The 144,179-nt window shown below is 46.0% G+C and overlaps 1 protein-coding gene across 1 annotated transcript; it reads left to right on the top strand.

The window, feature by feature from the left end:
• Window positions 1-55,921: 55,921 nt before the first annotated feature.
• Window positions 55,922-142,877, top strand: PIWIL4 (piwi like RNA-mediated gene silencing 4). The gene is made up of 16 exons (XM_044286716.1): window positions 55,922-55,980; window positions 56,169-56,249; window positions 61,539-61,736; window positions 63,529-63,640; window positions 66,312-66,438; window positions 71,314-71,431; window positions 80,366-80,477; window positions 83,540-83,724; window positions 101,674-101,746; window positions 113,001-113,201; window positions 113,280-113,383; window positions 120,969-121,039; window positions 131,818-131,971; window positions 133,589-133,714; window positions 136,885-137,032; window positions 142,721-142,877. The coding sequence occupies exons 1-16, from the start codon at window positions 55,934-55,936 to the stop codon at window positions 142,835-142,837; spliced, it is 1,974 nt and encodes a 657-aa protein (XP_044142651.1). The 5' UTR covers window positions 55,922-55,933; the 3' UTR covers window positions 142,838-142,877.
• Window positions 142,878-144,179: the final 1,302 nt, after the last annotated feature.

Below are 144,179 nucleotides of genomic sequence, written 5' to 3'. Positions count from 1 at the left end.
AGATGCGATTTTTTTAACCCCTAACAGGTATATTAGACGCTGTTTTGATAACAGCGTCTAATATACCTGCTACCTGGTCCTCTGGTGGTCCCTTTTGTTTGGATCGACCACCAGAGGACACAGGCAGCTCAGTAAAGTAGCACCAAACACCACTACACTACACTACCCCCCCCCCCTGTCACTTATTAACCCCTTATGAACCCCTGATCACCCCATATAGACTCCCTGATCACCCCCGTCATTGATCACCCCCCTGTAAGGCTCCATTCAGACGTCCGTATGATTTTTACGGATCCACGGATACATGGATCGGATCCGCAAAACGCATACGGACGTCTGAATGGAGCCTTACAGGGGGGTGATCAATGACAGGGGGGTGATCATCCATATAGACTCCCTGATCACCCCCCTGTAAGGCTCCATTCAGACGTCCGTATGATTTTTACAGATCCACGGATACATGGATCGGATCCGCAAAACGCATACGGACGTCTGAATGGAGCCTTACAGGGGGGTGATCAATGACAGGGGGGTGATCACCCATATAGACTCCCTGATCACCCCCCTGTCATTGATCACCCCCCTGTAAGGCTCCATTCAGACGTCCGTATGATTTTTACGGATCCACGGATACATGGATCGGATCCGCAAAACGCATACGGACGTCTGAATGGAGCCTTACAGGGGGTGATCAGTGACCGGGGGGTGATCAGGGAGTCTATATGGGTGATCACCCCCCTGTCATTGATCACCCCCCTGTAAGGCTCCATTCAGACATTTTATTGGCCCAAGTTAGCGGAATTTTTTTTCTTTTTTTCTTTCTTTTTTTCTTACAAAGTCTCATATTCCACTAACTTGTGTCAAAAAATAAAATCTCACATGAACTCACCATACCCCTCACGGAATCCAAATGCGTAAATTTTTTTAGACATTTATATTCCAGACTTCTTCTCATGCTTTAGGGCCCCTAAAATGCCAGGGCAGTATAAATACCCCACATGTGACCCCCATTTCGGAAAGAAGACACCCCAAGGTATTCCGTGAGGGGCATATTGAGTTCATGGCAGTTTTTATTTTTTGTCCCAAGTTAGCGGAAAGGGAGACTTTGTGAGAAAATTCAAAAAAAAATCTATTTCCGCTAACTTGTGCCAAAAAAAAAAAAATTTCTATGAACTCGCCATGCCCCTCATTGAATACCTTGGGGTGTCTTCTTTCCAAAATGGGGTTACATGTGCGGTATTTATACTGCCCTGGCATTTTAGGGGCCCGAAAGCGTGAGAAGAAGTCTGGGATCCAAATGTCTAAAAATGCCCTCCTAAAAGGAATTTGGGCCACTTTGCGCATCTAGGCTGCAAAAAAGTGTCACACATGTGGTATCTCCGTACTCAGGAGAAGTTGGGGAATGTGTTTTGGGGTGCCATTTTACATATACCCATGCTGGGTGAGAGAAATATCTTGGTCAAATGACACCCCAAAACACATTCCCCAACTTCTCCTGAGTACAGCGATACCAGATGTGTGACACTTTTTTGCCGCCTAGGTGGGCAAAGGGGCCCACATTCCAAAGAGCACCTTTAGGATTTCACAGGTCATTTTTTACACATTTTGATTTCAAACTACTTACCACACATTAGGGCCCCTAGAATGCCAGGGCAGTATAACTACCCCACAAGTGACCCCATTTTGGAAAGAAGACACCCCAAGGTATTCCGTGAGGGGCATGGCGAGTTCCTAGAATTTTTTATTTTTTGTCACAAGTTTGTAAGAAAAAAAAAAAAGAAAAAAATCATCATTTTCCGCTAACTTGTGACAAAAAATAAAAAATTCTAGGAACTCGCCATGCCCCTCACGGAATACCTTGTGTCTTCTTTCCAAAATGAGGTCACTTGTGGGGTAGTTATACTGCCCTGGCAATTTAGGGGCCCTAATGTGTGCGAAGTAGTTTGAAATCAAAATCTGTAAAAAATGGCCGGTGAAATCCTAAAGGTGCTCTTTGGAATATGTGCCCCTTTGCCCACCTAGGCTGCAGAAAAGTGTCACACATCTGGTATCGCCGTACTCAGGAGAAGTTGGGGAATGTGTTCTGGGGTGTCATTTTACATATACCCATGCTGGGTGAGAGAAATATCTTGGTCAAATGCCAACTTTGTATAAAAAAATGGGAAAAGTTGTCTTTTGCCAAGATATTTCTCTAAAAAAAAAACTCCCTGGCTCTGAGCGCTGCGCTGTGAGTGGTCAGCGCTGCTGTCAGGGAGAAGGAGAGACACTGGCGTCTCCTACTCCTTGCTCTGAATGTTGAAAATACCGGGGGCCACAGCGGGTGAACTGAGCGGCGCCCAGGAATAATAGTAAGTGCACTTAGCTCCCTGGGCACCGCTCTATGCAGCCTGCTACTAAGTTCATATTCTTTGGACGCACGAAAGGTCCTCTTTAATTACATTAATTGCTGATGCAGTGCGCCCTCCCAAAGCCTCATTACCCCCCCCCCCCTATTATTACTGGCCACAAGTCCCCCCATTGTTATATGGTCGCCACAGCGTCCCATCCCCTCCATTGGTGGCAGTGGCAGATTACACTGCTGGGGCTCAGATCGTTACCATGGCAACCAGGACGCTACTGAATCCCTGGCTGCCATGTTCAGGTCCCTGCTGCTGTGTGCACAGAGCACAGGGAGATGTGTGAGATCCTATTCACCCTGATAGATCTCTATCAGGGTGAATAGCATAAGGGATGAAAAGATCCAGGTTCTAGTCCCTAAGGGAAGAAATGGTTATTAAATAAAAAGTTTAAAAAAAAACACAGAAATACTAAAAGTTTAAATGGCCCCCTTCCCAGTTTTACATATAAAATTTGCAAACAATAAAGAATAAACATATTACATATCGCCACGTCCCAAAAAGTGTGAGCTATTAAAATATATAAAAAATATATATTTCCGCTCGGTGAAGGCCGTAACAGAAAAAAAACAAAAAACTCTAATCCACGCAATTCGCCATTTTTAGTCACCTTGTCCCCCAGAAGTATATGTAGTGCTGGCGCACTACTGTGACCTGCGTCTCATCTTCTCAAAGTCCTTTTTTTTTTTATTATATGCATTTTAAATTTGGCGACTAAAAAATTTAATTTGGCTCCTAAATTTTTTAGTTTAAGAGCCAATGGCTCCTGGTCATATTTTTTTGTCTGGAGCACTGCACTGTGAAGCGACCCTGAAGTGGCCTCCAGAGTGAGCAGATACAGTTGACAGTAGGAAGTGCAGGGGTCTTGACAGCTGTGGTCTGCCACGTAAGCGCTCCTGGCCTAGAGAATATGTTAAGCACAATTAGGGAGGTGGAGCTGTATCTGGAGGAAATACCTGGAGAGGACGTCACTCAAAAAGGGATTAAGGGTCCATTCACACGTCCGTAATTTGGATCCGCATTCGTTCCGCAATTTGCGGACCCATTCACTTTCAATGGGGCTGGAACGTATGCGAATCCGCATTTCCGCAATCCCCATCCGTATTTTCGGGATCCGCAATTCTGTTCCTGAAAAAAATAGAACATGTCCTATTCTTGATATGAAGAAAAGGTCGGCACTCCTTATGGTATGATTATCAATATTTTATTCGCCACTCTTGGATAGAAGTGACGCGCGTTTCGGCACGTACAAGTGCCTTTCTCAAACTCATGCAAATGGCAAATGGCAATGAATATCAACACATGTTTAAATAGCCCGCCCCTCATCACATGATAGAAATCTTCAGGTCATCTGATTCAGACGTCATGTTGGCAAGGCAACCAAGGTATGTTTACTAACATCCTAGTTACAAACATAGATGCAATCCCTCTGTATCGTCAGGGATCGCTAAATCAATTACACTGTGGAAACACAGACAATATGAAGACAAAAATGATTATCTACACAAATATAAACGGGTGATTACTCACGAAATTAATCCATATATGTTCTCATAAGAAACTACTAACCGCGTACTCACGATTCAACCCTTTGGGTGTTAGCGTTTGTAGGCGGTGTATCCAATAGGCTTCACGTTTTAACAATAACTCCACCCTATTTCCTCCCCTTCGAGGGGGTAGTACCTCCTCGATAATTTGAAACCTAAGCTGGGACACATTATGTTTTTGCTGCGAAAAATGCTAAGGAATTGGCAATAATAAGTTTTCATTGCGAATAGTCGATTTGTGTTTTGCAAATCGATCTTTCATTCTCATCGTAGTCTCCCCTACATAACAGCGTCCACACGGACATTTCAATAGGTATATAATAAAGGAACTATTACACGTAAAGTGGCCCTTAACGGGAATTTGTTCCCCACTATGTGGATGTGAGATATAAGGGCCTTTTATTCTACTGGAGCAGTGAATGCAACTTAAACAAGAGAAGGTGCCCTTCCTGATAGTAGAAAATGTCATTTGCCGGGGGCCCTTTTTGGCTGTGCCTATATCTGCTCTAATGATTTTGTCCCTTAGATTACTTGCCTGCTTATAACATAGCATTGGTGGACTTTGAAATTCTGTAATCTGAGGGTAAGACCTGGTAATAATATTCCAATGCTTATTGATCACAGCCCTAACACGGTTAATCCAAGGGTGGTACTGTATAACTAGGGGGAGTTTTTTTAATGTCGTGTTCCGCTCTATTGGCAATGTTTCACATTTATTACGTTGATCTATAAGTAACCATTTGGGATAGCCCCTTTGCCTAAACTTATTGGTCATTTCTCTGAGACGAATATTTCGAGTAGAAGGGTCACTGACTATCCTATTGACCCTCTGGAATTGTGAATAAGGGATAGACCTTTTCGTTGCCGGTGGGCGATTGCTATCATAGCTAAGGAGGCTATTGCGATCTGTACTCGTAGTGTATAGATCTGTTTGGCAAACCCCATCTTGACCCTTTATGACCCAGGTATCCAGAAAAGGTATTTTAAAGAGATCTGTATGTGCTGTAAATTTTAATTCGGGCCATATATTGTTAATGAAGGTAAAAAACTCTTGAAGGGTCCCAATGTCGCACCGCCATATGCAAAACACATCGTCTATGAAACGCTTCCAAAAAATGCAATGATCTTGAAAAAGTAAATGAGGATATATAAAATCCTGTTCAAACTGAGCCATATAGCAATTTGCATACGGCGGTGCGACATTCGACCCCATCGCGGTCCCGCGGCACTGTTGGTAGTAAACATCTTGAAAAAGAAAGTAATTTTTGGTCAAAACTGTGGTCAGGAGGGCAAGAAAAAAATCTTTCTGTTGTAATGTATATTCACTACGGTCCAACATCTTCCCTACAGCGATTAGCCCTTTATCGTGGGTTATAGAGGTATATAGGCTACACACATCTAGGGTCACTAGTATATCCTCCGTGTCTATTTCAATTTTTCTAAGTTCTTCTAAAAAGTGGTGAGTATCCCTTAGATATGAAGGGGCTGTTTGTGTTAAGGGCGTAAGAATTTTTTCTAGAAAAACTAGTAGTTTCTTATGAGAACATATATGGATTAATTTCGTGAGTAATCACCCGTTTATATTTGTGTAGATAATCATTTTTGTCTTCATATTGTCTATGTGTTTCCACAGTGTAATTGATTTAGCGATCCCTGACGATACAGAGGGATTGCATCTATGTTTGTAACTCGGATGTTAGTAAACATACCTTGGTTGCCTTGCCAACATGACGTCTGAATCAGATGACCTGAAGATTTCTATTGTGTGATGAGGGGCGGGCTATTTAAACATGTGTTGATATTCATTTCATTGCCATTTGCATGAGTTTGAGAAAGGCACTTGTACGTGCCGAAACGCGCGTCACTTCTATCCAAGAGTGGCGAATAAAATATTGATAATCATACCATAAGGAGTGCCGACCTTTTCTTCATATCAAGTATCTGGGGGACACCCACGGATCGTGCACCCACAACAGCAGTGCCGCCCGACATTCATCTTTATGTCCTATTCTTGTCCACAATTGTGGTCCAGAAAAGGCATTTTCTATCATAGTGTCTGTGATGTGGGAATCGCACATTGCAGGTGTCCGTGTTTTGCGGATCCGTAATTTGCGGAAACGCAAAACACATACGGATGTGTGAATGGACCCTTAGAGGACGCGTCAAACTGAGTTAAACCCCCGCACCCGACCGGCGGAAGTATGGAAGGCAGCCTGCTGTCCTCAAAAAGGAGATAGAAAAACATTCTCTAATCAATAAGAGTGTAAGAGCAGAAGTATGATAAGTCACCAGCAATATTTATTTCTAAGTAGTGGAGTCCAGTGGAAGTGGACCCGAGATGTTACGTGGTCTCCTACAGTCCATTAGAAAGTCCCCATGGCAGGCGCTGATGGATCGAGTAGGTATTTGGAACCTGGAGAAGAGATACCCGTTATCAGGTACCAGTTGTAGGAAGCAATATCAGGTCCCAAGGCCTAGAGGAAGCCATGCAGATCAGATAAGTCTTGTAGGCCTTGTAGATGCAGGAGCGAAAGTGTGTCCTCCACCTAAAGGTGATGTTCTTCGGTTAAGAGGTAGGTGGACATAAGGCAGCCTTGCAGATGCAGTTGTTGTTGACAAGTCTTCTTTTGAGGAGAAGAGACCGACTCAGGTGCTACATCCTCAGAACACGCAGTTGGAAGATGGGCTGGCAATCTTTTAAAACAATCATGGATGTTACTCACCTCCCCAATGTGATGATACCCAGACCGCGCTGCGCTCCACCTTATGCTTGTGTACTCGACATGGCAGGAAATGGGTGGAAATGCCACTCTGCTAGTCATTGAATGATGGGAGTCATTGCCGCAGCCAGTGAGTCCACAAGCAAGAAGTGGAGAGCAGCGTGGCCCAGGCACCGTCAGACCAGGAGCGACAAGGTAATTGAGTAATATCCTTAAGGCTCCATTCACACGTCCGTGGTGTGTTGCGGACCCGCAAATTGCGGATCTGCAACACACCCGCCCGGCACTCCTGTAGAAATGCCTATTCTTGTCCACAGCTGCGGACAAGAATAGGACATGTTCTATCTTTTGCGGAGCTGCGGAACCGAAGATCGGGGCCGCGCTCCGCAAATGCGGATGCGGACTGCACACTGTGTGCTGTCCGCATCCATTCCGTCCCCATAGAGAATGAATGGGTCCGCACCCGTTCTGCAAAATTGCGGAATGGATGCGGACCCATTTGCGGACGTGTGAATGGAGCCTTATTGTTCACAGACTTTTCATGGCTCCAGAATACCCCTTTAATTTCTTATTGAGAACATCTGTCGATCTTTTCTATTACAGTGTGAAATATTTATGGAGGAAAATCTCTTTAATCTACAATTGGATTTGGTGGGAAAATTATAGAAATTTTGCTGCATGTAAAAGTCACTTACCCGGGCAAACTCCAAACACTGTTACAGAAGTTTTCTTTTTTTCTTGGCGGTGATGACAGAAGATGGAGATGATGTTTTTCTGCTCATTTAAAAGCAGTCCCTGCAGCAAAGGGGACAGCGGGGGTTGTACTGGAGCCACTGGGCGATGCAGGCCTGGTGATACATATGGCCGCAGGACAGGGATGTCACCCTCTCGCCCTTGGTATACCACTGTGATGGTAGGGTTTTTAGCCAGTTCTCCCCTGGAGAGTCTCTGGACTCTAATTGAACCCCTCTCACATTGACTCTCATTGTTTCTGGGCTATACAGTAGGTATTGATGACTTGTTCTCAGGATAGGTCTTCAATATTAGATCACTTGGGGGATCAACACCCGGCACGCCCAATGATCAGCTCTTACAGGCTGAGTATATTGAGGGAAAGCTGACGGCTCCATACGCCGTGTAGTGGCCATGCCAGGGCACTGCAGCTCAGCGTCCATTCAAGTGAACGGTAGCTGAGTTTCAGAAACGACTTGTAGTACAGATCCTTCTGTTTCCTCTCTGTACACCGTCACTATCCGGTGACACAGCAGTCCGAAAAGACTGATCAGTGGTGGTCCGATTATTGGATATTGATTTCCTATCCTGAGGATGGTTAATCAATATCTGTAGCTCAGAGAACTCCTATAACCCATGATAGGAATTGTCGACAAGAGACTACAACTGTGACTCCTTATAGTCAGAGGGTCCAGCCCCATGTCTGATTTTACACCCCGACCATTAGTCCGGGCAGAGAAAATCACACCATGCGCCACTTTGCTCATATTTTGGCTCAAGAGTTATCTGTTCAAGTGAAAGGGTTTAAGAGAAAAACGGACAACACATGGACACCACCTGTGCAAGCAGCGTTTTTGTGTGCAGCATGGGAAACTGAACATGCCAGATCTGGCATCAAAATCCATGTACCGTAAGTCAATCTGCCGGAATCTCAAAACCGGAAAGGAAAACGCAGATGTTAAAGTAGCCTTATCTGTTCAAGTGCAAATCGTCTGAAATGGAGAATACAGCGATTTTGCATCTCTGGTGCTATCGAATGTAAGGTGGCTATCCCAACATTCAATCCTTTGAACAGGCCTTGAGACATGACTTGGATAATAACTAAGCCAGCATCTCATCTGCAGACAGCTGTTTCAGGGTGATTGCCCCTCATCAGTGCAGAGTATTGGCTTAATTGGTTGAGAAGCCTAGGTCAATTTTTGGAGGGTACTATTTCTGCTTAGGGAGAGCGCCTTAATCGGCAGGAGCAGGCTCTATTCATGCTCCTCTGGAATTCTGGTAAGGTTTGCAAATGAGCTCTTAGCAAGCTCTTCCTCTGATGCTGCCAGCTATCCTATGTCATTGTTTGACCTATGCCTCTCACCCAGTTAAGCCAGTACTATCTGCTCTGCACTTACGAGGGGCAATTACCCCTAATAGCTGTCTGCAGATGAGGTGTTGGCTTAGTTATTATCCAAGTCATGTCTCAAGGCCTATTTAAATTGTTAAACATTGAATTATAGGATAACTACCTTACGTCTGGTGACATCAGAGGCAGAGCTGGTTAAGAGCTAATTTTCATACCTTTCTTCCCAGAATTCCAGAGGAGCATGTATGCCCTATAAGTCTCCTCACGCCGACTAAGGCGCTCTCCCCAAGGAGAAATAATAACCCCCAAAATATATGATATTTTATTTTATTTTTTTCATATGCATAGAGCACGATAACATATTCAAGCATTAAGGGGGTAATTTGTCATTTAAGGTTGTTTTTGTTTCGGTTTTAAGTCTGGCTTTGCTTTGTGTGCCTGCGCCAAGTGTATGAATTGGTGCACCTTAATATGTCATGTGATATGTAATATGGTTTACACCTTTAGATTTAAAAAGTACACCAGTGGGTTGTTGGACAAACACTGCACATGAATAAATGATTATTTGACTGTGTGAAATGATGATAACAGGTTCCTGTTAAAAACGTCAGAAAACACAATTTGATGACTCAGGTCTAGGGAATATATGGAGCACAGCTAAGGAGGTGGTGCTGTGTGAGAAGGGAATACCTGGAGAGGACAGCACCCAAAAAGGGATTTAGAGGAGGCCCATGCTGTATTATTACAGGGAGCAAGCCCTGCCCCCTGCTGGGGGGAAATGGAAGGCAGCCCGCTGTGATCAGAAAGATGGAGATAGAAACATTCACTCATCACTAAGAATGGACGAGCAGAAGTACGATAAGTCACCAGCAATATTTATTCATCAAGAAGTGGAGGTGGACCAGAGATGTTACGTGGTCTATTACAGTCCATTAGAAAGTCCCCATGGCAGGTGCTGATGGATCGAGCAGGAATTTGGAACTTGGAGAAGGGATACCCATTATCAAGTCTTGTAGGCCTTGTAGATGCAGTGGACGAAAGTGTGTCCTCCACCTGTAGGTGATGTTCTTCAGGTGAGAGGTAGGTGGATATGAGACAGCCTTGCAGGTCTCTCCTCTGATGCTGTCGGTGTTGATTAGTGTTTTTTTGAGGAGTAGAAGAAGAAGAGAATTGTGCAGATCAGGAGGTCCAGAGACTGACCCAGGTGCTACATCTGCAGAACACTGCACCTGCAGTGGTTTTGCCATTGCTGTTTATATGCATGAAATTGGATGGTGACCAAGATGGAGTCTTCCCATAGGTGGGAATCTAAAAAACAAATATTTATGTCAAGAAAAGGGTAAGTGAGAAAATGATGTAAATTATGCTGAATGTAAAAGTCACTTACCTGGGCAAAGGCCAAAGACTCTTACAGCAATTTTCACGCCCCCTCGGCGCCCTGTGCAGTTTTTTTCTGTCTTGGTGGTATTGAAAGAAAATGGAGATGATGTTTTTTGAGCCGCTAAAAGCAGTCCCTGCGGCACAGGGGACAGCGGTGGCTGTTTTGGAGCCACTGGTCGATGCAGGCCTGGTGGTACATGTGGCCGCAGGGCAGTGATGTCACCTGCTCACCCTGGATGAAATCAGTGAGGCAGATGACACAAGACTGTTTCTCCTCTGCTTTGATGGTCCTTGCAGGGAGGTCTCCAATTTGGTGGGCCCTGGAGCTTGGTGGAGGCTGGTGGGGCACACCCAGTGGAGCCGGTGTTGGGGGCTCTGGCGGTGGTATGGCCTGAGGTCTCATGGTGCCCATCCTCTGCAGCTGTATTAAGATGTTAAAGAGGCGTTCTGCAGGGTGTATGGGAGACCTCCTGGGTGGCTGCATCTCCCTGGTCCTGCGGCTCGGTGGTATGGGCCGAGGATGGCGGAACTCAGGGGTGGTGGGCCCAGCACTCTCCCGGCTGCTCTCCCCAGATGGTCGGGGGTCTTGGGCCGGCGCAGGTGTTATTGGAGAGTGGCTCCTCTCCCTGGCAGATGGTAATTGCCGAGGTGGAGCTCTGATCCTGGAGACATTAGGATGTTGCCTGTCTCTCCCAGATGTTCTCTGAGCTGATCTTAATCGCTCTCGAAGGATAGTCTGACCTAAAAGAGCAAAGAAATAAAGACCAATGGAAGTATTTCCAGTATATGATTGACATAGAGCAGAAGATGGGCTCTTTCTATCTATCTAGTATTTGTTCTTCTATATCTGTCTGCTGTTGTAGCCTGGACATAGTGACTTAGGTGGTCTCTTTTTGGTTCCTGTTAAAAAGGGTTGTCCATCTTTTTTTAAATGATAGTGCATTCTCAGGACAGGCCATCTATAGCTGATCGTCAGTAATTGGACACCTCTCCCGCACACTGATCAGCTGAAACCTCACTGCACGATCAGCATTGTAGAGTCCAGCACTTGTCACTGCTGCTGTCATTGAAGTCAATGAGAGCTGTGATTAGCGCTGTCCACTGTAGCTCCAGCGTTGACTTCTGGTGACAGAGCTACACAGGCTACTTTCACATCTGCGTTTTCAATTCCGCTATTGACATCCCATGATGGAATGATGAAAACGCTTCAGTTTTCTCCCCATTCATTATCAATGGGGACAAAACTGAACTGAGAGAAACGGAGTGCACCAAAATGCATTTCGTTCTGTTTGGTTGCGCTCCATTGTGGACAGAATAACGTTGCCAGCAGTGTTTTTCTGTCCGCAATGTGGTGCGGAGCAAGACGGATCTGTCCTGACACACAATGTAAGTCAATGGGGACAAATCCGTTTTCTCTGACACAATAGAAAACGGATCCGTCCCCCATTGACTTTCAATGGCTACATAAGACATAGTACAACCGGATCAGTTCATGATGGATGCAGGCGGTTGTATTATTGTAACATCTCAATGTTCACCCCCTTTAACATCTCAGTTATCACCAGATGACATAGTTGCCCCAGTTTAGACTGGTTGTCCCCACTACAGATAATGAAATCAAAGACTGCCCAATTCTTCTTCAGAGTGTCACTTACCCTCGTTCTCGGGCCGACTGAGCCAGGTGTTGTTATCGGCGTTTAGCCGTCGTAATTCCCGGGATCCCATCTCTGGTTTCCCGAGCCGGACCTGATGACAATGTCCTCAAGTGGCCCCGATATTTTTGGGCCTTGAGGGAAAAAAATCTAAGGAATAAAAAAAAATCGGAAGCAAACACTAGAAATAAATCCAGTTCTCTCTTCCGGAGCCAAAAAGCAGTTTACACCGAGATGTGAACTCAAGAATATGGCGCTGAGCCGACTGTGCAGAGGTGTCTTCTAGGTTCCTGGACATTGTGATGTCATAGAGAGGAACCTGTTGTAGATCAGTGCTCTGTGACATCACCACAGCCTGGCCGCCATGATGCTTCCTGCCAACTGCTCAGTATCTACAATGGTTGTTATCTCCTCTAAATTATTAGCCTCTTATTTTTCACTTGCCTGATATTTTAATAAACTTTTTCTACTTTTTGATCCCCTCCCGGCTTTGCCTGTAATGAAACCGCATCATGAAGTTTATGTGTGTCCAATAGTGGCGGAAAAAAGTCACAGATTGTGGTGCATGCTGTATGTACACCATAATATGTGACTTTTTAAAATCAAAACAGCACAACTGCACAATAGCCCTGCAGGAAAGGGATCTCACCGCTTTCCTAAAAATAATAATACTGCCCCTTATTGTCTATTAGATCATGTGTAGGAAGTGCAATCATTCCCATCCATGCCTCACTCATAGGTGTGGGTCCAGTTCCCAATCACAAGAACAGAGGCCCGTGATCCCCATTGAATGGAGCGGCAGACTGTCATGCATGCCGCAGTTTTTAAGACGATGGGACATCCGGAGAAGTACAAGAGCTCCACTATCTCCATAGAGCTGAATGAGAGGCAGCGCGCATGTATGACCTCTGCTACGTTCATACTGAGGAGCACAAGCCCCCCATTCTCTTGATTGATCGATTGCCTAATTTTCTCTCTGTCTGTCGATCTGCCTATAGCTATTCCTATGATGTCTGAAGTCAATTCAGTTCAAATAAGACTTATTAGCAGTACTAAACACATTAGCATTGCCAAAGGAAATGGAAAATCCCGTATTTTTTGGAGTGTGAGACACCTCAGAGTATAAGATTTATCTACGATTCAGAAGAGGAAAATGAAAAAAAAAAAAATTATAATATTGTTCATTACACCTCACATAAGACCCTCAATCCTCATCAGAACTCAGATTAGACCCTAAAAATTAGACCCCAAAGCTACTTCAGACTATCAGACCTCATATCAGACCTCCCCAAACTCCATCAGCCTCAGATCCAACACCCCTAACTTCTGTTAGCCTTAGATCAGATGCCAGTCAGCCTTAGATCAGACCCCTAACTATCATCAGCCTCTGATCAGGCCCCAATCGGACTCACATCAGACCCCCAACCTCCATAAGCCTCAAGTCAGACACCCTTCTAATTCACCCCAGCCTCTATCAAACCCTCATTTGTCTCTGATCAGACCCTTACGAGCTTTAGATCAGACCTCAGATCAGACATTCGAAAAATAAACTTACCTCGCTACCTCTGGGCTGTGCTACCACTCTACAGATCCAAGAGTCACGGATACCTGGTATTCTTCCAGCCCGCGCTGAGCTGTGTCCTGACTTCCCATAGCGTCAATTGGGAGTGCGAGCCTATGTGCAGTACGTCCAGATGCTGTCCTCTCTCAGGACGGCGAGAGAGGGTAAGCAGAGCTAGAGCAGTGCTTCCCTCACCATACGCCTCCTGCATGGTGATGACCACATCCATAATGGAATCGGTCATTAACACTGTAGTTATTTTCCTCTCACTTTTGGGGTAAAATCATGTCTTATAGTCCAAAAAATACCATAATAGGTTATTGATGGGGATAGGGATATGTCCAGGGTGGTTATAGTAGTCCATGGCATATCAGGCTCCTCTCAGTCTATGGCAGGCACTGACATATTGTGCTGCTATGACCTTTGTGTTCTACTTTTCCCCCAGTTAGTTTCTCTAACTCCTCCGTGCAGTTAAAGTCAGAGCACAGATCAGAAAGACTCCTGAAGTGAGTGTCGCTCACTGGGTATTTCGGGCAGGAAATGGGCCTCATCCTCCATGACCTCCTGGTCACACTGTCGGAACAGTCTGCTCCCCCTACACTTTTAGTTTTGTCGTTGCCGCCCAGATTCGATGAGCATGCTGTGGGCGCTCAGTATACACTGAGGATCTGTCAGTCTCTGGGGTTAGGTTTTTTAATCAGATCATTTTTATTATCAGTATTTTCAATCCAGAAAAAAAAATTGTGCAATTAGTAGGTTGTGAACCCTGGACTGTGGTCTTCTCTGGTCTGTATTTATTGCAGTGATTGTTGCACTGTACCTGACTGTTCTTCTGGGGTCTGTGTTTACTGGGCTTTGTGTCTGAACCAGGGCCACTCCTGCCATGAGGGTCTGAACTGCCTCTGAGGGGGCTGCACTTTGCAGTGGGACACAGGAGACAATGGTTCCCATCCCCACCGTTCAGCCTCATAGGACTCAGGCAACTAGGCCTAAAGCCTATGAGGCAGTAGAACAGAGCAGGAAGACGCAATGACATCACTTCGACCTCCTAAGCTGGACATCAGATGGCTCAATCACGTGGTCATGAACGCAGGATGTAGTCAGGACGAAGACTTTCTGCTTTCCTTGTTGCCAGATATAGACCTTCTTTCCAGATCTTGTATTCTGACCTCTGGTGGAGTTGAAGTTGCTGTGGAGCTGTTGGAACTGGTCGGAGTTCTCTCCTGTTTGTTGTCTCCCTTTGGGGATTGTTTAAGGTGTTTGTGTTGTTTGTCCTTTCCCTGTTGTTACCCTAGGTTTTAGTGGTTAGGACTAGTGCTCCCACTGCCCTACTCACTACCAAGGGCTTATTTCAGGGTAAGCTAGGGATGAGGCACGTGATCAGCGTACGGGTTAGCAGCCCGTCTAGGGACATCAGGGCATCCAGGTGCTAGTGCTAGGTGAGTTAGGGGTCACCATTCCTCCCTCTCCCCAGTGGAAGGGTACTCTCCTTCCCTCCCCCTCTGCGCCGCACGTCTGTTACCTGCCATATCAGACATGATAATTTTAGGCCTCAGTCAGTGGCCTGCTTCATAGACGGCAACATAGAGTGGGACACAGGTATATATTTTGTGTATTTTCTTTTTTTCTTTTATATATGTATGAAAAGTAGATTTGTAAAGATAGATATCAGCTATCCATCTATGTATGTATGTATGTATCTATTTGTCTATCTATCTATCTATCTATCTATCTATATCTCTCTGCTTTTGTGGCCTTGACATAGTAGGGGTCATGGTAACAGACTACAAGCAATCTCTGTGTAGTCAGATCCTGCAGTCATACTCCCTTCTAGCTGTCCCCTACTTTCTGGTAACATATATACAGTTCTGATCAAAAGTTTAGGACCACTTGAAAAATGGCAAAAAATCATATTTAGCATGGCTGGATCTTAACAAGGTTCCAAGTAGAGTTTCAACATGCAACAAGAAGAAATGGGAGTGAGACAAAACCTTTTTTGAGCATTTAATTTAATGAAAACAATGAATAAACTGAAACAGGCTGTTTCTCAGCTGATCAAAAGTTTAGGACCACACCTCCCAAAAAAACTAAACCTCCCCAAAACAGAAATCCAACTTCCAAACATGAACTCAGTAATGAGTAGCTTCGCCGTTATTGTTTATCACTTCCAAAATTCGTTTTGGCTTGCTTGATGCAAGCATTTCCATGAGGTGAGTGGGAACATTTACCAAGTGGTAAAGACGGCCGCACGAAGGCCATCTACTGTCTGGAACTGTTGTCCATTTTTGTAAACTTCCCTTGCCATCCATCCCCAAAGGTTTTCTATTGGATTTAGATCAGGAGAACACGCAGGATGGGCCAAAAGAGTGATGTTATTCTCCTGGAAGAAGTCCCTTGTCCTGCGGGCATTGTGTACTGTAGCGTTGTCCTGTTGAAAAACCCAGTCGTTACCACACAGACGAGGGCCCTCAGTCATGAGGAATGCTCTCTGCAACATCTGGACATAGCCAGCGGACGCTTGAAGACCCTGCACTTCCTGAAGCTCCATTGTTCCACTGAAGTAAAAAGCACCCCAGACCATTATGGCGCCCCCTCCACTGTGGCAATTAGAAAACATCTCAGGTGGGATCTGCTTGTCATGCCAGTAACGTTGGAAACCATCAGGACCATCGAGGTTAAATTTTTTCTCATTAGAGAATAAAACTTTCTTCCACATTTGAATGTCCCATGTTTGGTGCTCTCTTGCAAAGTCCAAACGAGCAGTTCTGTGGCGTTCAAGGAGACGAGGTCTTTGAAGACGTTTTTTGTTTTTGAAGCCCTTCAGTCTCAGATGCCGTCTGATGGTTATGGGGCTGCAGTCAGCACCAGTAAGGGCCTTAATGTGGGTCGAGGATCGTCCAGTGTCTTGACGGACAGCCAATTGGATCCTCCGGCTCAGTGCTTGTAACGGATCTCCTAGCACCCCGACCGGGTACCTCCGTCGATAGATGCTCCTAGTGCTTTCCGAGGACTCCAAGCACTCCACTTGACACCGTACACCCTGCAGACCCCACGAACTGCCGCAGCTTGGTTGGGGTCTCACCGTCCTCCACCCACGCTGGACCTACGACAAGGCTCCAGGCTCCAGTGGGTGAACCTCTCCTACAGCCAGAGAGCAGGAACAGCTCTTACAAGAGCTAGTAGTTATGCCAGGGGAGTATAGCAAATCGTCAGCGTATAGCAATCCCCCAGTTTTGATCAGTTATCCAAACACCAGTCTCAACATGATGAAGGATAAAACAGGAACACTTTATTGAGGGCTACCAGCCCGTATTTATGCAGGTCCCCATCTGGTGGACACGCCCCCAGGGGACCAGAATGGAGACTGCGACACACCGAACAGATACAACACATCCCCACAATGCATCATGGTTTCCTCCTCTCTGCCCCAGAGACAACCGAGGAATAATCCAATTATCTCTCAGGACAAAGGGGAGATCGCCAATACACATGTGGAGACAACAGGACAGACATCACCATTTAAACACACAATGGCACACCCCCACAGCAAACACAGACATTTAACATATTCCCAGATAGCTCAAGTCTGAGTGCATATCATTAGGCGAATGGCACTCAGACCACACGAATACAATTAAACTAGCCATCTGGGTGCCCTCACATAACAAAATACAATTCCAAAGACAGATTTAAGCTGTGCGGCCGGCCTGTCTTCTTTAAAGTTAGTATGGGCCATAATCCTGAGGCAGGAGGCTGGCAACCAGCCCCCTCCAAAACACTGTGGCGAGGTTGGTTTCGTCACACATCTCCCCCTTCCAGGGAAGACTAACCAGATACCTGACCTCACGGTCAGTACCTGAGTTAGTCTGGCAGTCCAACCACAACCCCATACTGGACCTGTTGAATTTTGGGGCCTGGCTCTGTTCTGTATGTCCCCAGCTGTTGAGTGGGCATCTGCGACTCCTTGCTGCCTTGCGGTTCTCCAGCTTGGAGCTGTAGGTACTTGGTGGGCAGAGGCCGACTGCGCTCTGCCCAGATGCCAGCTCTTCCGCGGGGGTAGCCTGTGGAAAGTCCGGCTCTGAAGAAGAGGGTAGGGGAGGGCAGAGGCCGACTGAGCTCTGCCTTGATGCCAGCTCTTCCGCTGGGAAGAAATCAGTGGGTAGCGCAGGCTCATCCCCTGCCCCCAGAACTCTGTTGGGAAGTAGCTGGGAAGGGGAGGGCTCGCTTACCTCCTCCTCCTGGTATCCCTGCGGAGATGGATGGGGATCTGGACCGACTGTCTAGCATCCCTGTAGGACTGGCACCGAGCCCGCGGTCTCATCTGCGCCCATGCAGAGGGGCTTGTGTTCCCCTTTTCCCGGTATCTCCGGCTGCTGGTGGAAGGTGAGGCCGGTTGCCTCTCCTCCCCAGGACTCTGGTTGCTGTAAGGCAGAGGGACCCCGCATCTCCTCCCCCTGGAACTCAGGTTGCCGCTGGGGAGAGAGACCGGTTGTCTCCTCTCCCTGTGATATGCACTGCCGCTGGAGATCTGGGCAGGCGGCCCAGCATCCCTGTAGGGCCAGTAGAGAGACCTCGGTCCCATCTCCACCTGCCATCTGTGGGTCCTCCCAGGACCAGTCTGTGAGGTCCCTCAACATTTGCGAGTCAGGATCACCTGCGTCCACACCTGGCAACTCCGGCTGCTGCTGAGGGTCTGGGCCAGCATCCCGGTGGAGAGCCCTCGGTCCCGTCTCCACCTGCCTGTTGTGGTTCCTCACAGGACCAGTCTATGAGGACCAGGGGCGTAGCTAGAAATGCATGGGCCCCATAGCAAAACATTTTCATGCCCCCCCCCCCAATCTCCCACCCCCACATATCTATGGGGCCTCCCACCACCCCTTCCAGAGCTCCCACCCAAACACCCATCCTAGATCTCCCACCACCGGAGCTCCGCCCCCATCCCCATTATAGTCAATGGGGATGGAGCAGCGGTCCAGCGAAATAGCGGCAGGACGGATCCGACAGGATGAACAGCCTGCCGGATCCGTCCTGCCACAAGTATAAAAGTACCCTTAGTCTGTCATATAAGGGGGGGGGAGAGAAACCCCAGAACTAGAGTGTGCCCCCCAAAGGAAGGAAGGGGCGCCCTCCTTATCACTGCTGGCATCTCTTTTTAACTTCAGATCATCAGACCCTCACTTACTAATTACAGCACACACCCCTGTAGTGTCCACCATCAGACAGGGAGTGGAGACCACTGACCAGTTGAGGAGGCAGGAGCAGACTGGAGAAGACTCAGACCGGTCACCGGTCCCACAGCGCAGGCAGGCTGAGCTGAGGCACAGGCTGGCAGCAGTAAGACTGACACTCTCAGTCAGACTCAGACAGACTCAGCTGCGGCAGGAATCTGACTGGCGCCACGGCGGGAGTTGAGACCACTCCCTCCTAGACCCAAGGACCAGGTAGAACACACCCCGTGATCCCGGCCCGACCCCCTCCACCGCAGCCTCTCTCATCTGCTGCCCGGCCCCGTCGTGCCCTCACTGCCATGCTCTCTCCTTAATCCTAATCCTCAGCCAGGCCCGAGCCGCGGACCGCCCACAGACGGGCCGGCAAGTGTACGATAAAAAAAATCAACAGGCCCGGGCAGGCCCCCAGTGGTTTAGGGCCCCATAGCCACTGCTATGGTTGCTATGGCGATCCCTACGCCACTGATGAGGACCCCTACCTCTGTAGCTGGTACTGAAGCAGGGGATACTTCAGTCGGGTCTTCCCAGCTGTAGGGTTGTAGGTCTGGGACTGCCACCCAGCTCTCTGGCAGTGTATATTGGGACCGAATTGAGCTGAAGAAGTATTGGTAGTCCTGCTCCAGCTCCCACTCCTTTGTCACTAGAGATGCCAGGTCTTGTCTCACCTCTCTCGCTGTAGCCCAATCATGCATAGCCTCTCTGTAGTCATAGATATCCCAGAACCGGGACCCTCCAGCATCTCCGAACTCCGGTTCTGCGAAGGCATCAAACAACAGGCCAGGGCCATCATAATCCTCACCCTCGGGTCTGTCGTGCTCAGCCATCCAGGGAGAGTGCCGAATCACATACCACCAGAGTGCCTGGTAGGCGTCATCTAGCCAAAGCTCCTTCCATACCAGGCTCTCCAGTTCTGTCACCCACTCATTCAGGGGCTCCTCTCCCAGAAGGGGCATTCGCAGGGCCACTTGCATCCGCAACTGCTGCTCCTCACTGGGGAGACACTCGCCCCGCCGACGCTGTACATCTTCCAGGGCCTCGTGCCAGACGCCTTTCCGGACTGCATCCCTCCAGTCCGGGTCATCATCCTCCTCGTAGTGGAACGCTGTTCGAAGACTAGCCGATTCCATCCTGCTGTAGCCAGGGGCGCTGTACGGATACTAGCGTTGCCCTCAATATACTCCACGAACGGTGTCTCCGAGCTGCTTCTCCTCACACTAGGACGCCATCCCACTGCTTGCCACCAATGTAACGGATCTCCTAGCACCCCGACCGGGTACCTCCGTCGATAGATGCTCCTAGTGCTTTCCGAGGACTCCAAGCACTCCACTTGACACCGTACGCCCTGCAGACCCCACGAACCGCCGCAGCTTGGTTGGGGTCTCACCGTCCTCCACCCACGCTGGACCTACGACAAGGCTCCAGGCTCCAGTGGGTGAACCTCTCCTACCGCCAGAGAGCAGGAACAGCTCTTACAAGAGCTAGTAGTTATGCCAGGGGAGTATAGCAAATCGTCAGCGTATAGCAATCCCCCAGTTTTGATCAGTTATCCAAACACCAGTCTCAACATGATGAAGGATAAAACAGGAACACTTTATTGAGGGCTACCAGCCCGTATTTATGCAGGTCCCCATCTGGTGGACACGCCCCCAGGGGACCAGAATGGAGACTGCGACACACCGAACAGATACAACACATCCCCACAATGCATCATGGTTTCCTCCTCTCTGCCCCAGAGACAACCGAGGAATAATCCAATTATCTCTCAGGACAAAGGGGAGATCGCCAATACACATGTGGAGACAACAGGACAGACATCACCATTTAAACACACAATGGCACACCCCCACAGCAAACACAGACATTTAACATATTCCCAGATAGCTCAAGTCTGAGTGCATATCATTAGGCGAATGGCACTCAGACCACACGAATACAATTAAACTAGCCATCTGGGTACCCTCACATAACAAAATACAATTCCAAAGACAGATTTAAGCTGTGCGGCCGGCCTGTCTTCTTTAAAGTTAGTATGGGCCATAATCCTGAGGCAGGAGGCTGGCAACCAGCCCCCTCCAAAACACAGTGGCGAGGTTGGTTTCGTCACAGTGCTGATGACATTTTTTTGGGTCTTCCACTTAACTTTTTTGTTCCATAACCCTCAGGATCATTTAAGAAATTCCAAATGACTGTCTTACTGCGTCCCTCCTCAGCAGCGATAGAGCGCTGTGAGAGACCCTGCTTATGCAGTTCAACAACCCGACCACGTTCAAAAAGGGAGAGTTTTTTTGCCTTTGCCATCACAACGTGTGACTACCTGACAGAAAAGGACAATGAATCCACATGTTTGCACAGATTTGGCCTTTTAGAGGCATGTGGTCCTAAACTTTTGATCAGCTGAAAAACAGCCTGTTTCAGTTTAATCATTATTTTCAATTAATTGAAAGCTCAAAAAATGTTTTGTCTCACTCCCATTTCTTCTTGTTGCATGTTGAAGCTCTACTTGGAACCTTGTTAAGATCCAACAATGTAAAATATTATTTTTTGCCATTTTTCAAGTGGTCTTAAACTTTTGATCAGGACTGTAGTAGTGTACAGAGTACACATTTTATCAATGGGGCCGCAGCGCAGTGAGTACGGACAGGAGCAGCAATGTGCCCCCCGGAGGTTTACTAAATCCTGGCATAGCACGCGGGTAACCCTGTAAATTTGTGCTATGCCAGGATTAGCAGAGCGGGCTTCTGCTTCTCCCCGCTCTTCTTAGCTAAGGCTACTTTCTGCACTTTTCCCCTTCCGCTATTGAGATCCGTCATAGGATCTCATTAGCGGGGGAGAACGCTTCCGTTTTGTCCCCATTCATTGTCAATGGGAACAAAACTGAACGAAACGGAACACACTAGAATGCAAGCAGTGTTTTTCTGTCTCATAATGTAAGTGAATGGGGATGGATCAGTTTTCTCGGACACGACAGAAAACGGATCTGCCCCCTGACTTTCAATGGTGTTCATGACGGATCCGTCTTGGCTATTTTAGAGATAATACAACCAGATGCATTCATATCGGAGGCAGACAGTTGTATTATAGCGAAGGAAGAGTTTTTGCTGATCCATGACTGTGTGAAAGTAGCCTAATCCTGACAGTACATGTTTACAGGGTGCCCATATGCTATGCTAGGGTTGTTGCGATACCAATTTTTTTTTTCGATTTCGATACCATAAAAAAGTACACCAGTGGGTTGTTGGACAAACACTGGACATGAATAAATTATTATTTGACCGTTTGAAATGATGATAACAGGTTCCCGTTAAAAACGTCAGAAAACACAATTTGATGACTCAGGTCTAGGGAATATATGGAGCACAACTAAGGAGGTGCTGCTGTGTGAGAAGGGAATACCTGGAGGGGACAGCACCCAAAAAGGGATTTATAGGAGGCCCATGCTGTATTATTACAGGGAGCAAGCCCTGCCCCCTGCTGAGGGAAAATGAAAGGCAGCCCACTGTGATCATAAAGATGGAGATAGAAACATTCACTCATCACTAAGAATGGACGAGCAGAAGTACGATAAGTCACCAGCATTATTTATTCATCAAGAAGTGGAGGTGGACCAGAGATGCTACGTGGTCTATTACAGTCCATTAGAAAGTCCCCATGGCAGGTGCTGATGGATCAAGCAGGAGTTTGGAACTTGGAGAAGGGATACTCTTTATCAAGTCTTGTAGGCCTTGTAGATGCAGTGGACGAAAGTGTGTCCTCCACCATTAGGTGATGTTCTTCAGGTGAGAGGTAGGTGGATATGAGACTGCCTTGCAGGTCTCTCCTCTGATGCTGTCGGTGTTGATTAGTCTTTTTTTGAGGAGTAGAAGAAGAAGAGAATTGTGCAGATCAGGAGGTCCAGAGACTGACCCAGGTGCTACATCCGCAGAACACTGCACCTGCAGTGGTTTTGTCATTGCTGTTTATGTGCATGAAATTGGATGGTGACCAAGATGGAGTCTTCCCATAGGTGGGAATCTAAAAAAACAAATATATATGTCAAGAAAAGGGTAAGTGAGAAAATGATGTAAATTTTGCTGAATGTAAAAGTCACTTACCTGGGCAAAGGCCAAAAACTCTTACAGCAATTTTCACGCCCCCTCGGCGCCCCGTGCAGTTTTCTTCTGTCTTGGTGGTATTGACAGAAGATGGAGATTATGTTTTTTGAGCCGCTAAAAGCAGTCCCTGCGGCACAGGGGACAGCGGTGGCTGTTTTGGAGCCACTGGTCGATGCAGGCCTGGTGGTAGATGTGGCCGCAGGGCAGTGATGTCACCTGCTCACCCCGGATGAAATCAGTGAGGCAGATGACGCAAGACTGTTTCTCCTCTGCATTGATGGTCCTTGCAGGGAGGTCTCCAATTTGGTGGGCCCTGGAGCTTGGTGGAGGCTGGTGGGGCACACCCAGTGGAGCCGGTGTTGGGGGCTCTGGCGGTGGTATGGCCTGAGGCCTCATGGTGCCCATCCTCTGCAGCTGTATTAAGATGTTAAAGAGACGTTCTGCAGGGTGTATGGGAGACCTCCTGAGTGGCTGCATCTCCCTGGTCCTGCGGCTCGGTGGTATGGGCAGAGGATGGCGGAACTCAGGGGTGGTGGTCTCAGCACTCTCCCGGCTGCTCTCCCCAGATGGTCGGGGGTCTTGGGCCAGCTCAGCTCTTATTGGAGAGCGGCTCCTCTCCCTGGCAGATGTTATTTGCCGAGGTGGAGCTCTGACTCCGGAGACATTAGGATGTTGCCTGTCTCTCCCAGATGTTCTCTGAGCTGATCTTAACCGTTCTCGCAGGATAGTCTGACCTAAATAAGTGAAGAAATAAAGAAGAATGGAGGTGTTTCCAGTATATGACTGACATAGAACAGAAGATGGGCTCCAGATACTGGATCTTTCTATCTATCTAGTATTTGTTCTTCTATATCTGTCTGCTGTTGTAGCCTGGACATAGAGACTTAGCTGGTCTCTTTTTGGTTCCTGTTAAAAAGGGTTGTCCATCTTTTTTTAAGTGATAGTCCATTCTCAGGACAGGCCATCTATAGCTGATCGTCAGTAATTGGACACCTCTCCCGCACACTGATCAGCTGAAACCTCACTGCACGATCAGCATTGTAGAGTCCAGCACTTGTCACTGCTGCTGTCATTGAAGTCAATGAGAGCTGTGATTAGCGCTGTCCACTGTAGCTCCAGCGTTGACTTCTGGTGACAGAGCTACACAGAAAAGCTTATCGGCAAAGATGTGGGGTGCCGGACCCCTGCCGAGCTTCCTGTGATCCTATTGTGAGGATAGACTGTCACTTAAAAAAGTCTGGACAACCCCTTTAACCAGTGTAAGGCTACTTTCACATCTGCATTTTCAATTCCGCGATTGAGATCCTATGATGGAATGATGAAAACACTTCAGTTTTCTCCCCATTCATTGTCAATGGGGACAAAACTGAACTGAGTGAAACGGAGTGCACCAAAATGCATTCCGTTCTATTTGGTTGCGCTCCATCGCGGACAGAATAACGTTGAAAGCAGTGTTTTTCTGTCCGCGATGTGGTGCGGAGCAAGACGCATCCGTCCTGACACACAATGTAAGTCAATGGGGACAAATCCGTTTTCTCTGACACAATAGAAAACGGATCCGTCCCCCATTGACTTTCAATGGCTACATAAGACATAGTACAACCGAATCCGTTCATGACGGATGCAGGCGGTTGTATTATTGTAACATCTCAATGTTCACCCCCTTTCACATCTCAGTTATCACCAGATGACATAGCTGCCCCCATGTGTCCTGTTGGAGTTTAGACTAGTTGTCCCCACTACAGATAAAGAAATTAAAGACTGCCCAACTCTTCTTCAGAGTGTCACTTACCCTCGTTCTCGGGCCGACTGAGCCAGGTGTTGTTATCGGCGTTTAGCCGTCGTAATTCCTGGGATCCCATCTCTGGTTTCCCGAGCCGGACCTGACGACAATGTCCTCAAGTGGCCCCGATATTATTGGGCTTTGAGGGAAAAAAAATCAAAGGAAAAAACAATCGGAAGCCAAAAAGCAGTATACACCGAGGTGTGAACTCAAGAAAATGGCGCTGAGCTGACTGTGCAGAGGTGTCTTCTAGGTTCCTGGACATTGTGATGTCATAGAGAGGAACCTGTTGTAGATCACTGCTCTGTGACATCACCACAGCCTGGCCGCCATGATGCTTCCTGCCAACTGCTCAGTATCTACAATGGTTGTTATCTCCTCTAGATTATTAGTCTCTTAATTTTTCACTTCCCTGATATTTTAATAAACTTTTTCTACTTTTTGACCCCCTTCCGGCTTTGTCTGTATGAAAACCGCATGATGAAGTTTATGTGTGTCCAATAGTGGCAGAAAAAGTCACAGATTGTGGCGCATGCTGTTTTTTTATTTTTTTTATTTGCTTTATTGAACACACAAAGCCAAGTATAATGACAGTCTTAGTACATAGTCTATCATCTGGTGTACATCAGTAACATCAAATAGAAGTGTACAAATGACTTGTGCATTACAATATAAATAAAAACAATAAAAACACCTGTGCTGCATCTGCATATTTGTGGCGTTTTGTCAGACAAGAGGTTCTCATTGGTTACAAATAAGACTCTTCAAACATTGTACACCCATCATGGCCAGTCTAGTTCACTATGTTCCATTACCTCCCACCCATCAAGCTTCACTGTCGTCCGGCTTGTTCTGCTCTTAAAGCCTCAGTTAGCCTATGGACTGAATAAGCAGTACTCGAAGATGCACACCATATCCCCCACACCTTTTGAAACTTTGGCATACAGCCCCTATTTTTAAAGACTATGTTCTCATATGGTATAACGGTGTTGACTAGTTGTTTCCATTGCGCTAAGGTGGGTGTTCTATCTCCCATCCACCTCATGGCAATTGCCTTCCGCGCCAGGAACAATACTTCTCTCAGAAATATCCTAACATGATGCGAATAAATAGTCTCATCCAGTATACCGAAGAGACAAATCTTCGGAAGTAACGGTACTGCACAATCTAGGAGATCTGTGAGTAGATTAATCACCTCTCCCCAGAATGTTTGTATGTAGGGGCACGCCCAGATATGATGCCAAAAATCTGCGTCCGCTGACGCACATCTGTGACACTCAGAGTGGGTAAGCCTACCCATCCTATGTAGTCTCAGCGGGGTCAAGTAGCTTTGATGTATTATGCACACTTGAATGAACTTATTGTTTATGGCAGGTGACACTAGTGTGGGGGACTCCAGAATGTCCTCCTCATCTTCATTAGTTAAGTCTGGAATCTTAGCTTTCCATTTACATAATGCTTGCATTGGGACACCTTTCAGCTTGACATCTAGGAGGTGAGTATACAATGCCGATATGAAACCACGTGGTCCTTGAGAGCGTATAACTCCAATCATTGGAAAGGTTGACAGTAGGATTGGGGTATCCCTGTAGTGGGTTTGCAGGGCGTGTCTTAATTGCAGGAATCTATAGAATGTCTGTCTAGGGAGTTCATGCCTGCGACTCATGGATTCATAATCGTTGAAAACATTGTTGCTGTATAGGTTTCCATGTTCCTTCCAGAACGCTCCTTCTTGCAGTGACAGCAGGTCAGGGAACATGGGGTTATCCCAAATCGGAATTTCCAACAGATCCGACTCCACTTTATGTAGCCTCCTACAAGCTGTCCAGACTTGAACAGCCACTCTATGGATTGGTAGCAGCTTACGTGGGAATAGTTTAGGCTGTTCTAGAACTGGCCATAGGTTGACAAGGCCTAGATAATCGGCGAGTTGCTTCTCCTGCCTATAGAGACAGCCTCCTGGTGATAACCATGATTTATTGTTCCTCAGTTGCCCAGCTAGGTAATATAAGTAAACATCAGGCAAGGACATGCCCCCCTCCTTTTTAAGACGTGATAGGTTTGTTATCGATAGCTTAGGTCTATTCACTCCCCAGATAAAGGGTGATAACAATGAGGTAAGTTTCTGAAAGAACGTTTTCGGGACTGTGTATGGTGCGTGCTGTAAAATATATAGACACTTCGGCAGGACAATCAGTTTTATCAGATTGATCCTCCCCGACACAGACTTAGGTAAACTCTGCCACACCCTGAATTTTTCTTTACAATACGTTATGAGTGGCTGGGTATTCAGTGTATGAAAGGACGTGACATCTTTTGTTATATGTATACCCAGATATTTATAACTATGCACAATAGGTAGCACTTCTGGGGTGAACGTATCCTCCAGCCGATATAGAGGACATAGGGTCGATTTGGACCAGTTTATCCTCAATCCCGAGAACCGGCTGAATAATTCAATTATGGCGATTGCTCTAGGAAGTGTGGATTCTGTTTGTGACATGAAGAGCACCATATCATCAGCATATAAACCGACCCTATCCTCCTGCTCTCCTATTTGAATTCAGTGGAAGTGGGTCCGCCCTAATTCTCATAGCCAGTGGCTCTATAGCTAAGGCGAATAGCAATGGTGATAGAGGACAGCCCTGTCTAGTCCCTCTTCCTAGGCAGAAGCTGTCCGATAGCATCCCATTCACTAATACACCCGCCCTGGGATTTTTATATAACATCTCAACCCAGTGTATAAAGTTAGGGCCAAAACCAAATTTCTTGAGAACCTGAAATAAATATGGCCATTCAACAGTCGAACGCCTTTGCTGTGTCCAAGGACGCCAGAGCCCATTTCTCCTGTTTCTGAAGACCAATCTGGGTTACCACCTGTACCCCCCTAATATTGTCAGTGGTGGACCTGCCTGGCAAAAATCCAGATTGATCCGGATGTACTAAAGCATTAGCCACTTTACCAAGACGTATGGCCAACATCTTTGCTATGATCTTATAGTCTATGTTCAATAAGGATATCGGACGATATGACCCGCACTCATCCGATTCCTTGCCTGGCTTTAAAAGTACGACTATAGTTGCATCATACATTGACGGTGGAAAGCATCCATTTTGGAACGCGTCATTGTACATACGTAGCAGAAGTGGGTTAATGTGGGCAGCATATTTAACATACACTTCTAAAGGTAGTCCATCAGGACCGGGGGCCTTACCCCTAGCTAACTGTGTAATAGATTCCTGTAGTTCCAAGGCAGTTATGGGGGCTTCTAGGCTGTCTACTGCCTCTCGCGATAAAGTAGGGAATTCCAAATCCTCAAAATAATGCATGACATCATCTATCCCATAATCCACCATGGACTCATATAGATCTCTATAATATTCCTGAAACCTACCCGCTATAGCTTCCGGGTCTGACAGCACCTGTCCATCCAATGCTTTGATGCGTAATACAGCGGGAGATGCCTGATTTTGCCTAACTATGTGAGCTAGCAGTTTACTGGACTGATTGCCCAATTCAAAGTACGTTTTTTTGACAAAAAACATTTTCCTTTGAGCTTTTTCCTTAAGCAAAGCCAGGTATTGCCTCCCCATTGCTAACCACGCCTCTTTATTTAAATCATTGGGATCGGCAATGTATGCCGCTTCCAGTATAGAACAATCTGCCGCCAGGCCTTCTTCCTGTCTAGCCGCTGACTTTTTAATGTATGATACAGTAGATCTGAGGCATCCTCTAAGATATGCTTTCATAGTTTCCCACAATAATGTGCTATTTGGCTCCTCCTCATGCCCTTCCATGAACACCTTCAATTGATCAGGAATGCGATCAGACGGTCCAAACAGGGTCAACCAAAAGGGATTAATCCGTGGTGAGCGTCTGATCACATCCCCGCCTAGCCTCATTGTTAGTTGCACTGGGGCATGGTCGGATATACCTCTCGGTCCATATTCTATATTATACGTCAGAGAGCACATAGAAGAGTTGCCTAGGGCGTAATCTATTCGCGACAACATATTATGACTAGCGGAATGGCATGAGTACAGTCTGACATCAGGATATTTAAGCCGCCACAAATCCATCCATCCCACCTCCTCCATTAATGCAGCTAGGGACGTCTTGTTATTAAGGCGGATGTCAGCAGCCTCTACCTGATGGTGTCTATCTAGGTCTCTGTCTAGAGTCATATTAAAGTCTCCCAGGCTTACTATACGGGCTGACGGATATAAGGCTGCAAAGCTCACAGCTTGCTGAACCACCTGCAAGGAAAAAGGTGGGGGGATGTATATACCAATAATAACGTACAACACACAATTAATATATGCAGCTACAAACACATATCTTCCCGTCGAATCTATCTGGCATGTTCCCATCTAAGGGATTTGTGAACCATGAGAGATACTCCTCTTGACAGACTCTTATAGCATGAGTGTTGTGCCCACTGAGTCCAGGGCTTTTGTATGCGCCTTGTATTATCTGCTGTTAAGTGGGTTTCCTGCAGGCAGAGAATATGCGGGTTGAAACTCCTGACTGCAGAAAATACCATGGTGCGTTTCCTGGCTGTGCCCAATCCTCTGACATTTCACGACATTATACGTATTTCTGACATGTTGACCTAATGTAAAGGACCTCAGTTACCTCCCGTCCCTCCCCCAACACTTCACTATGACTGATACAGCACAGAACATATAACATTAGAACCGTCAGGCTTACCCTGACATATACTACGAGTGCCTGCATGGTGTAACCTTAAACAATTCACATCACTCTTGTCACAGAAAAACAAAATACCTTGTTTGTTAGGTGGCACTTCAGGTAAACGGGCTGTGCTTATGGCATTTTACCAGCAGCACTGCGAATCTTATAGTTTATATAAAAGCAAACCGTAACTCAACCAGGGACCCAATCCCCAACTTCTAGTGAGAACCCGGTTCAGGTCATGAATATCTGGACCAGCGGGAGACTCTTTGTTTAACTAGGTATCACATGCAGCACTCAATATCACCTATATCGTGTGTGACATCATTCGTATCCTTATTACTATCTACCTACCACTTTTTATCACTCATAACTGTCTATGAACTGGCTCAGTTATTCTCACTAAAGAACTAGAGCAGACAGGTATTGAAATAACTCTGGAGCTTCTAACAGGGTGTATACTTAGTCAGTCCAGATGTTACCGCTGGTCCCAAGTACAAGTCCCCGGGTTCCCCCTTCCTTTTGCCGACAATAACATGGGACTGTTCACATCCTTATCTTGGAGCTCTTGTGTTCCTTCCCCTTCCATCCAGCCAGTTAGTGGCTTCCTCAGGGTTGTTAAAGAACCGGCTTACATCTCCGTCCACTACTCTCAGACGGGCTGGGTACACCATGGAATAGGGTAAATTCTCCTCGCGCAATCTCCTTTTCACCACGCTGAACGTTGCTCTGCGCTTCTGCAGTTCAGATGAGAAATCCGGAAAAATCATAATGGTGCTGTTCTCAAACTTCAGCTCCTGCTTGGTGCGCGCCATTTGTAGCACATGGTCTCTGTCCATAGAGTTCAGAAGCCTAGCAAGTAAGGGCCTTTGAGGGGCCCCCGGTGGAAGGGGTTTGGCTGGAACACGATGCGCTCGCTCAATAACGAATGCCGCTGAAAATGCAGCATCTGGAAAGATATCACGGAGCCAGGTAGTGACAAACTCGCACGGGTTATTGACCTCTGCTTTTTCAGGCATTCCAATTATCCGCAAGTTATTGCGCCGTGTGCGATTTTCATAATCGGCACATTTCTGCTGACAAAAATTGACTTTCTGCTCCAATTCTTGTATCTTTGTAGGAAGTGGTTGCAAGTGGTCTTCCACGTCAGAGATCCTGTTCTATGTCTCCTTAACGCGGTCCCGTATGGCCTGCATATCATAGCGGAGTAGGCCTATATCCACTTTCACCTCTTCTAGCTTACCCACCATGGACATGCGGCAGGTAGCTATTGCTTGCAGCAGCTGTTCAGTGACCTGCTTAAGGGATGGTTCGGCATCCGTGTGTTCCGCTCCTCCAAGCACAGGATCCTCCTTTGCCCCTTCTACTGATGATGATCGAGAGCCCGCGCCATCTTGGTCTTCCACGCGGGCAAACTCTCGGAGCCAGTCTGCAGCAGACTGCGCTCTGTTTCGGGACATGTTTGAGTTGCGGGTTTTTCCCGACCTTCTGCTGGTTCTGGAGGTAATGTTTGCGGCAGGTAAGTATCAGGATAAAGTAGAAGTTAGGGAATTGGGTCCGGAGCTCCTCTATATGCGTCCACTCATATCAGCTTCCGGCCACACCCCGGCGCATGCTGTATTTACACCATAATATGTGACTTTTTGTGCTTTTCGACAATTTTCCAAAGTGCTTCAAAAATGTGAGGAGCGGAGCCTCCCCCGGATTTACTGTAATTTACACCAGGAACCGTCATAAATTATAACTCATGTCTAATCCAGCTCCTGGAGGACATGGGTTTGACTTTGTGGCGCACGGAGGGTCTGAGAAGTGTCTGATTTATTATAAATCATCTTCCTCTTCATATATCTGGGCCCAGAAGATCAGGTCTGACGTAGGAATCTCCAGTCTGGATGAATCCGGGCAAAGAGTCCCTGCCGCTCAAAACTGTGCAGTGTAGGCCCTCATTGTGTCGCTGTATGGTGCTCTGTGGGGTCCATGTTACATAGAGAATACATTGGTTATATGGCGCCCAGGGGAGCGTGCCGCCATTTATTTTCAGTGGATTGAATGGGCGACCCCTTTATGCCACACACTGCAGGGCGCTGACCTAGGAAATCCATCCCTCCCCCATCTCTTAGTGCAGCTCACCAGTTCTTGGCCCCTTGCATGGATTCTTTGTGTAAACAGTTGAAAATTACAGTTAACAGCATTCAGCGCATGTGCAGACACGCAGCAGTATCCTTGTATCTGCGCATGCACTGAATACTCTTTGAGCCAGCACAGCAGAGGACGCTGCCGGGCACACGGGTAAATGACGTGACCTCCGCCATCTGCTGCTGGCGTCCACTGTTTGCACACGGAGTCCATGGACGGCAGGTTTCCAATCACCCACCTGTTTATGGCTTTGTAGAGGGGGCTTCAAAAAGTGACCGACCCCTTTAATCATCTCCATGTGGAATACAGTAGAAGACCACCACCTATGTTTTTGGGCAGCAATGATACCCATGACACAGGGGTCATCAGCCATCGGCACATTAGCTGTTGTGAAACTACAATTCCCAGCATGCCCTATTGACTTCTTTGAAATTTCTGTAAAAAGCAGAGCAAGTGTACATGCTGGGAGTTGTAGGTTCACATCAGTTGGAGTGCCGAAGGATCTGATATAATATAAAATCAAAACAGCACAACTGCACAATAGCCCTGCAGGAAAGGGATCTCACCGCTTTCCTAAAAATAATATTACTGCCCCTTATTGTCTATTAGATCATGTGTAGGAAGTGCAATCATTCCCATCCATGCCTCACTCATAGGCGTGGGTCCAGTTCCCAATCACAAGAACAGAGGCCCGTGATCCCCATTGAATGGAGCGGCAGACTGTCATGCATGCCGCAGTTTTTAAGACGATGGGACATCCGGAGAAGTACAAGAGCTCAACTATCTCCATAGGGCTGAATGAGAGGCAGAGCGCATGTATGACCTCTGCTACGTTCATACTGAGGAGCACAAGCCCCCCATTCTCTTGATTGATCGATTGCCTAATTTTCTATCTGTCTATAGCTATTCCTATGTCTGAAGTCAATTCAGTTCAAATAAGCCTTATTAGCAGTACTAAACACATATTAGGATTGCCAAAGGAAATGGAAAATCCCGTATTTTTTGGAGTGTGAGACACCCCAGAGTATAAGATTTATCTACGATTCAGAGGAGGAAAAAAAAATAATAATAATAATATTGTTCATTACACCTCACATAAGACCCTCAATCCTCATCAGACCTCAGATTAGACCCTAAAAATTAGACCCCAAAGCTGCTTCAGACTATCAGACCTCCCCCCAAACTCCATCAGCCTCAGCTCCAACACCCCTAACTTCTGTTAGCCTTAGATCAGATGCCAGTCAGCCTTAGATCAGACCCCCAACTATCATCAGCCTCTGATCAGGCCCCAATCGGACTCACATCAGACCCCCAACCTCCATAAGCCTCAAGTCAGAAACCCCATCAAATTCACCCCAGCCTCCATCAAACCCTCATTTGTCTCAGATCAGACCCCAATCATCCTCTGATCAGACCCTTACGAGCTTTAGATCAGACCTTAGATCAGACATTCGAAAAATAAACTTACCTCACTAGCTCTAGGCTGTGCTACCACTCTGCAGATCCAAGAGTCACGGCTACCTGGTCTTCATCCAGCCCGCACTGAGCTGTGTCCTGACTTCCCATAGCGTCAATTGGGAGTGCGAGCCTATGTGCAGTACGTCCAGATGCTGTCCTCTCTCAGGACGGCGAGAGAGGGTAAGCAGAGCTAGAGCAGTGCTTCCCTCACCATACGCCTCCTGCATGGTGATGACCACATCCATGATGGAATCGGTCATTAACACTGTAGTTATTTTCCTCTCACTTTTGGGTAAAATCATGTCTTATAGTCCAAAAAATACCATAATAGGTTATGGATGGGAATAGGGACACTTCCAGGGTGGTGGTATAGTAGTCCATGGCATATCAGGCTCCTCTCAGTCTATGGCAGGCACTGACATATTGTGCTGCTATGACCTTTGTGTTCTACTTTTCCCCCAGTTAGTTTCTCTAATTCCTCCGTGCAGTTAAAGTCTGAGCACAGATCAGAAAGTCTCCTGAAGTGAGTGTCGCTCACTGGGTATTTGGGGCAGGAAATGAGCCTCATCCTCCATGACCTCCTGGTCACACTGCCGACACAGTCTGCTCCCCCTACACTTTTAGTTTTGTCGTTGCCGCCCAGATTCGATGAGCAGGCTGTGGGCGCTCAGTTAGTACACACTGAGGATCTGTCAGTCTCTGGGGTTAGGTTTTTTTAATCAGATAATTTTTATTATCGGTATTTTCAATCCAGAAGAAAAATTGTACAATTAGTAGGTTGTGAACCCTGGACTGTGGTCTTCTCTGGTCTGTATTTATTGCAGTGATTGTTGCACTGTACCTGACTGTTCTTCTGGGGTCTGTGTTTACTGGGCTTTGTGTCTGAACCATGGCCACTCCTGCCATGGGGGTCTGAACTGCCTCTGAGGGGGCTGCACTTTGCAGTGGGACACGGGAGACAATGGTTCCCATCCCCACCGTTCAGCCTCATAGGACTTAGGCAACTAGGCCTAAGGCCTATGAGGCAGTAGAACAGAGCAGGAAGACGCAATGACATCACTTCGACCTTCTAAGCTGGACATCAGATGGCTCAATCACGTGGTCATGAACGCAGGATGTAGTCAGGACGCAGACTTTCTGCTTCCCGTGTTGCCAGATATAGACCTTCTTTCCAGATCTTTTATTCTGACCTCTGGTGGAGTTCCAAGTTGCTGTGGAGCTGTTGAAACTGTTCGGATCTCCAGTTCTCTCCTGTTTGTTGTCTCCCTTTGGGGATTGTTTATGGTGTTTGTGTTGTTTGTCCTTTCCCTGTTGTTACCCTAGGTGTTAGTGGTGAGGACTAGTGCTCCCACTGCCCTACTCACTACCAAGGGCTTATTTCAGGGTAAGCCAGGGATGAGGCACGTGATCGGCGTACGGGTTAGCAGCCCGTCTAGGGACATCAGGGCAGCCAGGTGCTAGTGCTAGGTGAGTTAGGGGTCACCACTCCTCCCTCTCCCTAGTGGAAGGGTACTCTGCTTCCCTCTCCTCTGCGCCGCACGTCTGTTACCTGCCATATCAGACATGATAATTTTAGGCCTCAGTCAGTGGCCTGCTTCATAGACGGCAACATAGAGTGGGACACAGGTATATATTTTTGTATATTTTTTTTTTCTTTTAAATATGTATGAAAAGTAGACTCGTAAACATAGATATCAGCTATCCATCTATGTATGTATGTATGTATCTATTTGTCTATCTTCTATCTATCTATCTATATCTCTCTGCTTTTGTGGCCTTAACATAGTAGGGGTCATGGTAACAGACTACAAGCAATCTGTGTAGTCAGATCCTGCAGTCATACTCCCTTCTAGCTGTCCCCTACTTTCTGGTAACATATATACAGTCCTGATCAAAAGTTTAAGACCAGTTGAAAAATGGCAAAAAATCATATTTAGCATGGTTGGATCTTAACAAGGTTCCAAGTAGAGCTTCAACATGCAACAAGAAGAAATGGGAGTTAGACAAAACATTTTTTGAGCATTCAATTTAATTAAAACAACGAATAAACTGAAACAGGCTGTTTTTCAGCTGATCAAAAGTTTAGGACAACACCTCCAAAAAAAAACTAAACCTCCCCAAAACAGAAATCCAACTTCCAAACATGAACTCAGTAATGAGTAGCTCCGCCGTTATTGTTTATCACTTCCAAAATTCGTTTCGGCATGCTTGATGCAAGCGTTTCCATGAGGTGAGTAGGAACATTTCTCCAAGTGGTGAAGACGGCCGCACGAAGGCCATCTACTGTCTTGAACTGTTGTCCATTTTTGTAAACTTCCCTTGCCATCTATCCCCAAAGGTTTTCAATTGGATTTAGATCAGGGAAACACGCAGGATGGGCCAAAAGAGTGATGTTATTCTCCTGGAAGAAGTCCCTTGTCCTGCGGGCATTGTGTACTGTAGCGTTGTCCTGTTGAAAAACCCAGTCGTTACCACACAGACGAGGGCCCTCAGTCATGAGGAATGCTCTCTGCAATATCTGGACATAGCCAGCAGCCGCTTGACGCCCCTGCACTTCCTGAAGCTCGATTGTTCCACTGAAGGAAAAAGCACCCCAGACCATTATGGCGCCCCCTCCACTGTGGCGCGTAGAAAACATCTCAGATGGGATCTGCTTGTCATGCCAGTAACGTTGGAAACCATCAGGACCATCAAGGTTACATTTTTTCTCATTAGAGAATAAAACTTTCTTCAACCTTTGAATGTCCCATGTTTGGTGCTGTCACGACCATGTTTATGGCCGTGACTCCTTGGGAGCCGCATACAGTTGCCCGCGGTTTGGTTTGTTGTGTCAACCGCAGCTGGGGGCACTTTGCTGTCTGCCTCAGGTGCGGTTGCCGCGGACAACAGGTATGTGTGCGGTTGCCTTGGAGTTGTGTGTGTGTGTATGTATGCACTCTGAATGTCTGGTGTGCACTCTGTTTTATGTTTGGTGCGCACTGTGACATTTTCCCTTCACTGTAGCTGCCCGTGGCAACGTTTGGTTTGATGTACATGTGGTGGCAGTGTCTCGGCCTTTTGGCCAGCTCCCAGGACACGTTTGCCACACATGTCGTGGTCAACGGTAACAGCTGCAGTGAGTATTTGTGTGCATTTCCCTTTATGTGGTCTCACTACACTTCCTGGTGTTGGAAGGGTTAATTCCCTTCTGTGTGTGTGATCACTGGGTGTGTCTGTGTGGGTGTGACTACTTGGGCCTATAAAGCCTCAGTGTTATCTCCAGTCGGAGGGGTACTTCAGCCATGACTAGCTGGAGTAGCCTCCTGTGCTATATCACCTGCCAGTGGGGGCCACCCTTGTGGTCATAAGTTTAAGTTTGTGTTTTAGAACAAGAAAAAAAAAAAAAAAAAAAACAACCGCTGACAACCGCATGCGGTTTAGGAGTCACGACCATGGCCGTGACAGGTGCTCTCTTGCAAAGTCCAAACGAACAGTTCTGTGGCGTTCAAGGAGACGAGTTCTTTTGAAGACGTTTTTTGTTTTTGAAGCCCTTCAGTCTCAGATGCCGTCTGATGGTTATGGGGCTGCAGTCAGCACCAGTAAGGGCCTTAATTTGGGTCGAGGATCGTCCAGTGTCTTGACGGAAAGCCAATTGGATCCTCCGGCTCAGTGCTGATGAATTTTTTTTGGGTCTAACACTTTACTTTTTTGTTCCATAACCCTCAGGATCATTTAAGAAATTTCAAATGACTGTCTTACTGCGTCCCTCCTCAGCAGCGATAGAGCGCTGTGAGAGACCCTGCTTATGCAGTTCAACAACCCGGCCACGTTCAAAAAGGGAGAGTTTTTTTGCCTTTGCCATCACAACGTGTGACTACCTGACAGAAAAGGACAATGAATCCACATGTTTGCACAGATTTGGCCTTTTAGAGGCATGTGGTCCTAAACTTTTGAGCAGCTGAAAAACAGCCTGTTTCGGTTTAATCATTATTTTTAATTAATTGAATGCTCAAAAAACGTTTTGTCTCACTCCCATTTCTTCTTGTTGCATGTTGAAGCTCTACTTGGAACCTTGTTAAGATCCAACAATGTAAAATATGATTTTTTGCAATTTTTCAAGTGGTCTTAAACTTTTGATCAGGACTGTAGTAGTGTACAGAGTACACATTTTATCAATGGGGCCGCAGCGCAGGGAGTACGGACAGGAGCAGCAATGTGCGCCCCGGAGGTTTACTAAATCCCGGCATAGCACGCGGGTAACCCTGTAAATTTGTGCTATGCCAAGATTAGCTGAGCGGGCTCCTGCTTCTCCCCGCTCTTCTCAGCTAAGGCTACTCTCTGCATTTTTCCCCTTCCGCTATTGAGATCCGTCATAGGGTCTTATTAGCGGGAGAAAACGCTTCCGTTTTGTTCCCATTCATTGTCAATGGGGACAAAACTGAACGAAACGGAACACACTAGAATGCAAGCAGTGTTTTTCTGTCTCATAATGTAAGTCAATGGGGATGGATCCGTTTTCTCGGACACAATAGAAAACGGATCCGCCCCCTGACTTTCAATGGTGTTCATGACGGATCCGTCTTGGCTATTTTAGAGATAATACAACCGGGTGCATTCATATCGGAGGCAGACAGTTGTATTATAGCAAAGGAAGAGTTTTTGCTGATCCATGACTGTGTGAAAGTAGCCTAATCCTGACAGTACATGTTTACAGGGTGCCCATATGCTATGATAGGGTTGTTGCGATACCAATTTTTTTTTAGATACCATAAAAAAGTACACCAGTAGGTTGTTGGACAAACACTGGACATGAATAAATTATTATTTGACCGTTTAAAATAATGATAACAGGTTCCCGTTAAAAACGTCAGAAAACACAATTTGATGACTCAGGTCTAAGGAATATATGGAGCACAACTAAGGAGGTGGTGCTGTGTGAGAAAGGAATACCTGGAGGGGACGGCACCCAAAAAGGGATTTATAGGAGGCCCATGCTGTATTACTACAGGGAGCAAGCCCTGCCCCCTGCTGGGGGGAAATGGAAGGCAGCCCACTGTGATCAGTAAGATGGAGATAGAAACATTCACTCATCACTAAGAATGGACGAGCAGAAGTACGATAAGTCACCAGCAATATTTATTCATCAAGAAGTGGAGGTGGACCAGACATGCTACGTGGTCTATTACAGTCCATTAGAAAGTCCCCATGGCAGGGGCTGATGGATCAAGCAGGAATTTGGAACTTGGAGAAGGGATACTCTTTATCAAGTCTTGTAGATGCAGTGGACGAAAGTGTGTCCTCCACCTGTAGGTGATGTTCTTCAGGTGAGAGGTAGGTGGATATGAGACAGCCTTGCAGGTCTCTCATCTGATGCTGTCGGTGTTGATTAGTCTTTTTTTGAGGAGTAGAAGAAGAAGAGAATTGTGCAGATCAGGAGGTCCAGAGACTGACCCAGGTGCTACATCCGCAGAACACTGCACCTGCAGTGGTTTTGTCATTGCTGTTTATATGCATGAAATTGGATGGTGACCAAGATGGAGTCTTCCCATAGGTGGGAATCTAAAAAACTAATATTTGTGTCAAGAAAAGGGTAAGTGAGAAAATGATGTAAATTTTGCTGAATGTAAAAGTCACTTACCTGGGCAAACGCCAAAGACTCTTACAGCAATTTTCGCGCCCCGTGCAGTCCCTGCGGCACAGGGGACAGCGGGTGTTGTTACGGAGCCACTGGTCGATGCAGGCCTGGTGGTAGATGTGGCCGCAGGGCAGTGATGTCACCTGCTCACCCCGGATGAAATCAGTGAGGCAGATGACACAAGACTGTTTCTCCTCTGTATTGATGGTTCTTGCAGGGAGGTCTCCAATTTGGTGGGCCCTGGAGCTTGGTGGAGGCTGGTGGGGCACACCCAGTGGAGCTGGTGTTGGGGGCTCTGGCGGTGGTATGGCCTGAGGTCTCATGGTGCCCATCCTCTGCAGCTGTATTAAGATGTTAAAGAGGCGTTCTGCAGGGTGTATGGGAGACCTCCTGGGTGGCTGCATCTCCCTGGTCCTGCGGCTCGGTGGTATGGGCCGAGGATGGTGGAACTCAGGGGTGGTGGGCCCAGCACTCTCCCGGCTGCTCTCCCCAGATGGTCGGGGGTCTTGGGCCGGCGCAGGTGTTATTGGAGAGCGGCTCCTCTCTCTGGCAGATGTTATTTGCCGAGGTGGAGCTCTGATCCTGGAGACATTAGTATGTTGCCTGTCTCTCCCAGATGTTCTCTGAGCTGATCTTAACCGTTCTCGCAGGATAGTCTGACCTAAATAAGTGAAGAAATGAAGAAGAATGGAGGTGTTTCCAGTATATGACTGACATAGAACAGAAGATGGGCTCCAGATACTGGATCTTTCTATCTATCTAGTATTTGTTCTTCTATATCTGTCTGCTGTTGTAGCCTGGACATAGAGACTTAGCTGGTCTCTTTTTGGTTCCTGTTAAAAAGGGTTGTCCATCTTTTTTTTAAGTGATAGTCGATTCTCAGGACAGGCCATCTATAGCTGATGGTCAGTAATTGGACACCTCTCCCGCACACTGATCAGCTGAAACCTCACTGCACGATCAGCATTGTAGAGTCCAGCACTTGTCACTGCTGCTGTCATTGAAGTCAATGAGAGCTGTGATTAGCGCTGTCCACTGTAGCTCCAGCGTTGACTTCTGGTGACAGAGCTACACAGAAAACCTGATCGGCAAGGATGTGGGGTGCCGGACCCCTGCCGAGCTTCCTGTGATCCTATTGTGAGGATAGACTGTCACTTAAAAAAGTCTGGACAACCCCTTTAACCAGTGTAAGGCTACTTTCACATCTGCGTTTTCAATTCCGCTATTGAGATCCCATGATGGAATGATGAAAACGCTTCAGTTTTGTCCCCATTCATTGTCAATGGGGACAAAACTGAACTGAGCGAAACGGAGTGCACCAAAATGCATTCTGTTCTGTTTGGTTGCGCTTTCATCGCGGACAGAATAACGCTGCAAGCAGTGTTTTTCTGTCCGCGATGTGGTGCGGAGCAAGACGGATCTGTCCTGACACACAATGTAAGTCAATGGGGACAAATCCGTTTTCTCTGACACAATAGAAAACGGATCCGTCCCCCATTGACTTTCAATGGCTACATAAGACAGTACAACCGGATCCGTTCATGACGGATGCAGGCGGTTGTATTATTGTAACATCTAAATGTTCACCCCCTTTAACATCTCAGTTATCACCAGATGACATAGTTGCCCCCATGTGTCCTGTTGGAGTTTAGACTGGTTGTCCCCACTACAGATAATGAAATTAAAGTCTGCCCTATTCTTCTTCAGAGTGTCACTTACCCTCGTTCTCGGGGCGACTGAGCCAGGTGTTGTTATCGGCGTTTAGCTGTCGTAATTCCCGGGATCCCATCTCTGGTTTCCCGAGCCGGACCTGATGACAATGTCCTCAAGTGACCCCGATATTATTGGGCCTTGAGGTAAAAAAAATCAAAGGGAAAAAAAATCGGAAGCAAACACTAGAAAAAAATCCAGTTCTCTCTTCCGAGCCAAAAAGCAGTTTACACCGAGGTGTGAACTCAAGAAAATGGCGCTGAGCCGACTGTGCAGAGGTGTCTTCTAGGTTCCTGGACATTGTGATGTCATAGAGAGGAACCTGTTGTAGATCACTGCTCTGTGACATCACCACAGCCTGGCCGCCATGATGCTTCCTGCCAACTGCTCAGTATCTACAATGGTTGTTATCTCCTCTAGATTATTAGTCTCTTATTTTTCACTTCCCTGATATTTTAATAAACTTTTTCTACCTTTTGATCCCCTCCCGGCTTTGTCTGTAGGAAAACCGCATCATGAAGTTTATGTGTGTCCAATAGTGGCGGAAAAAAGTCACAGATTGTGGCGCATGCTGTATTTACACCATAATATGTGACTTTTTGTGCTTCTCGACAATTTTCCAAAGTGGTTCAAAAATGTGAGGAGCGAAGCCTCCACCGGATTTACTGTAATTTACACCAGGAACCGGCATAAATTATAACTCATGTCTAATCCAGCTCCTGGAGGACATGGATTTGACTTTGTGGCGCACGGAGTGTTTGAGAAGTGTCTGATTTATTAAGAATCGTCTTCCCCTTCATATATCTGGTCCTTCTCACTCCGGGGCCCAGAAGATCAGGTCTGACGTAGGAATCTCCAGTCTGGATGAATCCGGGCACAGAGTCCCTGCCGCTCAGGACTGTGCAGTGTGGCCCTCATTGTGTCACTGTATGGTGCTCTGTGGGGTCCATGTTACATAGAGAATACATTGGCTATATGGCGCCCAGGGGAGCGTGCCGCCATTTATTTTCAGTGGATTAAATGGACAACCCCTTTATGCAGCACACTGCAGGGCGCTGACATAGGAAATCCATCCCTCCCCCATCTCTTAGTGCAGCTCACCAGTTCTTGGCCCCTCGCATGGATTCTGTGTGGAAACAGTTGACTCCAGTATTACGTCTATAGCAGTGAAAATGGCAGTTCAAAGCATTCAGCGCATGTGCAGACATACAACAGGATCCTTGTATCCGCGCATGCGCTGAATGCTCTCTGAGCCAGCACAGCAGAGGACACAGCCGGGCACACGGGTAAATGACGTGACCTCCGCCATCTTGATTGCTGTAAACACGGCTTCTGCTGGCGGCCACTGTTTGCACACGGAGTCCATGGACGGTAGGTTTCCCAGCACCCGCCTGTTTATGGCATTGTAGAGGGGGCTTCAAAATGTGACCGACCCCCTGTGGAATACAGTAGAAGACCACCACTTGTATATGCTGCCTATAAGATACACAACACAGGGGTCAGCAGCCTTCCACACCCTAGCTTTTGTGAAACTACAGTTCCCAGCATGCTTCATTGAAATCTTTGGAGTTCTGAGAAGAGCAGAGCAAGTGTGCATGCTGGGAGTTGTAGTTTCACTACAGGTGGGAGTTGTCTACTCCTGACATTACATAATGTCTAACCGATGTCTGTAAGGGGCTCCACCACTGTCCTCAAAATAATAATACTGCCCCCTATTGTCTATTAGACCATTAGTAGGAAGTACAATCATCCCCATCCATGTCTCACTGTTAAAGGGGCTGTCACATTAAGACTTTTATCCACAGCCAAGATTAACGGGTTCCAACTGCCGATCACGAGATCGGGCGCCCATGCTCCCTGCTGGTGGAGCTGTGGAAAGTCATGCATATCCATCAGTGCTCTGACTGGGACTGTCGGAGGTAGGCGAGTACAAGCGCTCAACTATCTCCTTCGAGCTGTATGGACCAACTGTGTGCCTGCTTATCTGCTGCTCCATTCAGACTGATGAGGCCCCCCGTACTCATGATCGGCTCAGACCCCAGTGGTCAGACTCCTGGCGATCAGACACTTATATCCTATCCTGTGGATAAGGGATAAGTTGTCTTAATGGGACAACCCCTTCAAGATTGAATTGGGGCAGCGGGGTGGGGGATTGTCTGGAGATCCGTGAATAAGGTGCTTTATAGAAATTGGAAAGAAAGTGGCCAGTATATTGTCTTGGCACAGGGGCCCGCAGTTGTTGGGGCCCACCACTTCTCTATGGTATCAGGCAGTTTATACACAGGAATGTATAGGACCTGATCAGTCATTGCCCCAGTGATAAGTACATCAGGAATTTCTGAGACTTCTGAACCCCGGTTATAATGATCCTTCCTCGTAAGAAACATGAAGAGTGGAAATATCTCATCATTAATATTTATAGGAATGTTCCTGATGAACAGGAACGCTCCGACTTTCTATCTGTAGCTGCTGTTTGACCTTCTAAATCTTCATTAACACACGGTGAGATTTTATTAGGTGCGCGACTTAATGAAGCAGAAGCTAATTTCTTGGGAAATGATGTCTAACCGGAGCGCAGACTGAATAAAAACCGTGATTATCACCTTCAGTGGGCCCATTAATGTCAGTAAGGGCTCGTTCACACAAACGTATTTTGCGTTCCGTATACGGGCCGTTTTCTGCTTTCCGTATACGGTCCGTATACGGAACCATTCATTTCAATGGGTCCGCAAAAGATGTTGCTCTGTTCCGTGGCCCCGCAAAAATTTTGCGGACAAGAATAGCCATTTCTATAATGGGCCTCCTGTTCCGTTCCTCATATTGCGGAAGACACACGGGCAGCATCCGTTTTTTGAGGATCTGCAATTTGCGGTCGTGTGAACGAGGCCTGATAATAACATGGAATGGCGCCGGTGGTTGTCTTCTTCTGGTCACTTTGGCATCTGGAGGCCTGAACCACCTAATCTTCTCGCACTCCATTGTGCCTGTATTTGACATTGTTATGGCATCTTGCTATGGGCCCGTGGTGCAACGAATGATAATAAAAGGAAAATGTAGCCAGAAAAAGTACCTACGATTAAAAAATAAAAAAAACACTTTAAGGATATTGCTGCTTCAAGTCCAGCGTCTTCCCCTCGCCCCTAATCAAAATGTTCTGTCTTACTTTGTTTCAGCATTTAACTCTAAGAACAGGGCGTTTTTATTTTTTACGCCCTGCCTTCCAGGAGCCATAACGTTATTGTTTTTCCAGGCTTCTTTGTTTTTGGGACAAGTTATACTTTCTAATGGCACTATTTAATATATAACATACAACATAGTAGAAAACTGGAAAAAAATTCCAAATGGGGTTGAAATTGGAAACAAAAATGCCGCCACAATTTTATGGGTTTTGTTGTAACAGTGTTTTCTATGTGGTAAGACTGACCTGTTATCTTCATTCTCTGGGTCAGTACGTTTACAGCTACATCACCTTTATATAGCTTTTCTTGTTTTAATACTTAAAAAAATTAAAACTTTGAAAAAAAAAAAAGTTTTTGTCTGTGCATCATCAGATTCTGACCCCCATAACTTTTTAATATTTACGTCTACAGAGCTGTGTGAGGACAAATTTTTAGCGTTTTTTATTAATACCATTTTGGAGTGAGTATGATTCTTTTTTATCCCTTTTTCTTTTCTTTAGCCATTTGGATTTTTATCTCTATTATTATTTCCAAGTGTTCACCATAAGGGATTAATACATTAATATTTTAAGGTTTTGGACACGGCAGTGCTATATTTTTATTTATTTTTTATTACTGGGCAAGTGTATGTTTGAAATCATTTATATTTTTACAACTTTTTTTTTTTTTTTTTTTCACTTATATTTATTCCCCTTAGGGGACTTGAACATATGATTGTTGGATTGCTGCAATGAATTACCTTTGTAGGCTAGGGGACATTCAATAGTTTCTAAGGAGGAGCCCTGTCAAAGGCAGGACGCCATAGGAACGTATTGTTGTGGTAGCTGAAGACTACTACAGCAAAAGAACGGCTTTCCCGATCACCTCAGAGGGGAGCTGTTTGGGCAACAGGAGAACAGTGTTCCTAGGAAAAAGCCTCTTAGATGCCATGGGGACAATACTGCTGATCATGCACATGCCTTTGGTTGTCTGCAGTGTAAAACAGCATAAACCTGGTGGCCATGTTGCCTACTCAGCTTCCGAGTGGGTGCTATGTTTAAACCCTGGACTACCACCGTAATTGTTTGGGGCAATCTTTAAGGGGTGAAAAGGGTCTTCTAGCCAAGAAACAATAATCAAAAAAGGAATGGATCTCAACTTCGTTGCTGGTCTTTATGTCCAGCTCCCCCCACACAAACACATGACCATTGCTGACAATCAATTAGTATCAGACCAATAGGGGTCCAACACCCAACATCTGCACCGATAAGCTCTTTGAAGAGTCTTTGGTGCTCCGGTGAGCACCATGACTTCTTCCGAGGCCAATGACATCACGTCCTTCAGTCACATGGTCTATGTTCAGCTCAATCCCATTCAAGTGAATAGATCTGAGCTGCAGTTCCAAGCACGGCCACTATCCAATGAACAGTGCTGTCCTTGGTAAGTTGCCAGGAGGCTGATGTACTAACCAGAGCATTGCAGCCTCTTCAAAAAGCTGATCAATGGTGGTGTCGGACCCCTGAAATCTTATATTAAGGAGCTCAATATTAAACATCAGTAAAAACCCAATAAGAACTGATGTGTTGGAAGCATGGGAAATGAGCAAGTGTAAGCATCTGGGCAGAGTAGGGCCAGAATGTGATAGTATGATGATGGTGATCCATGTCCACCAATATTCCTCTGCCCCACCTGATCACTTACCCCATCTCCCTGTCCAGTGCCTGGTGGTCTGTGTCTATCAGCATCTCTCTGTTCCATCGTGGAGTAGCCCAGCTCTGTCCACTTCACTCTGACTGCAGCCTACTCTACTGTCTGCCTTGCCTTAGACTGACTGTAGGGCACATGAGCATGCTCTTTATGGCTTTTAAAGATTCACCTGTCCAGCCTCTGGCTAGCCTTGACCCTGTGGGAGGGTGCCTGCGCAGTAGGTTGTTGTAGCTTGTTAGTTCCCTGCAAAGGTGCGCCATACTTCTGTCTACCTGTGTACTGATCCCTGCCTGATTACTGGATTTAACCTTCTGCTGCCTGACTTAACCTCTGCTTGGCCCCCGTAGTGACCATGTGCTGCCTGCTCCAACCTTTGGCCTGATTTCTAGATTGAGCGTACTTTATCTGACCTGACTTTAGCTTGTCCTTGACTACGGTTTTGTCCGATCCCTTTTGTTGAGTGTTCCTTGTCCCTACCAAAAGTGATCCAAGAAAGCACAACTTATAGGCTGGAGACATAGTCATTGGCGCCCAAGGCTCATTGAAGTGCATGGGCAGCAAAGGTTAACCCGTCTGGTCCGATCACACAGATGAGTTACTGTAGAGCAAATTGTTGAGAAAGCTAATGTTGGCTATGACAGAAAGGTGTCAGAACACACAGGGCATTGCTGCTTGCCTAGTGTAGAAATTGGCATCAGGTTCTCGTTCTCTGCTTGGTGGTAAAATGTCCACTGGAGTGTCACTAAAAGGGGGTTTCTAGGACTTTAATAGTGATGATAGTCCATCAATATCAGATCGGAGGAGGTCAGACTCCTGGCTGATTACTGAGCACGCAGCGCATCGGAACCAGGCAGACCTACATACACAGTGTAGTGTCCCTGCCTGGCTCAGTCCCATAAAAGTGAATGAGAAGAGGAGAGAGCTCCAGTTACCAGGCACGGCCTCTACACAATGTACGAAGCCAGTATGGATAACGAGAGAGGGAAAGCCTGACGATGTAGTGACGTATACAGTAAGTATAGAATTTGGTGGAGAAGTCAGTTTAAGGCCTCTTGCACACAAACGTTTTTTTTTTTTGTTTCCGTTCCTTTTTTGCGTATTCCGTATGCGGAACCATTCATTTCAATGGTTCCGCCAAAAAAACGGAATGTACTCTGTATGCAATCCGTTTCCGTATTTACGTTCCGCTGAAAGATAGAACTTGTCCTATTATTGCCCGCAAATAACGATTTTGTGGCTCCATTCAAGTCAATGGGTCTGCAAAAAAAAAAACGGAATGCATCCGGAACACATCCGTATTTCTTCCGTATCCATTCTGTTTTTGCGGAACCATCTATTGAAAATGTTATGCCCAGCCCAATTTTTTTATGTACTTACTGTTTAAACATTATTGTATGTTTCCGTTTGCGATCCGCAAAAAATGGATCACAAACGGAAACCAAGCGGCAAAACAGAATGGAAGCGGAAACACTACTAAACAGAAAAACAGATCAGTGAAAAACGGACTGCAAAATACATAAAAAGCCATATGGTTATGTGCAAGAGGCCTAAAGCAGTTTTGTAGTGATGGCCTATCCACAGGTAAGGCCATCATTATGAGATTGCTGGATGTCCGAAAACCCGCACCCCCACCGATGGGCTGTTCAAGAGTAGTTCCCACATCGGAACTTGCAGTGGACATTACTGCTCCCATTCACTTCATGATTGGCGGGTGAGCAGGGTGTCAGACCCTTGCCGATCTCATTGATTTTCAATGCTAAAGGATACGCCATCAACATAAAATCTTGAGTATAACCATAAAGTACACACAGTCGCTATATTTTTTTTTTTACTATTTTAATTTCAAACGTTGCGTTAGTCCTCATGCACACGACAGTGTTTTTTCACTGTCAGTGATTTGGCTTCAGTGGTCCGTGTCCGATTTTGCTTCAGTTGTGTTTCCTTGTGTCTTCCTTTTTTTTTTGTCTGACAGGGGAAAAAAAGAAAGGTTAATGAAAAGTGTAATTTTATTGCACCAAGGTCTTGTAGAAAAAAACGGACACGGATGTGGACACGGATGACATACCAGTTGTGCATCTGTTTTTTTTTAATGGACCCATTGACTTGAATGGGTCCGTTTTCCACTGACAAGAATAGGGCAGGTTATATTTTTTTGACGGACTGGAATCACGGACGCGGAGAAAGCGGAGGACTATAATTTTTTTTTTCACAGCTCCATAGAAATGAATGGGACCTCCGCTAAACTGTGAAAAATGCCGGAACGGACACGGATGCACACAACCGTCGTGTGCATAAGGCCTTTAATAGTACAAGTCGCTAAGGGCGGCTGGGTGGTCCCCGATGTTGATGGTCTGTAGACACAGGGACATGAAGTCAATGCCGTTATTTGGTTTTTTATTTTATTTTCTTCCTTTATGAACCGGATCCTCGTGAATAAATAATGGGGGTTCCATCACTGGTTGACGGGCGACTCAGTCTGCTTCTGCTGATTATTTATTTATTGCCTTGTGTCTATGAGAACGGCAATGTGGTGGTGAGTCGAGACAGATAGAGGTTATTTATACATAGATCCATAAACCAGAACCATGACTCATTAGGGCATCAGATAACGCTCCCAATCTGTGAAGAATCGTCAGCATTTCTGACATGTCTGTTTCAGTAAATGCTCATTTTCCATATGGAAGAACAATTCTGGAGCATATGTTCTTAGAACGTGTGTGGTTACTGTTATTCCTCCTGGAAATGTATGAAATTGACCTCTGGGCTCTACTATTTCACTCGTCTGTAGGCGTGTCCCTACAAAATTTTAAAGGGGTTTTCCAGGACTTAAATGGGTTGTCTCACCTCAGACATTGGGGGCATATTGCTAGGATATGCCCTCAATGTCTGTAGAATGGAGCCCGCAAAGTGAAGGAGGGCGCACTGACTCAATAGAAAGTGTATGGAACCGTCTCGTGCAGCTAGGAGAGAGAGCGTGAGCGCTTCTCTCTCCGCATTCTAGAGATCAGTGGGAGTCTCACTAATCTAAAGCTTAAGGAAAGTACAGTGCCACTTTAAGGTACCCTTATGGTATATTAATAGGTCATCAATATCAGATGGGGGGAGGTCTAACTTATGGCACCCACACCAGTCAGCATTTTGTAATACCTGCGGAACAGCACAGCTCTGAACACTGTAAGGATTGGTCTTCAAGGCCTGGTAAAGCCCTTTAACGTTCTGCCCCCAATGATCAGCTGTCAATAGGCCTGGACTGCAGTACCAAGCACAGCCACTGTAAAATGGATGGCGCTCTTCGTAAAACAGCTGATTGTGGCAGTGCCAAGTGTCAGAAACACAATATTTTCCTCCCAAACATCTACTTTAAGTGGTCATTTATTCATGCAAACTTTGCATTAATCAGTAGCACATGTGAATAAGATATATTACAAAGTTTATTTTGGTCATTTGTATTAATAATTTATGCAATTTTTGTAGAAACAGCAGCAGCCATTTAAGTCACTTTCATGTTGCTATTGTTCTGAGGAATATTACATACGCAGAAGAAAAGTCTAATTAAATACTTGCACCTCTCCACATATTTTGGACACTCTCTTGTTTTCAGCTTAGGTCGGTCGACATGTAGATCTAAATTTTTTCCATGGATTTCACGTCAGTTCTGACGTCTCTCTTCCAGGAGACCTAATAAAGCATATATATGGCTCCTTATGGTAGTTCCTAGTAATGCAAGTGACAGTACTACAGCTTGTCATAAAGAAAGCGGAATCATCTTAAAACACTTATCTTCTCTTGCTTTTAGGATCGAGTGGAGATCCCGTGAAACTTCTGACAAACCTGTTTGGCTTGGGGCTACCTACCCAGTGGTGCTTGTACCAGTATCATGCAGATTTCAGCCCTTCCATCTCCTCCATGAGGCTGAAGGCGGCCTTGCTGTACAGTCATGGAGATATCCTGGGGACTGCACGCGCTTTTGATGGTGCCACGCTGTTCCTGTCAAGGAAACTCAAAAATAAGGTAACAAATCATGTAGTGGTTTAATACATAGTAATTGTGCTTGCTGTCTTTACCGCAATTTGCATGCAAGTCGTGATCCAAGCCTACCCATGTTTATTAACTCTTTGTCAGCTGAGCCGGACCTCAGTATTTGCTCGTGTCCCAAGGGAGACATCCAAGCACTGGGATAAAGCACAGTATTTTTTGCTTCATAAGATGCACCTAGGATTTAGAGGAAGAAAATAATAAGAAATATTTATATATATATATATATAAATATATTGCTCAGATCAGACCCCAATGTTCATCAGACCTCCAATCCTCATCAGACCTCAGATCAGACCCCCATTCCTCATTAGACCTCAGATCAGACACCCAATCTTTATCAGACCTACAATCCTCATCAGACCCCATTCCTCATTAGACCTCAGATCAGACCCCCATTCATTATTAGACCCCAGATCAGACCCCAATGTTCATCAGACCTCCAATCCTCTTCTGATCAGACCCTGTCTTCATCAGACCTCAGATCAGACTCCCAATCTTCATCAGACCTCATCCCTCAGTAGACCTCAGATCAGACCTCCATCCCTCGTTAGCCCTCAGATCAGACCTCCATTCATTATTAGACCTCAGATTAGACCCCCATTCCTCATTAGACTTAAGATCAGACCCCCATCAGAGATAAAATAAAGAAACTTACGTCTCCTGTACCAGACTGCACCGCCACTCTGCAGATCCAGTTGCTTCTCCTGCACCACTCTTTGGTCATCTCTGGGCGCCTTACTGCACTGATCATAGTATGCTCACTACGTCCTGGCGCTGTATGCAGTCAGGACAGTGCAGAACGGTGCCAGGAGAATACCAGGGATCGGTGAGTACAACCAGCACCAGGAGTACTACACTTACCACTCCCCGATACTACTGTGTACTAGTATTCGCTCAATAAGACGCACTGACATTTTCCCCCTACTTTTTGGAGGGGAAAGCAAGATTTTTGTGGACTCACCTGTAAAATCTCTTTCTCTCTGAACTCATTGGGGGACACAGGACCATGGGTATAGCTGCTGCTGCCACTAGGAGGTGACACTAGGCTAAAAATTGTCAGCTCCTCCTGCCAGCTGTACCCCCTCCAGCCTGGAGAGAGCATATCGGTTTGTGCCCAAGCGGTAGGAGTAAAAGAAAACAGAAATGAAAAAACAGAACAATAACCAGTGGGTCCAAACCCAGAACTGAGGACCCCACCAACCAACCAAACGCCGTCACCTGCGGCAATATTAGAGAAGAAACAGTGGGTGGGATCTGTGTTCCCCAATGAACTCCGCGAGAAAGAGATTCTACAGGTGAGTCCACAAAAATCAAATTTTCTCGTTCGTATCATTGGGGGACACAGGACCATGGGAAGTTCCAAAGCAGTCCACGGGGAGGTTAGAAACTACACACCCATGGAAGTCACAGTCGCGGAAGCCTAAGACACCGCAGCCCGCAAGACATTGCAGCCAAGAGCAGCGTCCACCGATGCAAAGGTATGCACCTGGTAGACCTTTGTTAACGTGTGCAAGGAAGACCAGGTTGCTGCCTTACACAGCTGCAAAGTGGAAGCCTGGTGGAAGCGAGCCCAAGAAGCGCCCACTGCCCTGATCGAGTGAACCGTGATACGGAGGGGCAGTGCCTTGCCCCGGGAGCGATACGCCTCGGCAATAGCCAAGCTAATCCACCTGGTAATTGTCACCTTGGAGGCTGCCAGACCCTTGCAAGGACCCTCAGGAATAACGAACAGAGAGTCCGTATGGCGAAACGATCCCAAAGCGGATAAGTAAATCCGCAGGGCACGAACCACATCTAGCTGGTGGAGAGCCCATTCCCTAGGATGTGAAGGCGAGGGACAAAACGAGGGGAGAACGATGTCTTCGTTGACATGGAAGGCAGAGACTACCTGCGCCACGTTATGGCCCCCCGCAAATTTTTTGCTCAGTATGCTAATACTGAGCATCGGAGAAATGTGGAGGAGATGCAGTCTTTCTCTGTGGGCATCTCCTTCTCCTAGCACTGTCCAATCGCAGAGCGTCACAGCCAGGGAGGTTTTTTCTCAGCCTAGGAGAAGGAGACACCCACAGAGAAAGACTGCATCTCCTCCCCTTTGCTCCACTTAGTATTAGCATACTGAGCGTGAAATGTGCGGGGGGCCATAACGGGGCGCAGGAGCGCTATTTTGCTATTTTAAAAAACCAAGCAGAGTGGCATCAGCGGGTACAGATATTTATCTCACTTACTACAAACCCATGAAAGGTCCTCTTCAAATGCGGGGGGAGGAGGGAGGGCCTGGATAACTACGGCCTAGTAGGCCCTCGAAGCCGGGGCGTAAATTAGTAATCGCATCCAGCTAGGGCTGAAACGATTATTCGAATAACTCGATTAAATCGAGTCAAAAAATTCATCGATGCAGTTTCCCTGCATCGAGGAATCGTTTAGATCACGGAGCGGGAGTGAAATTAAGCGTCTCACTCACCGCTTCCGTGTCCTCCGGAGGCCAGAGAGGCAGGACTGAGCGGCCGGCACAGCTGAGGGAGGAGGAGGGAGTCTCTCCCTCCCCACTGTGCGCGGCTGCCGCTGAAGACCAAGTAGGAGGAGGAGGGGAGGGGAGGGACTGTGGCCACTGCACCACCAATGAATGTGCCGGCCATATCCCACAGGGTCCCCCTCCTCCCCCCCCATCATTGGTGGCAGCATTATACTCACGTGCGCTGTGGCCGCCGGTCGCTCCTTCTTCTGTCTGTGCGGCGGATTGCTAATGCTTACAGCATTAGCAATGCGCCGCACAGACCTATGAGAAGGAGCGACCGCCGGCCACAGCGCACGTGAGTATAATGCGCTGCTCTCTGCTCACTAACATACCATGGCAGCCAGGGCTTCAGTAGCGTGACTCCTGGCTGCCATGGTAACCGATCGGAGCCCCAGCATTACACTGCTGGGGCTCCGATCGGAACTGACACTGCCACCAATGATGGGGGGGGGGGGAGGGGGACCCTGTGGCCACTGCCACCAATGATTAATACTGGGGGGGGGGGTTGCGTTACCAGAGGGGGCAGACTGGGGGGAGGGGGGGAGGCAGATCAGAGGCTGGGGGGAGGGGGGGGGAGGCAGATCAGAGGCTGGGGGGAGGGGGGGGAGGCAGATCAGAGGCTGGGGGGAGGGGGGGAGGCAGATCAGAGGCTGGGGGGAGGGGGGGGCAGATCAGAGGCTGGGGGGAGGGGGGGAGGCAGATCAGAGGCTGGGGGGAGGGGGGGGAGGCAGATCAGAGGCTGGGGGGAGGGGGGAGGCAGATCAGAGGCTGGGGGGAGGGGGGGAGGCAGATCAGAGGCTGGGGGGAGGGGGGGAGGCAGATCAGAGGCTGGGGGGAGGGGGGGAGGCAGATCAGAGGCTGGGGGGAGGGGGGAGGCAGATCAGAGGCTGGGGGGGGGGAGCCAGATCAGAGGCTGGGGGGGGGGAGCCAGATCAGAGGCTGGGGGCAAGCAGATCAGAGGCTGGGGGCAAGCAGATCAGAGGCTGGGGGGAGGCAGATGGAGAGAGAGTGGTTAATGGAGGCTGCAAGCACCACCTTGGCATGTATAAAGTTATTGGTTTAGAGAGGGGTTAATGAAGGCACCTCCAAGGTGCTTTCATTAACCTCTTCAAACCAATAACTTTATACATGCCTAATGCCAAGGTGCTTCCATTAACCCCTCCAAACCCAATGGGCATGTATAAAGTTATTGGTTTGGAGAGGTTAATGGAAGCACCTTGGCATTAGGCATGTATAAAGTTATTAACCCCTTCAAACCAATAACTTTATACATACCTAATTACGTACGTTATTTTAAGTAGCTTTTTCTTATTAGATTACTCGATGAATCGAGAAATATAATCGATAGAATACTCGATTACAAAAATATTTGTTTACTGCAGCCCTACATCCAGCTGCAATGCACTTCCAGCCGGCCGGATGAAGCGCTAGCTGCCTGCTAGAGGGACCATGCGCCGGAGGCCCCACCTGAGGCACTGCAAGGGCTTAACAGGATCTGGGAATTAAAGGGGTTGTCCGGGTTCAGAGCTGAACCCAGACATCCCTCCATTTTCACCCTGGCAGCCCCCCTGACAGGAGCATCGGAGCAGTGTGTTATTGAAAACAAAAGAGCCCGTGCCCTGCGCGGTTTAGCGCAGGGCATGGGAGCGCATCGGAGCATGAGATGCTCCGATGCTAGGCTCAGGGGGGGCTGCCTGGGTGAAAATAAGGGTATGTCCGGGTTCAGCTCTGAACCCGGACAACCCCTTTAAGAGGGCTGCAAAATGAGGGTAGGCCTGAGATGGAGTTGGGGCCTATATTTAAGGGGCGGCCGGCCAGAACGGCAGAGACCCAGGGGTGGGGAAGTGGGTAATAGAATACCTTTACCGACTACTCACCCCATCTTCTCCCTCTTCTGTTCGCCCACCCTCAATGGACCAGCGGGGTCACCTCTCAGCCGCTGGCACCGAAGTGGAGGGAGGGTCTGCCGGATGCAGGTGACCCCCAGTCTGGAGGGGAGCTGGGCTGCCCTGGTCCTCTTTATCTTTTTTGGGGAGCTGGGCAGGCAGGAAAACCAACCCTGGCCATGCTCCCCGGGGAACAGGGAGGCTAGGTGACCCTGTTCCCCCTGTAAAGAAAAAAAGAAAATCCAAAGAAAAACTGCAGAATAGACCCTGCAAAGGAGGTCTGCCTCCTACGACACTAAGCTAAAAACTGATATGCTCTCTCCAGGCTGGAAGGGGTATAGCCGGCAGAAGGAGCTAACACTTTTTAGCCTAGTGTCGCCTCCTAGTGGCAGCAGCAGCTATACCCACGGTCCTGCGTCCCCCAATGATACGAGCAAGAAAAGTGCTTTTTATGGAGTGAAAATTATGATAACATCCAGCTTTATCTAGCTACTGCTTCTATGAGCTGTGCATGCGCAGATAAATCATCAATATTTCCTGTATCTGCACCTGCACCGAACAATGGAAATGAATAGCGCTGGTGTGAACCCAACCTTATAAATGGTGTAAAACCACTGGGACATACGCCTGTTCTGGGCACATTTTAATCATGTTGATAGCATGTGCTCACTGGTGAAGCTTTTGTGATCCATTTCTTGTTTAGGTGACAGAAATGACCAGCACCACCAGAAATGGGGAAGAAGTGAAGATCACATTGACCCTGACCAGCACTCAGATGCCAGGATCCCCAGTCTGCATCCAGTTCTTCAATGTCCTGTTCAAAAAGTAAGCTCCCTGGAAAGTAGTATCAGCAGTAATATCTGCTACTTATCAGAAAATCCACCCCCAATAAACAAGACGTAAATTATTGTAGAGAGTGGGTGCTGTTTACTATAGTTCTACGCCATTTTTCTGTTGTGGGAAAGTCTCAAATTTTATTGCAAGTTTTGTAGAGCTACACCCTTCCCACTTTTTCTGAAGATGACTCACTAACGTCTATGGGAGAGTGTTGTGTGCATGCCCAGTGACCTTTGCTGAGGTCATTGTGCAGGGAGGGGGAACATATAAGCTGTGATATCACCTTTTATATATGGTGGATCCTTTGTTATGTACAGTATGCATAGGTGTTATCTGTCATTGTAATCATGCCTATGATGGTAATGAGATGACTAGTGAAAAGTGATCGCTACAGAACTGGAAGTGTCATCCTAATATTAGACTCAGTGGCCAGAGTGAAAACTGCAAGATTTTTTGTTTTCTTTTATTGTAGGTAATGACTTGTACAATAAGGATATTTAAGGAGTATTTTTAACATAAACTCTGATTAAACAATAGTTTTTTTTCTGATGATACAGCCCCTTTCAAATGGCTTATACTACGATTAATGAAAATCAGACATCATATCGTACATGACAATCTCTTTCTAACAAAGCTAGAACCAGCCCTGTACCTCACCTGGGTACAGAGATCTCCCTATCCATTGCTCTAGGTTGTGCCCTTGCTTATTGGGGAGGTGTCCTTTCTCAGGTTGTGTGCCCTTGCTCTGAGGGTGTGTTCTAAACGTTGTATGCCTGTGGCCGCAATACGGCGGGTCCGCAATACACGGGCACCAGCCCATGTGCACTCCGCATCACGGATGCAGACGCATTCACTTGAATGGGTCCGCAATCACAGAGATTCAGAACGGAAGCACGGATCTGAACCCCACGAAAGCACTACGGAGTGCTTCCATGTTGTTTCTGTCCGTGCCTCCGCACCGCAAAAAAATAGAACTTGTTCTATTTTTTTGTGGTGCGGACGGATCGCGGACCCATTCACGTTGCCCGTGCATTGGGGACCGCAAATTGCACAGAACGGATGCACAACGTTCATGTGCAAGAGGCCTAACTGTCACAGCTTCTAACAGTGGAAACAGCTGATGGCAGTTGAAGGATGAAACTGAGCATGTGCGACCACTAATGTTGAGCGAATTGAAGTTCACATGTCCTGAATTTCAGCGAAAATTCTATTCGCAGCGAAGCCGAATTTCCTCGTGCTTCATACTCACCTCATCAATTTGTGCGAAGAGTCCACCATGGCCATCTTAATTGAAGATCCATTGCCATTATAATTAAGTAAAGAGAATATCACTTTTTTGTAACAACGTAAATTAGAAAAGTAACTCATTTTTCACACTGAATTCTATTAAGATAACACTTAGACGTCTTGGACAAGAATTATCAATGCACAAATGTGTACGAAGCGCGAATGTAAAATGTACGTTAGGTTCTCTTTAAGCCGGGATGTCTGTCGTCTTCTCTTCTTCATTTATAGTATTATACTTACTTTTTTTTTTATCAAAACCCAGCAGAGACTGTAACTGTGCTAACATCTCCTCATGTGTCACATCCACAACAACCTCACACTCTCCGCAGCGTCGCGCAGCAATTTATCTTTCCACATAAGAGATAATAGAGCGCTATGACATTCTTGCCGTGCTTTACTCACCGGGAAAATATATTGCGCAGGGAAGACTGGATTGAGAGCCAGACGTGAAAAATGCTGCTGTCTATAGGCTACAACCTGCGGGTCATACGTAATAATGTGTCAGTCTCACACGCATACTACAGCTGTGTTCTGTGGAGACCTTTTATTGCTTTGCTTTGTGTGACCATACTCTGTGGGCACCAGGTTACCCTTCTATTTCTTTTTCATTTTTTTTTACATGGTTTGTATTGTTTTTCATTGTTTGATGTAGTAATGGAGATACCTTTGCAATTTTTTATTTTTTTAGGGTGTTTAAATGTCTCAACATGTACCAAGTTGGACGCAACTACTTCTGCCCGTCAGATCCTGTGGATATTCCTCAGCACAGGTAATATGGCAGATAATGTGATCTTTATAGTATAACTGATCATGCATGCAGATGTAGCAGTCATTATCTGCACCGCCATTTTTAGTGTAGCGGGCCGCCTGTAAAGATAGCGAATGTGACATCTGTTTACAGCGCTGTGCAAAAGTCACCGACCAAAGAGAAACAAAAAAAAAAAAGAACCCAAGAAAGGCCTCATGCACACGACCGTTGTGTGCATCCGTGGCCGTTGTGCCGTTTTCCGTTTTTTTTTTCGCGGACCCATTGACTTTCAATGGGTCCGTGGAAAAATCGGAAAATGCACCGTTTTGCAGCCGAGGCCGTGATCCGTGTATCCTGTCCGTCAAAAAAATATGACCTGTCCTATTTTTTTGACGGACAACGGTTCACGGACCCATTCAAGTCAATGGGTCCGTGAAAGAACACGGATGCACACAAGATTGGCATCCGTGTCCGTGATCCGTGGCCGTAGGTTGCTTTCATACAGACGGATCCGAAGATCCGTCTGCATAAAAGCTTTTTCTGATCTAAGTTTTCACTTCGTGAAAACTCATTTCCGACAGTATATTCTAACACAGAAGCGTTCCCATGGTGATGGGGACGCTTCTAGTTAGAATACACTGCAAACTTTGTACAAGACTGCCCCCTGCTGCCTGGCAGCACCCGATCTCTTACAGGGGGATATGATAGCACAATTAACCCCTTCAGGTGCGGCACCTAAAGGGGTTAATTGTACTATCATATTCCCCTGTAAGAGATCAGGGCTGCCAGGCAGCAGGGGGCAGACCCCCCCCCCCCCCTCCCCAGTTTGAATATCGTTGGTGGCACAGTGTGCGCCCACCATCGCCCCCCCCCTCCCTCCCTCTATTGTAATAAATCGGTGGCACAGTGTGCCAACCACCATCGGCCCCCCCTCCCTCTATAGCAGTAACAACATTGGTGGCAGTGTGCGGCCTCCCATTTCTCCCCCCCCCCCATCATTGGTGGCAGCGGAGTTCCGATCGGAGTCCCAGTTTAATCGCTGGGGCTCCGATCGGTAACCATGGCAACCAGGAAGCTACTGCAGCCCTGGTTGCCATGGTTACTTAGCAATAGTACAACAGTATAAGATTCATACTTACCTGCTTGCTGCTGCGATGTCTGTGAACGGCCGGGAGCTCCTCTTACTGGTAAGTGACAGTTCTTTAGCAATGCGCCGCACAGACCTTTCACTTACCAGTAGGAGGAGCTCCCGGCCGTTCACAGCAGCCAGCAGGTAAGTATGAATCTTCTACTGTTGTACTATTGCTAAGTAACCATGGCAACCAGGACTGCAGTAGCGTCCTGGTTGCCATGGTTACCGATCGGAGCCCCAGCGATTAAACTGGGACTCCGATCGGAACTCCGCTGCCACCAATGATGGGGGGGGGGAATGGGAGGCCGCACACTGCCACCAATGTTGTTACTGCTATAGAGGGAGGGGGGGGGGGGGGCGATGGTGGTTGGCACACTGTGCCACCAACGATTTAATACAATAGAGCCAGGGAGGGGGGGGGCGATGGTGGGCGCACACTGTGCCACCAACGATTTATTACAATAGAGGGAGGGAGGGGGGGGGGCGATGGTGGGCGCACACTGTACCACCGACGATATTCAAACTGGGGGGGGGGGGGGGGGCAGCCCTGATCTCTTACAGGGGAATATGATAGTACAATTAACCCCTTTAGGTGCCGCACCTGAAGGGGTTAATTGTGCTATCATATCCCCCTGTAAGAGATCGGGTGCTGCCAGGCCGCAGGGGGCAGTCTTGTACAAAGTTTGTAGTGTATTCTAACCTGAAGCGTCCCCATCACCAAGGGAACGCCTCTGTGTTAGAATATACTGTCGGATCTGAGGTTCACGAAGTAGCTCATATCCGACAGTATATTCTAACATAGAGGCGTTCCCATGGTGATGGGGACGCTTCAAGTTAAAATATACCATCGGATTGGAGAAAACTCCAATCCGATGGTATAAAAGAACTCCAGACTTTACATTGAAAGTCAATGGGGACGGATCCGTTTGAAATGGCACCATATTGTGTCAACATCAAACGGATCCGTCCCCATTGACTTGCATTGTAATTCAGGACGGATCCGTTTGGCTCCGCACGGCCAGGCGGACACCAAAACGACTTTTTTTTCATGTCCGTGGATCCTCCAAAAATCAAGGAAGACCCACGGACGAAAAAACGGTCACGGATCACGGACCTACGGACCCCGTTTTTGCGGACCGTGAAAAAAAACTGTCGTGTGCATGAGGCCAAAGGAAAAGCTTTACTGCCAGATAATCAGTTTCTTAATCAATTCCATCTTACAAGGATATGAGCTGAGACTTCCACTGATCCTGAGATTGGAGGCGTCGGAGCACTGATTCAGTTCTGCACAGCGGTACTACCAGCCGTCTGACAGGGAACTGCAGCAGATCTCATTCACTTAAAGGTTTTTCTGAGATATTTTAACTGATGAGCTACCGTATTTTTCGGACTATAATACGCATCGGACTACAAAACACACCTATGATTTGGAGAAGGAAAATAAGAAAAAAATATTTTCTATCTGACCGCAGAGCACACCCTCAAATCAGACCCTATACTTTATCAGACCCCAAAATCAGATTTTCAAGCTCCATCAGCCTCAGTCAGACCCCTCAGATCAGACCCCCCAAGCCTTCTTTAGACCCCCAGCCTCCATTAGCCTCAGATCAGACCCCCCCCCAGCCTGCACTAGCCTCAGTTCAGAACCCCATCAGATCCCCCATCTCCCATCATACTCAGATCAGACCCCCAATTAGACTCAGATCAAACCCTCCGGCTCCAATCAGACTCGGATGGGACCCCATCAGCCTCAGATCAAATCCCAACCCCCATCAGACTCAGATCAGACCCCCAATTAGACCATATCTGATCGGACCCCTCCCCTTCCCAGGGGCAGCTCAGCCCCATTGAAGTGAATGGCACTGAGCTGAAATACCAAGCACAGCTGCTATCAAATGGATGGTGCTGTGATTGGTGAGCTTAGAGAAAGCCACGGCACTACTGCGAGCACTGGTGCCTATTTAAGCAGCTGATTGATGGGGTTCCCGGGTATTGGACCCCCACGGTCAGATACTGATGACCTATCAATAGAATAGGTCATCAGTTAGAAAATCTCGGAAAAGCCCTTTAAATTTGCAGAGCACTTAAGGGGCAGCACAGAATAAGCGATGCTGCCCCTTCTTTCCCGGGATAGATGAGGGTCCCATCCGGTGTTCTGTGCATGCTCAGGAGCAAGTCTTTCCCATAGGAGACATGCTCAATGTGCATACTCAGCCACATCCATAGATTTCTGTGGGCCCCAAGTGAATCTGTAAAGCTGAGCATGCTCATTTAAGCTTTTGAAAGATGCAGGACACATGACGATCTGTCCGCTCACGTGGGCGCTTACTCCCAACTATGCTGGACCACCTCTGAAAGGATAGTGGTGGGGGGCGGATTTTAGGTAAGTAAGATTTGGTAGAAAGTTCAGTTGTGTTTCTACTGGAATTATTCTGAGATGCAGGTAAATTTTGAATAAACTGATCGTCTTAACAGATAGAGTTCAGTGCCATTTTATAAAAAAACTTTTGGAGAAATTATGAATTATTTTTTTCTAAAGAACCTAAAATACAAAATATGAATATAAATTCTTGAGTTTTTTTTTTTTTCAGTGTACGTTCATGAATACCTTGTCTAAACAGAGAATTACAAGCTGCCTGTGTGTATGTAAAGGGAACTGTGATTACTGCAGCATCAGCACTGTTCCAGACAGGTTCTCTCGCCCTGTCTCTTTGTGTAAAAGAGATGAGGGGACGGAGGAAAAGTAGAAAGTGTAATAGGCTTGAAGAAATAGTGGCCAGACACTGGACTGTATCTGCACTGTATCTATAAAATGCTGGAAAATTCCTGATAGTGAATAAGAAAAAAAATAAAAACTTCAGCAGAATGGAAGAGCTGAGAAGGGAGAGGCTGCAATAAAGTACTGTACACGAAAGAGCGCTCTGAACTTTTTATTTCTCACCAGAGGTATGCGGTAAACCTGAAGAAGACGTTTTACCTCTAACTTGCAATAATTTTCTTGTGGACCACATTCTTCATGTACTTTTCCTGCCCCTAACGGGTGGCAATTGCCTTAGGGTGCATTCACACAATGTGTTGAACACAATTGCAGGTCCGCAAAACACAGATTCTGGCCGCGTGCCTTCCGCAGAATGCATAAAGACCCATAAATACCGTCGTGTGAATGTACCCTAAGGCCTCTTTCACACGACCGTATGGCTTTTTCAGTGTTTTGCGGTCTGTTTTTCACGGATCTGTTGTTCTCTTTTTTGTTTCCGTTTTTCCCTATGGCATATACAGTATACAGTGAAAAAATTACTCAGAAAAAATTGGGCTGGGCATAAAGTTTTCAATAGATGGTTCCGCAAAAACGGAATGGATACGGAAGACATACGGATGCATTTCCGTATGTGTTCATTTTTTTTTGCGGACCTATTGACTTGAATGGAGCCACGGAACGTGATTTGCGGGCAATAATAGGACATGTTCTATCTTTCAACAGAACGGAAATACGTAAACGGAATGCATACGGAGTACATTCCGTTTTTTTTTGCTGAACCATTGAAATGAATTGTTCCTTATATGGACCGTAAAAAAACGGCCCGTAAACGAAAAAAATAAAAAAACGGTCATGTGAAAGAGGCCTTAAGGAAAGGATCTGAAGTCCAGAACTGTGCCCAGGGAGGTTCCAAGAGGAAGGAACAAGGTGTCGGTCCCTGGCCTTGTAGGCTGTAATGGTGGCCTGTGAATACAGCCAGGTTCACACTGTGTTTAGCCGTCCTCTGGTCATTCTGTCGAGGGTATAAGCTTGAATTAATCCATATTTGGATTCAGTTTTACCTGCTTTCCGTTCATTTCTGGTTCTTTGCCGGATCAGAATTCTGTCCTGAAAAAAAGCCAGAAACAAGCGGAAAGCATGTAATGCGGAGTCCACAGGTGAATTCTTTGTACAGCGCCATGGAATGAATGGCGCTTTAATAATAAATATTAATAATAGTATCTGTTTTAAAACCGCTTTCAGGTATACAGTAGTATACTCCTGACGGAAAGCGCAGTGTGAGGCTAGTCTTACTGACACTATAGATGCATATTCCAGCACACAGAAGCCATCTAATGGGGGCATGACAGGTCCGCTGCAGGACTGATGGGATTCCAGTGAGGGAGAGAAGATAATGACTCTCAGCTTTTTGCATCCATAGGCTGACTTTGTGGCCCGGATTCTCTGCATCAGTCACTTACCTCGAGAACCAGCTGACTCTGAGCGCAGATGTCAGCCACAAAGTCCTGCGCAACGAGACCGTGCTGAGCTCCATGAATGAGATGTACTCCAGGATCCCCAAAGAGAGGTTCACCGAAGCCTGTGAGAAAGAGTTTCTGGGGATGGTCGTGTTAACCAGGTACTGCTTCTTTCTGAAGATAATAAGGATTAACGCTGAGGACCATGCTTGTTTTTGTTTTGCTGTCTTCAGTTTTGGGTTGATTTTCTTGGGGCCGATCCTTTAGGGTCCATTCACGCGTCCATAGTTCTAGGTCCTCATCTGTTCCGCAGTTTTGCAGAACGGGTGCAGACCCATTCATTTCAATAGGGCCACAAAAGATGCGGACAGCACACAGTGTGCTGTCTGCATCCATATTTCCATTCCACGGCCCCGCAAAAAAGACAGAGCATGTCCTATTCTTTTCCGCAGTCGCGGGGAAGAATAGGCATTTCTATCATAGGGTGTGGTCCCACAAAACGCACACAGCTGGTATCCATGTTTTGCAGATCTGCAATTTGCGGACCGTAAAACACTTACGGATGTGTGAATGTACCCTAAAACCACTGCTAAAGAGACCCCACCTCTTTTGTTCCATTTGATCACTGTTAATTTCGGCATCCGAAGCTTTAAAAGGCCAGGGATGAAGTTTTCAGCCATTGCCATGGGGTGACGTGGGCTCAGAAGTAAAATATTATACAGCTATATAGTGCAAGCATACAGCCCTTAATGGGTATTTTGTTTTTGCTCAATACAAAAGTCCTCCTACCCATACCCTGCCTACTTTTTGTTAAAGTGGTGAGGGAGGTAGAAAGGGCAAAAAGTTGCAATTTCTGGAGCAAAATGGCAGCTGCGCAAAAAGATTTGTGACTTTTTATGCCTGGCATACAAACATACTGTATTTTTCATTTTATAAGATGCACCTGACCATAAGATATACCTAGGTTATAGAGGCAGAAAATCAGAAAAAAAATTGTTTCCTCACTCCAGACCCCCAATCTTCATCAGACCTCCGATTAGACACCCCTCCCCCATCGGAATCAGACCTCAGATCCAACCCCCAATTAGAATCAGACCTCAGAACAGACTTCAGATCAGCCCCCCAATCTTTATCAGACCTCAGATCGGACCCCCAATGTTTACCAGACCTCAGATGAGACATTAAAGGAAACCTGTCACCTGGATTTTGTGTATAGAGCTGAGGACATGGGTTGCTAGATGGCCGCTAGCACATCCGCAATATCCAGTCCCCATAGCTCTGTGTGCTTTTATTGTGTAAAAAAAAAACGATTTGATACATATGCAAATTAACCTGAGATGAGTCCTGTCCCTGACTCCTCTCACATACAGGACTCATGTCAGGTTAATTTGCATATGTATCAAATCGTTTTTTTTACACAATAAAAGCACACAGAGCTATGGGGACTGGGTATTGCGGATGTGCTAGCGGCCATCTAGCAACCCATGTCCTCAGCTCTATACACAAAATCCCGGTGACAGGTTCCCTTTAAATAATACAACTCACCTCTCCTGCTCTTCCTGCACTCAGAGCTCCATGGACGTCTGCCAGCACAGCGCTGCACAGCATCAGGTCATAGTGCTCGTCTGTGTCCTTATGCTATACGCAGTCAGGACACAGCGGCCACCTGGAAGAAGAGCAGGGAGCGATGAGCACAGCCCACATCGGAAGCGATATACTCACAGCTCCCCACGCTTCCTGCATACTAATGAGCGCTTCTATAATGAAAGCGCTCATTAGTGTTTACTTTATAAGATGCACTGACATTTTCCTCCCACTTTTGGGGTTAAAAAAAAGTGCATCTTACAAAGGGAAAAATACAATAATACATTCCCCATGTGTCTTTTCATGTATCTTTTATGTATTATTTTAAAATATTATAATATTTTACAAAATATATGTTCTTTTCATTAGATACAACAACAAAACCTACCGAGTGGATGACATTGATTGGTCGATCAAACCCACGGACACTTTCTCGAAAAAAGACGGCACTAAGATTTCCTACGTGGAGTATTATAAGCAGGTATAAGGGATGTCACGGTATGGCAGTGTTCTCTCCTGTCGCTGAGATGGGACGCAACACCTGCAGACAGAGCTGGAGGGTAATCTACGGGGCTAAGAGAATCATCAGTGTCGCTCAATGGCTCCGGACACCCAACTATGGCTCATTCAAGTCATTAAAAGTAATATTCAGCCTTTTCTTAGTTAATAGGGTTCTCCAGGATGTACAGTACAGACCAAAAGTTTGGACACACCTTCTCATTCAAAGAGTTTTCTTTATTTTCATGACTATGAAAATTGTAGATTCACACTGAAGGCATCAAAACTATGAATTAACACATGTGGAATTATATACATAACAAAAAATTGTGAAACAACTGAAAATATGTCATATTCTAGGTTCTTCAAAGTAGCCACCTTTTGCTTTGATTACTGCTTTGCACACTCTTGGCATTCTCTTGATGAGCTTCAAGAGGTAGTCACCTGAAATGGTTTTCACTTCACAAGTTTGGCCTGTCAGGTTTAATAAGTGGGATTTCTTGCCTTATACATGGGGTTGGGACCATCAGTTGCGTTGTGGAGAAGTCAGGTGGATACACAGCTGATAGTCCTACTGAATAGACTGTTAGAATTTGTATTATGGCAAGAAAGAAATGAAGGTCAGTCAGTCCGAAAAATTGGGAAAACTTTGAAAGTGTCCCCAAGTGCAGTCACAAAAACCATCAAGCGCTACAAAGAAACTGTCTCACATGCGGACCGCCCCAGGAAAGGAAGACCAAGAGTCACCTCTGCTGCGGAGGATAAGGTCATCCGAGTCACCAGCCTCAGAAATCGCAGGTTAACAGCAGCTCAGATTAGAGACCAGGTCAATGCCACACAGAGTTCTAGCAGCAGACACATCTCTAGAACAACTGTTAAGAGGAGACTGTGTGAATCAGGCCTTCATGGTAGAATATCTGCTAGGAAACCACTGCTAAGGACAGGCAACAAGCAGAAGAGACTTGTTTGGGCTAAAGAACACAAGGAATGGACATTAGACCAGTGGAAATCTGTGCTTTGGTCTGATGAGTCCAAATTTGAGATCTTTGGTTCCAACCACCGTGTCTTTGTGCGACGCAGAAAAGGTGAACGGATGGACTCTACATACCTGGTTCCCACCGTGAAGCATGGAGGAGGAGGTGTGATGGTGTGGGGGTGCTTTGCTGGTGACACTGTTGGGGATTTATTCAAAATTGAAGGCATACTGAACCAGCATGGCTACCACAGCATCTTGCAGCAGCATGCTATTCCATCCGGTTTGCGTTTAGTTGGACCATCATTTATTTTTCAACAGGACAATGACCCCAAACACATCTCCAGGCTGTGTAAGGGCTATTTGACCATGAAGGAGAGTGATGGGGTGCTGCGCCAGATGACCTGGCCTCCACAGTCACCGGACTTGAACCCAATCGAGATGGTTTGGGGTGAGCTGGACCGCAGAGTGAAGGAAAAAGGGCCAACAAGTGCTAAGCATCTCTGGGAACTCCTTCAAGACTGTTGGAAGACCATTTCAGGTGACTACCTCTTGAAGCTCATCAAGAGAATGCCAAGAGTGTGCAAAGCAGTAATCAAAGCAAAAGGTGGCTACTTTGAAGAACCTAGAATATGACATATTTTCAGTTGTTTCACACTTTTTTGTTATGTATATAATTCCACATGTGTTAATTCATAGTTTTGATGCCTTCAGTGTGAATCTACAATTTTCATAGTCATGAAAATAAAGAAAACTCTTTGAATGAGAAGGTGTGTCCAAACTTTTGGTCTGTACTGTATATACTGATGACCTGTCCTTGGGATAGGTCCTAAATATTTTTGTTGCTGGGATGCAACGTCTGGCCTCCAACCAATCTGTTGTTCTGCAGTATCATCGATGCTGGAAGTAGACAGCGTCGTCCGATGTGTAGTGGACTGCTCCTGCTGAAGTGAATGGAGGCAGTGCTGCAGTGACCAGCTCTGTCCATTACACAGTGAATATAGTTTTGTTGCCAGAGATCCTGCGGAACAACCAATCAGTGGGGGTGCAGGGTGTCAGACCCCCAGAGATCAAACGTTCAGGACCTATCCTAAGAATAGGCTATTAAAGGGCATCTGTCAGCAGATATGTCCCTATGACACTGCCTGACCTGTTACATGTGCGCTTGGCAGCTGAAGGCATCTGTGTTGGTCCTATGTTTATATGTGCCCACATTGCTGAGAAAAATGATGTTTTATTATATGCAAATGAGCCTCTAGGAGCAACGGGGGCGTTACCATTACACCTAGAGGCTCTGCTCTCTCTGCACTTTGATTGCCGGGCCCAGGCAGTGTAAACATCGTCACACCTGATCCTGTCAATCAAAGTGCAGAGAGAGCAGAGCCTCTAGGTGTAACGGTAACGCCCCCGTTGCTCCTAGAAGCTCATTTGCATATAATAAAGCATAATTTTTCTCAGCAATGCGGACACATATGAACATAGGACCATCACAGATGCCTTTAGCTGCCAAGTGCACATGTAACAAGTCAGCCAGTGTCATAGGTGCAAAACAGCTGACAGATGCCCTTTAATATAAAAATTCCAGAGAACCCCTTTAGCTATAGCTAGTAATGTCGCCAATTAATTGGCTCGTTGTGGTGCGGTGACCTGTCAGTACTTTACTCGTTGTCTCTTTTTCTAGCAATACAATCTGGAGCTGACTGACTTATTCCAGCCCGTGCTGGTCAGCAGCTTTAGGGTGAAGAAGAACGAGGCGTCTGACGCTCCCCTCGTTGTTCACCTACTTCCAGAACTGTGCTATGTCACTGGTAAGGGGCATCGTTTATAGCTGCGGGGGCCAATACATCCTGCTAAGAGCTGATGTAATCATTGGGGGTCATTTATTGATGGTCTTTTTAGTTTCTTTTGCGTTGACGTTGCTGCTGGAAGATGTGCCTAATCTATGATGGGACATGCACCTGAGAAAAAAAAAGTTTTAATATATGCAAATGAGCCTTTAAGAGCAACGAGGGCGTTACCATTACTCCTACAGGTTTCGCCTTCTCTGCAACTGCACATTGATTGTCAGGGCCAGACAGTATAAACGTGATCATACCTGGCCCTGTCAATTAAAGTGCAGGGAGCGCGGCAGTTGCAGAGAGAGCAGAGCCTCTAGGTGCAACGGCAACACCCTCGTTGCTCCTAGAGGCTCATTTGCATATTTTAAAACATAATTTTTCTCAGCAATGCGGACACATATAAACATGGGACCAACACAGATGCCTTCAGCTGCCTGGTGCACATGTAACAGGTCAGCCAGTGTCATAGGTGCATAACTGCTGACAGATGCTCTTAAAGACTCACTAAACCCATATAATTCCATGGAGTCATACGGCGCCGCTTATCTCAGTGGAAAACAATATCCTCCATCTTGTGATATCCCTTAGCCGGGGCTCTGACAGCTCCCCCCGACATCAGATCTCATTGATAAAACCCTAAGCTGCAGGAGATAATTATCCAACTCTAAAGCTGCCCCGCTCGGTGAAAGCAGGTCTCAGCCGGGGACAAGTGAAAGTGAAATTCTTGGCAACGCGACTGATCACACGCGGGTCTAACAAGACTTGTATTTTGCTTGATGTACACACTTCAGTGTATCTTTACCAGACGGCTCCTGGCACAGGGCACCTCCAGATGAGCGGAGCATTGTTCTGCACGCTAATGCACAGATGAGGCCGACACATTGCAAAGAAGCGCCTGTCATTAAATATTTATGTAAATGCAGCATACAGTGTGCCAGCGATGCTGTCAGACACCCACTCCGCATCTATACTCATCTGCCAGGAGAGCTACAAGCAGCGTTCATCTTGTTAACTACTCGGGTGCCAAGCAGAGTGTCACGGTGCTGTACCGTAGTCATTCCATTCGAAGCTGTGGACACGAGGGAATCCGCATCATACATTTACATAAATAGTTAAAGGGCCTGTCGCGTCAGAGGCGTCCTTTTCCGACACCACGGGCAAACAGTTGACTTTTTAGTAGAAGTTACAACCAGCTAGATCCAAAGGGTGGAATTTAAAGAGCCCTCTGCTCTAGAAGTCTGGCTTCAAAAAGTTGCAAAATAGGGCGATTTTTGGGGGGGGCTTAGGCTGAGTTCACATCACCGTTTAGCTTTCCGTTCTTCTGATCCATCAAAGAGAGAGAATAAAAAAAACTGTATCCTGTAAAAAAAAAAAAAAAAACTGTATCCTGTTGCATCAGTTGTCATCCCTTTGAGCCAATTCCATCTGAGATTCATTTTTTTAGACAGAAAAAAGTCCCACATGCAGGACTTTTTTTTTTCCAGCTAAAATAATAGATCTCAGACGGAAATGGCTCAAACGGATGACAACTGATGCAACAGGATCTGTTTTATTACAGGATCCATTTTTTTATAGGATGCAGTTGGTTTTTTTTTTCTCTTCTTTTGACGGATCAGAAGAACTAAAGCTAAAGGCGGATTTGCATTTGCGGTATGGAATTCTGTATTGTTATAATGGAATTTTAGGACGGAATGCAAAGCGGAAGCTTGTCTACTTGTCTATGGGGACATATAACAGTTCCGTTTGGTTCCGTTATACATGACGGAAAATATAGTCCTGTCGAAAAAGCAAAGAACTACTGCACTCAGTGTTTTATTTTTGACTCCTGGAGCATGGCTGCCTAATTTACGACAATATGCACGCCCCCTAGTGAATGTAAACTACAGAGCATGGCCCCCCTTAAAATTACATCATATACAGACGTGGACAAAATTGTTGGTACCCTTTGGTCAATGAAAGAAAAAGTCACAATGGTCACAGAAATAACTTTAATCTGACAAAAGTAATAATAAATTAAAATTCTATAAATGTTAACCAATGAAAGTCAGACATTGTTTTTCAACCATGCTTCAACAGAATTATGTAAAAAAATAAACTCATGAAACAGGCATGGACAAAAATGATGGTACCCCTAGAAAACACAGAACATAATGTGACCAAAGGGACATGTTAATTCAAGGTGTGTCCACTAATTAGCATCACAGGTGTCTACAACCTTGTAATCAGCCATTGGGCCTATATATATGGCTCCAGGTAATCACTGTGTTGTTTGGTGATATGGTGTGTACCACACTCGACATGGACCAGAGGAAGCAAAGGAAAGAGCTGTCTCAAGAGATCAGAAAGAAAATTATAGACAAGCATGTTAAAGGTAAAGGCTATAAGACCATCTCCAAGCAACTAGATGTTCCTGTGAGTACAGTTGCAGCACATATTATTCATAAGTTTAAGATCCATGGGACTGTAGCCAACCTCCCTGGACGTGGCCGCAGGAGGAAAATTGATGACAAATCTAAGAGACGGATAATCCGAATGGTAACAAAAGAGCCTAGAAAGACTTCTAAAGAGATTCAAGGTGAACTTCATGCTCAAGGAACATCAGTGTCAGATCGCACCATCCGTCGTTGTTTGAGCCAAAGTGGACTACATGGGAGACGACCAAGGAGGACACCATTGTTGAAAACGAATCATAAAAAAGCAAGACTGGAATATGCCAAACTACATGTTGACAAGCCACAAAGCTTCTGGGAGAATGTCCTGTGGACAGATGAGACAAAAATCGAAGTTTTTGCCAAGGCACATCAGCTGTATGTTCACAGACGAAAAAATGAAGCATATCAAGAAAAGAACACTGTCCCTACTGTGAAACATGGAGGAGGCTCTGTTATGTTCTGGGGCTGCTTTGCTGCGTCTGGCACAGGGTGTCTTGAATCTGTGCAGGGTACAATGAAATCTCAAGACTATCAAGGAATTCTAGAGAGAAATGTACTAGCCAGTGTCAGAAAGCTTGGTCTCAGTCGCAGGTCATGGGTCTTGCAACAGGACAATGACCCAAAACACACCGCTAAAAACACCCAAGAATGGCTAAGAGGAAAAAATTGGACTATTCTAAAGTGGCCTTCTATGAGCCCTGACCTCAATCCTATTGAGCATCTTTGGAAGGAGCTGAAACATGCAGTCTGGAAAAGGCACCCTTCAAACCGGACACAACTGGAGCAGTTTGCTCATGAGGAGTGGGCCAAAATACCTGCTGAGAGGTGCAGATGTCTCATTGACAGTTACAGGAAGCGTTTGATTGCAGTGATTGCCTCAAAAGGTTGCGCAACAAAATATTAAGTTAGGGGTACCATCATTTTTGTCCATGCCTGTTTCATGAGTTTATTTTTTTACATAATTCTGTTGAAGCATGGTTGAAAAACAATGTCTGACTTTCATTGGTTAACATTTATAGAATTTTAATTTATTATTACTTTTGTCAGATTAAAGTTATTTCTGTGACCATTGTGACTTTTTCTTTCATTGACCAAAGGGTACCAACAATTTTGTCCACGTCTGTATGTCATAAATTTAACGCAAACGCCTACTCCACCAACAAAACAGCCAAAATAATTTTCTGCAAGACGGTCGGCACAGGAGTGCAGGTAACCTGAGGCTATCTAGACCGTTCAAATTCTATACCAACTATAGGAGGGCTCATTTTGAGACACGACCCTTTCCTGTGAAGCCCCACTCTTTCCAACAAGACCCTGTTGAGCAGGTCAAAAAAAGGTGTAGAAATCCTAGTTGCACCAAATTGCGCCACTTTTTAGATGCAGACACGTTAGTGACGGCTGTGAGCACAGTACAACGGACCTGCAGTCAGACAGGAGCTCACAGCATCATTAATCATTATGGCGCTGTCAGTTCGGGTCAGAAGAGCAGTGTCCGGTCCGGAAAATGACACCATCAAGCGGAGCGCGATTCCCAGCACAAACACAGCCTTAGGTCTCAGGCACACGACCGTATGTATTTTGCGGTCCGTAAAACACAGATCCACAGAAAATACGGATGGCGTCCTTATGCATTTCGTATTTGGCGGAAAGGAACAGCTGGCCCCTAATAGAACAGTCCTATCCTTGTCCGTAATATTTTTTTGCAGAACGGACATTCGGAAATGGAATGCACACCACCGTTGTTGTTTTGCAGTCCGTTTTTCACGGATCCGTTGTTCCGTATCTGAGGTTTTTTTTTCTCTAAGTCCTCTTCCGTTCCGTTATTCCACAAAACATATCCGTATGGTTTCTGTATGTGATCCGTTTTTTGCGGATCGGAAACAGTAACTTATTAATCACCAAACACCTGAGCAATATGGGCTGGGCATAGCATTTCTGGATCCACAAAATACGGATCACATACACATGTGTTCCGTATTTTTTGCAGACCCATTGACTTAAATGGGGCCTCGGACCGTGATTTGCGGACAATAATAGGACATGCACTACTTGTTTGCGGAATGGACATACGGAAACGGAATGCACACGGAGTACCTTCCGTTGTTTTTGCGGACCCATTGAACGAAAGCGGAAAGAAAATACGTTCGTGTGCATGAGCCCTAACTTACGTTTTTTTGTGGACCCATTGAAATTAATGGTTCCGCATATGGTCCGAAAAAAAAAAAAAAAAACGGACACAAAAAGAAAATATGTTCGTGTGCATGAGCTCTTGGTAGAAAGGAGGGTGAGCTTCATACAAGATGGATCTTATAAGGATTTCTACATCGTGTTTTTACATAGCGCAGTCGTTCTATAGGTATGTCAAACGTGTTTTATTTTGTCAATTTTCTTCCCGTTTCTGCATTATCACTAGGGCTGTCGAGCCGCGCGCTTACGGACTTCCGACTGATGAAAGACCTGTCGCTGGAAACGCAATTAAACCCGGAGCGCAGGCAGAAGAGGCTGCAGAGGCTGGCAGACAACATCCAGGAGTAATTCACTAAACTTGCTTTTGACTTGTTTCCATTACAGGAATCACATAAAAAAATGACCTCCGATAAATGACTGAGCGAGGCTTAGTAACTCGCGTGTATCCCTTAACTATGTCTAGGAAGGCAGGGGATATTGCTATAAGTAAATCAGTTCCCATTGATTGAAGTGTTTATGGAGCAGATTCTGGCATCCCTTCAATGTATTAGCATTAAAAATGTAAAGGGTAGAAAGATCTTTCCCAGATATCACACCAGGCTCATTGTGTAAAAGGAGATTATGCTAAAAAGACATTTAATAATGTAGCAGAGCTGAGTTTGTCATAGTTGTGCCTAGTGAATTGGGTTAAAGGGATTAAGTGCAAGCTGGAGATTTAAGGGTCCATTTACACGTCCGTAGTGCATTGCGGATCCGCAATGCACCCGGCCTGCACCCCCCATAGAACTGCCTATTCTTGTCCTCAATTGCGGACAAGAATAGGACATATTGGGGCCGCACTCCAGAAATGCGGATGCGGAAGTGTGCTCTCCACATCCATTCCTGCCCCATTGAGAATGAATGGGTCCGCAACCGTTCCGGATATTGCAATACGGATGCGGACCCATTCCACGAACGTGTGAATGGACCCTTAAGATGGATCCATACTTCCACCAGTGGATAGACCCATTGGATAAATGGAGATACATGCTGAGCTGCGCCTGAATATTTAAAGGGCATCTGTCAGCAGTTTTGTACCTATGACACTGGCTGACCTGTTACATGTGACTTGGCAGCTGAAGGCATCTGTGTTGGTCCCATGTTCATATGTGCCCGCATTGCTGAGAAAAATGATGTTTCCCTATATGCAAATGAGCCTCTAGGAGCAACGGGGGCGTTACCATTACACCTAGAGGCTCTGCTCTCTTTGCACCTGCTGCGCCCTTCACTTTGATTGACAGGACCAGGCAGTGTAAATGTGATCACACCCGTTGCTCCTAGAGGCTCATTTGCATATAATAAAACATCATTTTTCTCAGCAATGCAGGCACATATGAACATGGGACCAACACAGATGTCTTCAGCTGCCAAGTGCACATGTAACAGGTCATCCAGTGTCATAGGTACAAAACTGCTGACAGATGCCCTTTAACCGCCTAACGTAGGGATTCGTCCTGCGAGCGGCCGGGTTATTCCTCCTTAACGCGTCGGCGCGTCATCTCGCGAGACGCGAGTGCGCGTTCACAGGATCGCGAGGTAAACGAGTTGATCTACAGCCTGCCAGCGGCGATCGTTCGCTGGCAGGCTGTAGATGCGATTTTTTTAACCCTAAAAAAAAATATACCTGCTACCTGGTCCTCTGGTGGTCTCTTTTGCTTGGATCGACCACCAGAGGACACAATAAGTAGCACTACACCCCCCCCCTGTCACTTATTAACCCCTGATCACCCCATATAGACTCCCTGATCACCCCCCTGTCATTGATCACCCCCCTGTAAGGCTCCATTCAGACGTCCATATGTGTTTTGCGGATCCGCACATTGCCAGAACTATATAGAAAATGCCTTTTATTGTCCGCAATTGCGGACAAGAATAGGACATGTTCTATAGGCTCTACAAAAAACGCAGTGTTCGCCCGATCAGGCCTGATCTTGTGCGCACACTTGCGTTCAGTCCGCCCCACCGCAGTGACAGAATATTTTTTTTCTGATCACTGCAAAAACACTGTAAAATCGGTGCGGCGCTATAAAGATCACTTTTGAGGGGCATGGCGAGTTCATAGAAGATTTTTTTTTTTTGCCACAAGTTAGCAGAATTTTATTTTTTGTTTTGTTTTTTCTTACAAAGTCTCATATTCCACTAACTTGTGACAAAAAATAAAATCTCACATGAACTCACCATACCCCTCACGGAATCCAAATGCGTAAAATTGCCCTGTGAAATCCTGAAAGTACTCATTGGAATTTGGGCCCCTTTGCGCTTCTTGGCTGCATAAAAGTGTCACACATGTGGTATCGCCGTACTCAGGTGAAGTAGGGCAATGTGGTTTGGTGTGTATTTTTACATATACCCATGCTGGGTGAGAGAAATATCTCAGTAAATTGACAACTTTGTATAAATAAAATGTAAAAAGTTGTCATTTACAGAGATATTTCTCTCACCCAGCATGGGTATATGTAAAAATACACCCCCAAAACACATTGCCCTACTTCTTCTGAGTACGGCGATACCACATGTGTGACACTTTTTTGCAGCCTAGGTGCGCAAAGGGGCCCAAATTCCAATGAGTACCTTTTAGGAGGGCATTTTTAGACATTTGGATTCCAGACTTCTTCTCACGCTTTAGGGCCCCTAAAACACCAGGGCAGTATAAATACCCCACATGTGACCCCATTTTGGAAAAAAGAAACCCCAAGGTATTCCATGAGGGGCATGGCGAGTTCATGTAAAATTTTATTTTTTGTCACAAGTTAGTGGAATATGAGACATTGTAAGGGAAAAAAAAAATATTCTAGGAACTCGCCATGCCCCTCACGGAATACCTTGGGGTGTCTTCTTTCCAAAATAGGGTCACTTGTGGGGTATTTATACTGCCCTGGCATTTTAGGGGCCCTAAAGCGTGAGAAGTCTGGAATCCAAATGTCTAAAAATGCCCTCCTAAAAGGTACTCATTGGAATTTGGGCCCCTTTGTGCACCTAGGCTGCAAAAAAGTGTCACATATGTGGTATCGCCGTACTCAGGAGAAGTAGGGCAATGTGTTTTGGGGTATTTTTTTTACATATACCCATGCTGGGTGAGAGAAATGAAAACTTTGTATAAAAAAATGGGAAAAGTTGTCTTTTACAGAGATATTTATCTCATCCAGCATGGGTATATGTAAAAATACACCCCATAATACATTGCCCTACTTCTTCTGAGTACGGCGATACCACATGAGTGACACTTTTTTGCAGCCTAGGTGGGCAAAGGGGCCCAAATTCCAATGAGTACTTTTAGGATTTCACAGGGCATTTGGATTCCAAACTACTTCTCACGCTTTAGGGCCCCTAAAATGCAAGGGCAGTATAAATACCCCACATATGACCCCATTTTGGAAAGAAGACACCCCAAGGTATTCTGTGAGGGGTATGGTGAGTTCATGTAAAATTTTATTTTTTGTCACAAGTTAGTGGAATATGAGACTTTGTAAGAAAAAACAAAAACAAACATTTTCCGCTAACTTGTGACAAAAAATAAAAACTTCCATGAACTCACTATGCCCATCAGCGAATACCTTAGGGTGTTTACTTTCCGAAATGGGGTCATTTGTGGGGTGTTTCTACTGTCTGGGCATTGTAGAACCTCAGGAAACATGACAGGTGCTCAGAAAGTCAAAGTGCGTAAATTAACTTTTTTTGCACCATAGTTTGTAAACGCTATAACTTTTACCAAAACCAATAAATATACACTTATTCCCTTTTTATTTATCAAAGACATGTAGAACAATAAATTTAGAGAAAAATTTATATACAAATGTAGTTTTATTTGAAAAATTTTACAACAGAAAGTGAAAAATGTCATTTTCTTTCGGTCAATTTCGATTAATATCAAAAAATGTAAAAATGTCAGCAGCAATGAAATACCACCAAATGAAAGCTCTATTAGTGAGAAGAAAAGGAGGTAAAATTCATTTGGGTGGTAAGTTGTATGACCGAGCAATAAACCGTGAAAGTAGTGTAGTGCAGAATTGTAAAAAGTGGTCTGGTCATTAAGGGGGTTTAAGCTAGGGGGGGCTGAGGTGGTTAAAGGGAACCTGTCCAACTTTATGCTGCCCATACTAACGGCAGCATAAAGTAGAGACAGGTGAGCTGATTTCAGGGGTCTGTCATTTAAAAGTTAAAAGTAAGTGGTTGCTGAGAACCAACATCACAATCATTGCAGACTGGGTACAGGCCTGTCAATCATCAGCAGGTGGGCAGGGCGAGCAGGAATCTATCTATATAAAGAAGGATGTATATGTATGTATGTTCCACAATCACTCAAAAACGCAACCATCGATTTAAACTAAACTTGGTATACACATTCCTTGCTACCTGGAAAGAAATCTTGTGGGGTGGGGGGGGGGTGTATCAGCTCTCTAGGACGTAACGTTCCTGAGATATTAGCCAATACAAGCCTGCAAGTCTTTCTCTTCATATCCTAACTGCCATACACACGGTCACATGTCCCTTATCAGCCAATAGAAGCTCGCAGGCCCTTAGTCTCCACATACACACAGTTTTACAGTTTCCATAACAACCCAGCCATTTTTCTTCACTGCTGTAGGTCAGCTTTAGGCCAGGGCTACACGACGACACGTATTGCGTGACACATAGGGCACAACTACACTGCTATATGTGTCGCGCAACAATTTTTATAATGATAGTCTATAGTGTTGCACTGCGACGTGACAGTCGCAGAAAAATCCCCCTGGATGGATTTTTTGCAAACGTTGTGTCGCAGTCGCAGCATGTCACATGTCGCAGTGCAACACCATAGCCTATCATTATAAAAATTGTTGAAACAAAATGTCACGCGACACATGTCGCCGTGTAGCCCTAGCATTAAAGGGGCAGGGCACTGTGGAGGTCACTGTTAAAGGGGCGTTCACAGTGGATGTTACTATTAAGGGGGCAGGCCGCTGTGGAGGTCACTGTTAAGTGGGCAGGGGCCACTATTAAAGGGGCAACTGCTGTGGAGGTCACTGTTAAGGCAGCGGGGTACTGTGAGGTCACTGTTAAGGCAGCAGGGTACTGTGGAGGTCACTGTTAAGGGGACGGGCCCCTGAGGAGGTCACTGTCAAGGGAGTGGGGTGCTGTGAAACTCACTGTTAAAGGGGCGGGCTGCTGTGAAGGTAAAAGTGAATGGGATGGACGGCTGTGGAGGTCCCATTTTAAAGTGGCAGGACACTGTGGGGGGGTCAGTGTTAAGGGGTGGGGGACTGTGGAGTTCACTGTTAAAGGGGCGGTGTGCTGTAGAGGTCACTGTTATGGGGGATACTGTCGATATCTTTTAACGACACACAGAAACATCAAATTAAATTAAATAGATGAAATGTACCCGAGCAAAGCTGGGTCCTTCTGCTAATCTAATATATAAAGCTGAGTGTATGTATGTATGTAGGAATCCGCACCGTCGCATTTACAATCACGAAATTTGCCACACAGTTTCATCAGGTGTCTGGGAAGGTTTTAGACCGGGTCTCAGCTCTTTAGCACGCACCGTTCCTGAGATATTCCCAAAAAAATGCAAATATGGCACATCACATGACCTACATTAGCCAATAGAAGCCTGCAGGTCTTTCTCTTCATATCCCAACTGCCATACACACGGTCACATGACCCTTATCACGGTCACTTGACGCTTAACATGACCTCGCAGGTCCTTAGTCTCCACATACACGCAGTTTTACACTATGTTTCCATAACAACCCAGCCATTTTTCTTCAGTGCTGCAGATCAACTTTAAAGGGGCAGGGCGCTGTGGATGACACTGTTAAGGGAGCGGAGTGCTGTGGAGGTCACAGTTCAGGGGCAGGTAGGGTGGCCATTCAGGCCACCCTTAAAAGACAGACTTAATTAGGTCACGCCCTTCCCACTCCACAGCCGACTGGAATTGAAAAAATGAAGGTAAAAATCTGCTTCCTTCAGCTGCAGGGGTGGGAGGGAGGGTGACTTTCTCCCTGCAGCTCACACTCAGGCTGGGTTCACACCTGAGCGTTCCGAAAGGAGCGCTCTGTATGTGCGATTGTACCGGCGTTTACAATCGCGCATACAGAGACAAGCGAACGCCCATTGTCGCGTGTTCCCGAATGTCTATGTACGGGAACGCGCGACAAAACGCCCCAAAGAAACTCATGTACTTTTTTGAGCTTCCCATAGGGAATCATTGGTTTCTCCTTGTTGAGCGCTTTACAGCGCGTAGGAACGCGCTGTAAAACGCTCAGGTGTGAACCCAGTGTCAGACAGCACAGTGCTGCTGTCTGAGAGTGAGCTGTTCAAAAGGACATCCCTGTGGCCGTCCAGGCCCTGCTCCAAACAGAGGACAGAGAGTCTAAAAGCCGGACTGTCTGGCCTAAAACCGGACCTCTAGCCACCCTAGGGGCAGGCTGCTTTGGAGGTCACAGTTAAGGGGACGATCCGCTATGGAGGTCATTGTTATGGGGCAGATTGCTGTAGAGGTCACTGTTAAGGGGACGGAGCGTTGTGGAAATCACTGTTAAGGAGATGGGGTACTGTGTAGGTCACTAATAAAGGGGCGGCCGCTGTGGAGGTAACTGTTAAATGGGCAGGATGCTGTCGAGGTCACTGTTAAGGGGGCGGCCGCTGTGGAGGTCTCTGTTAATTGGACAGGGAACTGTAGCAGTCACAGTTAAGGGAACAGTGTGCTGTGGAGGTCAGTGTAAGGGGGTGGGTTATTGTGGAAATCACTGTTAATGAGACAGGGTATTGTGGAGGTCATTAATAAAGGGGCGGCCGCTGTGGAGGTCACTGTTAAAGGGGAGGGTGCTGTGGATGTTGCTGTTAAGGGGGCATGCCTCTGTGGAGGTCACTGTTAAAGGGGCGGGGTGCTGTGTAGATGTCACTGTTATAGTGGATACTGTCAATATCTTTTAACGACACACACAAACATTAAAAGAAATCTACCCGTGCGAAGCCGGGTCCTTCTGCTAGTTTATGAATAACCATGACTCTTCTCAGGTGGCCGTGACTCTTTTCCAGGCTTATTACACTGCGCATTGTCGTACTGTAATTACTATTCCCACATGGAGCGCCGCCTCCTATTCAAACAGGTGATCGGCAGGGGTTCCGGGAGTTGGACCCCGCCAATCAGATATTGATGACCTATCCGGAGGATAAGTTACCAATATAAAACCCCTGCTCGACCTCTAATTTGCAGCAGAATTTTGCACCAAAATAGTGGCACAATTTTAGGCGGAAGAAAAAAATAAAATGTTACCTTTTATGTCATGCCCCCTTTCCATCTATGCCACGCCCCTTTTATTAAACCACACCCCTTGATGAACTATAGATTGCTCTAATTCTAGATGCACCAAAGTTTTGAACAGTCTATGACCACATGTAGTTGCATCCACATTAGTAAACGTGGGCCAATGAGCTGATCAACTTATATCCAAAAATCACTACAAATTGTAACATGAAATTTGCTTTTGTTGAGGTGGCCAAAGTACAATGAGAGTGGATTTCAGCGGGCTGTCATTTAAAAGTAAGTGGTTGCCGAGAACCAACATCACAATCATTGCAGACTGGGCCTGGAAAAGAGTCCCGGCCACCTGAGAAGAGTCCTGGTTATTCATAAATACATACTCTCCCCACCCACCTGCTGATGGCTGACCGTCTTCTACCTAGTTTTCTCCCTTTCTCTCTAGGAGAGAACTGCCAATCATCAGCAGATGGGCGAGAGCGCAGGAGATTAGGAATAACCAGGACTCTTCTCAGGGAGATTGGACTCTTTTCCAGGCCTGGACTGCAATGGTTAGGATGTCGGTTCTCGGCAACCACTGACTTTTAGCTGATGAGTGACACACCGCTGACATCAGCATTTCTGTCACTAGTTTATGCTGCCCTCAGTAAGGTCACCATAACGTTGATGACAGGTTCCCTTTAAGAGGTTGTCCAGTTTAGATAACATATTTTTCAATGCTCTATTAAGGAATTCCCATTCATGACCCTCCTCTGTTTGCAAGTGCAGCTTTAAAGGAAATCTGTTACCAACATTTGGCCTATATAAGTACTGCTACCATGCTGTAGTGCAGTCCGACCTTTGGTATACCTTTGTCGATTTTCTATGTCCAGAAAACGATGTTTATTCTATATGCAAATTAAGGTGCAAAGTTCCCAGCAGAGCGTTTTCTAAGAGCCCAAGCTGCCCATTCATAGAGCCAAGTACCTCCCCCGTGCGCTCCTTCCCGCGACGTCACCGACGCCCTCACCCCTCTGCTGGTGACGTCGCCTCTCTGCCTCGGCCTGCTCATAACAGTGTATATAGTAATGGCATCGGCCTTACTATACTTGCTGCGCATGCGCAGTGCTGCTGGTATCTTTACTGTGGGAGCGCTGGGGTCTCTGTATCCTCCACTCAGGAGTAGCGGGGGCCAGGATTTCAGCTCTGGCAAAACAGGCGTAAAAGAGGAACACTCCAGTCAGGGGCTGTAGTCGTTATTACTCCAGGTGCACGGACTGCCGGAATTGCGCCTAATTTATGTCCAACCATAAGTTAAGCAAACCCTTCAGTAGCGCAGGGGGGAAAACAAAGACTGGCATGAAGAGCTGATCTTTGTAAATGGCCCCCGCTGTCCTGTAAAACTGCCAAAGGGGTTTTCGCCCTGCTGTTCTCCGGATTTGAGGGTGTCCCAGAAGTGAAACCCCACCGATCCAGTGATGGCATAGCCTAGTGATGAGAAAATTTAGGAAAATGTGCCTTTTTATTTTTTCTTTCCCCCAGAAACATTGCTGCTCTTGTCTATTGTCTGTTGTACACGGTATTGCATCTTATCCCCATTCACGTGAAGCAGACCGATGTTTTCTGATCCTGGACAATCCCTTTAATTGAGAGTCCCGGCGGGCACTGTATGCTGCTCCTCCGCCATCGTAAACTAATGTATTCCTTCTGATAACATTTCTCACATTTCATTTGATCGGTAATGTAACTGCAGGTGACAGCAGCCGGTGATTGGATTCCCTCATTCATGTATCTGTTTATACGCTTGATTTATCTGCTGCCCCCCGGGGTGAGAAGGATGCCGGCTGCACTTAGCAAACCTCTTACAAGTTGGCACTGGAACGCCATTTATATTTAATGATAGGAGGATCCTGTTTCGTGCCACCTTCCCATACATCGGTTTTTCCAGAAAGGAAGGCCGGTCAGTGACAGAAGTAACGGCGTGCATTATTAATGTGCTGATCGATGTGTTTCACAGGAGTCGGGAGGCGAGCGCACAACTAGCAAAATGGGGGCTGCAACTGGAGGCGCAGCTGTCTGTCACCGGGCGCGTCATTCCACCTGAAAAGATTTGCTTGCGGGACAATATCGTAAGTGCCCGAAAGAATAAAGCACCTTGTAATGGACTGTGCACTACATCATAAGCCGGAAACAAAACAGGGATTAACCCCTTTTCCTCCCCATAGATCCGAAGTTGATTCGTTCAAAACCTTTGTTTTTAATGTTGTTTCCGTACAACATTAAAATATATTGGCTCCGTGGAGCCAAAATTCGTCTCGCTCGAAGTCGCAGTGAATTACTACAGTATTCATATCTGCGTATTTTAATATTGGATTCCGAAGTGGGCGTTGGTACCAAAGCCCACTTCAGATTTAAAATACGCAGATATAAAAACGGTAGTAATTCACCGGAGTCTCGCGTGACTTGCGGCCTACACGGAGGTAATACATTTTAATGCTGTACGGAAACAACTTTAAAAACAGAGGTTTTGAACAAATCAACTTCGGATCCATGATCCGAAGGTCGAGACGCTCAAGCCTACTTGCCAATATCAGATTTGCCGGGTCTGACACCCTTTGGAGCTAGCACTTTGAATCAAGTTGGAAGCACAGCTCCATTCAAAGTGTAGTGGCCTTGACGGGTTACTGCAGCTCCGCTCCCATTCAGATAACCCGGTATGGCCAATACACTATGATGCTGTTCCTCCTGCTCCGTTCTGGTGCCTGTGGCTTCAGGGAGCCCCATAAACTGATTGATAAAATGTAGAAACGAGTACAAACACGGATCCTTCATGGATGAACCACTGACCATCTTGTCACTGATGTCATCACAGACACGGAGAAGCGAATGAGGCCTCACTGTGGAGAAAGTAAAAAAATATATACAGTACAGACCAAAAGTTTGGACACACCTTCTCATTCCAAGAGTTTTCTTTATTTTCATGACTATGAAAATTGTAGATTCACACTGAAGGCATCAAAACTATGAATTAACACATGTGGAATTATATACATAACAAAAAAGTGTGAAACAACTTAAAATATGTCATATTCTAGGTGCTTCAAAGTAGCCACCTTTTGCTTTGATTACTGCTTTGCACATTCTTGGCATTCTCTTGATGAGCTTCAAGAGCTAGTCACCTGAAATGGTCTTCCAACAGTCTTGAAGGAGTTCCCAGAGATGTTTAGCACTTGTTGGCCCTTTTGCCTTCACTCTGCGGTCCAGCTCACCCCAAACCATCTCAATTGGGTTCAGGTCCGGTGACTGTGGAGGCCAGGTCATCTGGCACAGCACCCCATCACTCTCCTTCATGGTCAAATAGCCATTACACAGCCTGGAGGTGTGTTTGGAGTCATTGTCCTTTTGAAAAATAAATGATGGTCCAACTAAACGCAAACCGGGTGGAATAGCATGCCGCTGCAAGATGCTGTGGTAGCCCTGCTGGTTCAGTATGCCTTCAATTTTAAATAAATCCCCAACAGTGTCACCAGCAAAGCACCCCCACACCATCACACCTCCTCCTCCATGCTTCACGGTGGGAACCCGGCATGTAGAGTCCATCCGTTAACCTTTTCTGCGTCGCACAAAGACACGGTGGTTGGACAAAGATCTTAAATTTGGACTCATCAGACCAAAGCACAGATTTCCACTGGTCTAATGTCTATTCCTTGTGTTCTTTAGCCCAAACAAGTCTCTTCTGCTTGTTGCCTGTCCTTAGCAGTGGTTTCCTAGCAGATATTCTACCATGAAGGCCTGATTCACACAGTCTCCTCTTAACAGTTGTTCTAGAGATGTGTCTGCTGCTAGAACTCTGTGTGGCATTGACCTGGTCTCTAATCTGAGCTGCTGTTAACCTGCGATTTCTGAGGCTGGAGACTCAGATGAACTCATTCTCCGCAGCAGAGGTGACTCTTGGTCTTACTTTGCTGGGGCGGTCCGCATGTGAGCCAGTTTCTTTGTAGCGCTTGATGGTTTTTGTGACTGCACTTGGGGACACTTTCAAAGTTTTCCCAATTTTTCGAACTGACTGACCTTCATTTCTTAAAGTAATGATGGCCACTTGTTTTTCTTTACTTAGCTGCTTTTTTCTTGCCATAATACAAATTCTAACAGTCTATTCAGTAGGACTATCAGCTGTGTATCCACCTGACTTCTCCACAACGCAACTGATGGTCCCAACCCCATTTATAAGGCAAAAAATCACACTTATTAAACCTGACAGGGCACACCTGTGAAGTGAAAACCATTTCAGGTGACTACCTCTTGAAGCTCATCAAGAGAATGCCAAGAGTGTGCAAAGCAGTAATCAAAGCAAAAGGTGGCTACTTTGAAGAACCTAGAATATGACATATTTTCAGTTGTTTCAAACTTTTTTGTTATGTATATAATTCCACATGTGTTAATTCATAGTTTTGATGCCTTCAGTGTGAATCTACAATTTTCATAGTCATGAAAATAAAGAAAACTCTTTGAATGAGAAGGTGTGTCCAAACTTTTGGTCTGTACTGTATATAAAAAAATTCCATTCCCAATTTTACATACAAAAATAAACAGGAATTGCCGTAATTTTTTGTTCACCTTGTCCCCCCTCCAAAAAAATGTAATAAAAGTGATCTAAAAGCCATGCATACCCCAAAAATAGAACCAATAAAAACTACAGTTCACCCGTCAAAAAACAGGCCGTCATACAGCTCTGTAGATGGAAATATAAAAAAATTAGGGCTGGCAGAAAATGACGATGCAAAGAAAGTTTACGTTTTTTTCTGAGGTTTTTATTTATTTTTAAAGTAGTTAAACAAAATAACGATACACATTTGGTATCACCGTAATCGTACTGACCTGCAGAATAAGGACATTGTGTCATTAGCGGACAGTGAGCACTGAAATATCAAAACCCCAAGAGCCTTGCCGGAATTGTGGATTTGTTTTTATTTCAATCAGCAAATAATTTTTGTCCCGTTTTCCAATACAAGACATGGGAAATTACAAGGTGTCATTAAAAATACAACTTGTTTCACACAAGAATTAGCCCTTATATGGCGTGTGAGCGGAAAATGTGAAAAGTTATGGCTTTTGGAATGTGGGGAGGAAAAAACTAAAATGGGCCCAGTCCTTAAGGGGTTAAAGATATATTAAATATTTTATTTTCCAGTGCCAGCCTGCGTCTGCTGCCGACTGGTCTCGAGATACACGGGACGGGAGGATGATCTGCGCCAAGCCTCTGTCCAACTGGCTTCTGCTGTTCAGCCACCGCAGCGCAGCTGTTGCGGAAAAGCTGGTCCACAGTCTGATCAAAGTGGGCGATGGAATGGGCTTCTCTGTGGAATACCCCAGAATGTAAGCCATAGGCCATTTATGTTTGTATGTGTATTTTATGGGGGGTTTTTTGTAGCCGTCTTCATTACATAACATCAGGTGTCATTATGGCACATCTTGGCTGTGGGACTGTACTGACTGACTGACCCGCATCTCTCGCTCTCTCCTTCATTCTGCCAAATGGAATCACACAAATTCAGGTTAAATTTCCAAATTTTGCATTTAATTTACTCTATCTGTAGTAAGGGGTAATTTTTCTTGGAGGATCTATATGTATGTTCCCATGCCATGATGGTTCTCTCTTTGGGAGAAAAGATCAATTGGATTTTAACCTGTAGGATGTGTTATTACTTGCAGACAGCTGTGATTTCTGGTAGCGGTATATTCACCAGACCTATTGAAATGAACCGATAGAAACATGCATACATGCACAGTGCTATATGCCCATCATTTCACAATATATAAGATTATTCTGCATAAAAAGTTGAGTCACTGTGTACATACATTACATTACTTATCCTGTACATATCCTGTGTTACCTCCTGTATTATACTCCAGAGCTGCACTCACTATTCTGCTGGTGGAGTCACTGTGTACATACATTACATTACTTATCCTGTACATATCCTGTGTTACCTCCTGTATTATACTCCAGAGCTGCACTCACTATTCTGCTGGTGGAGTCACTGTGTACATACATTACATTACTTATCCTGTACATATCCTGAGTTGCATCCTGTATTATACTCCAGAGCTGCACTCACTATTCTGCTGGTGGAGTCACTGTGTACATACATTACTTATCCTGTACAGATCCTGAGTTGCATCCTGTATTATACTCCAGAGCTGCACTCACTATTCTGCTGGTGGAGTCACTGTGTACATACATTACATTACTTATCCTGTACTGATCCTGAGTTGCATCCTGTATTATACTCCAGAGCTGCAGTCACTATTCTGCTGGTGCAGTCACTGTGTACATACATTACATTACTTATCCTGTACTGATCCTGAGTTACATCCTGTATTATACTCCAGAGCTGCAGTCACTATTCTGCTGGTGCAGTCACTGTGTACATACATTACATATCCTGTACTGACCCTGAGTTGTATCCTGTATTATACTCCAGAGCTGCACTCACTATTCTGCTGGTGGAGTCACTGTGTACATACATTACATTACTTATCCTGTACAGATCCTGAGTTACATCCTGTATTATACTCCAGAGCTGCACTCACTATTCTGCTGGTGGAGTCACTGTGTACATACATTACATTACTTATCCTGTACTGATCCTGAGTTACATCCTGTATTTCTTTTATTAAAATTTTAAAACAAACAGATAAATAAATATATAAAACAGAGACCAAACCAACCATACAGGACATGATGCTCCTCAGCGCGGCGCAGACAGCACCGGTCCAGCCCACTCGCCACAGAACACCAGCTATGTACAATATTTACAATATCTATGTACATGTACTAACCTTCCTGATCCGGTTGCACCTACCTACACTTAACAAATACAGAAGTTAAACTTACAAAAAGCCCACCCACCACCACCCCAATGCAACACACAATTTTTTTTTTTTTTATATATATTATATATATATATATATATATCTTTTTTTTTTTTTGGTCCCTGAGCTGGTCCCGCATCCCATGCCCCCAGTACATGATAACAGACGTCCATGAACCAGCCCAGGATTTTCTTATATGTCCCAAAGTCCCCAATGTTCCATGGAACCCTCCCCCCATTTACCCACCACCCAACCTAACACTACACCCGACAACTCAACCTATACAAATATACAAATATATATATAGACATAAAGACATATAAACTACATTACATAGTACATTACATAGTAGACCTTAACCTCACCACCCACCGTGAGGCTTTTCAGCCACACACAACCCATTAAAGCCCAAGTTTGGCGCCTGCAAGCCCTATGTCCTCATACAGCCACCAAAACAAAACAAAAATCTACAGTGTCAGCTTCAGCCCACCACCGGGAGGGGAGACAACAGGCTAGGGTACCCTAAAGGCAAAACCCCTCCAGAGGAGAGAGGCTCTACCCGCCCCCAACCTCTCGTACTCCAGAGAGCGCACCTTCACCAGGTCTCCGAGAATGTTCCTAACCACCTCATCCTCGGGGAGGATTTTGCGTTGCGTCGAAACTAAACACCGTGCATGCCACGTGTAGTACCTGACCACTGAGCTGACTAGGAATAAAGTGCAAAGGTCCCTACCACCCAGGTGTCTGAATGCTCCATAGGCCCATTCCGCATAGGAGAGAGTGACCAGCCTAGGCCAGCCAATGGAGGTCCCCACCCTGGTGTAAACCTCTGTGTTAAAGGGACAATGAAGCAGGAAGTGGTCCATGCTTTCCAGCACACCACCGCACTCCTCACGGGGACACCCCCTGTCCTCAGAGCTCCTACACTTCAGATTGTCCCTCACACACAGTTTCCCATGGAAGCAGCGCCAAGTCAAGTCAAAGAACTTCAAGGGGATCCTATTGGAATTTAAAAGCCGTAACCCAACCCTCAGATCCCGACCTGGGCAGTCCCTGAGGGCCAGAGGTTTCTGGAAATGGGTCAACAGAACCCTCTGGTCAAGGAGTCTCCTTGACTGAGTCCTGATTTCCCACATCCCCAGACTCCACCGACGTAATACCTTCAGAACCAGGGCAGCATAAGCCGGGAGATGCCCATGTGGTGTGCGGAGATCCTTCACTTGCCCCCCTGTCTCCCATTCCTGGAAGAAAGGCCGAAACCATCCCCGACAGGAGGCTACCCACAGAGGAGCCCTCTCTTGCCAGAGGTTCGAGAGATTAATCTTAATAAAGGTGTTCACCAGGAACACCACAGGGTTGACCATACCCAACCCTCCTAGTCTCCTCGTACGGTAAGTAACCTCCCTCTTGACAAGGTTCAGTCTGTTTCCCCATAACATCTGGAAGAACAGACTGTAGACCCGAGTCCAGAAAGGTTCCGGCAAGACGCACACACTGCCCAGATATAACAGCAAAGGGATCAGGTAGGTTTTGATAATGTTCACCCTTTCCCTGAGGGTTAAAGACCAACCCTTCCACTGGTCCACCTTCTGAGCGGCAATCTTAAGCCTGCTATCCCAATTTTGATGGGGGTAATCCCCCTGGCCAAATTCAATGCCGAGGACTTTTGTAGATTCCTGGGGCTCTGGAAGGGTGTCCGGGAGATCAAAACCAGGATCTCCACCTCCCAGCCAGAGACTCTCACACTTATCTCGGTTGATCTTGGACCCAGATGACTCTGAGTAGCGCTCTACCTCAGACAGTACCCACTCTGCCTCCCCTCTCGAAGACACAAAGATAGTTACGTCATCAGCATACGCCACCACCCTCAGTGTAGTCTCCGGAGCCGCCCGGTCCATCCCGATGCCCGCCAACGGCCCACGATCAACCCCTCTAAGGAAGGGATCGATCGCGAACACATACAAAAGCGGGCTCAGAGGACAACCCTGGCGAACCCCAGATCCCACCCCAAAAGGACGCCCAATCCAACCATTCACAAGCGGGAAACTCTCTGCCCCTGCATACAAGGTCTTAAGCCAATCAACAAACCCCCCGGGCAGGCCATATCTCAGAAGGACAGACCAGAGGTACTCGTGGTTAACACGATCAAATGCTTTTGCCTGATCCAAGGACAGCATGTACCCCTTCCAGTGACCTGCCCTGCCCTGCTCCACGGCCTCCCGGACACTGAGCACAGCACTAAAAGTACTGTGGCCGGGAACAGAGCAATGCTGGGCCCCAGAAAGGAGCTGGGGTGCAAACTTCACCAGCCGATTAAATAGCACCTTTGCCAAAATCTTTCTGTCCACACCGAGGAGCGCTATGGGACGCCAATTCTCAATGTGGAAAGGATCTTTACCCTTTGACAGGATGATCAGGGCCGACCTCCTCATTGACTTTGGTAGAGTACCCGAGGAGAGACACTCATTTAATACCTCAGTCAAGAGGGGAACTAAGGTGTCCTTAAAGGTCTTGTAAAACTCAGATGTTAAGCCATCCGGACCAGGTGATTTTTTGGGAGCAAGCCCCTCAATCACCAGACTGACTTCCTCTTCACTGATCATTTCCATCAAACCGTCAAGAGAGGGGTCTACCCCTGGTTCAGGGACAGTTTCAGTCAGGAAAGCCGATATCCTATCACGATCAAGATCCCTCCTTGCCATGAGATGTGAGTAAAAGGATCTGACAACCTCCAGGATCCCTGATCTGGACCTTCTCAGAGAACCCGTACTATCAATCAGTCCTGACACAATCTTACTACTCACTGACATCCTGCAGTTTTTGTAAGGGTCGGGCGAGCGGTATTTCCCGTAATCCCTCTCAAAAACCAAAGATGCGTGCCTATCGTACAGACACCTCATAAGCAAAGACTTCACTCTGGAGATCTCCTCACGGCTACCCCCAGTCGAGACAAGACATTCGAGTTTCCTCCTCAGGCCCTGATACAGGCGATACTTACTCAGACTCCTGAGGCTCGAGAGCTGGCGGAAGAATCTCCCCACCCTTTCCTTGAAGATCTCCCACCACTCAGACTTACTGCCGCAGAGATCCAGCAATGGTACCTGGCTCTGAACGAAATCCTCAAAGGACTGTCTTATCTCCGCTTCTTCCAAGAGAGACGAATTGAGCCTCCAGTAGCCCCTTCCCATTCGGGGGGTCTCTGCAACATTCAGAGAAAACAAAATCATACAGTGGTCGGAGAACTCCACCTCCACAGCGGACACGGCTGAAGAGACGGCTTCCTCCTTTAAATAAAACCTGTCTATTCTAGACCTACAACTAGCCCTATGATAGGTGAACCCCGGGTGGCCTGGGGTGTGCCGGATGTGGACATCCACCAGACGAGCCTCACTAGCTATTTTATTAAGCGCAATGCTGTCGTAAGTCAGCTTGTCCCTGGAACCTCCCCTATCCTGGGGCCTCGTGACAGTATTGAAGTCCCCTCCAAAGACCACCTGCCGACTTGTAAAAAGATAGGGCTTGATCCTCATGAAGAGACACTTACGGTCCCACTTGGACTGGGGACCATAGATGTTAATTAGACGAAGTTCTTGTCCCCTCATGAGGACATCCAGGATCAGGCACCTCCCCATTTCTAATTCAATAACCCGTCGGCATTCTACCGGTGCAGTAAAAAGGACTGCCACCCCGCTATACGGCTCGGCCGCAAGAGACCAGTAGGAGGATCCGCGTCGCCACTCCCTTTTAGCTTTAAATACAGATGCCAAATCTGGCAGCCTGGTCTCCTGCAAAAACAAAATGTCAGCTTCAACCCGGCTGAAAAAATCAAAGGCCGCAAATCTAGCCGTATCTGACTTAATGCTGGCGACATTAATGGACGCCAGCGTCAACGGAGTGAGTGCCGCCATCATGGGTGATTGAATTAGATGGCTTTCTTTTCCCACTGCCCCCACCAACTTTTTCATCAGATGATGGCTTACCCCTCTTCAAACAAACAGATGTGTCCATTTCACCTCTGCCCTTGTGCTCTGACTCCAAGCCAGCCCCCACCCCTGAGGACATGTTTTCCCCAGTAGAAGGAGGCTCGGCGTCCCCCGCAGGCCCAGGTGTCACCGCGACTCCCGAAACCTCCCCACCGGCTCCCTCCCCTGAGGAGGGGGAGGTGTCACCAATGGCTTGGAACCGGTTTGAGAGACTAATCAGAGGGGGGTTGGTTGTACCTTCCTTTGGCATCTGGCGGGTGGGAGAAGATCTTAAATCTCCCTTTTTCCCTGTACGTTTATTACCCTGCTTTTGCCATCCCCCACTTCCCCCGTCATGGGGGGATAATGAGGAGATGGCACCTTCCTCTTCCTGGATCCTCCTAATTTCCTCATCCAGCTCACTGTCCCTTTGGGCCTCAGCAGTAGCAGCAGTCTCAGGGGTGAGATCAGGGGTCATCCCAGCTTCCCCAGTTGCCTGAGGTTCCCAGGATTCACCCATCTCCCTCTCCCTTCTGCGATTTTCCTGACGCCTCAGTTGGGCAGGCGTCTTTTGCTTACTTTTCTTCCCTGGCCCCTCTGTTCCTTCACTTCTGCCAGCCCCTGCCCCAGTAGAATTGGCCTCACGGCTTCCTCCCGCCGGGGCATTGACCGCATTGGCAAAGGAATGAGGGCAGCGACTGAATGGGTGACCTAAGTCACCACACAGGTGACACCTAATCTCTGCACATGATGCAGCGAGGTGGCCAATCTCCCCACACAGCGCGCACTTCTGTACAGTGCAGTTAGCACTGAAGTGTGTGGGGCTGCCGCATCTGTGACAGAGCTTCGGCTGACCCTGGTAGAAAATCTGGATGCGATCCCTTCCAAGGAAGGTGGCAGATGGTATGTGAGTAACTGTGTTTCCTAAAAGCCTAAGTTTTACCATGAACGTCCAGGCCCCAGACCAGATGCCATGTTCATCCCTGTTCTTCTTGGGAACCTCCACCACCTCCCCATATCGGCCGAGCCACGTCATGATGTCAATACACGAGAGTGACTCGTTACGGGTTAGAACGGTCACCCTCTTCACATTGTTCTGACGAGACACTGCCTGGACGGCAAAATCTCGCCAGCTGGGCTCGTCCTTTGCCATCTCATAGTTCGACCAGAAGAGCTCAAGTCCCTCCGGCCGAACAAAGCTGACATCGAACTCAGGGGTCCCATAGGGATGTATCAAGGCGTAGATGTCTGTCGCCTTGAAGCCCATCTTTAGAAGGAGCTCAACAACTTCTGATCTTGAAGGACATGTATCACTGCCCCTCCACCTCAGACGGACCACATTCCTACGGAGAGCACCCTGCCCAGCTGTCGGGAGGGACCACGTGGTCTCCCCGCTCCTTTGCTCTCGGAAGGCTGAGAGGCCATGCCTATCTATCCAAAAGGATAGATCAACCTCCCTCCCCTCTACATTGATTGTGCTCTCCCCTCTCTTTAGAGCCTCCAGAAGACGCCGCTGCAAAACGCCGTCCCCAGAGCCAGAGGACAAGGAGGGTCCCCTACTCACCCCGGCTGTGACAGTAGCAAAACTGCGCACAGGGGCTGCCACAGCCGGGGGGGCAACCGGACCAGGTTCCACACCCTCCCCACTTACCAAAGACCCTCCACCACCCACTTCCATATCTTCCATCCCCAAACCAGCCTTACTTACAACAGATTCTGCGACCTCCCTTCCTTCCCTCCTAACACCATTCACTCCACCATCCAAACCCCCAGACATATTTTTATTAAAAATAATTTTCTGCCCCCCACCTGCTCCCTCACTCATACTGGCTGAACCGGTGTGTTTTGGTGTAATTATTGGTACCTCAGCATCACTGGGCCCTGGGGTCGGAGCTGCCCCCAAAAGACAGGCCACAGCCCCAACCCCACTTTTATCATTGCCCTCCGCTTCCTCAGTACTACCATTTACAACTTTTGGGCGCCGCTGATCCATTACCGGGCGCCGCTGATCCAAACGCTGCTGATCTGTTCTTTCATGGCGCCGCTCATCTGTACCAGCAGCGCCAATACAAAACAAAGGCTTTGGCCTCAGTTCTTGACCTTCATTGGGAGGCGTAACCGTCATAGCTCCGACAGCTCCTTCATGCCTCTGCTGGCCCGAGGGAACAGCGTCATCAGCGGTTGGAGCCATCGGAGCTCCTGCAGCCATCTGTGGCGTGGAGCCACCCCCTCCTCCCATCAGGGAGCAAACTCCAGCGCCAGAGATTTTTCTCTCATCCTCCGCAGTAACCTTCCTGTCCGGCTTTTCAGCCGGTGTCGCACCAGCTCCATCCCCGTTACTGCAAACAGAGACGGAGCTCACCACCATATCGGATACCTCGCTCTCCCCTCTCTCCTGCACCGAGTCCACTGCAGGACACGGGCTGGGCTGAGAAGAGGGGCTAATACAGTGAGCCGGCCCTGCGGTCGACCCGGGGGTCCCAGGGAGGGGGGTGTATACATATCTTACCTGCTCCTGGAGCTTGGTCTTCTTAGCCTTTTTCTTTCCTTCCCCAGGCGTCTCCGGTGGCAACTCATCACCAAAGCATAAGTCCTGGAAACGCACTGGGGACTCCAGGAGCTGGATCTCCTCCACTAGGGCCCCTCCCGGGCTGCAGGTCTCATACTCATCCCCCGAGCCGCAGCTGGGTGACCTTGCTATTTGGCGTGCAGGGGGCCCACTGTACGGAATCTGCTCCTGCAGGCTGCCAGGTGGATCTTGCTGGTCATCATCATCATCCTCCTCCTGCACGACTGGTTCCTTCTCCACCTGGCTGTCAGGCTGCTGCCCCATCTGCCCCTTCTCCTCCGCCATCTTCCGAAAACGTTCCTCGTTTAGGAGTTTTTCCTTAAACGGGCCGCTTTTATCTCGGAGTACAGTCCGCCTTTGCTCAATCTCGCCAATGTCAGCTTGTAGCTGCTTTATTTGGTTCTCCAGCCCCTGCTTCTTCCTCTTTGGGGCCACTCCAACACAAGACTTCAAGCCGCGCAGCTCCTCCCGGAGCCTCCTCAGGGTCTTAGTCGCGTCTTCGTACTCACGGAGGTGGCTCATGACCCGGGATCCGTAGGTGGAAATGGACTCCCGGGCCCTCAGTACGCCCCAGCCTTCCTCCTCAAGATCTGCTTCACCTCTGTGAACACTCGGCTTTTGCTGGGCCCCGGAAGGGCCACTCTCACCCATGCTGGCATTCGGGTCCTCCTTAGCGGATCCAGCCTTGCGGCTCTTCCTACTACCCTCAGACTCAGGGGAGACAGAAGCCACATTACTGCGACTCCTGCCAGATCTTCTTACCCCTGAGTCCTCCATGCAGGCCAAACGCTGGCTTCTCCTGTCCCCTAAAGGCCTGCCGCTGGGAACAGGAGCCTGGGGCTTGCTTCCCTCGCTCATGCCTGAGAACCCACTCTCCCCCTGGGGAGGAGAGAGCCGGCCTCAGGTGGATAGATTTTCCTCCAAACGCTCAGGAGCAGCAGCAGCAGCAGCTACACACAGCCACAGGCGACCACACCCACAGGTAATCACAGCTCAGGAACAGCTGGTCCAGAGCTGCACTCACTATTCTGCTGGTGCAGTCACTGTGTACATACATTACATATCCTGTACTGACCCTGAGTTGTATCCTGTATTATACTCCAGAGCTGCACTCACTATTCTGCTGGTGGAGTCACTGTGTACATACATTACTTATCCTGTACAGATCCTGAGTTACATCCTGTATTATACTCCAGAGCTGCACTCACTATTCTGCTGGTGCAGTCACTGTGTACATACATTACATATCCTGTACTGACCCTGAGTTGCATCCTGTATTATACTCCAGAGCTGCACTCACTATTCTGCTGGTGGAGTCACTGTGTACATACATTACTTATCCTGTACAGATCCTGAGTTGCATCCTGTATTATACTCCAGAGCTGCACTCACTATTCTGCTGGTGGAGTCACTGTGTACATACATTACTTATCCTGTACTGATCCTGAGTTGCATCCTGTATTATACTCCAGAGCTGCACTCACTATTCTGCTGGTGGAGTCACTGTGTACATACATTACATTACTTATCCTGTACTGATCCTGAGTTGCATCCTGTATTATACTCCAGAGCTGCACTCACTATTCTGCTCGTAGAGTCACTTGGAGTGAATCAATATTGATGTACTGAACCACCTGTAACAGAGTATCTTTCAGGGTGCAGAGCATTCTGGGAAATGTCATTTCCCCCTTTTTTGATTGCTGTAGTAACCCACTTGTCCCAGGAGTACTGTACAATGACCACAGGACCCACATTGGATGGTGCCTTGAGAAGTTCCAACTATTGACACCCTATATCAGTGGTGGCAAACCTATGGCACAGATGCCAGAGGCGGACTCAGAGCCCTCTCTGTAGGCACCCGCACCCTGGATAAAGTCTGTGGTGTACCAGTATGCCTTAGACTTTTCCTGCCATTCATCAGCGCAGGGCGCACTATGAAAAGCACGGGCAGCGCACTGAATGTAGGCAGGTTGTTATAGCTAAGTGATAAAGTACATGGAGGATATACTAGATTGGCGTGTTGGCACTTAATAAATGGGTTTTGGGTTACAGTGCGGGAACTCTGTCTCTAATTGTTCTCCATCACTGCCCTATATGGTGCACAGAGGGTAATAGAAACATACACATTCACATGATGTGCCCGGATAACACCACCCAGTCAGTGATCTGATACATGTAGGTGCCAACGTCCATGCACCAAGGGTAAAATGCAGTATTTGAGTGCCCAGGACAACAGTGGCGCACCCACAGGTGCAGCTGCGCGTGTGCCACAACACAATTGCGGGTCCTGATTAAACTGGATGATGCGAATTCATTCAGTTCAAGGACTAACAGGAAAGTAGCAGAACTCTGAGTGCAGCTCCTGATTGGACTGTGCTGTAACTTCTTATGGTTTCATTACCTTCAGCCTACTTTTCTTGCTTCCATTTGCTGTGTGGAGATATTTTGTAGGCTTTGTGGCATCTTGTATATTTAGCAATCCTCCCGTATTGTTCCATTCACAAAGAGGCGCTGTGACGCAGAGGCTGAGCCACCAGACAAAAGCCCAAGAGTTAAATCCGCTCTGATTTGGGAAATGTGCGGCGACTCCTTTCATTGGCCGCAATTTTTTTTTATGTCTGAAGTCTTTTCATCTGCACAAATAAAGTGACACACAAGGGATTAATGAGAGCGTTTTGTTTGCATTTTCTTCTTCTTTTCCAAGTCAGCTGTGTGCCTGAACACGGGCAAGCGGGGAGGGGCAGGAGCTAAGGGTTTAGTGTAAGAGAATAACGCCCTATTTTCTGGCAATCTGCATAATAAGGACAGCGGGAGAAATCTAAATGATGGCGATTAATGTGACGATGCCGCTGTGTCCCGCTCTCTTTCACATTGTTCGGTCTCTTTTATCTTTACTTGCTTTTGGTTTTTCCCTTTCATTCCTTTGTTCGCACGACGTTCAGTTCGGGGAAATTTAGGTTGGTCTACAAATATGTCTCTGAGCGCAAACTTTGTACCGTAAAGCTCAGGAAGATGCAAAATGGTAGCGACATTCCTGTGGGTGTTTTCGTATATGACTGCCAAGTGCCAGTCCCATACCACCCAGCAGGGTGGTTGGGGGCTGTATGTGGAAGGCGAGAGTGATCTCATGCTTGTCGGCAAGTCGACAAAAAAAAAAAAAAAAGGCACAATTTCTGCAGGAACTGCAGTTACGGCAGTAGTTGTGGATCCGCTGTGCCGCTAAAAAGATTTGACTCCTAAGGGTGTTATGTAAGTGCCACCACCCCGACTTTTACCCTTTTAACCCCTATGCGGGGATCTGGACTCCGTTGCAGGGGAACCACTGGGCAGCTAGCTCTTGAAGTAGTCTCCGTTCAGTGACTGCTGACCCACAGGGATCAAGAGACACCGGTGGGGAGCACCGAGGGATCAGGCAAAACCATATTCACCGAGGGACCAGGCAAAACATATAAGCAATCAAGTAAATAGTGCAAAAATTTTAAATGAGGAACAGACAAAGGTTAGGTCAGTCAGCAAAGGGTCAAATCCGAAAACAGGAAAAGTAGTTTTTGCTGGAAACTGGCTAACTTGAACCTATAGCTTGAGGCACCCTTCCAGAGAAAGGGAGTTGAGTTGGCCAAGGGGAAGATTAAGGTGTCCACACTAACCCTTTAAGAGTCAGAGATCATGCACACCTTGCAGTTGGTGAGAGCAAGCAAGAGGCAGCCAGAGCCATCAGGAGGGAGCAGCAAGATGGAATGGACCACTGTAGAGAGAGCAGAAGAAGGCAGATGAGAGCTCCAGCAGCTGTACCCACCAAGGAGGGGGGTGAAGGGTATGGACATAGCGGTAACACAATGCCAAATTTAGAATGGGGTGGGGTCGACATCAGACTCCAGACCAGACCCTAAATCACTGTAGGGCCTCCTTCACACCTAATTCTTCTGTGGCATTTTTTTTTTTTTTTTTTTTATGGCATTTTTTATTCACACATTTTAGCCATGCTGCCATACCCAGAGTAATGTGTGCTTTGAAAAAAATGTCATGGACCTAAAAAAAAAAAAAATGTAATGCATTTTATAATTTTCTATTGACTTACATCTAACCTCTTGACTTAAAATGTGAAACTAACATATGAGACTCATTACAGGCAAAGCGAGATATTTCAAGCCTTTATTTGTTATAATTTGGATGATTATGGCTTACAGCTTATGAAACCCCAAAGTCACAATCTCAGGTCCCCTTTGCTCAGGGGGTATGGGTTAATTAGCTGACTAGAGTGCGACACATTGAGCCTAGAATATTAAACCTTTTCACAAAATTCTAATTTTAAGCTGCATTAATGCAATTCCTTTTAATTTGCATTACTGAAATAAATGGACTTTTGCGCAATATTCAAATTTTTCGAGTTTCACCTGTACATTTGTGGTCAGTACAAAGAACCGGAACAGGATTTATTCATCCCGAGGACTTTACAGAGGACCAGGGGACATTCATTACATGTGGAGGAAAGGCGGTTCATACTTCAGTACCGGAAAGGACTCTTTATAGTTAGAGCAGACACACTATGGAAGGCCCTACCCCAAGAGGTAGTAACCGCTTCAAAGATATTTCCAATGTCCTTCTGAAGAAAGTGCTAAAACATCAAGCAAAATTATTTTAGGACCCTTAAGACTTAACTTTTAATAGAGAAAAGAAAAAAAAACTCCCTATATACCAAGACGGATATAATTCAATAAACAAAGGCAAAGATATGGCCTAACTACCACTGAGCATGTGACATCCACTGGATAGTTCCAGTAATGGAATGTGTGAGTAGCTTAGATAGGGGCAATACCTAGGGCAATACCAGTGACAGAAATGAGAGGCCTGGGGCAATAATATTAGTGCAGGGGAGAAAAAGAGGAAAAACTCTCCTTGTACAAGCCCTAACTATGCCTGTGCCCAGGGACAATCCCTGATGGTGGGATTTCCCTGTCCTCGTACCTGCCCTAACTGACCCTAGGAGGCCCTATACAAAGAGAGTGACAAAATATCCCTTGATAATAATTGGTTGATAATTACACCCCGACGCGTTTACCCCTTACTGGGTTCCTCAGGGGGTTGATCATAGTTGAGTACATATAAAGAAAGTAGCTGAGTACATATAAATCAAATCGGTAACATACTTCATCCATGGATAATAATACAAAAAAGGCAAACCTTATGATAGAAGCTGAGTACACCAAAAGCAGCCGATGACATCACAGATTCCTCACTTTTATAGGGAAGAAATGCCACCTATAAATAGAAGACAAATATACGTCTACTAACTAAATACCTACGCAAGGTGGAAACATATCTGACAAAGTTATAAACTTACAAAAGTGATGTGCCCCCTTCAAGTGCTGACTGCCTCTTGCCAAGTCATCGGTGAGGCATGTTAGTGCTATGGAAGTTTAAATGGCGGCGGCCGTGCGCGTCCCACAGCGGAGATGACGGCGCTTCCGATCTATGGAGCGCACGCCGTGCCTCCACTTCTGATCTCGTGGAACGCACGCGTCACTTCCGGTTTGATGTCCCGCATGCGCTCCAACTTTGCCGAGATACAGACGGGGAGGAGCGTTCTAGGAGGCTCAGTTTGCTTCCATACTCTAGAGACACGCCCCGCATGCAGACCACTATCGGCCTAAACCAAAGAGAACAAAAGGAGGAGCGATGTAGCAAGGAGGGGAGGGGCAACCGCAATTACTTAAATACCATGCACCATTATATTATGCCCATATGTACAGGGGAGCTATATCCTATGCTGAAAGGAACTATGCCTCCCTACATACAAAAAAAAGGCCTCATAATAGTACCGCATCTAGAAAGCACGTACTACAGTTGTAGCTCGCCTGAACATTAAACTAGATACAAATAATCAGGTTGAAAAGAAAACACACTAGGGGGGCCTCAGATTATTATCACCCTGAAATGCGTTCATATGAATGCTTTTTGCATTCATGACCAGTTACGACTATCAGCGATATCCCATAATTGGAGACCCAGTAAGAAGCAAACTCCAAAGTCCTCAGATCCAATAAAATATTAAATGAAACAGGTGAAAGTCAGCCTCGCATTAAGGCCAGAGAGTGACCGTGATCTACATCTATATATCCATTTGGCCTCTCTCTCGAGAATTTTCTTGTCCCAATCTCCCTTCCTGGGGGAGAGAGGGACAAGTTTCAGAGCTGAGAATTTTAGGACTTGTGGGTTCCCTCCATGATATTCATTGACGTGAATGGCAACTGACGTGATATTTTTCTTCCTGACATCATTTACATGCTCTCATATCCTTTTTCTAAGTTCTTTGAATGTTTTCCCGATATAATCCTTGGGGCAGGGTCACTGACAAATATAGATGACCCCTTTACAATTAACAAAATCCCGAATGGTGAAAATGTTGTTAGTGGCTGAGCATGTGATTGTTTTAGACACAGAAATGAACGCACAGGCGGTCCAGCCACGTCCCAGGTGCCACAGGAGGGACATAGTGGCTATGTACCAGTCGATCCCTGAGGCTCCTGCCCCTACGGTATGTTATACTCGGGAAGGGAGAGAAAACATGATCTATATACCTTGTCCAAAAGGTTATCTTCTCGTTCCACCATGTCCTGTGGCCGGGAAAAACTATATTGTCCTCCCACCAGCCCAGGAAGAGGTTGGCATACGTGGGGGCACAGTGGCACCCCATCGCCAGCCCCCTGAGCTGGTGGTAGAACCGCCCATTGAACAAGAAGAAATTGTGCTTCAGAGTGAACTCGAGCAAGGTCATAACAAAATGGTTGTGGGCATTAAAAAATGTCCCTCATGTACTAAGATAGTGTGCTACTACCAGGAGTCCTTTGTTATGCGGGATACTACTATACAAGGATTCAACATCAATACTGGCAAGTAGACAGGAGGGATCAAGCACCAACGTTTCTATTTTATTCAAGAAGTTCATTGTGTCCCTCGTATACGATGCAGATCCAGATATAGCTCACGGTTTTGTGTTAGGGAATTCACCCATGATACAATCGGGCGACCTTTTAAAGGACTCGTCCCTTTGTGGACTTTGGGGAGTCCATAAAAGGTGGCGATTTGTGGTGTAATAGGTAACATAAAATGGTATTCTGCCTCGCTAATGACCCTTTTCTCTAGACCAGATTTAAGAATGGACCGGAGATCCCCCTGAAAAATATCTGTAGGGTCATGTTGTAATACCTGATAACCATTTCTGTGCTTAAGGAGATCCAAACACTTTCTACAATATTTGTCTTGATCCATAATGACAAGGTTTCCACCCTTATCTGATGGTTTGATAATCACTTTCCAATGTTCTCAAAGCTTCCAGTTCTGACAGATTCCTACGATATGAAGGGGGGAACCCTGAACCTCTGGAGTTCTGAAGTTACTAATTGTTGAAAAATCTCTATATACTCGTAGCTCGATGGAGGGGGCGTCTTAGTGCTTTTTAGGCTAAGCTTGTTAAAGGGGCCCTCACCTGGTCTCCTAGAGCCTTCCTCCCAAAGTTTCATCAATAGTGCTAGATCTGCTACTTCGCTATCCTGTATCCCTAGCTTCTCATAGCACTCTTTGTTGGTAACATCAAAAAACTTCCTCCATCTGAATTTTCTACAGAAAAGGTCAAGATTTCTGACCCATGTGAATACCTTAAAATCTGTGTGGGAACAAACGATAGTCCTTTCTTTAAAACGGAAATCTCTGCCTCATTCAGATTGCGTGAGGAGAGGTTTATTACCTGCAAACCCTCACTTCTTATTGGAGTTTCTTTTACTTGGGTCTGCCTCGTAGTTGGTATGGGGCTTGACCCTGTGATAAAAAAGAAGATGAAGGGGGAGTAGAAACTGATTGCTGAGGGCACCACTGCAGAGGAAGATGCTGATGAAGGAGGTACCTTGATGTCCACCACCCCCCACACTGGAATCCCTTTCCCATCTCCTCCATCTGTTTCTTATAATTCCCTGATTCCTTCTTAGGGCCAGTCCTGTCACCTTTAATAGTAGCCTCTCTGTCGGAGAGGTCCACGTCTGAAGAAGAGAATTCAGATGCTGAGGGGTTAACCGACACACACAAAGTCCACTTATACTATTGCTAAAACTAATAAATATATTTTATTTTTAATGAACAAAAAGGGGGGATGGGGGAATGTGTGTATGTAGTCTGCTATACTATTGCTAGCTATAAAGTTTTTTGTTTTTTTTTCACTTTTGATTAATATTTTTATTCTTTTTATTTTATTTTTCAGTTTTTAACCCCACAGTCAGGGCAAGAAGGGATTAATTCACAGACTGCAGGCTTGCAATTCATTTTACAGCCGGCAAAGCTAACATCAAGTGCGGTAGATCGCAGTGATGCCACACAGGGAGACCACTTCTTCTGGTCTCCGGGATGCTTACTGTGACCGCAGCTCTCTAGGGACAGGGACAGCTCGGTCGCAGAGATCTGCAGTGCCACGAGGACAGCTGATCGCAATGTTACCCGGTGCTTTTATACATTGGGTTACAGTTGAGAGCTTACCGCCATGACGTCTATAGTCGTATGGCGGTAAGCAAACGGTTAATCTAACATTGTCGTGTTATTGATCTGAGGAAGGTTGGACTTGATGAACCCATGTCTTTTTTTAACCTGTCTAACATGGGAGCCTATGTGCGAAATATACCACTGTGTGCCCATACAGCGTCATACGTCGCAGTCTTCCATTGGCGGTATACATTTGGAAATCCTCTCAGCGTATGGCCCTGGCAGTCGTGTGATCAGATTATCTGATTGCTCGGTGTTTAGTGCCCGGCGCTGATAACAAGCGTTGTCCCTGTGGTGGCTGCACTACATACCCGGTAATATTCTCTCAGCGCACACATGGCAGTATAGGATGATATGGCTGTGTATTGTTCCTGGTCATGTCCTGAGCTGGGCTGCTGTTTGTGCTCAAAGGTCACTGTGATAATAATACACCCATTAAGACTGTAAGGTGTATGCACGGGTCACCGAGATAACGCTCTCCGGTCTTATCACTCCTTTGGAGCACCCAGTACATAAAAGGGCTGCAAACTGGAACCGATTTATATATAAACTAGTACTAAACATATTACTGGTGAGGGGCTCCCTCTAGTGGCAAGTGAAGGAAACAGACTGCAGACTGTGTATATACATTATTACAGCCACAGTACCGGGACCTCTTCAACTAATCCAAACTTAAAGGGGTATTACGGTTACATTAAAGAGGACCTCTCACCTCTCCTGACACGTCTGTCTTAGTAACTACTTGCATTCCCCATGTAATAACAATTCTGAAGCATTTATTCTTATGACTATGTTGTGCCATTCCTCTGTTATTTCTACTAGAAGTTATTACTGAATTACCTGCGACTGCACAGTCTGACACCAGCAGCACTGATTGAACAGAACCCAACACACCAACCACAACACCCAGCAGTACCTTTATGGCAGACTGCTGGCAATTTATTTGTAAACTTTTAAGCAGGAATAATAGAGGAATGGCACAACTTGGAGTCATAAAAATGCTAGTGGTTACTAAAACTTCCATGTCAGGAGAGGTGGCAGCTCCTCTTTAAATATTGGGAGATATGTATTGAGGATCATGATTGCAGGTGGGTCCCCGCAGACCGGTATATTGTATTATGGTTGTGCTACATGCTGCAGCAACCACAGAGGAGCATTGTGGGGTGACTGGGGCCTACATGGGGCCTGATGTAGGAAGGTGCTGGCTGACCATTAGCCACCTTGTTCTTGTGGTCAGTGCAGAGAAGATGGTAGGAATCGATGATGATGACGGCATGTTCTTGAATGCTCTGGACAGGATTTCCATTGTCAGCTTTTGGATGTATGTTAGTACATATGCCAGTCTTTACCGCCAGTCCTTATCGCCAATGCTGTTGTGTTTCTGTCTTGTAGAGTACAAGTAGAAGACAGCTCGGTTTCGTTCCTGCGGGCTCTGCAGCAACATGTGAACCCCGAAGTTCAGCTGGTGCGTATTTCCTGAAGACGTGCAATCAGTATGTGCGGAGTTATAAAAACCACCAAAGAATGCCATCTTGTTCCCAGCTTTCACCAAAAGTGGGTACACAAATCACTGCGAACCACAGTCATTGCCCTCAATAAAGGGGTTTTCCGACCATAACAGATGACCTATCCATTATTTGATCAATGGGGGTCCAACACCTGTGACCCCCACCGATCAGCTGTATGAGAAGGCACCAGCGCCCTTGTGAGCACTGTTGCCTCCTCACAGCTTACTAAGCACAGCGCCGTACATTGTATAGCGTTCTTGGAATCGCGGCTCAGCTCATAGGACTGAGCCGCGCCTGGGCCATGTGACCAATGAAGATGACGCCGCTGGCCTAGGGTATGCTGCGAGAAGGCTGCGGCGCTCACGGGAGTGCCTTCTGAAAGAGCTGATCGATGAGGAACGCTGCCTCTCCATTCAAACTATGCTGGAGATCGCCCAGCACTGTACTCTGCTTCTCTTTGACAATCCCATAGACTTAGAGCGCATGAACGACTGTCACTCCATTCAAACAAGGGATGCAGGAACCCGTTCTCATGATTGACGGTGGTCTCAGTGGTTGACCCCTGCACCTATCAGACACTTATGCCCTGTGTTGTAAATAGGTGATCACTTTCAATCTTAGGACAACCCCTTAATAGCAGGGGTGCACAACCTGTGGCCCAGAGGCCACGTGCGACCCAGGATGCCATTCTGTGCAGCCCTCAACCATCTACACCAGGCATGCTCAACCTGCGGCCCTCCAGCTGTTGTAAAACTACAACTCCCACAATACCCTGCTGTAGGCTGATCGGGCATGCTGGGAGTTGTAGTTTTGCAACAGCTGGAGGGCCGCAGGTTGAGCATGCCTGATCTACACACAGAGAAGCATGTTGTTTGTGTCTGGCCATGTCAAAGGGAAAATGAGTAGTGTGCAGCTGAGGAGCGGGGACAGGCAAGTACTGCTGGTGCACTTCATACCCATCTTTAGGACCCTCATATATCGGGAGAATGGGAGTGCATTGGCCCCCTATTTGGCATGCCATAAAGCAGTAGATGAGTTAGAGGTGGACGTCTATGTCTGCTGCAGCTCTCTCCATTGTAGTTTATACGTGTAGATGTGAAATGTTAAGCAGTTACTATAACACCCACTGGTGGAGAAGGGAACCTCATCATCCCAATAGTTAAGAGTCCTGGAAGTGGAACCTGAACCGGTCAGACATTTAGGACATATACTTATGACATGCCATTAATGTCCCAAATGGTAATGCCCCTTTAAAGGGGTTATCCGGGATTATCATATTGATGACCTATCAGGTCATTTGAGCGCAGACCGCGATGCAGGCGGAGTGAGCGTGTGATTTGCCTGTGACCTTTCTGCAGTGTGGCTGTTTTCAAGTTTTAAAGTAGTCACTCAACAGCAAGAGACGTGATACACTTCACTGTGTAGTCCTAGCCTTATTGCGGCCCTTCAGATTGGTCCAGTGTGGCCCCCGGACTAGAAAAAATTGTGCACCCCTGCCTAAGAGGATAACATTTTGACTGCCTTCTTCCCCCACTAGGGGGAGCTCACCTCAAAAGGACTGAATCACGGCTTATTAAGCTCCCCCTAGTGGTGGTGACTGGCAGACAGATATTTTTCATTTAATTGCTCCAACCCCTGTAAAGATAATTTATTAAATAAATCAAAATATCATTTTACATTTGTCAAAAAAGAATGCCTGGTGGTCTTTATACATAATGTGGCCGTCAATGGGTTACGGTGAGCTTTTCCTCTGGCAGGTACTGTGCGTATTGTGGTCCCGCTTCCTGAGCTATGCATTAGAGGTTTTCTTCTGACACTATAATAAGACGCGTTACCTTCTATAAAACCTCATTAAAATTCCTGATGAGTAAGTAACACGCTCTCGGCGCTGCTCATAGCAGTTAGATGAGCCGGGCGTCCTCCCTGCTTTGAATGATTTGTTTAATTGTGATTGTATGCAGAGGATGAGAGTTTACCCCGGGGACCCGGTATCTCAAATATAAAAGTCACTATCCAGTCCCGTATGAAGCAGAAGCAGGGACTTGGAAGACACGGCTTTTATGTTGGAGTCACTATGAGACAGGAAGACAACTTTGTCAGTCTGCAGAAGTCGTCTTCTACTAACGAGACACTTAAAGAGGACCCGTCACCAGTCCTGACATGTCTGTTCGCATTCCTAATGAAATAACAATTCTGAAGCATCTATTCTTAGAACACCGCATTGAGCTGTTCCTCTGTTATCCCTTCTGGAAAAAGAAGGCAGCTGGGCCTTACCCTTTCCCTTGTGTCCTTACACACTATGACACTGTCCAGTCAGTGCTGACTGTGCTAGGGCGTCTACGGTCACAGTGGAATGGTGACACCCAGTTGTTAGTTTGTTCATAGATTTCCAGGAGGAATAACAGAGGAAACACACAACACAGAGTTGTAAGAAAATATTATTTCTTGGGGAATGCAATCTATATATATAAAGAAGGACGTATGTTCCGCAATCACTCAAAAACGCAACCATCGATTTCAACGAAAGCTGGTATACACATCCCTGGCTACCTGGAAAGAAATCATGTGGTGTCTCAGCTCTCTAGGACGTACCGTTCCTGAGATATTCCCAAAAAATGACCTGCATTAGCCAATACAAGCCTGCAAGTCTTTCTCTTCATATCCTATCTGCCATACACACAGTCACATGTCCTTTATCAGCCAATAGAAGCTCGCAGGCCCTTAGTCTCCACATACACACAGTTTTACTCCAGGTTTCCATAACAACCCAGCCATTTTTCTTCACTTCTGTAGGTCAGCTTTAGGCTAGGGCTACACGACGACAATAAGTAGCACAACACATAGGGCACAACTACACTGCTACACTTTTTATAATGATAGTCTATGGTTTTGCACTGCGACAGTCACAGAAAAATCCATCTTGGATGGATTTTTTGCAACTGTCGTGTCTCAGTCGCAGCATGTCACATGTCGCAGTGCAACACCATAAACTATCATTATAAAAATTGTTGAGACAAAATGTTGGGCAACACATGTCGTCGTGTAGCCCTAGCATTAAAGGGGCAGGGCGCTGTGGAGGTCACTGTTAAAGGGGCGGGCACTGTGGAGGTCACTGTTAAAGAGGCGTTCACTCTGGATGTTACTGTTAAGGGGGCAGGCCTCTGTGGAGTGCCTTGTTAAAGGGGCGGACACTGTGGAGGTCCCTGTTAAGGGAGCAGGGACAACTGCTGTGGAGTTCTCTGTTAAGGCAGTAGGGTACTGTGAGATCACTGTTAAAGAAGCAGGGGACTGTGGAGGTCACTGTTAAGGAGGCGGGCCCCTGAGGAGGTCACTGTCAAGGGGGTGGGGTGCTGTGAAACTCGCTGTTAAAGGGGCGGGCTGCTGGGAAGGTTAAAGTTAAGGGAATGGTCTGCTGTGGAAGTCCCATTTTAAGGTGGGGGGGTCAGTGTTAAGGGGTGGGGGACTGTGGAGTTCACTGTTAAAGGGACGGGCTGCTGTAGAGGTCACTGTTATGGGGGATACTGTCGATATCTTTTAACCACACACAGAAACATTAAATTAAATAGATGAAATATACCCGAGCAAAGCCGGGTCCTTCTGCTAGGGATTTAATAAAGTAGATATGTGTCTGGAGCGGTGACAATTTCCATAACTATACAATTTCCCTAGGCTCTAGTAGAACAAATAGCAGCAATAAGGTGGAGGGGGCTACCTCTTCAACTAATAATAGATGTCAAATAATATGTTTGGAAGAAGGAACGATATTCTGCCCCCTTTTAGCTGATATACAGATATGGCGAGACTTAAGGTACCAGGATTACATTTTTTTATACATGAAGCAGAATAGGTTAAAAAAAAAAGGATCATTACTCACCTCACTGATACCCTGCTGCTGACATTTACCAGGTCCCTGCTCCTTCCACGTCATGGTCCCAACTCGACCCACAGTTACATGGCAGGAAATGTCATCATTGGACCCATTAAATGTTGGAAGTCAGCAGTAGCGGGAGGATCAACAAGTAATAATTCTTTTTTTTAACACATTCTGCCCTTTATTTTATATGACACTGGCTGACCTGTTACATGTGCACTTGGCAGCTCAAAGCATCTGTGTTGGTCCCATGTCCATATGTGTCCATATGTGTCCACATTGCTGAGAAAAATGAAGTTTTAATATATACAAATGAGCCTCTAGGAGCAACGGGGGCGTTGCCCTTACACCTAGAGGCTCAGCTCTCTTTGCAGATCCCACGCCCTCTGGACTTTGACAGGGCCAGGCAGTGTAAATATCACACCTTGCCCTGTCATTCAAAGTGCAGAGGGCTCAGGAGAGAATCAGAGCCTCTAGGATTAACAGACAGTTTCATAGGTGCAAATCTGCTGACAGATACCCTTGAAAATTGTTCACCCTTACAAAGGTACATTCCCCAAACTAACTATGAAAGTTATACATATTTATAATATTCTTTATTTTCAATGAACTCACTGATCCGGTGATTCCGATTTTGGTCATGTCAACGATCTCCCATTTTCCGCTGCATCTATCACGTGATCTAGACCCGCTGATTTATTTAGTGTACTGGGCAGCCACTAACCAGGCAAGAAAATTACACTCGGAGAACTGTAGTTCGGGGCTGAAGTCTGCTGAGCTGACGCTCACGAATACCAGATCTTCACCATGTAAAGAAGTTACACCCCCCTGAGGCATTGGGTGTCACGTAAGGTAGGGAATAGTGCAGACCTGACCTCCACGGACACCACTGTCCCTACCTACTTGGACGATTCACCCTAAACGGCAGCTCCCAACTGGGCGACGGTCCATGACCTAAGTACGCCGGACCTACTTAGGGGAGACAAAAAGGAGAAGTCAGTCAATACCAAAGAACACCATCAGAATCAAGGAAAAACAAACGCAAATGAATATACTAAGCAGGGTCAAAACCAGGAGCTAATGTCTAAATGAGTAGTCAGAAGCAACATCACTAACAGGAAGAGGGTCAAAAAGTCCAGGAATCCAAACTAATCCAATCACAAACTAAGGGTTGAGTCACACGACTGTATTCATTTCTATGAGGCCGCAAAAATGCGTACAACATACGGTGTGCTGTGCGCATCCATTGTTACGTACCGCAGCCTTGCAAAAAATATAGAGCATGTCTTATTCTTGTCGGACAAGAATAGGCATTTTCTTTATAGCACCGGCCCTGTGCGTTCTGCAAAATGTGGAACGCACATGGCCGGTATCCGTGTTTTGTGGATCCACAATTTGCTCATCGCAAAACACGTCACGGTCGTGTGAATGCACCCTAAGTGTTTGTTTGAGGCAAGAAGACCACATCACAGGCACCTGTGGCTGGTGGTTGCCTGTTTAAATACCCGACTGACCCAGCAGCCTTGCTCCCTGATAAGCAGACCAGCTCCACTGTCAGCAGGCCTGATTGCCGCAGCGATAGAGCCGGACTCGTCACAGGAGCGCAACCAGGTGAGCACATGACATCAGGTACCGGAAAAAGGTCAAAACAAGTCTAAAGTGAGTGATTTATGTCTATTTACAAAGAAGGACTTTATCAACTTTCATGATTCTGGACTATTCTGCAGTAATACATGAGTAGTACTGCACACGACAAGTCCAAATTGCCAGTATTTTCCTGCTGCCCCCATTCCCCCACTGTCAGCACTCAAAGCTGCACTTAAATACACAGTCAGGACTGCTGTGCCGTGCTGACATAATGGAGAGGACTCCTGTGCGCATGCACAGCAGTCCTGACAGTGTATTGCAGCGCAGCTATGAGCGGAGGAACCAGCGCAGTTGGTAACTGGACTCCTTGTTTTCAGCATTACTCATGCATTACTGCAGCTAATAGTTCAGATCGTGCTCTGCAGCGAGACTCTGCCCCCTTAGGCCATAGCTGAAAATGGAGGTAATCAGGAAAGGGACAACTGTATCCGGTGCCAGCTTTCTCCAAAAACAGCTCCAAGCGCTTAGATAGTGACAGGTCGGTAAATCGTTTCTTTCTATGTCCTTTTCACCCTCATTCATTTTTAGGTTTAGTGTCCCTTTAAGCAGCATTGCGGTATTAGTCGTTTTGTCATTTGTATTTTGGTTCTTATTGCTTCCTAACGCCCAAATTGCTTGATTTAAAAACACTTCCTCAGTAAAGACAATGAGGTATTTTGTTCTGCCTGATTATAGCTGCTTCAGTCAGCCGCAAAAGTCCTAGTGATACGTAATAATATTCCACCAGATAATCTCGCACATATTAAACCAGAGGCAGAATGAACAAATGCGCCATTTAAAAAAAAAAACAGCCGCTTTATTGTCAGCATCATTACAGAAGAGGCTCTGATTAAGAAGAGGATAAATCAACATGGCAGCCCGATCATAACGCTGCGCTAATGCGGTATCATTAGTGGAACCGGCGGAAATCAAACCCCAGCCTTTGTGAATGTTAACATTTTAAGTAATAAATCCACAAAAGGTTTAATTACAATGGAATTAATTCAAGTCTTCATCTTCCATGCTTCAGTTGCTGAAGCTATGACGACAGCCATCTTATGAGGTGAATATTCATGAGGTCAGCTTCTCAGGAAGCATGACAGGACGCTGTGTATGCCGTCCTCCTTGTTCATATCCACCGGTCAGAGTGACTTAAAGGCCATGTACACCTTCAGGTTTTTTTTGTTTTTTTATGATTGAATTTTACTCATTTAAAGCAAAAAAAAAAAAATGTAAATTGTTCTTTTAAAAAAATATTGAGCCGTTCTGTCACAAAGGGTTAACAGTTTTTCTAGCTGTGCGAACCATACTTTTACTTTGTGCCGGTCATCTAATAACCCTTACCAAGAGGTCATAAACACTTATTCAAGCCATATTCTTGTCAGTAAGATAAGAACTGAGCTATGACGAGTGTTTAGGAGGTCAGAGATCAGCGATAAGAGCTGCCTGACGGAACAGAGCCGTCGCACGTGGCAGATTTTGCTCGATTTACCGGAATGGGGTTTGAAGAAACCCATGTGCTTCCTCCTAAAACTGCTCCATCCAGATGAATGGAACTTATTTTCTGCAACAAAATCTGCCGCGTGTGAAGGCACCCTAAAAATACAGAACCTACTACTAGAGAATCTGAAGTCTGTACAGAGAAAGGGGTTAAACATTTTTTAATAAAGACCAATTGAAAAACAATTTTTTTCGCTCAAAATGAATGCAATGAAATAATAAAGAAAGAATGGTGTACTAAGCCTTTAAAGAGACTTTATGGGATTCACATATTGATGGCCTATCATCCAGTGAGGACTGCAGCCTCCTCCTAGGGCAGTGTTCATTAGTCACATGGCCTGTGTGCAGCATTGAGGTGCATGGGCCTGGGCTGCAATACCAAGAACAGCCACTATATAATGTATGGCCATGTGCTTGGTATGCTCTAAGGAGGCTGGCATGCCAGGGGTCCGACCCCCACAGATCAGATATTAAAGGGAACCCATCACCATGAAAATGTGAATTATTTGCAGGCAGCGTGTTATAAAGCAGAGAAGCTGAGCAGACTGACATAAAGTTTTATAGAAAAAGATTCAGGATAACTTGTAATTTATTCATTTCAATTTGTGCTCATTCTATGCTTTGAAGTTAAGGAGGTGGAGCTCTCAGTGATTGACAGCCTTATCCCGATGACTGTGTATACAATCAGTGATAGGACCACCTCATAAACGCTCATTTTAGCTAAACGCTTATCAAACTGTAAGAATGTGTCTTAAATGAGTGTTTATGAGGTCAGGAGATCAGAGATAAGACACATGAGCTGTCAGCTGTTGGACCTCAGGAGGGACATAGACTGATTTTTAACTACATGTATCACTAAAACTGCTTACTCCACTTTGTATGGAGTAAGCTCCTTTATGCGTGAAGCTATGTGGGCATCCCCCTGCTATAGCCTGCAGGCCTGTAACCCCCTACCCCCTCCCAAAATTTTCATTCCTGTTAATGATACATTTTAAGCACCACCCATAATCTTCCTAGAAACGCCCACAAAACCTCCCAGTAACACCCACTTTCAGGCACATTTGCGACACATAGTAAACAGGATGGTTGGTAGGTGTCCTTTCTGTCACACTGGCACGGCTGTGATAACGCAGGTCAGAAGTCTGATGAGTGTATGTACAATGTGCTGTGTGTGGCTGGAGTAGTGTAGTTTGCCTTGATCAGGAGCGCATAGGTCTTCACAGGAGCTGTATACACAAAACGGTAGCATATTTCAGACTATTTGCAAAGTTTGGTTCCTTTTTTTCTTCAACTTGTTTTCTAGAAAAGATACAGTTTACAAATTAAATGGATGAAACATAACTGTGTACATATGCCTACAGTAAGTGAATTGTGCACTAAGTATCAAAAGGTCCAAGAAATGATCCAGGCTTTGGAGGCTATGCACACCTTCGGAGGCATTTTTTTTTATTATTGCATTTTACCCATTTAGGGCTAAAAACCATTTTTTCAATTGGTCTTTATTAAAAAAATATATTGAGCCATTCTGTCACAGAGTTTACTGTCTAGCTGTGTTCATCCTACTTTCACTTTGTGCCGGTCATCTAATAACCCTTATCTCTAAATTACTAAAAGGTCATAAACACTTATTTGAGCCACAGTCTTATCAGTAAGATATATATAATGAGCGTTTATAAGGTCTGAGAGCAGAGATAAGGAGCCTGTCAGCTTCCTGCCTGACGGAGCAGAGAGTAAATTCAGATCCCTCTATTACAGCATCTCAGCCGTGTACAAAAAAGCCTCTATATTTGTAACCAATAAAAAAAAAAAAATTAGCGCAAAATGAGTACAATGCAATAATAAAAAAATGCCCCCAAAGGTGTACATAGCCTTTAAATGTCAGAATATTTTACAACAGGTGTGATAAAGTACATTTAGTGTGTTATCAAGGGGCAATAAAAGGGTAAAATACACCCCCTTTTTTTAGCCCTGCGGCGATGTCCACTTGGCACACACTACGCAATCTCAAGATGCCAATGGGTTTTCATGGGAGCTGGAATGGCACCCTAAATAATGTCATCTTTGCACATCTATTAGGCGATGACAGAAGCAGGGCCTAATAGGATGCCTGTCGGGGTTACACTGACACAGGCATAAGGCTACTTTCACACTAGCGTTCGGCTGTCCGCTCGTGAGCTCCGTTTGAAGGGGCTCACGAGCGGACCCGAACGCTTCCATCCAGCCCTGATGCAGTCTGAATGGATGCGGATCCGCTCAGACTGCATCAGTCTGGCGGCGTTCAGCCTCCGCTCCGCTCAGCAGGCGGACACCTGAACGCTGCTTGCAGCGTTCGGGTGTCCGCCTGGCCGCGCAGATCCGTCCAGACTTACAATGTAAGTCAATGGGGACGGATCCGTTTGAAGATGCCACAATATGGCTCAATCTTCAAGCGGATCCGTCCCCCATTGACTTTCAATGTAAAAGTCTGAACGGATCCGCTCAGGCTAATTTCACACTTAGCTTTTTTTTGCCAATTTAATGCAGACGGATCCGATCGAACGCTAGTGTGAAAGTAGCCTTATACACAGAGGTATTTCAGTGCATTATATGAGCGGTTAAGCGATAGCAGGGTCTAGTCCCCTAGTGGGACTTACGCTGGGTTCACACCTGAGCGTTTTACAGCGCGTTCCTACGCGCTGTAAAACGCACAACAGGCAAGAACCAATGATTCCCTATGGGAAGGGTTCACACCTGGGCGTTTTACAGCGCGTACGATCGCGCTGTAAAACGCCCGACGCTCAAACAAGTACAGGAGCTTTTTTTGGCGCGTTTGGGCCATAGACTCTTTGGACAACACTGCTGTCAATCACCCAAACGCGCGTTCACTATTAAAAAAAACGCGCATAAAACGCGCGACAAAAACGTGCATAGAAACGCGCGTTTGAGAAACGCCTAGGTGTGAACCCAGCGTAAATGTTTAGAAATAAAATAAAAATAAGGAAAGAAAAATGTTTTCACCCTAAAAAATGTTCTACGTGCAAAAAAAACAATACAAAAACACATTTTTGGTATAGCTGCCTCCGATCTATGCAAGTATCACATGAGTTAACCTGGACGATGTAAAACATTTTATAAAAATGTTAACAATGAAAACATCACAAAAATAAACCTCACAGAAAAATTACATAAACACAGAAAAATGACACCCAAAACATTGAGGAATTCAGACTTTTTTTCAATTTTCCCCTAAAACAAGAACATTTATAAATGTTTTTTAATACTTTATATTAATGCCAAAACTGTGCCATAAGGAATTACAGTCCGTCCTGCAAAAAAACTAACTATTTAATCCGGCTATGTTGAGAAAAAGAACTTCAAATGTTGCTGTGTCTACAAGGCCATAAATTTTAAGGATTAAAAAGGCTTAAAAATCTAAATCATCAGCTGTTCTGCAGTAGATCCAGCGCAGGAACTGCACAGCTCTGTCCACTGTGTACTGGACAAAGCTGGAATGAGAGAATTGCTCCATTACATGGCGGACGAGGCAGTGAAGTTCAAGCATTGGGACCACCAGCTACTGTGAAACGACTGTTCGGTGGGGGTGCAGGGTGCTGGACCCCTACCAGTCACAGTGATGGATCCTGAGGATTGGCCATCACTTTTAAAAAACTTGTTCACACATTGTCAAAGTCCACAAACAGACTGAGGAACACACTCATGAAATCAAGACAAAGTCTTACCCTGGGTTCACACCTGAGCGTTTTACAGCGCGTTCAAACGCGCTGTAAAACGCTTAAGACATGAAAACCAATGCTTCCCTATGGGAAGGGTTCACACCTGGGCGTTTTACAGCGCGTACGAACGCGCTGTAAAACGCCCGACGCTCAAACAAGTACTTGAGCTTCTTTGGGGCGTTTTGACGCGCGTTTGTGGCCATAGGACACTGCAGTCAATGACACAAACGCGCGTCAAACGCGCGTTTACTATTACAAAAAACCGCGCGACTAAAACGCGCGTAAAACGCGCGTTTGAGGAACGCTCAGGTGTGAACCCAGGGTTAGGGCGCCCATATCCCATGCTGATTACCGCTGGTTGCCAGGCTGCACCTATACTTGCTATTGTTTCACATGGCAGGTACAGGGGCAGCCTGGCAATTAGCAATAACCTGCATGCGGGTTCCTGCGGCCGCCCCTTATATATAGTATTTTTACCCTCTTCCCTTTTGTTTCCTGCAGGTGTTTTGCATTCTTCCCTCCCAGTCCAAAGACAACTACGATTCCATAAAAAAGTACCTCAGCCTGGAACAGCCGGTCCCGAGCCAGTGTGTGCAGAACCGTACCCTGAACAAGCAGCACATGCTCATGAGCGTCGCCAGTAAAATCGCCCTGCAGATCATCTGTAAAACCGGAGGAGAGCTGTGGGCGGTAGAGATCCCTGTAAGCTTCTGACCTTCCCTGTGGCCGGGAGACGTCCCTGTATTACTGTATATCTAAATTTCACTTATGTTCTCATAGCTCAAGTCTCTGATGGTGATCGGGATCGATGTCAACAAGGACGCCATCAATAAGTCTCATACAGTCGTGGGCTTTGTGGCCAGCACAAATTCAAGACTAACCAAGTAAGTGTGCGCACCGAATACATCCATTTACAACCATGGATTAGAGCGCTCCTTTCTCCACTGAGCACCATTATGCAGACCTCCGATATCTGACATCTATGTTGCTAGGGATATGGTAGTATAATCTGATGTTTAGCTCTAGAAATGCCTGCCACTGAACAATGGGCAGATAAGGGAGCACAAGTCTTGGCAGGTCCTGAAATACACATTCTGCTGATAGGCAGAGCAGAAGCTTATGAATAACCATGACTCTTCTCAGACAGCCATGACTCTTTTCCAGGCCCAGGATGCAATGATTATAAAGCTGGTTCTCAGCAACCACTTAAATGGGTTATCCTGGAAAAGATAATGATGACATCCTCAGGATAGGTGATCATTATCACATCGATGGCGGTCTGAGTCCCGCCATCCAAGCTGATCATCTGTTCCAAGGAACCACTGTGCTCACCAGTGCTCTGGTATTGCAGCTCAGCCCCACTGACTTGAATAGGGCTGAGCTGCAGCTAGGCCATAGACCGATGTACAGTGATGTCACGGGCCTAGGAAGAGGCTGTGTCCCTCAAGGCCTGCTTCTAACGGCTGATCGGCGGGGGTCCCAGGTGTTGCAGATCTGATACTGATGACCTTTCCTGAGGATAAGTCATAAATATATTTTCCTAGATAATCCCTTTAAAGGCTTTGTACACCTTCGGGAGAATTGTTTTTTTATGATTGCATTTTACTCAATTTGGGCTAAAAATTTTTTTTTTCAATTGGTCTTTATTAAAAATATTAAGTCGTTCTGTCACAAAGGGTTAAAGTATAACTGTCGTTTTTTTTTTTTGGGGGAGTATTGGATTGTGGTGATTAATATCTCCTTGGTGGCCCTATTTCAACTTTTCACTGTGTATTCAATTACCCCTTAATTCCACAGTTTTGTTCCCTGTACTGCCTACTTTTACCTGTGCTTAAAATCAGGTTGCTATGCAGGGTCCGTCTATGTGTTGAAGGACGGAGTACGCAGAAGCACGCAGCGTGCAAGGTCACATTACTGACAGCCAGGGACTGTAAGTAAATGATTAAAGCCAGGTCCTCCCCAGCAGCTGATAACAGTGCCTGGGCTGTGTGCACTTCTCCCTGTCCCTGCGCTTGGCAGACGCTCCCTCACTCAGCAGAGCTGGACAATGCAGAGTTGAAGCAGCGCAGACCAGGGAAGGGAGATCTGCCATCTGCTCAGTGTATAAATGAAAGCAACATGTGGTAAGAGGACCCCTTTGTGCTGCAGGAGATTAACCCTTTAGGGGGGAGGGCTCTGGTTACTGACACTTTTGGGGGGCTATTGTTACTGGCTAGTGAGGGCAGGCGGGATTAGCCTCAGGGTGAGGGCAGTGGCGGCCATCTTAACTGAATAGTGAAATTGCAGTTTTATGCAGACTGGTTGCTAAGGGCTGAATCTTATTAAATATGGGGTAAGTCAGTCTAATAGTAACCGATTCTGGAATATCATGTTATTAGTAACTACATATATGAAAATTGAAATTAGGGTCTAAGTGGGACAGTTATCCTCTAACTGTTTGTCTAGTTGCGCATCCTACTGTCACTTTGTGTCCGTCATCTAATAACCTTATGTCTAAACTACTGAGGGGTCATAAACACTTATTTAAGCCACATTCTTATCAGTAAGATAAGAACTGAGCTATAATGAGTGTTTATAATGTCAGAGAGCAGAGATAAGGAGCCCGTCAGATTAGCTGGGTGAGGAAGCAGAGAGAAAATTAAAGCGAACCTTTCACCTGCATTTCACTTAATAAACTATCAAAAGTACCTTATAGATCATCCTCATTGTGTTATCATACAGTCTTGTCCCGCTTTTCTGCCATGTATATGCATGAAAAAATCGCCTTATAAAGTACTCTTCTCCAGCTCCACAAGTCACGATAGAAGTCAAGGGGGTAGCCCTTCCCTCACTCCAGGCTGTAACTCCCCTGCCCTAACCCCGCCTCTATGCAGTCTAATTGACACCCGGCTCAGTCGCCGGGACCGCGCTTGTACAGGCGGGCGCATGCGCCGTCGGCCTCAGTAGCAGCGCGATCCCGTCTATCACGCGGACTCAAGCGCGATCCTGTAACTGAATTATGGAGCTGGAGAAGAGTACTTTATAAGGCGATTTTTTCATGCATATACATGGCAGAAAAGCAGGACAAGACTGTATGATAACACAATGAGGATGATCTATAAGGTACTTTTGATAGTTTATTAAGTGAAATGCAGGTGAAAGGTTCGCTTTAAGATCCCTCTAGTAGAGCATCTCAGACCTGTACAGAGAAAAAGGTTCCATATTTGTAATAAAGGCCAATGTAAAAAAGATTTTTAGCTCAAAATGAGTACAATGCAATAATAAAAAAATTTACCCAAAGGTGTACATAGCCTTAAATTTTAGCTCTTGAATGACATTCAGCTCGTCAGTCACTACTTTATGCTGCCCTCGGTGAGGTCAGCATAAAGTTGATGACAGGTATCCTTTAAAATTCTTAGCCAGGGAATTATTGCAAATAGAATGGTAGCTCCCTGTATATCTTGTTGATGTTGAGTCATACCAGCACATGACCTTTGCGGCCTGTGATTTTTGTAAAAACACTTTGACAATCCCCTTTAAAGGGCATCTGTCAGCAGTTTTGTCCCTATGACACTGGCTGGCCTGTTACATGTGCACTTGGCAGCTGAAGGCATCTGTGTTGGTCCCATGTTTATATGTGCCTGCATTGCTGAGAAAAGTGACCTTTTAATGTATGCAAATGAGCCTCTAGGAGCAACAGGTGCATTGCCGTTACACCTACAGGCTCTGCTCTCTCTGCAACTGCCACACCCTATCCACTTTGATTGACAGGGCCAGGTGATAGTGTCTGCCTGGCCCTCTCAATCAAAGTGCAGAGGGTGCAGCAATTGCAGAGAGAGCTGAGCCTCTAGGTGTAATGGTAACGCCCCCGTTGCTCCTAGAGGCTCATTTGCATATATGAAAACTTCATTTTTGTCAGCAATGCGGGAACATATAAACATGGGACCAACACAGATGCCTTCAGCTGCCAAGTGCACATGTGACAGGTCAGCCAGTGTCATAGGTACAAATCTGCTGACAGATGCCTTTTAACCTCTTCCTTATGTCCTGGTACTTAAAGACACAGAGCGTACCTGTACGCCCTGTGTATTTCTGATCACCGCCGCGCAGCACTTCGGCTAAATGCCCGGGGGGTCCCGTGACCCCCCCATGTCGGCGATCGACGCAAACCGCAGGTCAATTCAGACCTGCGTTTTGCGGCTTTTCTAACTTGCAGCGGCGAGCGGTGCCATCGGGTCCCCATGGGGCTGTGGGGGGGACCCGATGGCATGGAAGGCAGCGCGATGTCTAAGGGAGGCATCGCGCTTCCTTCCGGTGACGTGCCTGTGAGATCCAGCCCCCTGGATTTCACAGGCCCCGGAAGCTGTATGAGTAATACACACAGTATTACTCATACAGCCAATGCATTCCAATACAGAAGTATTGGAATGCATTGTAAAGGAATATACCCCCAAAAGTTCAAGTCCCAAAGTGGGACAAAAAATTAAGTGAAAAAAAAGGTTGAAAAAAATAAAGTTTTCCCCCCCAAAAATTAAGTTTCAAGTAAAAATAAACAAAAACGTAATTTTCCCCAAATAAAGTAAAAAAAAATTGGTAAAAAATAGGGGGGGGGGAGTATACATATTAGGTATCGCCGCGTCCGTATCGACCGGCTCTATAAACATATCACATTACCTAACCCCTCAGATGAACACCATAAAAAATAAAAACTGTGCTAAATAAACCATTTTTTTGTCACCTTACATCACAAAAAGTACAACAGCAAGCAATCAAAAAGGCGTTTGCCCACCAAAATAGTACCAATCTAACCGTCACCTCATCCCGCAAAAAATGATTCCCTACCTGAGACAATCGCCCAAAAAATAAAAAAAACTATGGCTCAGAATATGGAGACACTAAAACATATATATTTTTTTTTTTTAAAAAGCTGTTATTGTGTAAAACTTGCATAAATAAAAAAAAGTATACATATTTGGTATCGCCGCGTTCGTATCTACCGGCTCTATACACATATCACATGATCTAACCCCTCAGATGAACACCGTAAAAAATTTAAACTGTGCTAAATAAACCATTTTTTGTCACCTTACATCACAAAAAGTGTAATAGCAAACGATCAAAAAGTCATATGCACCCCAAAATAGTGCCAATCAAACCGTCATCTCATTCCGCAAAAAATGAGACCCTACCTAAGATAATCGCCCAGAAACTGAAAAAACTATGGCTCTCGGACTATGGAGACACTAAAACATGATTTTTTTTTTTGTTTCAAAAAATGATATTATTGTGTAAAAATTACATAAATAAAAAAGTATACATATAAGGTATCGCCGCGTCCGTATCGACCGGCTCTATAAACATATCACATGACCTAACCCTTCAGATGAACACCGTAAAAATAAAAAAATAAAACTGTGCTAAATAAACCATTTTTTGTCACCTTACATCACAAAAAGTGTAATAGCAAGCAATCAAAAAGTCACACGCACCCCCAAAAAAGTGCCAATAAAACCGTCATCTCATCCCGCAAAAATCATACCCTACCCAAGGTAATCGCCCAAAAACTGAAAACATTATGGCTCTCAGACTATGGAAACACTAACCCTGGGTTCACACCTGAGCGTTTTACAGCGCGTTCAAACGCGCTGTAAAACGCTCAAGACATGAAATCCAATGCTTCCCTATGGGAATGGTTCACACCTGGGCGTTTTACAGCGCGTACGAACGCGCTGTAAAACGCCCGACGCTCAAACAAGTACTTGAGCTTCTTTGGGGCGTTTTGACGCGCGTTTGTGGCCATAGGACACTGCAGTCAATGACACAAACGCGCGTCAAACGCGCGTTTACTATTACAAAAAACGCGCATAAGAACGCGCGACTAAAACGCGCGTTTGCGCAACGCTCAGGTGTGAACCCAGGGTTAAACATGTTTTTTTTTGCTTCAAAAATGAAATTATTGTGTAAAACTTACATAAATAAATAAAAAGTATACATATAAGGTATCGCCGCGTCCGTATCGACCGGCTCTATAAACATATCACATGACCTAACCCTTCAGATGAACACCGTAAAAATAAAAGAATAAAACTGTGCTAAATAAACCATTTTTTGTCACCTTACATCACAAAAAGTGTAATAGCAAGCAATCAAAAAGTCACACGCACCCCCAAAAAAGTGCTAATAAAACCGTCATCTCATCCCGCAAAAATCATACCCTACCCAAGGTAATCGCCCAAAAACTGAAAAAATATGGCTCTCAGACTATGGAAACACTAAAACATTTTTTTTTTTGCTTCAAAAATGAAATCATTGTGTAAAACTTACATAAATAAATAAAAAGTATACATATTAGGTATCGCCGCGTCCGTGACAACCTGGTCTATAAAAATACCACATGATAAAAATAGAAACGGTGCCAAAACAGCTATTTCTTGTTATCTTGCCTCACAAAAAGTGTAATATAGAGTAACCAAAAATCATATGTACCCTAAACTAGTACCAACAATACTGCCACCCTATCCCATAGTTTCTAAAATGGGGTCACTTTTTTGGAGTTTCTACTCTAGGGGTGCATCAGGGGGGCTTCAAATGGGACATGGTGTAAAAAAAAAACAGTCCAGCAAAATCTGCCTTCCAAAAACCGTATGGCATTCCTTTCCTTCTGCGCCCTGCTGTGTGCCCGTACAGAAGTTTATGACCACATATGGGGTGTTTCTGTAAACTACAGAATCTGGGCCATAAATATAGCATTTTGTTTGGCTGCTTTGTTACTGGAAAAAATTGATTAAAATGGAAAATGTGCCAAAAAATTAAAATTCTGAAATTTCATCTCCATTTGACAATAACTCTTGTGGAACACCTAAAGGGTTAACGACGTTTGTAAAATCAGTTTTCAATACCTTAAGGGGTGTAGTTTCTTAGATGGGGTACATTTATGGAGTTTCTACTCCAGGGGTGCATCAGGGGGGCTTCAAATGGGACATGGTGTCAAAAAAACCAGTCCAGCAAAATCTGCCTTCCAAAAACCGTATGGCATTCCTTTCCTCCTGCGCCCTGCCGTGTGCCCGTACAGTAGTTTATGACCACACATGGGGTGTTTCTGTAAACTACAGAATCAGTGCCATAAATATTGACTTTTGTTTGGCTGTTAACTCTTGCTTTGTAAAAGTAAAAAAAAATATTAAAATGGAAAATCTGCCAAAAAAGTGAAATTCAGAAATTGTATCTATTTTTCATTAATTCTTGTGGAACACCTAAAGGGTTAACGACGTTTGTAAAATCAGTTTTAAATACCTTGAGGGGTGTAGTTTCTTAGATGGGTCACTTTTATGGAGTTTCTACTCTAGGGGTGCATCAGGGGGGCTTCAAATGGGACATGGTGTCAAAAAAAAAACAGTCCAGCAAAACCTGCCTTCCAAAAACCGTATGGCATTGCTTTCCTTCTGCGCCTTGCCGTGTGCCCGTACAGCTGTTTATGACCACATATGGGGTGTTTCTGTAAACTACAGAATCAGGGCCATAAATATTGAGTTTGGTTTGGCTGTTAACCCTTGCTTTGTAACTGAAAAAAAAAAAAAATGGAAAATCTGCCAAAAAAGTGAAATTATGAAATTATATCTCTATTTTCCATTAATTCTTGTGGAACACCTAAAGGGTTAACAAAGTTTGTAAAATCAGTTTTGAATACCTTAAGGGGTGTAGTTTCTAGAATGGGGTGGTTTCTATTATGTAAGCCTCGCAAAGTGACTTCAGACCTGAACTGGTCCCTAAAAATTGGGTTTTTGAAAATTTCTGAAAAATTTCAAGATTTGCTTCTAAACTTCTAAGCCTTGTAACATCCCCAAAAATAAAATATCATTACCAAAATGATCCAAACATGAAGTAGACATATGGGGAATGTAAAGTAATAACTATTTTTGGAGGTATTACTATGTATTATAGAAGTAGAGAAATTGATACTTTGAAATTTGCAATTTTTTACCAATTTCTGCTAAATTTGGTATTTTTTTATAAATAAAAATGAATTTTTTTTGCTTCATTTTACTATAAATAAAAATGATTTTTTTTTTACTTCATTTTACCAGTGTCATGAAGTACAATATGTGACGAAAAAACAATCTCAGAATGGCCTGGATAAGTCAAAGCGTTTTAAAGTTCTCACCACTTAAAGTGACACTGGTCAGATTTGCAAAAAATTGCCTGGTTCTTAAGGTGAAATAAGGCTGTGTCCTTAAGGAGTTAAGTGCAGATAATAAATGTGGCTGTCAGTTACGAGAACTTTTTTTTTTGCTTACGCACTTCAGAATCTTTTTCTATTTTTCTTTTCCTAAGTGCCAGTTTTAGGAAGTAACGGAATATCAGTTCTGCCAGATAGTTGTATTCTACACTTTAGGCTATTTAATATCACAGATAATTCCGCTCGCTTCGTGAACAGAGCTTGTGAAATTTCAGCTCCGCTGCTGTTTTATCTCTGTATTTTTCTTTTTTCAGGTGGTTTTCACAGTGCATCATTCAGAAAACAGCAACCGATTTTGCTGATTGCTTGAAAGTTTGCATGAAAGGTAATTTTAGCCGCCAGGCCTGAAACTGCTAAGATTGGCAGATAGTTCTCGCCGTGTATTAATCAGTCTTAAAATATCAGACAGCAAAATAGGCAGCAAAAACATGTTTACAATTAATCTGCATAATGTCTCGTGGATGCATGCACCACATACATCAATATTCCTTCTACAGGTACACTCCGGCAGGATGGAACAGAATTTTAATCTAACGCAACTTGAAAACCAACGTCTGCAGTTTGATTTCAAATATGTAATTTTAGGAAATGTTCCTGGAACTACTGTATATGACAGGCACATTTCTTAACATGTTATTTTCATAGTCCAGTATTATGTGTTTTCATATTGCTGTCAACGGTAAAAAATTTGTACAACCTGTATCTAAAAGGACATGCTGCAAAAAATAGTATAAATAATAGGAGATCAGTCATCCGCCCCATTTTCACAAACCTTAGATTGGACTTGTCTTTGGCTGTAATGCAACAGGCTGCAGCAGAAGCCCTTCCACACTTCTCTGTCTCCTGAAAGACCAGACATGCTAAGGCCCCTTCAGTCATTTGCCAGATGGGTATGGAAGAAAACAAGAGAAAGGTAATAATCCTTGTGTTGTTTGCAAGGTTTTGGTCTCAAGAGTCTTTCTTTCCACACCCATTTATAGAGTGAGCCTGTGAGTCCTAGAATCCTCGCCCACTTATAGGGAGGAAAAAATGCCTATGAAGCAATACCAGACCGCTTGCAAATCAAATACAAAACTTTATTACAGAATTAAATTCATGAATAAAAGACATCAGTACAGGGAAAGGCGACATCATCTGGAGGAAGACACAGCAGATACAAAGTTCAAAAATTGTACATATTGATATACAAAACCAAATCAAATAAAGTGCAAGTGCATTAGTGTATCAAATACATATAAGGGACAAAGAACAGTTACCCATGCTGTGTCTCTACCAGGATGGCGCCAGTCAGCTTCCTGCTTCTCCTACCCACTTATAAAGTCTGTCTTAAAAAAGGCCTATAAGTGCTGATTCCCTTATACACTTGTAGAGAAATGCTATGAGTCCTGCTTCCCCAACTTACTTATAGAGAGACTATGAATTCTGCTTCCCCTGCCTACTTATAGATAAAGCTTGTGAGTCCTGCTTCCTCCACCCACTTACAGAGAGAGCCTGTGAGTCCTGCTTCCTCCACCCACTTACAGAGAGAGCCTGTGAGTCCTGCTTCCCCCACCTACTTATAGAGAAGGCCTGTGAATCCTACTGCCCCCACCAACTTGTATAGAAAGCCTGTGAGCCCTGCTGCCCCCACCCACTTACAGAGAAAGCCTGTGAGTCCTGCTGCCCCCACCCACTTACAGAGAAAGCCTGTGAGTCCTGCTTCCCGCACCCACTTACAGAGAAAGCTTGTGAGTCCTGCTTCCCACACCCACTTACAGAGAAAGCCTGTGAGTCCTGCTGCCCCCACCCACTTACAGAAAAAGCCTGTGAGTCCTGCTTCCCGCACCCACTTACAGAGAAAGCTTGTGAGTCCTGCTTCCCGCACCCACTTACAGAGAAAGCCTGTGAGTCCTGCTGCCCCCACCCACTTACAGAGAAAGCCTGTGAGTCCTGCTTCCCCCACCCACTTACAGAGAAAGCCTGTGAGTCCTGCTTCCCGCACCCACTTACAGAGAAAGCTTGTGAGTCCTGCTTCCCGCACCCCCTTACAGAGAAATCCTGTGAGTCCTGCTGCCCCCACCCACTTACAGAGAAAGCCTGTGAGTCCTGCTGCCCCCACCCACTTACAGAGAAAGCCTGTGAGTCCTGCTTCCCGCACCCACTTACAGAGAAAGCCTGTGAGTCCTGCTTCCCGCACCCACTTACAGAGAAAGCCTGTGAGTCCTGCTGCCCCCACCCACTTACAGAGAAAGCCTGAGTCCTGCTTCCCCCACCCACTTACAGAGAGAGCCTGTGAGTCCTGCTTCCCGCACCCACTTACAGAGAAAGCCTGTGAGTCCTGCTGCCCCCACCCACTTACAGAGAAAGCCTGTGAGTCCTGCTGCCCCCACCCACTTACAGAGAATGCCTGTGAGTCCTGCTGCCCCCACCCACTTACAGAGAAAGCCTGTGAGTCCTGCTTCCCGCACCCACTTACAGAGAAAGCCTGTGAGTCCTGCTGCCCCCACCCACTTACAGAGAAAGCCTGTGAGTCCTGCTTCCCCACCACTTACAGAGAAAGCCTGTGAGTCCTGCTTCCCCACCACTTACAGAGAAAGCCTGTGAGTCCTGCTTCCCCACCACTTACAGAGAAAGCCTGTGAGTCCTGCTTCCCCCACGCCCTTATAAGGAAAGCCTGTGAGTCTTGATTCCTACCTTTAAGTATTATTTATATCCCTCTTGGCTTGATGTTTTTTTGGTCAATAGCATTTTGGTACATCAACCACTTACTATCAGATACTATCTCTTTTCTGTCAACGCATCAACAGTTTGGCTTCCCATTTTGCCATTTTCATTATTTATGCATAACTAGACATTGTTTCAGTGATTGTGCCCCTGATGAACCTCTTGGTTGCATACATGGGGCAAAACGCGATGAGCCCATGTTGATACATTTATATCAGTACATTTGTTCATTTTGTACAGTTCAGTACATTTTTCTCTAGTATTTCATTACAGGAGGATGGTTTGTATCTTTTTGGTGTGGCCTGTGGTTTTCACATATTCACAATTGTAACCACATAAATGGTGCACCTTTTGTTGACCACATGCTACACTTTTTGCGAGCCCTCTGTATATCTGTCCTTTGTCCACTCTGTCTCCTAACAGATTAGGGTGAGACAGGAACAACTTAGAAGAAAGTAGAATTTCTCTCTGTATTAGGGAGAGTCTAGTTTTGATCATTTTAATTGTATTAATAAAAGTTTCGTTTTTTTCTCTTTTCTGTGATTTCTTTGGCTATATTCCATTTAGTTATTCTAAATTTTTCCTGATAACGGATCAGGTCCTGTGATTAGTCTGGCTTCCCCCACCTACTCATATAGAAATCCTGGTTCTCCCCCCTTATTAAGAAAGCCTGTGAGTCCTGCTTCCCCCAACCCCTTACAGAGAAAGCCTGTGAGTCCTGCTTCCCCACCACTTACAGAGAAAGCCTGTGAGTCCTGCTTCCCCACCACTTACATAGAAAGCCTGTGAGTCCTGCTTCCCCTACCACATATAGAGAAAGCTTGTGAGTCCTGCTTCCCCCAACCCCTTACAGAGAAAGCCTGTGAGTCCTGCTTCCCCACCACTTACAGAGAAAGCCTGTGAGTCCTGCTTCCCCACCACTTACAGAGAAAGCCTGTGAGTCCTGCTTCCCCACCACTTACAGAGAGAGCCTGTGAGTCCTGCTTCCCCACCACTTACAAAGAAAGCCTGTGAGTCCTTCTTCCCTCGTCCACTTATAGAGAAAGCCCATGAGTCTTGCTTTCCCTACCCACTTATAAAAAAAGTGTGTGAATCCTGCTTCCCCTACCTACTTATAGAGAAAGCTTGTGAGTCCTGCTTCCCCCACCTTCTTATAAACAAATCATGTGAGTCCCATTTCCCCCACCCAGTTATAGGGAAACCCTGTGAATCCTGCTTACCCGCCCATTTATATACAAAGCCTGTGAGTCCTGCTTCCTCCACCTACTTGTAGGGAAACCCTGTGAATCTTGCTTTAATCACCCACTTGTAGTGAAAGCCTGTGAGTCCTGCTTCCCCCACCCACTTATAGAGAAAGCCTGTGAGTCCTTCTTCCCGCACCCACTTATAGAGAAAGCCTGTGAGTCCTGCTTCCCGCACCCACTTATAGAGAAAGCCTGTGAGTCCTGCTTCCCCCACCCACTTATAGAGAAAGCCTGTGAGTCCTGCTTCCCCCACCCACTTGTAGTGAAAGCCTGTGAGTCCTGCTTCCCCCACCCACTTGTAGTGAAAGCCTGTGAGTCCTGCTTCCCCCACCCACTTATAGAGAAAGCCTGTGAGTCCTGCTTTCCCTACCCACTTATAGAGAAAGCCTGTGAGTCCTGCTTTCCCTACCTACTTATGGAAAAAGCCTGAGTCCTTAATTCCAGACCCACTCATAAAGTCTGTGAGTTATGCATTCCCCAACCACTCAAAAAAGCCTGTGAGCCCTGCTTCCCTCACCCTCTTATAGAGAAAGCCTGTGAGTCCTCCCCCTCTCCCAAAGAGTGATTTACAGCTGTATAGATATACAGTAAATACAATTGCAAACTCCTGAAGAAAAATACCAAATCACATCAGAAAACCTTTTGTCCCTAACCTTGGCATCGAACATCATGTATTTATTGTTGCAGATTTATGATCCTGATGCAGAAGAATAGTCAGCAGGAGGTGACATAGTATTCTTCTATTAAGTGACAATTCCTAGGTGCACCCAGTGCTATAACAGCACTATAAAGCCGTGGATCTCATCAGTGATATATATTGATAGAGGCAATCTGTGCCACTCAGGTATCTAATAAAGTAGCCAGGCTTCTATGAGCACTGGCAGACAGCAACTATCTGAGGATGAAGATAAGAGGTGAAAAATATAATCCGTTCTCAAGGACTCCATATCCCTGTTCTTAGGAGAGCGCTCGGAAGGCTTTGTGTCTTTATTTATTTACCATGGAGCTTGTAAGTCCTTGTGAACATTATATTACCCTGACCTGTATGGACAAAATCCTCAGTGGGAACGTGGAAAATAAGCTGGCGTACAAATATTGTGTGGAGCCCAAGACCATAGAAGTGAATCACAGGTTTTAATCTCTTTTTATGCACCCTAAAATGTTATTTGTCTTTACAGCTGCTGCTTGACATTGAGTGCTTCTGCTTAAAAATGTAGTCCCATCTGGACATTTGTGACATATCGATAGGACATGCCATAAACGTCTGATAGGTGCCCATCTCACCTTTAAGACCTGCTTATGTCTCAAGAACAATGCTCTGCATGACTAGAGAGCGCACAGCACCCACACAGCGTCCTCTCACTTCTCTGCTATTGGACTTCCAAAGATAGATGAGCCAGTGCAGGTGTGCGGCCATCTCTCCATTCACTGTTTTAGGACTTTTGAAAATAGCCAAGTCAGCTCGGATTTTTTAGGAACTCAACATGGACCCATTCCTGAGACAAGAGTGGGTGTCAGAGGTGGGGCCTGCACCTATCAGACATTTATAGCATATCCTATTCATTGAATACCCCTTTAATTTACTGGGAGCCAGTATGCCCAAGATCTTCTCCTGTTTTGTTATTTCCATGAATGCAGCCATACTATTGCTGAGGCTACAGTACAGTACTTTACATTTATCAGCATCACATTTCACCTGGAATTTACCTTCCCAGACTGCCAAATGTCGAGCTCTTTATGTTCTGTAGTTAGGCATTGTCGTTATCAGTTGTTATCGCCTGAGAAACAGCCCTGAAAACATTCACTTTCTCCAGTGACGTTGATGGTAAAGGGAAGTGTTATGTACTATTGGAAGTCATGGAGTGTTCATGTATAGTAAGTGTGGCTTCTCTAGCTGGTAGAGTCCCACGTCAGAAGAAACGGCTGTAGACATCCTTGCATACAGCCTTAATGTGGGTGTATGCAGGCGCAGTGCTAAGGACTATGTCCGATCCTATCCTGTAAGCTCAGGCAGGTGCAAGGATACAATCCGGTCCTGGATACTAAACATACAGCTTGTGCACAAGTGTAAGGATACAATCCGGTCCTGGACACTAAACATACAGCTTGTACACAAGTGTAAGGATACAATCCGGTCCTGGACACTAAATATACAACTCGTGCACAAGTGTAAGGATACAATCCGGTCCTGGACACTAAATATACAACTCGTGCACAAGTGTAAGGATACAATCCGGTCATGGACACTAAATATACAACTCGTGCACAAGTGTAAAAATACAATCCGGTCCTGGACACTAAATATACAACTCGTGCACAAGTGTAAGGATACAATCCGGTCCCAGACACTAAATATACAGCTTGTGCACAAGTGTAAGGATACAATCCGGTCCTGGACACTAAATATACAGCTTGTGCACAAGTGTAAGGATACAATCCGGTCCTGGACACTAAACATACAGCTTGTGCACAAGTGTAAGGATACAATCCGGTCCTGGACACTAAACATACAGCTTGTACACAGGTGTAAGGATACAATCCGGTCCTGGACACTAAACATACAGCTTGTACACAGGTGTAAGGATACAATCCGGTCCTGGACACTAAACATACAGCTTGTACACAGGTGTAAGGATACAATCCGGTCCTGGACACTAAATACAGCTTGTGCACAAGTGTAAGGATACAATCCGGTCCTGGACACTAAACATACAGCTTGTGCACAAGTGTAAGAATACAATCCGGTCCTGGACACTAAACATACAGCTTGTACACAGGTGTAAGGATACAATCCGGTCCTGGACACTAAATACAGCTTGTGCACAAGTGTAAGGATACAATCCGGTCCTGGACACTAAACATACAGCTTGTGCACAAGTGTAAGGATACAATCCGGTCCTGGACACTAAACATACAGCTTGTGCACAAGTGTAAGGATACAATCCGGTCCTGGACACTAAACATACAGCTTGTACACAGGTGTAAGGATACAATCCGGTCCTGGACACTAAACATACAGCTTGTACACAAGTGTAAGGATACAATCCGGTCCTGGACACTAAATATACAGCTTGTGCACAAGTGTAAGGATACAATCCGGTCCTGGACACTAAACATACAGCTTGTGCACAAGTGTAAGGATACAATCCGATCCTGGACACTAAACATACAGCTTGTACACAAGTGTAAGGATACAATCCGGTCCTGGACACTAAACATACAGCTTGTGCACAAGTGTAAGAATACAATCCGGTCCTGGACACTAAACATACAGCTTGTACACAGGTGTAAGGATACAATCCGGTCCTGGACACTAAATACAGCTTGTGCACAAGTGTAAGGATACAATCCGGTCCTGGACACTAAACATACAGCTTGTGCACAAGTGTAAGGATACAATCCGGTCCTGGACACTAAACATACAGCTTGTGCACAAGTGTAAGGATACAATCCGGTCCTGGACACTAAACATACAGCTTGTACACAGGTGTAAGGATACAATCCGGTCCTGGACACTAAACATACAGCTTGTACACAGGTGTAAGGATACAATCCGGTCCTGGACACTAAATACAGCTTGTGCACAAGTGTAAGGATACAATCCGATCCTGGACACTAAACATACAGCTTGTACACAAGTGTAAGGATACAATCCGGTCCTGGACACTAAATATACAGCTTGTGCACAAGTGTAAGGATACAATCCGGTCCTGGACACTAAACATACATCTTGTACACAGGTGTAAGGATACAATCCGGTCCTGGACACTAAACATACAGCTTGTGCACAAGTGTAAGGATACAATCCGGTTCTGGACACTAAATTTACAACTCATGCATAAGTGTAAGGATACTTTCACACTTGTGGCAGGACGGATCAGACAGGCTGGTCACCATGTCGGATCCGTCCTGCCGCTATTTCGCCGGACCGCCGCTCCATTCCCATTGACTATAATGGGGACGGGGGCGGAGCTCCGACGCAGCACTGCGGTGCACAGCAAAAGCCGCCGGACTAAAAAGCCCTGCATGTCCGACTTTTTAGTCTGGCGGCTTTCGCCGTGCTGCGCTGGAACTCCGCCCCTGTCCCCATTATAGTCAATGGGGACGGAGCGGCGGCAGGACGGATCCGACATGGTGAACAGCCTGTCGGATCCGTCCTGCCACAAGTGTGAAAGTACCCTAAGGATACAATCCGGTCCTGGACACTCAATATACAACTTGTGCACAAGTGTAAGGATACAATCCGGTCCTGGACACTAAATATACAACTTGTGCACAAGTGTAAGGATACAATCCGGTCCTGGACACTAAATATACAGCTTGTGCACAAGTGTAAGGATACAATCTGGTCCCAGACACTAAATATACAGCTTGTGCACAAGTGTAAGGATACAATCCGGTCCCAGACACTAAATATACAGCTTGTGCACAAGTGTAAGGATACAATCCGGTCCCAGACACTAAATATACAGCTTGTGCACAAGTGTAAGGATACAATCCGGTCCCAGACACTAAATATACAGCTTGTGCACAAGTGTAAGGATACAATCCGGTCCCAGACACTAAATATACAGCTTGTGCACAAGTGTAAGGATACAATCCGGTCCCAGACACTAAATATACAGCTTGTGCACAAGTGTAAGGATACAATCCGGTCCTGGACACTAAACATACAGCTTGTACACAGGTGTAAGGATACAATCCGGTCCTGGACACTAAATACAGCTTGTGCACAAGTGTAAGGATACAATCCGGTCCTGGACACTAAACATACAGCTTGTGCACAAGTGTAAGGATACAATCCGGTCCTGGACACTAAACATACAGCTTGTGCACAAGTGTAAGGATACAATCCGGTCCTGGACACTAAACATACAGCTTGTACACAGGTGTAAGGATACAATCCGGTCCTGGACACTAAACATACAGCTTGTACACAAGTGTAAGGATACAATCCGGTCCTGGACACTAAATATACAGCTTGTGCACAAGTGTAAGGATACAATCCGGTCCTGGACACTAAACATACAGCTTGTGCACAAGTGTAAGGATACAATCCGATCCTGGACACTAAACATACAGCTTGTACACAAGTGTAAGGATACAATCCGGTCCTGGACACTAAACATACAGCTTGTGCACAAGTGTAAGAATACAATCCGGTCCTGGACACTAAACATACAGCTTGTACACAGGTGTAAGGATACAATCCGGTCCTGGACACTAAATACAGCTTGTGCACAAGTGTAAGGATACAATCCGGTCCTGGACACTAAACATACAGCTTGTGCACAAGTGTAAGGATACAATCCGGTCCTGGACACTAAACATACAGCTTGTGCACAAGTGTAAGGATACAATCCGGTCCTGGACACTAAACATACAGCTTGTACACAGGTGTAAGGATACAATCCGGTCCTGGACACTAAACATACAGCTTGTACACAGGTGTAAGGATACAATCCGGTCCTGGACACTAAATACAGCTTGTGCACAAGTGTAAGGATACAATCCGATCCTGGACACTAAACATACAGCTTGTACACAAGTGTAAGGATACAATCCGGTCCTGGACACTAAATATACAGCTTGTGCACAAGTGTAAGGATACAATCCGGTCCTGGACACTAAACATACATCTTGTACACAGGTGTAAGGATACAATCCGGTCCTGGACACTAAACATACAGCTTGTGCACAAGTGTAAGGATACAATCCGGTTCTGGACACTAAATTTACAACTCATGCATAAGTGTAAGGATACTTTCACACTTGTGGCAGGACGGATCAGACAGGCTGGTCACCATGTCGGATCCGTCCTGCCGCTATTTCGCCGGACCGCCGCTCCATTCCCATTGACTATAATGGGGACGGGGGCGGAGCTCCGACGCAGCACTGCGGTGCACAGCAAAAGCCGCCGGACTAAAAAGCCCTGCATGTCCGACTTTTTAGTCTGGCGGCTTTCGCCGTGCTGCGCTGGAACTCCGCCCCTGTCCCCATTATAGTCAATGGGGACGGAGCGGCGGCAGGACGGATCCGACATGGTGAACAGCCTGTCGGATCCGTCCTGCCACAAGTGTGAAAGTACCCTAAGGATACAATCCGGTCCTGGACACTCAATATACAACTTGTGCACAAGTGTAAGGATACAATCCGGTCCTGGACACTAAATATACAACTTGTGCACAAGTGTAAGGATACAATCCGGTCCTGGACACTAAATATACAGCTTGTGCACAAGTGTAAGGATACAATCTGGTCCCAGACACTAAATATACAGCTTGTGCACAAGTGTAAGGATACAATCCGGTCCCAGACACTAAATATACAGCTTGTGCACAAGTGTAAGGATACAATCCGGTCCCAGACACTAAATATACAGCTTGTGCACAAGTGTAAGGATACAATCCGGTCCCAGACACTAAATATACAGCTTGTGCACAAGTGTAAGGATACAATCCGGTCCCAGACACTAAATATACAGCTTGTGCACAAGTGTAAGGATACAATCCGGTCCCAGACACTAAATATACAGCTTGTGCACAAGTGTAAGGATACAATCCGGTCCCAGACACTAAATATACAGCTTGTGCACAAGTGTAAGGATACAATCCGGTCCCAGACACTAAATATACAGCTTGTGCACAAGTGTAAGGATACAATCCGGTCCTGGACACTAAACATACAGCTTGTACACAAGTGTAAGGATACAATCCGGTCCTGGACACTAAACATACAGCTTGTGCACAAGTGTAAGGATACAATCTGGTCCTGGACACTAAATATACAGCTTGTGCACAAGTGTAAGGATACAATCCGGTCCTGGACACTAAACATACAGCTTGTGCACAAGTGTAAGGATACAATCCGGTCCTGGACACTAAATATACAGTTCGTGCACAGAGTCTTAATAACAAATGGCTCTCAAATTCTTAGAAAAAAAAAAAAAAACATTTTGTACTGAAGCCATTCGTGCCTAATTCAGGACATGGCTAATGTCTCTGACATACCTCTAGTAATATACAGTATAATTACAGAAGCTTTACATTTGTCAGAGGAGATATAGGAGATTGGACCGCACCCCACATGATCCTCCAGGTGACTTCACTATTAATACAACCTGCTTGTGTCATGTCATTCTGTGTCTTCACTTCAGGCGCTATTGAAAAGTGGCAAAAATGTAATAACGACTTGCCCAACCGTATAATCATCTACCGGGATGGAGTTGGAGATGGACAGCTGCAGATGGTTGTTCAGTATGAAATCCCTCAACTTCTTGGCTTCTTTAAACAGTCCCAGCCTGCATACAGGTATGGCAGCAGTAGTGGAAGCATGCATTTGTGGGTGACTTTAAAGAGGTTCTCCGATCAATTGATTTCATACTCATTTCATGGATTATAATAAACAGTTCTGGCTGTTGACGTGATGTCGCAAAGCAATCCAGTGAATGGATGCACGTGTGCTTGCATAGTATGGCGCCATCTGGTGTTCACAGTATATAGCATTGTGAATGTCCATCTGCTGAGCTAAGTGCTGGTGGTCACACATGCTCAGTCACTGTTTTCACAGACTGGTCTCTGTATAGTGATCCTCTGTAGCTTTCTGCTGATAATACAAAGTGGTTACCCCCCCCCCCCCCCCCCTCCCATTCAGCTGTTCCAATTTGCTGCATTCTCCATACACTGCAGTGAGTGGAGAGGTGGCTGTGCATTTGTGCAGCCCTCTTCATTGAACTTGCAGAAAGAGCCGAGCCCCCACAGACTTCAGTTATGGTGTATGGAGAATGCAGTCATCGGGACTTGGCAAAGGAAGGTCACAGGAACACTGTTCTCCCGAGGTTTCTAGAGGTAGGGATAAGCATCACCTATCAGGCACGCCTAGGAAAGGAATAGCCATTCAGTATTTTTCATCAGTATTTGCAAGACAAAACCAGGAGTGGGTTTCAGAAAATGGAAGAGGCACAAATCCATTATAATTTTCCTTCGTACAGAAGTGACCGAAAGCATATTTCTAATCTTTAACTTAGAGCTTCTATAATATACCCTTATAGAAAGTATAAGTTTGTTCCCCCTTTCCGGTAATTTTGTCAAGGACCCCAATTTCTCAAGATACAAATTCAGTACAGTACCACAACGTTAGCAAAACCCTCGAGAGGCTGCAACCACAGGGAGGCCCCACATAGATCACAAACAACTCCCAGCAGAGCATTGCACAATCATGCCTTTTTGTTGTGTATTTTCAAAGCGGATCATCTGGCGGGGTTCATCTCTGGATATGGTGAGCCTAGATGAAAGTTCAGGAAGGACACATCATTTGTCACGCCCTGTGTAGACTGGGATTTGCTGCCGACAAGCAATGAAACTTTATGGGGATGAACGCTTGTAGTGACAGTCGGTCACCCCCATACAGAGGGAATGATTGCGGAATGTAAATGCATCTGAACAAGAGGGCCCTTAGAGTGGTTGTTCCTTTTTGTTTGAAGGGCTCGCTGATAATAAGCTGATGGCAGGGAGCCCTGTAGCTGGGAACCCAACCATCATTGAGTAGTCGCATCTCCTGCAGCGTCACAGCAGGAGGAATGACTCCTTAAAGGATGCCTAGTAATATCACATATAGACATGGCGGATCCTAGGCACTGTCTGCTCCCATTATGTAGCAACTTGAATGCAGAGCCCAGGTCTGGACATTTCCATTCATGGTGTCCTCCACACCAGACGGTCCATCCATGTGTGAGGAGGAGATAAGTGCTGGGGTTTTCCCTCAAAATCAATCCAGCTCACTTAATTGACTTAGGGTTGCAATACCAGACACAGCCCATGGATAGGTGTGGCGCTGTTTCTGGAAGTAAGCAGCAAAATTTATTTTTTCTACAACCTTTTTAAATTTTATACAACACTTGTGAGGTTCGCACTAATTATCTGCCTTAGCCCTAGGGTCACTGTGGTTGTGGTGAGGAAGAGATGCACCACCAGGTTCTTCAGTCAATCTCATCGAGGATTACAGAACCCCCCACTGGGAACCATTGTGGACAATGAAGCTACAAGACCAGAATGGCAAGTAACCTCTCGACCTGTAAATCATTTGTAGAATATAATCACTGTGCTCGAGAAAGCAGGAAAGGAGTTGTGCCATGAAAAATATTCTACATTTTACAAACTAGCACCTGGATCTGAATACTTCTGTAATTGCGTTTAATTAACAATTCAGTATGGCCAGAGAGTTATTCAATAAAATGTTTCTGTATAGCGCCACCTGCTGTTTGCTCTTTTCCTAATTTCTCAGTCCACCTCACTAAATCTACAGCTGTCACTAGCCAAATCTTATTTTAGAAAGTGGGGCGGTTACAGTAAAAGCCTGAAATCAATCTAGCAGAACAATTGAAGCAATAAATGGGGGGATCTCTGGATCCATGAGAGGTACAGGGCTGGTTCTAGGGCTGAGTCATGTACTATATGATGTCTGATTTTCATTTTTAAAATTTTCATCATTTTCATCAATCAAAGTAGAGATAACTTATTTCTGCAAAACCATTCTGAAGTCAATAGCAGTGTGAGTATTCATATCAGTAGCTGGGTGAGCGGCCGTGTCAGTAGCAGCGTGAGCGGTCGTGTCAGTAGCAGCGTAAGCAGTCGTGTCAGTAGCAGTGTGAGCGGCCGTGTCAGTAGCAGTGTGAGCGGTCGTGTCAGTAGCAGTGTGAGCGGTCGTGTCAGTAGCAGTGTGAGCGGTCGTGTCAGTAGCAGTGTGAGCGGTCGTGTCAGTAGCAGTGTGAGCGGTCGTGTCAGTAGCTGTGTGAGCAGTCGTGTCAGTAGCAGTGTGAGCGGCCGTGTCAGTAGCAGTGTGAGCGGTCGTGTCAGTAGCAGTGTGAGCGGTCGTGTCAGTAGCAGTGTGAGCGGTCGTGTCAGTAGCAGTGTGAGCGGTCGTGTCAGTAGCAGTGTGAGCGGTCGTGTCAGTAGCAGTGTGAGCGGTCGTGTCAGTAGCAGTGTGAGCGGTCGTGTCGGTAGCAGTGTGAGCGGTCGTGTCGGTAGCAGTGTGAGCGGCCGTGTCGGTAGCAGTGTGAGCGGCCGTGTCGGTAGCAGTGTGAGCGGCCGTGTCGGTAGCAGTGTGAGCGGCCGTGTCGGTAGCAGTGTGAGCGGCCGTGTCGGTAGCAGTGTGAGCGGTCGTGTCGGTAGCAGTGTGAGCGGTCGTGTCAGTAGCAGTGTGAGCGGTCGTGTCAGTAGCAGTGTGAGCGGCCGTGTCAGTAGCAGTGTGAGCGGTCGTGTCAGTAGCAGTGTGAGCAGTCGTGTCAGACTCAGTAGCAGTGTGAGCAGTCGTGTCAGTAGCAGTGTGAGCAGCCGTGTCAGTAGCAGTGTGAGCGGTCATGTCAGTAGCAGTGTGAGCGTCCGTGTCAGTAGCAGTGTGAGCGGTCATTGATGTAGATCAGTTGTGCTGAACCTTTTCAATAGTTTTCTAAAATCTTTCTAGGAATGTGCCCAGGTACTAATAGGGTCCAAGATGGAGCAGATTTCAGTTTCTGGGGCATGAACCTTCTGATTTGTGTCCATATTCGTATACAGTCAGGTCCATAAATATTGGGACATCGAAACAATTCTAACATTTTTGGCTCTATGCACCACCACAATGGATTTGAAATGAAACGAACAAGATGTGCTTTACCTGCAGACTGTCAGCTTTAATTTGAGGGAATTTACATCCAAATCAGGTGAACGGTGCAGGAATTACAGCAGTTTGCATATGTGCCTCCCACTTGTTAAGGGACCAAACGTAATAGGACGATTTGATTCTCAGCTGTTCCATGGCCAGGTGTGTGTTATTCCCTCATTACCCCAATTACAATGAGCAGATAAAAGGTCCAGAGTTCATTTCCTGTGTGCTATTTGCATTTGGAATCTGTTGCTGTCAACTCTCAAGATAAGATCCAAAGAGCTGTCACTATCAGTGAAGCAAGCCTCCATTAGGCTGAAAAAACAAAACAAACCCATCAGAGAGATGGCAAAAACATTAGGTGTGGCCAAAACAACTGTTTGGAACATTCTTAAAAAGAAGGAGCGCACCGGTGAGCTCAGCAACACCAAAAGACCCAGAAGACAACGGAAAACAACTGTGGTGGATGACCGAAGAATTCTTTCCCTGGTGAAGAAAACACCCTTCACAACAGTTGGCCAGACCAAGAACACTCTCCAGGAGGTAGGTGTATGTGTGTCAAAGTCAACAATCAAGAGAAGACTTCACCAGAGTGAATACAGAGGGTTTACCACAAGATGTAAACCATTGGTGAGCTTCAAAAATAGGAAGGCCAGATTAGAGTTTACCAAACAACATCTAAAAAAGCCTTCACAGTTCTGGAACAACATCCTATGGACAGATGAGACCAAGATCAACTTGTACCAGAGCGATGGGAAGAGAAGAGTATGGAGAAGGAAAGGAACTGCTCATGATCCTAAGCATACCACCTCATCAGTGAAGCATGGTGGTGGTAGTGTCATGGCGTGGGCATGTATGGCTGCCAATGGAACTGGTTCTCTTGTATTTATTGATGATGTGAATGCTGACAAAAGCAGCAGGATAAATTCTGAAGTGTTTCGGGCAATATTATCTTCTCATATTCAGCCAAATGCTTCAGAACTCATTGGACGGCGCTTCACAGTGCAGATGGACAATGACCCAAAGTATACTGCAAAAGCATCCAAAGAGTTTTTTAAGGGAAAGAAGTGGAATGTTATGCAATGGCCAAGTCAATCACCTGACCTGAATCCGATTGAGCATGCATTTCACTTGCTGAAGACAAAACTGAAGGGAAAATGCCCCAAGAACAAGCAGGAACTGAAGACAGTTGCAGTAGAGGCCTGGCAGAGCATCACCAGGGATGAAACCCAGCGTCTGGTGATGTCTATGTTCCCAGACTTCAGGCTGTAATTGACTGCAAAGGATTTGCAACCAAGTATTAAAAAGTGAAAGTTTGATTTATGATTAATATTCTGTCCCATTACTTTCGGTCCCTTAACAAGTGGGAGGCACATATGCAAACTGTTGTAATTCCTACACCGTTCACCTGATTTGGATGTAAATACCCTCAAATTACAGCTGACAGTCTGCAGGTAAAGCACATCTTGTTCGTTTCATTTCAAATCCATTGTGGTGGTGTGTATACTCCATCAGTGCAGTAATAAATGACAGGCGGTCACTTTTCTTCCGTGTACTATGACATCTGCCTCCTCTCCCCTAGGTATGACTTTTTCCTCATAAGCCAGAACGCTCGGCAGGGAACGGTGAATCCCACCTACTACAACGTTTTGTACGACAGCAACTGTCTGAAACCGGACCACCTGCAGCGCCTCACCTACAAAATGTGCCACCTGTACTACAACTGGCAGGTGAGTGGTCACCACTGCCTGCGTCTGTTCTCTCCGTGTTACTTTAAGTATTAGGGCATATATATGTCGTAGAGGGTTGGCACTCCTTTATTAGGAAGGACGCAGAGCCACCCCGGCTTTCTACTGAATGTAATAGGTGTCACACAGGACATTACTGCATCTGTGCTTTTCTGCATGTATTAATACTGCACGGATAATTCCAGATCTGTGAGAATGTCGGAGATTTATCCGATGAAGACTGCGGGAGAAGGCAGCATCATCTGCAATGTCTGGGCTGGAGTGACCTCTGCTGGTGGTTATTAGCATGTGCACCAGCCTGGAACTTCCCACTGCATTTCTGAGGCACTAGAGTGATTGCAGGCATTTGGATACATATTTCTTTAGATCACAGCAGAGGATCATTTAAAAGGTTAAAAATATTGGGCAATTCTTTTAAAAACCTATATAAGTGGTAACGATTAGAGGTAATATAGGCCTTAACTTATGTCTACATTTTTGTTATTGTTGCATCACTTAGGCTAGTTCACACTAGCATTAGATATCTGTAGATGTCTATTAAAGGAGTTGTCTCATCTCAGACAATGGGGGCATATCGCTGGCATATGCCCCCATTGTCTGATAGGTGAGAGTCCCACCGCTGGGACCTGCACCTATATCGAGAACGGAGCGACTCGTGCCGTCTTTTTCTAAATTGTGCTAAAGGTGTTTTTAGAGAGCAGGTGAAGGAGCTTTTATCCTGCGGCAATTAAGGCTGACACTATATCGAGAACGGAGCACCGAAAGTGGTGGAGGGCACACTGCACATGCACTGCCGCCCTCCATAAATTTTCTATAGGGCTGCCAAAAATAGGCAAGCCGTGGCTCGGCTATTTCCGTTGGGCCCATAGAAGTAAATGGGAGAGGCGGATGTTCATGCGCGGTGTGCTCCTATTCACTTCTATGGGGAGAGAGCTTGGTGATGGCCGTACCTGGATAAAACCCGGAGTGCTCCAGCCACCACTTTGGCCCGCTCCGTGTTTTGATATAGGTGCGGGTCCCAGTGGGGGGGACCCCCACCTACAAGACAACCCCATTAACTCTAATGTAGACAAGTGGAGATCCGTCCGCAACCCGGCAAACATGCCAAGCGCAGTAGTTTCAGTCCTGCCAATTCTCTGCATATTTGCTGGGTTGCAGCCGGATCTCTACCGGACCCCATAATAGTGAATGGGCCTGGAAGGCAAAGCGGTAGCTTCCGGCAGTGCGGGAATGCAGAGAGATCCGACAGGCCAGATCTAAAAGCTCTAGTGTGAAACTAGCCTTAAGAGTTCAGGGAGCACAAAAAGTCGGTAAGTAACCCATGATTTTATTGCAAAAAGTCATCTTGGAGCCCAGGCCACGACGACTACATGCACTTTGCTTCCCTTCCAGTAGTCACTTCCCACTTGATAACTACTAACGAAGTAGGGAACAGATATAAAAGCCTATGGCTGTGGGATGTGACTACACAAGGTCCGTTTGTTGTCTGTTACTATGGAGACACACAGGCCTGTATTGATGCTGTAGAAAAAAAATAGATTTTTAATTAAAGGGCTATCGATGTTAGATGAATGGGGGTCCAACCAGTGGGGACCTGCTGACTACTGGAGAAGGGGACCCCGGAGCTCTATTCCCACTGATTTACACAACCACAGCTTGGAGAAGTTTGAAAGAAGTGGTGGATGACCATGTGGGCTGACGCTTTATTCAGAGTCTATAGCAATGATGCAAACTGCAGAGCACATGCATGGATAGATCATAAATGCTCTTGGCTAGAATACCCCTTTAAGTATATTTCAAAGTTACAAATGTTTTCATTTTGGATGCATTGGAACAATTAAAAGCAAAATTGGTTGTGAAGAGGGAAATAGCTAAGGATCATATGTTTATATTCACATCCTAAAATATGACATCACACCCCCCTGACATTGAACCCTTTGAGGACATGGTGATTTTGCTGCTCCCAGGGACAAGCCCCCTCAGATGCTGTGGTCACAATTGACCATAGCATCTGAAGGCTTAAATGTCTGCGATCTGCATTATTGCTGATCGCAGACATTAGCCCGGGGTGTCTGAAGTATAAAACAGCAGTCACCCTGTGGCTATGGAGGCATCTTTAAAGAGACGACATCAGTGTTAAATGAGTTCTCCAGAAATAAAAAAATTGATGACCTATAGTATTGGTGGGGATATGTGACTCCCGGCACCCCCACCTGTCAGCTGTTTGCAGCTCAGATCCGTTGACTTCAATAGGAATGAGCTCCTCAAATGCCATGTGACCAATGGACGTGAAATCGCAGGCAGAAGGAGCGGCTACAGCGCTTGCCTGAGCATCATGGCCCACTGCAACAGCTGTTTGCAATTCGGACCCCTACCAGATATTGATGACCTCTCCTGAGCATAGGCCATCAGTCCCAGAAGACCCCTTCAAGGGTGAATGACGATTTTTTATTGAAAATCCCGAGCCATTTACAGTACAGTGTATGTGGATGGAGTGACCTCACACGTAGCGGATTGAATAGTAACATAGTATATAAGGCCAAAAAAATACATCTGTCCATCCAGTTCGGCCTGTTATCCTGCAAGTTGATCCAGAAGACGGCAAAAAAAAAACTGTGAGGTAGAAGCCAATGTTCCTCACTTTAGGGGAAAAAATTCCTTCCCGACTCAGGCAATCAGAATAACTCCCTGGATCCCCGACCCCTCTCTAGTAGCTATAGCCTGTAATATTATTACGCTCCAGAAATACATCCAGGCTCCTCTTGAATTCCTTTATTGTACTCACCATCACCACCTCCTCAGGCAGAGAGCTCCATAGTCTCACTGCTCTTACCGTAAAGAATCCTCTTCTATGTTTGTGTACAAACCTTCTTTCCTCCAGACGCAGAGGATGTCCGCTCGTCACAGTCACAGTCCTGGGGATAAATAGATGATGGGAGAGATCTCTGTACTGACCCCTGATATATATACATGGTTATTAGATCTCCCCTCAGTCGTCTTTTTTCTAAAGTGAATAACCCTAATTTTGATAATCTTTCAGGGTACTGTAGTTGCCCCATTCCAGTTATTACTTTAGTTGCCCTCCTCTGGACCCTCTCCAGCTCTGCTATGTCTGCCTTGTTCACAGGAGCCCAGAACTGTACCCAGTCCTCCATGTGTGGTCTGACTAGTGATTTGTAAAGTGGCAGGACTATGTTCTTATCACGGGCATCTATGCCCCTTCTGATGCAACCCATTATCTTATTGGCCTTGGCAGCAGCTGCCTGACACTGGTTTCTACAGCTTAGTTTGCGGTTCACCAAAGTACAGAATCTAGGGCATCTGCAGCAGTACACTACTCCTAATGTCAAAGACATTGCAGCCTTCTCATTGGCCCACAAGCAAGAAGCAGTGAGGGATCATGGGTACGGATGAAAAAACAAATCTAGAATATTCACGATATAGCACTATATTCTAGATATTCGTGAATTCTCGAAGTGCCAATATTTGCGATCAACACTAATCTGCAGTATATTTATTGTATTTTTGGATTTGTAATTTTTGTGCAATGAACGGGGCGTAATCTGCAATAAACCCGCAGATTTTGCCCCAGATTCGTCGTGCAACAGTTTTAAAGCAAAATCCATGCCAGGACTGGACCGTAACAGTTTATTAGCTGCTGATATATATGGAAACTTTAGTCATCGCAGTCACGGAGCTGGGGTCTCAGTGTGAGAATAAACTGTCCAGGGTGAGTTTTCCTGACATAACCTGGAATTATCGGACTGATGCAGATCCCCAGAAACGTCACCCGTCACCAAACACACAGCGGAGAGGCCATTAGTCACAGCGAGACAGGATTCATGAAATGATGCCTATCCACACGACCGGAGACGTCTAGAAATCGTCAGGGTCTGGAGGAGCTGAACACTGAGCCATCGAGTTTCCCAGACACACTAGAGATATTACCGAAGTCTAGCGAAGATGTGACCGAAATAAAAAAGTAACAGTTACCTGAAGTACAGCAATCTGAGTGTGTCCATGTTATGCTGATATTTTATTCCTTTTTTTACATTTTCTCTGACAATTTGAATATTTCTAATAATAAAAAAAGAAGAAAAAAAATGTCCTCAAAAAAGATGCATTTACCAGTAGCTCTTTATGGCTGGTTTCACACCGGGTTTTTTTCGTGTTTTTGCTACTTTTAGCTTTCCGCCTTTTTATGTGTCTAAATGTTACTTTAGAATATGAAGTGAATTATTAAATTCACTATAGACAAAAACATTTTTTTCTTGGCGTTTTTTTATTTAGGTATTTGTGTTTTTTTGTCATTTGACAGGCACTTTTCTCTTACATATATAGGAGTTAAAAATGACTTACAAAAAAAACTGTGTAATGCCTCATTTACACAGTCAGTGTTCTGTCAGTGATTTCCATCAGTGATTGGAGCCTCCACAGACATAAGGTATAAGGGAAAGATCTGCTCCTGTTCTGTGTTTAGAGCCGCTCCTGGTTTTGTCTCAAGATCACTGATGGAAAACGCTGAGGCATAAAGTATAGAAGATTTAAATAAAACGGTTGTGGAATAAGGATCTAACAGATAGGACAGCTGTGAGTGGTGCTGGTTATTGGGTTACTTAGATAATAAGCAAGTGATGGTTGGCCTCTGTCACTCGCTAATGATCCCTACAATCCTGTTATATGTCTGCACATCACTGGTTAACATCACACACAGATGACAGCTGTCTTAAAAAAAAATTTTTACAGTGACTTACATATTTCGGTCAGTGATGATGGTTTTATAGAAAATGGGACCCACGTTGCAGGGCACTGATGGGCAGACAGAGGGAGACCCACTTATTGCCTGTGGCTGGGAGTGAGCTGGATGATATAGGGGGAGCCCCAGCCATGCTGTCCCTGAGGGAACCAGCAGACCCCTTCTCACGTCCTGATAGACAGTGTCACTGTCTGTAAAGGCACCGCTGCAACGGGTTGATCAAATTATTTTAAAGGGGTTGTCAGGGTTTAGAGCTGAACCCGGACATATCCCCGTTTTCACCCAGGCAGCCCCCTTGATATGAGCATCGGAGTATTTCATGCGCAGGGCAAAGGCTTTTTCTGGAAATCCAGGGACGTTCCGGGCTCTCTATGGATACGCTAAGCGGAGGCTTCCGCCTAGCAGTGAGCCCAGTGATGTCGCTGGCACTAATAGGTGGGCTTTAGCGCTGCCCTAACCTAGCTGCAGTGCTAAAGCCTGCCCATTAGTGCCGGTGATGTGGAACCGGGAACACTGCTAGGCGGAAGCCAGCGCCTAGCACTGTAATAATATAAACAAACAGCACTTGACCTGCGCAATACACTGTAGGTCAACGGAGAGCATCAGAGGGCCTGCCTGGGTAAAAATGGGGATAAGTCGGGGTTCAGCTCCGGGACAACCCCTTTAAGTAATTTCGAACAGTTAATGCAGATTTGATTGACTTTTTGGCATGCTTTCCCACTCTATTGGAATATTTAGACTCCTCCGGGAAGAGCAGGCATTTATCCCACTCCTGAGCGGCTATCTTGACTTCCTCTTGCCAAATCTAAATTATTGTATTATAGACTTGGTGGGAGGTGGTGTGAACAGTGCAGTTTAGTGCAAGGAGATTAGATATTATTTGTTTCATCTTGATTTTTGTTTTTTCTTCACAGGGTGTGATCCGTGTGCCCGCTCCATGCCAGTACGCCCATAAACTCACCTTCCTTGTTGGGCAGAGCATCCACCGAGAGCCAAGAATTGAGCTTTCAAACACCTTGTTTTACTTATAAGTTGTTGTACACTGTACTTCTAGTAACGGCAGGACAGATCTGACTGGAAGACACTGCCCTTGTGAACTGAACAGGGACTGGTGCCGTATCTGCGCTTTATCAGTATGACGATGGACCTTTGATACCTATAGGACATTCTAATGTTATTTGTAACACGTTTTATATTTCTATTAAAGTTTTATTGTTTGCACTTTACCGTGTGTTTTCTGTGTATATAATAGAGGAACCATGATATGACTCTGCTAGTTAATAGATGAAGCCTCTGTCCGTCCTTCAACACCATTTTCTTACTTTCAATCTAAATAGCTCCAAATTGATTTATCCTCGTAGCGGACAAAGACTTGTTTTTGTGACTCAGAGCTGCAAATCCCCTGCGTGGCACAAGGAGAAATTCATCAGGGGGAATTTTTTAAAGTCAGTTTTGCAGGAGTCTGTCTTGAGATGTTACTCTGCTTTCTACACTGACCCTTTACTTGTGACAATTAGTCCCATTTCATAAATCTGGCTAGCCAAATCCACTTTCCTAGCCACTTTTAGAACATGCAAAATGTCGCAAAATATTTTAAAGGGCATCTAAGCAGATTTGTACCCATAAAACCGGCTGACCTGTTACATGCAGCTGAAGGCATCTGTGTTGGTCTGATAATCATATGTGCCCGCGTTGCTGAGAGAAATGATGTTTAAATATGTGCAAATAAGCCTCTAGGAGCAATGGGGGCATTGCCATTACACCTAGAGACTCCGCTCTCTCTGCAACAGCTGCTCCCCCTGCACTTTGTGCAGTGGCCGGGTTTGGTGTGGCCTCAACGCTACGCTGAGTCCCCTGGACAACGTTGAGGTATCACCATGTCTTGCTGCTCTCCGAAATTGATGGTAAGGCGTGGGGCACCTCAATAGGACATAAGTCCAGAGAGTCAGGGTCGGCAGTAAACCAGTGCGCTTCTTTACTAGAGGAATTCAGGTGCAAAAAAATACATGCAAGGCATTGGGATGGCTTCTCCAGTCTCCTCCCTGGCAGAAGAAGAGTTTGATGCTGAGGAAAGGCCTGAGCTTGCGGTCCCTCTCTCTTCAGAAGGCTGGTACCCTGGTCCAAGGCTGGTGATCCAGAGTCTGTGGCAGAGTATCCCCGTCTCAGCGTCTTCTTCTGGTCACTCATAGTCTGGCACAGTCTCCTCTTCCAAGCACTGCTCCCTAACTGCAGCACACCAGGGGCTCTGACTACTCTCCTTATGTCCTTATATACCATTTCTAGCTAGACTATAACCTTCTAGTGGGAGGAGTGGAGTGGAGAAACTCAGCACAGATACATTGTTTCAAATACCATCTGTCATAGACTTACATT

The sequence above is a fragment of the Bufo gargarizans genome, chromosome 3, assembly GCF_014858855.1.
Source record: "Bufo gargarizans isolate SCDJY-AF-19 chromosome 3, ASM1485885v1, whole genome shotgun sequence".
Taxonomy (NCBI): domain Eukaryota; kingdom Metazoa; phylum Chordata; class Amphibia; order Anura; family Bufonidae; genus Bufo; species Bufo gargarizans.
The sequence above is the reverse complement of the archived record's forward strand: the minus strand, read 5'-3'. Positions and strand labels throughout refer to the sequence as shown.

What these genes read in the sequence shown, in the direction of transcription:
- PIWIL4 (XM_044286716.1), top strand. Translation starts at nt 55,934, where the DNA reads ATGCTGCTGTCTATAGGCTACAACCTGCGGGTCATACGTAATAATGT. An exon ending in CGGGTCATACGTAATAATGT is followed by an intron (nt 55,981 to 56,168) that starts GTCAGTCTCACA and finishes TTATTTTTTTAG; the next exon opens with GGTGTTTAAATGTCTCAACA. An exon ending in TTTGCTTGCGGGACAATATC is followed by an intron (nt 80,478 to 83,539) that starts GTAAGTGCCCGA and finishes TTTATTTTCCAG; the next exon opens with TGCCAGCCTGCGTCTGCTGC.